Genomic DNA, 144179 nt, shown 5'->3' on the forward strand with positions numbered 1-144179 from the left:
CAGGGGAAGGGAGGTGCTTCACTCGCTGCCTGTTCTTCAGACTGGCAGCTCCCATTGGGCAGAAATTGGCCAATGGGATTGTGCTAGGTGCAGGAGCAGCATGTGAAGTGCCACTCCTCCCTCCCCCAGGCTCACAGCTGTGAAAGAAATGGCCCAGCACCCACTTTTCTGTGGGGAGGCAGGGCCAGCAGGGAGTCTGCCTGTGGCTCCCCTCTGCATTTGCGGGCCGGATCTGGTGGCTTGAGGGTCCCAATCCAGCCTCCAGGCCATATTTTGCCCCGACCTGCAGTGCTCTATTACTGAAAAATAGCTTACTTTCTTATTTTTACATACAATTATAAAAGCATTCAGTTGGAATATAGCCATTGTCCTTATATTTCAGTGTCTAGGGTATAAGCAGTACAATCAAATCATTGTGTGAAATTTTAATTTTGCACTGACTTCACTAGTGCTTTATATGTAGCTTGTTGTAATACTAGGCAACTATCTAGATGAGTTGATGTACTCTTTAGAAGACTTTTTGACTATTCCCCAAAGGGTACTCATACCCCTGGCTGAGAACTGCTGGACTAGATTACACACCATTGCATATTGTTTCAGATAAATGCTATTTGAAGGGCCTAGATTGGGCCCAGCTGGCAGGGAAAACAGGCTCAGCGCTGTCTCAGCACATCTACATTTTTACTGGTTTCCCACCCTTACTTCTTTTCTGCTGGTGGTGGCACTCTCTTCAGAGCCAGGAGATTAGACAGCAGCAGCAGCTGCTAGCCAGGCACCCAGCTCTGAAGGCAGCACCGCCACCAGAGCAGCGCAGAAGTATGGGTGGTGAGGTGTTGACTGTGGATCCCTTTTCTGCCTGTACAGTACAACTTCAGGCACGCATCTTCCAAAGACTTTCATGGCTGCTTGATGCACAATCAACCACTGCTGAGAAATTATGCCCTACAGAGACAAGTGTATGGACACAACAGGAAAAAGCACAGTAGGAAAAGACTGCCTGCCTGTAAAAAGGTACATTTAGATTTGTTTTACATTTGTTTTTGAAGCCAATTATTTTTGTTGTTTATAAATGTTAGATAATCAAAGTAGAAATAAACTGTACTCATCTCCCCCTCCTACTCTCCCTTTTTCCTCTGTTTGGGAACTTGAATACGGTAACTGGGCTTCTAGTCAGAAAGATGTTTGTTAATGAGTTAATGCACCACACTTAAACCTGAGCCCTGGCTGTGCAGCACATACTCTTGCATAATGTTTACTTGGTTCCCAGCATCTAACAATAGGAGTGTCTGGAATTAATGAGATATCAGAAGGTGCGTGGCGCGAGCACAGTGCTTTGTTAGCAACTTAATTATCAATGGAGAGAGGCTAACTGCTCATATTGTACCTGGTCACTTGTTGGTCAGTAATAGATGTAGTTTTGTTTGGGGCAGATCAACGGGCGTCTGAAGAATTCTATTTAATATGCGGTGCCGTGCCTAGCAAAGACCTTTTATATGGTGCATGGGAGCATTGGTGTTCCTTCTGCTGCTATAGGATCTGCCCAGCTTCTGAGCCTTTAGATATGCCAAGTTCTCTGTGAGGTGAGGTGTTGACCCAAACACTCTCTATGTACTTGCATAGCAATCCCTATTGGCCTCATCAAAACCCAGGAAATTAGCCCATCCCCTAGTTAAAACTCCCTGAGAGTTGGTCTGAGGTCAGGGGAGAAAGTAAAGGGGTGCATGCCAGTGTGCTGCTCTGGCAAGATCCGGTTGTGTCCGACTAAAGCCAGCTGGAAAGAGCTGGCCAGGCGCGCTACTCAGAGCCTACTGGGGTGCAGCTTGTGATGCGCTCTCCCAACCAGGCTCCTGCTGCGGTGGGCTGGTGCTGGTGCCAGGGTGTGCACAGGCAGGCTAGGTGCTGTCCCTGACGTGCGCTGTTGCCAGCAGCCCCTGGGAAGAAGCCAGGGGGTCTCTCTACTGCTGGTTTCCGTGCAGCAATGCCCCTACATAGACAGCTCACAGCTGCTTTGTGGCAAGGTAAGGTTATCCAGCCCCGGGGACCCCCCAATCCTCAGCTATGACTCCTGCACCTCCCCCACATCCTCCACCCCCTCCCCTGACTCCTGCACCTTCCTCACATAAACCCAGCCCCTTGTGCCCCCCGCACAAACTCCAATGGGAATGAAACTGCATTAAAAATAGAAAATCAGAGTTATTGCTTTAATTGCAGATATTCTACATTACAGATACTCTTCAGTTTTTACTTCTTATCAAGTGGAGTAAGTTCACTTCTGGTCTGATGTGACATAGCAGTATTGTCTGGGCCTCACTCAAGTAGATGGTAAAGGTGGATCCCCTGGCTAAATTAAGCAGTTTTATAGTCAGTGTATACAGAGAGGTTGGGACGACCTCCCCCACCCTTATTAGTCTGCCGTGTCAAGTGGAGAATGTACAGTAGAAAGTAAGAGAGAAAAATTCTCTTAAGATGATACACCCCACCCCCAATGTTCCTGCTAAGATTTTCCAACCATAAGCGGAGTGAGTTTTGGCTTGTGCACCAATATTGAGGTCATGTGCACTGGTTTGGATGAGTGCCATCGTGACACCCAATTTATTAACACACATGGGTTCTCGGCTGCCAGAGCAGAAACCCCCCTCCCTCCCCCACCATGCAGCATGTCCTATTCCCAGACACTGGAGCAGATACCCTCCATCTCTGCCTTACGGCAGGTCCCATTTCCAGCCCCAGCTGCCAGAACAGTCCCTACTGCCACATGGCAGCCCTGACCCCCAGAGCAGGCCTCCCTCCCCCACCGCCATGCGTCTGTGGCAGGTCCTGGCCCGCTGCACCAGCAGCTCCCTCACCACGCTGTCTCAGCTGGCCCCACCCACTGGAGCAGCCGCCTGCCTCACGAGTGTTGCTGCACAGCTCTCCAGAGCAGGTGGGCGGGGGAAGAATGTTTAGTGCATGGCCATGCAGGCGTGCACCTTAGTGGGAACTATGACTCTCCACCCCCTCCCCTCCCCCAAGGTCTATGTAAAACATCATCACTGCATCCTGAGGCTTGTTTGTGACACTAGCATGACTTTAAAGTCAGAAGAAACTAACATGATCATCTAGTCTGACCTGCTGCACATTGCAGGCCACTAAATTTCACCCATCCACTCCTGTGATCGACCACCAACCTCTAAGTTACTGAAGTCCTTAAATCTTGATTTGAAAACTTGAAGGTTGTGTCTACATTGGCCCCTATTCCGTAATAGGGATGCAAATGTAGCACTTTGGAATAGGCAAATCCGCGGGGGATTTAAATATCCCCCGCGGCATTTGCATTTTCATGGCTGCCGCTTTTTTCCGGCTTGTAGATAAGCCGGAGAAAAGTGCCAGTCTGGACGCGATCCTCCGGAAAATAAGTTCTTTTCCAGAGGATCTCTTATTCCTACTTGAAAGTAGGAATCTACAAGCCGGAAAAAAGCGGCAGCCATGAAAATGCAAATGCCGCGGGGGATATTTAAATCCCCCGCGGATTTGCCTATTCCAAAGTGCTACATTTGCATCCCTATTATGGAATAGGGGCCAATGTAGACGTAGCCCAAGTTACAGAGACTCTACAGTTTGCACTACTTTAAACCTGTGCAAGGCATCCATGTCTGATGCTGCAGAGAGAGGTGAACCCTCCACAGGGTTTCTGTCAATCTGAACCCAGGGAAAATCTTTCCTGAGTCCAAATACGGTAATGAGTTAGACCCTGAGCATGTGGGCAAGACACGCAGGAAAGAATTCTCTGGAATAGCTCAGAGTCCCTCCCTATCTAGTGTCCCATCACCAGCCAATGGAGATGTTTGCTACTAGCAGTCGCAGATTAGCTACATGCCATAGTAGGCAGGCTAACCCCTTTATAAACTTATCAAGCTCAATCTTGAAGTCAGTTACGGTTTTTTCCCCTTACCGCTCCCCGTGGAAGGCTGTTCCAGAACTTCCCTCCTCTGATAGTCAGAAACCTTTGTCTAATTTCAAGCCTAAACTTGTTTTGTTCTTATGTCCACACAGCGCTTAGCTTAGATAACTCCTCCTTGGTATTTATCCCTCTGGTGTATTTATAGAGATCAGTCATATCTGCCCTCAGCTGCCTTTGGGTTAGGCTAACCAAGCCACGCTCTGAGTCTCCTGTCATAAGATTGGGTTTCCATTCCTCAGATCATCCTAGTAGCCCTCCTCTGCAGCTGTTCCAGTTGGACTCAGTCTTCCTTAAACAGACGAGAATTGCACACTATTCCAGATGAGGGGTCTCCGGTGCCTTGTATAATGGTGCTAACACTTCTCTCTCTTTACTGGAAATACCTCGCCTGGTGCGTTCTAGGGCTGCATTATTCTTTTTCAGTCACATCACACTGGTTCATAGTCATCCTAAAATCACTCAAAAATCTATCTTTTATAGTCCATACATTGGTTTTACAGTTTCTTTATCAGTGAGTTTGTGTGAAGCCTCTGGCAAATCTGCGCAGGTTTCACAAGGGCTGTGTCTACCCAGTTCCCATTGATGAAGTGGTGAACAAATTAATAAATTACCGTAAATTAGTGTATATAACCTACACCTGTGCATAACCCGTGGTTTTTCCTAAATGTGTGTGTGTTTAAAAAAAAAAAAAGTCTTAGCTAACCCGTGCACGTGTATAGCCCATGGGTTATATGTGCTACTTTAAGGTACCTGGTAATTGCACATACCAGCCGCAGCCTCCGGGAGGGGGGAACGGAGAGCGCAGCGCAGGTGAGCTGGCCAGCCTGTGGGAGGGGAGCCGCACTCACGCCCAGGCAAGTAAAAAGAAATTTGCATACCCCACGGACATGTATACCCCACGGGGGGTTGCGGGGTTTGTAAAACTTTGTATAACCCGCGGGTTATATGCGCTAACACACAGTAGACGGTATATTCCTGAAGTACAGTCCTGGGAACGGGAGGCATTTGGCCGGTGCCTTTCTCTGTGTGATTCGTGAGTGGCTCTGGGAACATTCATGCAATCTCCACATGCAGTTGTGTTGAGTGATAACAGCACCTGAAGGGGTTTGCTGCTGGTCACTAGTAAGGCATTGTGAGAGGCAGCCCAGGCTGGAAAATGTTAAGAGGGCACCACCGTCCCAGTATGCATCCCGTCACTGGACAGTCAGTAGATTCTTTCCTGCTCCTGTTAATATCCCTTTCAACCTCAGGTCCACATCCTATATCTTAGCTCCTGGCAGACAGCTCACCCCTCTGTTTCCTGGACCAGCTCTAGTGACAGCCTGTCTGATGTTCTGAATCACACAGACCTGCCTTTCCCAGGTGATTGTGTGATTCCCCGGCCTTCCTCCTGTTTGCTCTGGCTGCAAGTTCTCTTGTCTTTAGTCTCCTTTGAAGTCTCATGTGAGCCAGCCTGTATCCTACTGAGGCTCTCAACTCGGTATTTCCATTGGCTCTTGGTATAGGACGAACAGCTCTTCTCTTCTTCCTGGCCCACTCACATCAGTTACTGCCTGCTGTGGCCATTCTTCAGTTTCCAGCTCAGCAAACCTGTCCCTGAGTTCTGTTTCTCCTTCACTAGCTGGTCTTTTCCAGTGCCTGGTTCTCAGTCACATACTGGCCACTTTCTTCACCCAGCCGTCTTCCCCTCAGAGTTCTTCTGTCCAGCTTGTGTCAGCAAGTCTGACTTAGCCCTTTGTTTTCCTTTTGCCTTCTCTCCATCCGCTCAGATCTCCTTTGGAACTCAGATATTGTTTCCACCTCCATCACCATGCCTTGGCTCTTCCATCAGCTCTCAGGCGGCACTTTCATACGAACAATGCACTTCTCAGGGACCCACACCAGCATCATATAAATCCTGCAGTCTCCACATCTTCATTGTCCCTTCCACCCCTGGGATCACCACCACTGCTGCCTCTGTCTGGCAGAGCCTTGAGGCCTACAGTCCTGTCAAGGAGAAATGAAATCGAAATACATGAACAAACCCAGAGGCAAACCAAATCCTGAACAACACACACTCCCTCCCCCAAATCCTCCCTCAAGCTCCTGTTTACAGCTCTGTTTGCTGGGGCCCGTGCTGCTCGCTGACTCTTTGGCTGCCTTTATCAGACAGGACTCTGCTGGGAAACCATTGTCACTGGAGCCAGAAGACACCAACCCTTGCTACACGACAGGGGTATAATCTTGAGCAAACCTGAACCATGTCAGACGACGGGAGACTGGTCTTCATTTCCTACCAGCATTCTCCTGTGTGTCGCACCTTTTTTATTCCTCCCATTCCCAGCATCACTGGAGGTTGCTTCTCTTCCCACTGCTGCCTGTGCAGGGTATCCTCCTCCCAAGCCCATGTTCTGCCTGGAAGTAGCCTGCTGGACAAACTGAAAGGGGAAGAGGCTGCTTTGGGCTGCTTGGAAACCAGCCCAGCCCTTTAATCTCCCTTCTCTGCTTTCCTGGATGGGGGGGAAGAGGGAGAATCTTATATTTCTCCTTTCTTGTCCCCTGTTAATTTCTGTCCTCCTCACACCTGCTCTTAGTCATAGTTCAAATTAGCAGGTGGGTGTAAGCACTGAGTGGTCTGAAAAAAGACCTCTTCAGGCTTCTAACTGTTAAAGGTGTACTTTTATAAATGGATATTTTGCGTGCCGTTCATAACCTCAAGATCAACCCAATCCTTCAGTAGTGGAAGTCTTAGAAACATGAGAGAGAGAGAGACAGAGACCATGTTTCTTTATCACCAATGTTAGCCGCCTGATACTTCTGCTGAAATGATCAAGACTTAATTTATCATGGGCATGATCATTGATAGGTTTCAGAGTTAACACCCCATGTCGCTATAAAGGAGCAGTTCATACATCCTTCAGAGCCATTATTTTAGTTCCTCCTCAGCAGATTAAAAAAGAAAGGCCTACATCCGTTCGTATTCACAATATTATCTTTGCAGTCACGGGTATTTAGAACTGCAATGTTTAAAAACGAAATAGTAAATTCTGCATAATACCAAAAAGGTACAGGGGATGGATGTAGACCTCAGGCAGTTGGGTACTGGCCCACTAACATGGTTCTTGTGATTATGTATCGCAAGATGATTTGGTGTCTTTTTTTTTTAACTCCTCCCCCCAGCTTCTCTAAGTCAGGTGATTTGCAGGAATCTCAGTTGTCCCCCAGATCCCCCTTTAAAAATTTCTAGCCTTCTTGGTGTTCGTGGGTTTTTTGAGCTTTTTATTCAAAGTGCACCCTAAAAGCACAAACTAGAGAAATAAGAAGAACCAACAGTTAGTGGCAGGGAAAATTCAGTGTTTTTATCATGCAACTCTCCAGGCAGATGGTGAACAAGAGAAGGGGAATACAGAGATTGCACTTCCCCTGTCTGGCCGCATGGTGTACCTCGTGCGCCACACGCTGTGTGCCAGGCTAGGAGATTAAACAGAATGTGGATGTCTGTGAGGTTTTCTTTTGTCATTGCTACTGTGACCGGGTGAGGTCACAGAGTGCTGACACGGCCACTGCCACTCACCTTCCTGCTCTCTGGAGCTTCTCACCGCTCTTCCCCAACCAAGGCACCAAGCTGAGATCACTGCCCCCAACCCCCAGAGAAGCAGTACTTACACTGAATCTCTTCAGGTCCAAGAAGAGTGCAGTTTGGGGCCTTGCTTCCTGGGATACCACTCCCCAAATGGGATCAAAAGCCTCACTGAATTATTTGGGTCCACGTCCTTTAACAATGAAAGGGGGAATGTACACACTGGTTGCTCCCCCAGGTAATAACTATTTAAACTGGGCTTGATAGTAAGTAAAGGTGATTTTATTAAGTGCAAGCAGAAGATTTAAGAGGTTATAAGTGAGAACAGGCAGAGCAAAGTCCATTACAAATCAAAAGTAACAAAAACACTTCGCTAACTCTACCACTAAAATCCTTCGCACAAACTATTACAAACTCGCCCTAAAATGGTTTCTGTTCCAGCTGCACTTTCAAACCAGGGTCATCTCACTTCCCCTGGCGTCTCTGGTTCACCCTCCTCAGGTGTGTCCAGCCAGCCAAAAACAAGACTCCTACCTACCTATTTTGTTTAAAGAATTCCCTTGTTGCAAGGGGAGTCAGCTGGCTGCTCCCCACCAACCACAGCTAAGACTTAAGGACAAAAGGCTATTTGCATACGATTGCCCAGATATGGAGGCCTCCCAGCAGCAGAATTACCCTTGATGGCTTTCCATTGACACATTTAAAAATCATAAAGTATTCCCTACCCCATGTGTCTAATTTTACACACAAGATTGCTATATGCACCTCAATAAGATAAACAGACCCAGTGGATTATGACATGCAGATTGATGGGCTACATGACATTTGCTCCAAGCACCTTTGCGTTATGTATAGTTATGTCCATAAGTCTATTTCATAAAGCAAGGGGGGTTCTCACAGCGACCTGCTCCCCTTTTCAGCGATGTTTTTAAATTCCCACATAAATGGATTCAGGAAGGGCCAACACAGACGGGTGGATCTCTAGAAGTTACAAACCAGGAACGGGTGATTCAGCAATTCCAGACCCTGAGGGCAGAATAGGGCCAGCAGCAGGCCCCGTTCAGAAAGGCTGGCCTGGGGTTGGGCTGTGGCTCCCGTTGCGGTGGCGGAGCTGTGCTGCCCAGCCAGGTGGTGGTCCTGGGTGGGAGGGGCATGCAGTTCCATGAGTTTGTGGGAGGGGGCAGGGTGTGTGATGAGAGGGAGGAAAGGGGATGGGGCGTAGGTGGGGATGGGCCGTATGGTAAGGGGATGGTGGAGGTGAGGGGGATATAGGAATGGAGGCAGAGGAATGGGCAGGAGGGGTGGGGAGGAAAGGATGGGGGTGCAGGAATGGAGGAAGGAGGTGGGGATACGGAGAGGCAGTAGGGTGGGGGAGGAGTTAGGGAGGATGGTGAGTGCAGGAATGGAGGCAGGGGATCAAACTGAAGTACAGGTTGCCCTGGGGAGGGGGAAGAGCTGGGGCTAGCCTGGCTTCAGCCCTGCCCAATGGCCGGAGAGAGGGAGGTCAGAGCCGGGGCAGTTGTTAAGTGAGGAGTACAGATTTCGAAATAACCAGCCCATTATTTTGGAACAAGGGGCTTGGCAGTGTGGACACTGCTTATTATTTTGAAATGAGGGGGGTTATTTCAAAGTAACTCGCTAGTGTAGACCAGGGCTCTGTGTGTGCACACTGGCTGCTGGGGAAATTTCAGAGAGATCTGAGTTGTATCTGTCACATACTGACTGAAAGCTCTCCTCTATCCCAGAGCTCTGTCTCTCTTCCCCTGCTTTCCAGAGATGGGGTACGTGGCCTGGGGGAGGGAGTGGAAGGGGTTAGGGTGTACGTGAAAGAGACTGAGCTGGTTGCTGGGGAAATCTCAAACAGGGCACTTTCTCTTTAGGAGAAGCACACTCACAAGAATAGAAGGAGAAAAGTTCCAACCTGAGTCCTCTTGAACAAGAGCCTCCTGTTCCCCTGCTCTGCAGAGATGGGGTACAGGGACACCCCTCACTCTCTGCTCTGCACAGCTAGTGGGAGCATCTCAGGAGCACTGAGCTGCAGCAGGAAGTCTGAGACGCTACACCGACTTATACCTGTGTTGAATCTGGTCTTAAGAATGGGATATGTGATTCCCAGCTGGCTGCCAAAGGAGTGGTAAGCAGTGGCATAGGTCCTTCTTTTGTCATATCCATCTTCCTTCTTCAATTCTCTCCCTTTCTCTGCCACACTCTCCTTCTTGGATATTAAGATAAAGTGCATCCATTTGTTTTCTGTAGTGGAGAACTAGTGTAAAAAAAGAGGGAGAAAAAAGGAAGCTTTCAACTAAAAGGGCATCTGTCCTTTCAGGAGGATAAACTGCCACATGAGCCAGACAGCATTATAAATCCACTACTGCAGCGCTTGCCTAATAAAGACTTGAAAAAATAAACAAACATGCTATTGAAAGAAAAACACAAAACAGGAGAGAAACTTTATTTTTAGTAGAAAAGCAACAGCCTCTGTTGTCTAACTTTCAGGATTCCATAACTACAGTAGGGCTGTGTCTACACTGGGCCACTTATTCCGGAAAATCAGCCCCTTTTCCGGAATAAGCTGCGAGCTTTCTACACTGGCCCTTGAATTTCCGGAAAAGCAACGACGCTCTACTGTACAAAATCAGCCACTATTCCGGAAAAGCTACGCTGCTCCCGCTCGGGCATAAGTCCTTATTCTGGAACACTGTTCCGGAAAAGCGCCAGTGTAGACAGCCCAGTAGTCTTTTCCGGAAAAAAGCCCCGATCGCGAAAATGACGATCGGGGCTCTTTTCCGGAAAAGTACGTCTACATTGGCCACAGATGCTTTTCCGGAAAAAGGGCTTTTCCGGAAAAGCAGCCTGCCAATGTAGACGCTCTTTTTCCGGAAATACTTATAACGAAAACTATTCTGTTTTAAGCATTTCCGGAAGTTCATGCCAGTGTAGACACAGCCTAGAAGTGTATCATAGCCCATATTAGAACCCAGCCATTCACTTGGTAACAAAACAGAGAAGAAAAGAATCTGGCATCTCTCTCTTGCAATCATTTAGAAATCTGAGCTGAAAAAGGAAAATACTGGTCTATCATCCTATCAGCCCCGGATATGGTCTCCTGACAAAGGATGTCTCAGACATTAAGCTCTAACCATGTGTGACAGGGCGCCTGCCCTGCACTGGCCCTTTAAGACCAGGACTCAGGCCCTGAGCTGGGGCGAGAAACAAAGAGGCCAGCTGGAGCTGTTTGGGCTAGGGAGAGCCCAGCTGGCAACTATCTAGGGCAGCACAATTGGCTTGTAGAAGCCAGCTGAAACCATTAGGGCGAGTGAGAGCCCAGCTGACAGCTATAAATGGAGAAGCACAGTTTGCTTGGGGAGAGCCAGTGGAGGGTTGAATGCAGAGGAAGCAGGAGCTCCTTGGAGGGAGACAAGCTGGGGAGAGCCAGCAAAGGCTGGAAGTAGGCCAGCAAAGGCTCCCCTTGACTAGGGGCTGGAGACAAAGACTCTGGTTTGCGGGCCGATCAGGAGGCTGACTAGGTAAGCAGAGCCGTTGCGACAAATGCCAATGATGAGCAACCCATACAGACTGTAACTTGCCCTGAGAATGGGCTAGATGAGGATAGTCAGGGGGCACTGAGGCACGATAGGGGGCTTGCACCCTGACACCATGGCAGCTGCTTTTGTTGTAAACATAAAAATGTTGCCTTTCACACGAGTCAGTTAAGTGCTCAGCATTTTTAAAGCAACAACTTAAACTGGTTAAGAAGAATGGAAAAAAAGTTAGGCTGTGTCTCCACTGGGAAGGTTTGGTGACCAAAAATGTTGTCGACATGCAAATGTAACCAAAGGGGAAAACAATTAAACCAGTTTTTCTGCCTCCTATTGTCAACATTTCATGGCCATGTTGCTAGCACCCTCTTGACAGAGCAAAGCAATGTGGGTGAGCACCCCACAGTGCAGTGTTCTGGGAAGTCAGAGTTGATCCCTGCACTTCTTGGGATTCCCCTCATAGCTCTATGAGCTCTCCATGCAGAGGAATGTCAAAGCAGCACCGTAGTCTCTCCAGCCCTCCCTCTGCAGTCTGCCTGCCACTGTGTTCCTAGTGCAGGGCAGACCTGAAGCACTCCAGTGATTTGTTCTTTGTTCCCCAAATGGAGCAGCTCACTCAGCTGTCAGATATATTCCAGAGCTTTGAAAGGGGAGGGGCAAATGCCTGCAGGGAAGCAGAGATCACAAAACACTGAGCACAGCCATGAGGGCAGGCATTGTGGGATACTGTCAGAAGCCAGTTCTCTCCACGAAACAGAGCAGAGTCCATACTGGCTTTGTCGACAATAAAGGGAGGGGAAAAGATAAAAGTCTCTAGCAGGGTTGGAAGTATTTTGTCATCAAAACTGGTGTTTTCCCAGCAGTGTAAATGCTCTCCCTGTTTTGTTGCCAGAAGGCAGGTTTTGGTGACAAAACGTGCCACAATAAATAAGCCCTTACAAAAAGATTTAAAACTTTTCTCCTTTGTACTCACATTTAGAAAAGAAATCCCAAAAATTGTATTATCTTTTCAATATATTCTGTTTTTTAAAAAAAATTTCTTTAAAAAAAGTCTCTTTGATTTCATACTGGTCAGTGTCTCTGAAAGCCTGCCCTCGTCAAATTGGCAAACAGTGACTGTCTGTTCTTGCTACAGTGGGCTTTGCAGCTTTGGCCTGCCCGGACCTACCTGTGGCTGAATCATGTGCAGCTATCACTGGTGTATGTCTGAGCCATGTAGGAGCAAGGTTATAGGACCTTAGAGCAGATGAATCTCAAGTCCCTCCTCAGTTTTCACTCTGCCTTTGGTAGAAACACCCCCAATGAAATCAACAGGAATTTTCTAGAGCAGAGATTTTAGAACTGGGATTTGGGAGATCAAACTTATGGTCCCCTACTGCAGCCTTCTGGAAGTTTTGTCTGAACAAGATCTCCGATTAGGAACATAGGCAAGGTGATGTCTGATGTGTTCCTCATACCAAGAGCACGCTGTGTTTTCTGCGTGGAGGACTTCTATTTCAGATTAAAGAAACCAAGAAAGAATATGTAACACTCAGCGAGGGACAGCATGAGAACAGTGTCACTGACTGTCACAGTCATTGTGATTTGATCTGCAACACTACTTCCCCCAGACAAGCAGGGAGTCTTTTTTACATTTAAAGGTGCAGGACACACAAAACAGAATCATAGCGACACCCACCCCCATTCACGTAAGTACATGTACAATATGGTCCTATCTGCATGTGCATGTATGCACGCAAACACTCACAAATTTGATCTAGATAGATAATAACCAGCAGCCTTAACAGAGTCACAAGGTGTCAAACCAGAGAAGATCTTTAAAATAATATGTTACAGACATACACAAAGTGCACACAACAGCACTGTCTGCCATATATTTGAGAGTTTGTTTTAGCAAGTGAGTCTATCTGTCCATATGTCTGTTTTTCCAGAACTCCTCCTAAACTGTAAAGAGCTAGGACCACCAAACTGGATGTGCAGCTTCCTTTTATAACCTAAGGCAAGGTCAGGTGTAGTTGTACCAGGAAAATGGGATATGCCTCGAATGAGACTGTTTGTTTGTTTTTCATAATACAGAATGGGAGGGGACTGCTTGCAAGGACAGTTATATTGTGAAATGACCACAGGGGGCAGCAAAGGACCAGAGATGGGGACCAGGACAGCTATTACCTCACTGGGGCAGAAGGGGCAGGGGTGGAGGTAGAGTTCCCACCCACTGCCTGGGCAGTGTGGCCCCTGCCTTGACCAGCCCTAGGAAGATGCTGTCCAGGCAGCATGGCCCCTGCTGCAGCCAGCCCTGGGGAGCCATCGCCCTGGGCAGCAAAGTCTTTGTCGGCTTCTACACTGCCCACACTCCCAGTCTCCTGCTCTGAGTCCTTCCTCACTTCAACCCTGACCCCAGCACAACAACTCCCTTCTCTGAGTCCCTCCTCATCTCCCATATCCTGACACCTTTGCCACCCACACTCTCAGCCTGCAATACTGAGTAAATCTTCTAGTATGTGTGTATATATACAGCAAGAGCAATTTAATGGAGCACTTATTATAAATGCAAACAACATTCGTTTTGATCTCAACTTGTATCTGAGGGATATTAGTTCAGTCACCATTGAAAAGCTCTAGTACAGACGATGGAGTTTTTTGTTTTACTTTATTAAAGGAATTAACTTAAATATAAGAACTGTCACTCTTAAATAGGGGCAGTTTGTGTCTATGTAAGAAAACAAAACCCACACCAGCAAAGGCAGAAACATTAACAGTGAGGAGCTGACAGGATAAAGGGAAGAAACTCCTTTTTCCCCTCTCCCTGAATCAGGTTTCACGTTGAAATGAGCTTGTCACATACTCCTCTTTATCTCCAGTGTCAACTGAGTCACTTAACCTTCGGGTACATACTTACAGTCAACTGCTAGACAGTGAACAGAGAATTAGGCCAAGGGATCTAAAACACAATAAGGCAGGTTTCACAGTTCTTCTTTAGAATTATTCTTCACGCTGCATAAATGTGTCTGGTGTCCCTGAATACAGCCTGTTGGTCAAATCCCCATCCCCCCCAAATTGAGAGGGTCACAATCAGTTTTCCATAAACACAAGGGGCTCCAGAGAAATAGAAACACCTTCCCTTAACAGACCACGGACGAGAATTGGGTTATTCTTGCTGCCAGTCAGGATCTCCCTAAGACATGATCCATGTTTGTATGGACAAGCCTTCCAAAGGTATAACAGAAATCATCAAAACAGATGTTCCACAGAAATACAGTGCAGGATGGAAAATAGTGTGAAATATGTAATGATATAGGGTTAGCTTGTGAACCCATTTCTTCCTCTTGTGAGCAGTTGTGCTGGTCTGTAAGGCGCTGTTAGTAAAATACGGCCTATTGTGCTTCACAGCCTGACAGAACTGAGTTAGCTTGATTGGGACCATTGACCATGGAGCCCTGCTTAGTTTCCAAGGGCGAAGTGCTCTTCAGGTCTGCTCATGTAGTCTCTATGCAGTTGTTCAGTCCAGCCACTTCCCCAGAGTTGGAATGCATGACTCCATCGCCCCACAGCAAAACAAGCCACACCAGCACTGGGGAACCCAATTGCAGGGACAGTGGGAACATTCCTAACACGGCATTAAAGGGCCCTGGTCCTAGCTGTGATCTCTTCCCCCTGGCAGCAACTACTAAGGCAGGAGTTAGTCTCTGCAGGCAGAATACAGAGTGGGGAAAAGAGTTAGGGCCACCTTCTTGGGTATCAGGGCTGATTCATCTTCAGGACTAGTTTTCGTTGTGTGGCTCCAGTTTACAGGCTACGTGGATAATGATGTGTGCCCCCTGATGAAGATGCCTCTGGGTGTGGCCCACAGACTTTGAAAATACACATTCCTTTTCTCTTTCTTGCACAATGGGCATTTTCATGAACAGTAGCTTCTTAAAATGACAAGAAAATATTGGTACAGATCCTCAACAGGGGTAAATGGAAGTAGCCCCGTTGAAGTCAAGTCCGTCAAGATCAATGGAGCGGCACTGACTTATGCCAGATGAGGATCTGGCCTAGCAATTAGGCTACGTCTACACTATGAGTTTTCTCAGCAGAAAAAATATGCTAATGAGGGACTATGCCTACCTTCGTGCCTCCAGCTTCCATCCCAGACACACCACACGATCCATTGTCTACAGCCAAGCACTGAGGTACAACCGCATTTGCTCCAACCCCTCAGACAGAGACCAACACTTACAAGATCTTTACCAAGCATTCATGAAACTACGAAATCCACACGAGGAAGTAAGGAAACAGATTAACAGAGCCAGACATGTACCCAGAAGCCTCCTGCTGCAGGACAAGCCCAAGAAACCAACAGAACACCACTGGCCATCACCTACAGTCCTCAGCTAAAACCTCTCCAACGCATCATCAGTGATCTTCAACGCATCCTGGACAATGATTCCTCACTTTCACAGGCCTTGGGAGGCAGGCCAGTCCTCATACACAGACAACCCACCAACCTGAAGCATATTCTCACCAGCAACTATACACTGCACCATGGTAACTCTAACTCAGGAACCAATCCATGCAACAAACCTCGGTGTCAACTCTGCCCACATATCTACACCAGCAACACCATCACAGGACCTAACCAGATCAGCCACACCATCACTGGTTCATTCACCTGCACATCTACCAATGTAATATATGCCATTATGTGCCAAAAATGCCCCTCTGCTATATACATCGGCTAAACTGGACAGTCCCTACGTAAAAGAATAAATAGACACTAATCAGATATTAGGAATGGGAATATACAAAAACCTGTAGGAGAACACTTCAGTCTCCCTAGACTCACAATAGCAGATCTAAAGGTAGCCATCCTGCAGCAAAAAAACTTCAAGACCAGACTTCGAAGAGAAACTACTGAGCTACAATTCATCTGTGAGTTTGACACCATCAACTCAGGATTAAACAAAGACTGTGAATGGCTAGCTAACTACAAAAGCAGCTTCTCCTCTCTTGGTATTCACACCTCCAGGTCACCTGCTAGTCGTGGGCCCTATCCTCCCTGATGGAATTAACCTTGTTATCTCTAGCCTGATTCTGGCCTGCATATTTATACCTGACTCTGGATATTTCCACCACATGCATCTGACGAAGTGGGTCTTTGCCCACGAAAATGTGTGCTAATTGAGATTTGGGGCTATTTTCATGGTTAAACAGTATAAAATACTGTTCTTTCTGTGTGAACGTGTTTACTACCCAAGCTGTTTTGGCAATGTGTATTCAATTACCTTGCAGCAAAGCATTCTGGAATGAGCTCATCTTTAGTTCTGCAATTTTTACTGCAGTTAGCATAGGTTTTACATACGTGTAGTTTATCTTTGTTCATAAAGTAAATATTAGTTAAATCCGATGTTGCTCTGATCAGCCTTATGCGACCATGTGATGAAAGATCTGGTCATAAGGCAGGGTTGCACAAAGGCAGCGCAAATGTTATTGCAAGACTCTTCATGCTGCATTTCCTGGTTTCTGTGAGTTTGATACCGTAACACTCGCATTGCATTAATACGGGGTTGTCTTTGCAGTTGTTTCCGATGTCAGGTTTTTGTAGCTGGTTGTCCTTCTGTAAGAGTAGACCAGCCTGCCTTGCTTTTTTGGCCCCTTGGGTCTTTTCTGTAGCCTTTTTGGCTCTTTGCATCTTTTCTTTCCTGGAAAAGTGGTCTCATCCTGTGAGGTACTGAGGATCCTCTACTCTTAGTGAAGTCTGTGGTAAAATATGACTAGCACTTGCTGCTGTTTACGGATGCTCAGAACCTCAGAATCAGGCCTGTTCGGAGGTAACTGAGGGAATATGTGTCAAATGAACGAGAGCTTCAGTTTATGTTTCTGAGCCTGGGAGAACTCCATCTCAAGGGAAAGGTGAATCTTTCCATATTAACTCTTTATTTTTTAATTTTCCACCCGGTATAAACCAGGCTGTGACATCTTTTCTCAACCCCAAACAGCAATATTCCCTGAACAATTTATCAACCCCAGAATGATTTTTATGCATCCACTACATATTATTTGGATGGGAGGGCCAGTCTTTTAGCTAATGCACTGGACTGGGAATCAAGAGTCGAGCTTGATTCCTACCTCTGCCTCAGACTTTCTGGGGGTGCCATTTGAGCCAAGCTACTGTTTGTTTGCCTGCCCTGCCCTGAACCAGAGCCTGGGCTGCCACTGACTCAGAACTGTTTGCCTGCCCCGCCCTCAGGCCTCCTCCAGCCTGAAAGGGGCCACTGGGCTAGTATGTGTAGGCCCGAGCAATAGTCAAGGGCCCAGGACTAAGCAAGACCGCTTACACTCCTATCAGAGGTAGCCTCCTACCCAAAGCAAAGGCAGGTTCCCTGGAGTCTCCCAAGAGCCTCTCTCCACCTGGTGAACGACGACACTCTCCTCTCTGTTGTCACACTCGGAAGTGCCACCAGCACAATCGGTATTTGCACGAGTGTTGCAGGCTGGTTGGCTGGCGTAGTGAGGTCATCCTGGAGAAATACTGCTTAGTGGAATAATGCAATGTCAAGAAAACAATGTTTTTGTGCCTGAAAAAACCCACTGCTCTGCCAGAGTCTGAGACATCTGTGGATAATCTAGTAGATCTTCTAATCCCACCTGTGGTCCCTCTCTGCCTCTCATTGGTATAAATGAACAGTAATCTTAATGGAATCCGTGCAGCCGCACCACTGATAAATAGATGTGAGAGGAGAATCCAGGTTGGCACATAATCTATATTGTTACGCTCCTGGCTCCTTCCCCTTAGAGCTGCCTGGGCAGGGCACACACAGGAGAGGGAGAGCACAACCACACAAGCTGGTCTGTTGAGGTAGGGCTACCTGGAGTACAGTGACTCCAGGGAGGAGGAACCAGAATTTCCCTGATTCAAAGGCCAAAAATTACTTATTTCCTACAAGGGAATTAGTATGTTAATGGCATTCAAATCAAGTGACTCCTCATATTTTTCCAGTCTGGAGACAAATCCAGGAAGGGAACTGTGAAAGTGTACAATTAAATTAGATACCTTAATGCCAAGGCATGGGAATTGCTTACAAATTGTATCACCAGGACAAAGCAATCCGGGTGCTGCATGCTGGCAGCAATACAGATGTGATTGGCTTTCCTGGCAGGGGCTGCAGAGTATATAACAGCTGCTTTGTCTGCTGATGTGCAGTCTCTTTGCCACAAATCCAGTAAAATGCTCTGAACTATGGCTTTCTTTGTGTAACACAGGGTGGTGCATTGGAAGTCCTATATCTTAATACCAGGACATTACTTTACCATAAGCACAGACTCTTTTAGATAATTTTTTTTGTAATTACTTTATTTTAAGGATCCAGTCTAATGCCAAGTGAAGCAAACAAAAAGCTTTCTGTCAACTTCATTGGGCTTTGGATCGGGCCCAATGTCACAATAATGACAGATGGTAAACTGAACAGTGTCGTTTGCGGTAAAGATGCTACAATCCTGGAGCCATCACAGTTTTTGCATAGTACATGCAACTCAAGAGTACAAACAAAAGGAACCCCCAAGCACAAATGAGACCGTCGTCATACGTATGCACAATGTTTAAGGCAAGTAACATCATGTATAAAAGCCAGACGAGACACATTAGGATTATCAAAAGAAATATGTAGCTTGACTAGCACTGAGGAAATAATGTTCCCGTTTCCAAGGAATCTTGTGGCTGTCTCTTGCCACATTACAACGTTAGAACGACTGGCTCATTTTGCAAGCTTAAAATACAGTTTTGCTACCTGCAAGATTCCAGTTTTCTTGAACATTAAGAATGATCCTGGCACAATCTTGTGGTCCATAAAAAACCCCATGGCACTTCTTTGCATGAGCGGGAGTGTTAGCCTTGATTAAATATCCTAGCACCTTAAATTCAGCAAATGCAATGCTTTATATGAGGCTCCATCTAAAATCTATCCAGAAACTGAATCTGGTGCAGAATTCCCATTCTGGTGCTCATGTGGTTACATGGTACTTCCTTTGGGGCAACACACAAACACCTTTGCTTTTGGAACGGCACTGGCAACCTATCAAGTACCATGTAGAATATGAGCTAAGAGCTTTGCCCTGTATAAGGCCCTCAGTATCCGGGGACCACATGAACCAAAGAATACCCCTTACTCCATGCCATGCTGCTGCAGTGGGGATTGAGACAAAGGCAGCTGGGTTGGAACCCCAGTAATAGGAGGGCAGAGTGTTCGGCCAGGGGCTCTTCACTGTGACTTGCCCCATCCTAGTTCAAACTCTCCCTAGTGTATTGGCTTGCAGGACAGGCTAGAAGGCCCCTTTTGGATTCCTGAGCTGCGAGGCACTGGGAGGCATCTTACAGGTGACTGACTGTAAGATGGTGCGGCTCCTGGCAGGTGCTGGATGACAAGCAAATGTTAATGACTGGGCAAAGGGGAATCCTGCAAGGAGGCTGTTGGTTTATACCGCTGTTCTTGCGCAAAAACTTAGTTACAGTATAGTGTCGGAAAACAGGGCTTCTTCTGGAAGAGTTATTCCTCTCCCCACGAGGAATAAGCCCTCTTGTGCAGGAGCTCTTCCACAAGAAGGCAGTGTAGACAGGCAATATGAATTTCTTGCACAAGAAAGCCCTATGGCTAAAATGGCCATCAGAGCTTTGTTGCACAAGAGAGCGTCCACACTGCCATGGCCATCCGAGCTCTCATGCGCAAAAGCACATGGCAGTGTGGACGCGCTCTTGTGGAAGACCTTTTGCACAAGAACTCTTGTGCAAAACAGTTCCTGTGCAAAAAGCCTGCAGTATAGATGTAGCCTTTGTGTATCAGCGTGTAAAGGAAGACTAAGGGAGAGGGAAGAGCATCACTGCCTTTAAACTAGGGTAAATGTTCACTGTTAAGATCAGCCACCAGCAGCACAACAGCTCCCTTCTGTTCCACGCGCAACAATCACACTAACCATGCCTGGGAGGCTCACCCAGTGGGGAGCCGGGGCTGGAAGGAAAGGGAAGCCCCCCGCCACCTTTGAATAGAGTTCATTCCAAGGCTCTGTCTCTGTGGCAGTCTGGTCACTGAATTCAGGGAGCTGTGGCTTAGACCCTGTGTGTGTGTGGGGGGGGGGGGGGGGGCAGCATAAAGTCTGGAGCTGCTAGCTCAGTTTCAAGCAGAATAAGGAACTACAACGTGCGCCGAGGCCTGGCCTATGATCAGAACGGACATGGTGAGAATGCACTGCTGCAGCCACAGGGTCCAACAGCAGCACATGCACCAAGCTGGCCATGCTGCTAGAAGAGAGGAATACCAGCAGCATATAGAGAAGTGCAGGCACAGCTGTCCCAAGAGCCAGAAAGCTGGGATTACCCGGCCTCACTGGACTCCATGGCTATGTCTACACTCGCGGCTTCTTGCGCAAGTAATATGCAAATGAGGCTAAGCGTGGAATATCGCTGAGCCTCATTTGCATACCTAATGAGCCACCATTGTTTTCAGAAGAGGCTCTTGTGCAAGAAGGAGCGTCTACACTGCCCCTTCTTGTGCAAGAAAAACCCTCTTGCGCAATGCCGTTCTTCCTGAAAATAGGTGTAACGGCATCGCACAAGAGGGTTTTTCTTGCGCAAGAAGGGGCAGTGTAGATGCACCTTCTTGCACAAGAGCCTCTGCTGAAAACAATGGTGGCTCATTAGGTATGCAAATGAGGCTCGGCGATATTCCATGCTTAGCCTCATTTGCATATTACTTGCGCAAGAAGCCGCGAGTGTAGACATAGCCCATATGACTAGGAAACCCCCCTTCTTCCCTCTCATACCAGCAGGATGCTCTGGACAGCTGGGGTAGAATGCTTTGGATTTTTCATCAGTTTACACATTTTGAGTTTTCAGACTTTGTTGGAGAAATTTTGCTGGGAAAGAAAACATCCCACTAAGTCTGATTCGCACCATTAAGAAACATGAAAAAAATGTAGTGGCGGCAGATGCCTGAGTGTGTTTAGGTGCATAGAGCTGAATTCTTTGTCTGACAATGTTATAGATAAGTCTCTTGTAGACACATTTCTACTGTAACATGCTATAGAAGTTCTCAGCCCATGGGTAGATACTTTCCCAAAATGTGGTGAAAATTGGTTTGTCTGATTTAAAGCAGATCGTTTTGTCTTGTCTGGATCCAGGCTTTGTTATTATAGAGTTTATAGTGGCAGGGTTGATTTTATATCACCGAAATTAGGATAATAGAGCGAACACTTCCTATTTCCTGGGGATGTTTTGATAAAGTTGTATGACAATAGAATGAGGTCAGCTATTAATTTGTGTTTTAAAATTTCTGATTGCCAGCACTTAGTTGCTGTTATAGATACATAAAGGATGCGGGGAGGGGATGCTGGAAATGCGCTTTCTATTTTTGCACTGGATACTATTAAAGAGGTGTTTCTGAGAAAATACTGGCACTGCCTTGCTCTCAAAGCTGTTTGTGGTGCAGATTCCAGCCACAACCAGTACGTCCACTCTGTTTAGCTACTTTCCCCCTCCACGTGGATTTGTACTAATAAATGACTTTTTAACCCAAAACAAGAAGCCTTATTGGTACTGTGGTCATATACATGTACACACATCACACACAAACATGTTTAAGCAGGAAACATAACATCATTGTGATAAAGTGATAGCTCTCATCAGGGAGATAGACACACAAGCCTAACAAGTCTGTAGCTTCAAATCATGGCCACTGAAATTCAAGAGGAGGACCCAGAGCCGGTCCCTAACAGCAGTGCAGTGGTCTAGCGTGTTAAGTCAGCGGTCCATCTATTTGCAAGCTTTCCCCCAGTTCACATGACTGATTCTTTTGACTCTGGTTCCACAGTGCTGGCTGGGGCGGGGGCTTGGTTCCGGTGTGTTACCAGAGGTGACGTTTCCTCTTCAGATTTGCAGTTGGGAATCGCTTCTACGCTGACTTCGTTTAGCTCCGGTTCTTTCGCCTTCGTTTCTTTTTGATTCAGATAATGAAGGATACCTGCTCCCAGGGCATCTCCTTCAACATTCACCACAGTGGTGGTTCGGTCCCTGGTCAATGGCAAAAGCACATACACAACCATTTAAGAGATACGATTTAATACAGGGGGCCATTCCGGCCTGAGGTCAACGGTGACAGAAGGGATACTCAGTTCCTTGCTGCACAGACAGGGCATTAGACATTCTCTACAGGTATCAGGACAGTTTAAGTATTATGGAAATATAGTGTTTTATGGGGAGCGCCACCTATTGGAGTCAGCCAGACTCAATTTCCAAGCCAGGGCTACTCAACTTTGGAAGCCCTGGGGGCTACAATAATACTCACAGCACTTGTCAAGGGTTGCAACTTAAGTGTGGTTGCAGACACATGCAAATATATATGCAAACAGCTTCTTTCACACTGACGGGCACAAATACAAAGATTAAGCCTTAAGCTGCGGCGCCGGACCCACACATGGCCACTGTAAGCCAGTCAGCACCGCTCAGGCTCTGCCCACAAGGCTAAGCCGCCAGCACTTTCCACAATGCCCCAGTGCTCCCAGCACCCCCTCCCTGGGGGCTAGAAACAGCCAGCCCATCCACCTGCGTCGTTCAGTGCTCACCCCGCCTGGGAGATGCCTCGCCATTGTGAAACGCATTCCCTGTGGTGGCCATATTGGTAAACCCAAACCGCCCTGTGGGCCGCAAACAAATGAGCCGCATGTTTTGTAGACTTGGTCTACACTTCCTCTTCAGCTGCCAGTCCAGCATGTGGCCTCTAGCCAGGGGAGGGTGCACAAGTGATGTGCTTTCTCCACTACCCACAGGCTTCCACTTCTTTCCCTCCACAGCTGTCTCCACCAGCATAGGAACAGAGAGCCATGACTCCATTTCTGAACTTGAGTCCCCTGAATGGCCACTCATGACCCACTGCTCATCCTCCATCAGAGAGGTCGGACAGGCTGCCAGGTGTGCAGTGGGGCTGACAGACTTGCCAGGCCCATGGGAAAAGCAGGAGGGGGGAGCTCTGCACCAGTGGAAGGGTCATGGCTGAGGCTAGCTGCCCCCAGTGCTTCCTGGAGCATGCTGCATGGAGCTCCTGCTGCGATTTAAAGGACGTTTGGGAGTCCCAGACCCTTTTCAATTGCTGGGCTCTTAGAGCCCCTGAAACCCCCGATCGGTGTGTCCGCAAATGCGGCTATGGATGAACTGGGCTCTATGAAAGGGAAGCCTATACTATGGAAGAGCCCCGTCACCCAAAAACTCAGCTAGGCAGCGTGGGGCCCTGTTGCATCTGCTCATGCCTTTCCTCTTCCCGCATTGAGTGCCTTTCTATTTGTGCCTCTGCCCCACCGTGCCCCGGTTCTCATCCACCTTGAACTGGATTGTTTCTCTGCCTTTGCTCCACTCCTCTTCCAGCCTCCCCTCAGCGCAGTGAAACCCTAGCTCGAGTCAGACCCTCCAACCCAGAATGTTCAGGTGCCTATGGAACCAGGCACAAAGACTCACCCGTCACCAGTGTCTCTGTCTCCATTTTGGCACCACACCCCATCCTGATGCCCTTTGGCCACCCAATGCAATTTACAGTGACAAGGGTTCAGCACAAGGGAAGGAGGTTTAATGATCATAGCGTCGCTCTGCTGCGGGAGAGAGGCTGTCTGGTAAGAATGGGCCCATTTCTTTCCTCTGTGCTTTGGGAACCTCACTCAGCCTGCTCTGGGCCTAATTTCACCATCTGCTTAACTTGTGCCTTGGTACTAAGTACTTATTTTATTGTGAAGCACCGAATAAGTCCCCGGCTTACTCCCATCCCCACACCCAGCCTCATCATTATAACCATATACGATGCAACCACAAAGCTGATTTCTGTGCAGTACTGACTCCAGCGACCTGCTGGGTACTTTGGAAGGAAGGTGACTGTGTGGAGGAGGCTTACAATACACAGATCACAGTTCAGCCCTCAGTGAGGAGTGGGCTTAGAGCCATTAAGAGTAGGTAGGTGGGTGAAACTCTGCTGCCCAGGCCAATAGGAATGACTGGGAGTTGGACCCTATGGGTATGTCTACACTAGCTCGCTAGTTTGAGCTAGGTAGGCAAATGAGGGCAATCGGAGTTGCAAATGAAGCCACGAGGAGTAACGGTAGTTCGAATTAGAGATCCTAATTCGAACTACCTACTCCGTGCCGCGTGTAGCCATGGGCACAGAGTTCGGACTAAGGGAGATTTAAAAATGGCGGCGCCCGGGAAGATGCAAATGAAGCCCTGGATATTTAAATCCCTGGCTTCATTTGCAACTCCGGTTGCCCTCATTTGCCTACCTAGCTCAAACTACCGAGTGTAGACATACCCCATGAGTCTAAGGGTGTGTCTAGACTACTGAGTTTTGTCGACAAAAGTGGACTTTTGTCGACAAAACTATACCTGCGTCTACACTACCGCTGAGTTTTGTCAACATAACGTCGACAGAACTCAGCAGTTTTGTCGACGCTGGTAAACCTCATTTTACGAGGCATAACACCTTCTGTCGACAAGAGTTCTGTCGACAAGAAGGTGTTATTGCCTGTAGGGTTGCGTCTAGACTACAGGGTTTTGTCGACAAAGCAGCTTGCTTTGTCGACAGAACTGAATGTGTCTAGACGCTCTGTCGACAGAAGTTTTGTCAACAAAACTTCCGTCGACAAAACCCTGTAGTCTAGACGTACCCTAAGACTGGAGGCCATAAGATATTGCTTGAGCAGAAAGGAAAGGCGAAGAGACCCATTTTGGATAGCTCAATACAGTGACGTGAGAGCTAATTATGCCTTTCAGATATTTGCAGCTGGTCCCCATGTCACTCAACTGAGCTATACAGAGTCTCTCCTGGGAGTGGAGTTATTCAGGGTGGTACGAGGGGCTAAATCTAGGAGTAACAAGAAGCTAGTATGAACAGCTAGATAAAATGCTTCCCGCTTCGATCTGCCCAGCTGTGGGATGATCTCCCCTGATTTCAGAAGGGAGGTTTGTGTTGGTAAGAACTGAGCAGAACTGAAGAAGAACATCAGAATTTAGGCCCTACCTGGCTTTCCAACAAGCAAGCCAGGAGAGGTGCAAAAATAGCTAACTAAACTCATGATCAATGCACACACTGCTCTTGCACCAATAACCTGTTAATGCAAGCGTATTGGCTCTATCATCTGATGATCATTGCTTGTCCCCTGACTCCGCTCCTCTGCTAACGTGGGACTGTAGCTTACATTCCCTGGTCCTTTCTCTAATCGAGTTTTAAATGTCTGAAGCAACAGACCACGTATTGCTTTCCCCATCGTACAAGTCTAATGGATGCTTAGGAAGCTTTTCCCCATTATTCAGCCTCTGTTCTTTTTCTTCTAATTTCTAGCAATACCCTCTTGTATAGTTCTAAATAATTCCTCTTCAGGAAACTGTAGCCAATGGGAGTTTTCGCCTCAGCAAACATTAAGTAAAATTTGAATAAGTACTTTAGGATCTGTCCCACAGTTCCTAATAACTGAAACTGAGTGGTGTTATTCTTTGCCTTCTGGTGAAACGTGTGTGTGTGTGGGAGGGAGAAGGTAAACTCAACACACAACTTGGTGATTTGAGTTTTTATTTTCCAGACTTCTTTGGTTCCCTCCCCCCCCCCCCAGCAATGATCACGAGAGAATATTTACTTTTTCAACCACATATGCAGCAGCTGATAATGCATATTACACAGTACTTACACAATCCAGTCCACTGCTAATATCAAGGAGAGATCGTGCGTAGGAAGTCCAATGGCCTCTAAGATAATAGCAATGGTCAAAACTCCTCCAGCTGGGACTCCAGCTGCTCCGACGCTGGCTGCAGTGGCAGTCACACTGAGAATGTTTTCAAACAGGAGTTAGTGCCATTTCAGTAACACACCCATTCTATAGGGACAGGGCATATTTTCCTGTAGTGGCAGTTTTAACCAAAGCAAAAGGAGGGGGGCAAATGTAACTTTTGTCTGCAAATTCTTCCGTATCGGGCTGTGTATTCTGGTGTCCAATCATGAATATCAATAGGACATTAGGAAAAACTTTCTAACTGTCAAGATGGTTAAACACTGGAGTAAATTGGCTAGGGAGGTTGTGGAATCTCCATCAGAGATATTTAAGAGCAGCTTAGATAGGTATCTATCAGGGATGACTAGATGGTGCTTGGTCCTGCCGTGAGGGCAGGGGATTGGACTTGATTACCTCTCAAGGCCCTTTCAGTTCTAGTGTTCTATGAATACTGTGGGGGTACGGAGTGCTGTTTTTTTGCAAGCCTCAAAACTAGCTGTCCAAGTAAGACTCTGCTGCTAGTGCTGCCTGTGTATTTTCTGATGAACAACATGCATCAGAGTGTATTTCTGCCACATGTGCACAAAATAACATCAACCCAAGTGTTCTGGATGCTTTGCAGCCAGAATTAGACCTGGTCCTGCCCAGAGGCGTGCTAATGATCCGAATGAATAGCTTGTCAGAAAAAGAGCCAGGGCAGGAAGCCAATAGCAGGAATAGGGATGGCTGTGAGAAGGGGGAGCGCTTGGAATATGGAGGACACAGAGAAGGGGGCATGAAATTACTTAGCTTGATGTTCAGGTGTCAGGGAAAGGGGAGTGTTAAGATGGGGTAAGTTCTATACAAATGGCATTTTTGAGATGCACTAGATGCATTTAAGATTCAGATCAAGCCCTTAATCTCCACATTTATAAAACCTCCCTAAATTCCCATACACATCAAACTCTGTTGTACTGTTGGATAACATATTTCATGGCCATTTACAGACTGCAGTTTGGCGGCCTGGTTTATGTTGCTAACCCTCCAGGATTGTCCTGGAGTCTCCAGGAATTAAAGATTAGGTCATGGGATGAAATCTCCGGGGGTTGGTCCAACCAAAACTGGCAACCATGGGTCTGGCCTTTGGACTGCCAGGTATTTAAAAAAATTGTGTTTAAAACCAGAAGAACCCAAGGCTTCACATTGGCATTTGGGGCCAGGGAGATGGGGTTTGAATCACAAGCAACTTACAGAATAGTAAAGATTTGTCCAGCATTGAGGTCAACATTGTTCAGCTGAGCAATAAACACAGCTGCCACACACTGGAATATTGCGGCTCCATCCATGTTCACTGTGGCCCCAATAGGAAGGATGAATCTACTGATCCTTTTGTCTACGCCATTGTTTTCTTCAATGCACTTGATCATTGATGGGAGAGTAGCTGAGCTACACAGAGACAAGAAAAAAAAAGACAATCATGGAGCAGTACTGCCCTGTCCGACCCAGGGTATGTGCTGTAGGTTTACTGCTGTCAGAATTCTAGGCCACGATTTTCAACACTGACTAGTGACTTTGGATGCCTGATCTGAGAGTTCCTAAAAGGGCCTGATTTTCAAAGGGCAGGTGGGCGCTCAGAACTTTCTGAAAATCAGGATATTTTATAGGGCCTCAAATTGGGTAGCGTAAAACTGAGTCTCCCCAGATCACTAATTCCTTTTGCAAATCTTGGTCAACCACTTTGCAAATTCTCAGCAAAAGCAAAAGTAGTGTTGCCTGGTTAGGGGAGTTTTTCTTTAAATGGGAAAGTAAACATCCCCCAGTCTTTCATGCCTTGTTGCTGAAGAGTGGCATTTGATGAAATAAGGGCTGCACCTCACTGCTAGTAATGGCATCAGTATTGCAAAAGGTTACACCTGGACGCATAGCTACCCTTTCAGGTGTCCCACTGACATCAGTGGGTATCTGTCAGGAAGGTACCAGATGCCTAAACACAGTCCTTTGCAGGGCCAATACTTGCATCTGAAACTTATTCAAATTAAAACATGGAATTAGCATAATATTATGTATCAGAAACAAGCACACTAGCACACCTTGAACAAGTGGCAAAGGCCGTTGCAAACGGTGTTATAAGTCCCAGGAGAAAGCTGAAAGGATTTTTGCGTGTGAATGCAAAATACACAAGTGGCAAAATGATTCCTCCATGGATGACGTGACCCAGAATTGAGGCAAAGATGTATTTTCCCAGGCTGGTTACCAGAAGGACAATATCTTCCATTTCCACAATCTTGCTTCCAACAAGGAACGTAATGCCAATAGGCACGTACCTGTATAAAGAAAAACAAAGGTTGTTTTTGATTAATATTAAACCAAAGCCTTAGAAAGATACATGGTGCTTTCATTTTTAGGGGCCAAATTCTTCCTGCCAGGAAACCTGTATACAGCACTCTGTCCCTCCTCAAAGGTGGGATCTGCAGTCAATTTCATGCCTGCAGAAACAGAACATGAGGGCCTTGCACTAATGCTAAGTAAATGACCAGGGCCTGAGTTCTCTCGTAGTTGCTAAAGGGGATGTTGTCAGAATGAATAAGCTGTCACTGGCCCCTGGCCTGAAAGAGACATCGAGGAAGGCTGTAAGTGGCCCTCCAGAGTGGAGATGGTGTAGGAATGCTCCAGGAGATTGCATGCCCATAGGAGAGAGTGCAGAAGATGTCTATTGTGGAGATTTTTCCATTAGTGAGATGCCCGGTGAGTTCCTGAAGCCCAGAAGGCACAGGGCTAGTCCAGGGAAGGCATTTAACGTGTGTATTTTTCTACAACAATGGAACGTCTGGAGTCTTACTGGGGCCCATAGCTCTCCACACACCCCTATCTATGGACACACCAAATCTTCAAACATCAAGAACGTGTTTGTCGTTTCCTTTGTCAGCAACAGTTTGCAGTCCTCAAAGAGGGAACTTCTTGGGAGCTGCATTTAGGCCCCAAACGTATTTCCAGCCTCGCTGTGTGCTAGGGAATTCCCTGGAGGCTTGGAGAAAGAAATTCTCACTGCAGCTCAGCAGCTACTACTCCAGTTTCAAAGGTTACTGCAGTCCTGGGGGTCCCCATGCTATAGCTGGTCAATCAGTATAGGAGCAGTTTTTCTGGCATGTCCGCTCCTCTTCCATTCTACAGTCTGCCCCTGCCCTCAGAGAACTAATGTCACCTCTTGTGCAACTCCCCAGTCCCCCAGCTGGTCTGGGTGAGCAGCTGCTCCCACTTCTTGGCTGGTATGATAAGGGCTTCCCATCTGATTTCAATTTATTTTAAACGCTGGCTGACAACAGCCCTTAAAGATTTGGTGGCTGGGCTTGATTCAGAGTGAGAAGCAATTCAAGCCACTTGTCTTATAACAACAGTTTTGCCCTTCCCTCGCTTACTTGAGAAGTGTGAGATGTTGGATAAATACCAGGAGAATGCAGCCTTAGAGAAGGAAGGAGCAGAAGTGAGAATTAATGTACATTGCCACGTCGGGCTCAGAGGCATTCCAATAATCCACAAAGAAAAGGATTACACTTGGTGATTAATGTCAGGAAAGTTAGCTTCATAATGAGCCCAGTACAAGAACCATCACCTCTCAGGTTTTGATAGCTTAGGAATTACACTTCAGAGTGAAAGCCTTAAGCGGCTTTGAGACTTTTAAAGTTAAATCCCTAATGATAGAAATGAACATAAAGGTCTGAATTTATAAGGTCACATGTTTTGTTGACTCTATTTCATCTCTTGGGGGGAAAAAACAGCAGTTCAAGTGGAAAAACTTTCAGGATGTATGTACACGGAGTTAGGAAAGGACAGAGCATAATGTGAGAGACTTCCTGAATGGTGGCTGGTTTTCTCTACAGCAGTTTCACCAACTAAAGTAAGATGCTATTTCCTACGCGTTGTTTGATTGACAGAATGATATTCCCCACAGGTAGTTTGAGTCTCTTATACAAGATGTAACCTCCAGCCATTCAATATGCAGTACGTAATGAAAGGAAGGCATGGCATTTGGGGCTCTGATTTGGATTTTACTTTTACATGTTAAATTATTAAACCTGGAAGAGTTTTTAAAATCTCACTTTCCTCTTTCTGCTGTTTCTTCACTTCATGATGTGTTCTTGGCTTAAGACAATGGAAAAACAAATCAATGGATTCACTTTCCTTTATAGCCTTAATATTGCACTGGTCAAGTTGCAACGACCACAAGGGAATACTTACTTTTTAAAAACTGACATTTCCACTGGATTAAAAATGTATTTACTGGAAACATTTATGGTTGACTGAAACTTTTGTAAAATGTTGGGACAAATTAGTTCACCTGGTTCCAGTTATCTTTTACTGTAATTGTACTTATGGCTTAATTTCTATACTTGCGCTATTAGGATAGTTAGTTCTCTTCCCATTTTAGCAAGGTCCTAAAACTCTCTTGTGGCAAATGTCACACAAATATGTGTGCCTTACTGCTCTGAGTGTTCACTGATTGGAAATGGCTGGACGTCGGAGAAGTGGGTGAAGGTGAGGTTCTGCTAATTACAATTCTACAGGAGACGACAAAATAAGCTATCATCAGAGGTTTAGCCTCCTTAGAAAATACACAGCTATCTAGCAGATGAGGGAGGAAGGTTGTCTAGGAGACTAGCAACGTAAATGAGATGTTGAGTTGCCAACCCCCCACAATTGTCTTGGAGCTACATCATGTGATAATATCTCAGGAATATAGCCATCTAAAATTGGCAACCCTCTCTGTATGTTGGAAGTACTGACTCTTTCCTATGCAGAACATGAAAGCGGTTTTTCCCTATATGAGATGAGGCCTAAGATCTAAGGTAAAATCCTGGCTCCACTGAAGTCAATAACAAAACACTTGTTGACTTCAATAGGGTCAAGATTTTCACCCATTCTGTCACTCTAATGGGAACTCCTAACTACTCTTGTTATATGAAGGGACTGGAATTTTGAGTGGTGTTTTGACACAGCTCTGCGTTCTGTAACCAAGCACTTCTTCAGCAGCAGACTAGTCTCAAATCATAAGACAAAGGAATAAACTAAAATATGTGATCACAACTATGCACCTAGTTTGTATGAGCAATTACTACAACTTTGCATGCAAGCTGGGTTTCTCCATGTATAAAATTCTCAACTTGCCTCTGCATTCAGTCGCGTCGCAAAAGAATTAGGCACGTAATTGTGTGCTGACCCAGGCTTCTGGTGCTTTGAAAAAACTAGGAATGTGATAGTGTATATGTTTAAATGGATGCACACAAGCTCCTCCTCCACTCCACTGCTGCCTTTATATCAGAGGCAGCAGTGTGTGTGGGGAGGGTGGGGGAAGGTGGTAGCCGGTGCGCACAGAGAGCCAACTTTTAAACAGACTCCCTGCAAGCACTAGCTTCCATGGAGATGCCTCCCGTCCGCCAGGGTTAAACGAGTAACCGCTGCACATTTCAGCAGTTACACATTTACAAAAGAGAGACACTTTTTAAAACAAGGCTTGATTTTTAAAGTAATCAAACTGGAGTCCTGTAGCTGATTCCTGGTGGACTGACTGTCCTTTTCAAGAGACAGATCCCCTACAGCGCAAATGACCTTTTGGGTCCCTCTCATGTGCAAATAACAAGGTTGCAGTCTTTATTTTCAAAAGGCATCGAGAAACACAGGAGGATATGCAGTTGGCAAAACAGCCATGAAGTACCTGACTGATTGCACTGATGCTATGCCATTCATTCTTGATTCTGAAGGAGATGGCATCAAAAACCCAGCTAGATGAGTAAAGACAGACATGCCTAAACCAGGAAGCACTGCTGCCATGGTTACCTATTAACAGTCACACTTACCACATAATCCAAGACACCAAGACCATAGTTGCCTCATTGAATGAGTTAAAGAAACGAATCAGGTCTTCTCCTTCTGGACCAAGCTTTTTCAAAGCGACTCCTAAAACCAGAGCAAACAAAACCAGGCCCAGAATATTCATCCCTTCGATCTCGGTGCCAACAGGGATCTGTGGTATCAAAATAAAGAGTGTGTTAGTTAGGCATCATTCCAATGTGAAATTGAACATAGGGATGTAGAAGGTTAACCAGTTACCCAGGAAGCATCACTCCTGCGTGGTGATGCTTACTGGGTAAGCCGGGGTGGGCAAACATTTTTGATGGGGGGAGCACTCCAAGAATTTGGAAAGTGGTCGAGGGTCGCACTTTTCCATATTAATGGAGGCGGTGCGGGGTCTGGGATAGAGGTCGGGGACAGAAAGGAGCTTGAAGTAATGGACTGGGGTGCAGGAAAGCGTGTGGGGGCTGGGAGAGAGTTTGGGTAAAGGAGGCAGTTGTGATCTGGGTTAGGGAACTGGGGTGCAGAAGTTTAGGTTGTGACCTGGGGAAGTGGACTAGGGAGCAAGAGGGGGTGGAGGGGTTTGAGCTGTCACCTAGAGCAGGAGGGGGTTGTGACTGGGGGCAGGAAACTGGAGTGCAAGAGGCGGTGCAGGGGTTTGGGTTGTGACCTGGGCCAGGGATTGGGGTGCAGGATCTGGGAGGGGATCTGGAGGCAGGAGGGGGCAGAGGGTTTGGGTTATGTGGGGCAGCAGTGCAGGAGAAGGGGCAGAGGGTTTGGGTTGTGACTTCGGAGAGGAGGGGGCTGTGACCTAGGGTAGGGGATTGGGGTGCAGGATCTGGGACAGGATATGGAGGCAGGAAGGGGGCAGAGAGTTTGGGTTATGTGGGGTGGGGGGGGGCAAAGGGTTGGGGTACCAGAGGCAGGCTCTAACTGGGAGACTTACCTGCTTGACTCCCAGCCACCAACCTTCTCAAGCAGACCCCCTGCCTGCCCTGCCCCCACACTGGCTGCAAGGGCCATGTGGTTTTTGAACAGCTACGAGCTTGAGGGCTGGGGGGCACAGTGCTTCCTGAGCTGCCTGTTAACAGGCAGCTCCCAATGGCCAAAACCGACCAATGGGGTTGTGCTGGGGGTGGGAGCAGTGTGTGAAGCAGCGTCTCAAATAGAACCCAGCTTCAGGTTCTCTTATCAGTGTGCCCGGGGGGAGTGGCAGGCAGGGAATCTGCCTGAGTCTCCCCACTGCATCCACAGGCCAGAGCTGGTGGCTTGGCAGGCCAAATCCAGCCCACAGAGGCCTGGGGTAAGCAGTTAACTGGCAGCCTACCTGGGCCCGAGCAGCCGGCGGTGCAGTAGGCCAGCCTGGGCTGGAGAGCCCCCTGTCTGCATTACGGGTTGGGGGGAGGGGGGCGCTCCAGCCTGCCCACAGGATCCCAGTTAACTTTTTAAACAGGATTTTACATCCCTAATTGAGTATAAATGACCCTCTTGTTGTTTTGCCCTGTGATAAGTCTGAAATCAGCATGGCAGAACCTCCTACAGAATGGAAAGAGACATTATGCAAAGCAACTCAACAATACTGTAGTGGAATTAGAAAGGAATGGGCTTCTGTGTCCGTTTTCATGGGAGTTAGTTAAGGTCTGATCCTGCAGTCCGTGGACATACAAGCTTCCCCACTGCCATCAGTAGTAGTTATGTAGGCACAGGGCAAGACTGGCACAGGGCAAAATAGTGACAAATCACTCATGGCTAGAACAGAACTAGGGCACTAATTAAAATCTCTTCTCCACGTCCCTGGGAGGGAGCACGTTCAGGTACCAAAGCCTCAGTGCTTCTCCTATATTTTTGCAAAGCAGGTAATTACCCATATCTACTGATAATACTTCACATTATTTTGTGGGAGGAACCAAAACCAATTCATACTTATTTCCAGCCTCCCCCATTACAACTTTAGGCAAACAGCTTCCCGCAGTCTAGACCCAATGAATTGCTATTGGTTAGCTAGTGATATATTTGTCTTCAATGTTTAGCCAGTTGGCTGTCGTGATCCTTCACTAAGTCTTGACAGCCTGAGAGTCCAACGCTGGAACAGACTTAATGAACCCCTGTAAAGGGGGTTGCCTCTAGGCTGCCTCCAACCCGTGGCTGGTGGAATTTTATCCCAGGTATTACAAGCCACCTGGAGAACGGCGTTTATTGGAATGTCTCGTGACATCCTTGCAACACGTCCAAAAAGCATAAGGTGCTGCCTGCAGACAGTGGCCCAAATGACCATAAACATCTGCATTACAGATGAAATCTTTCCACTTTATGCCATTTTGTGCAGAAAGTCTCTGGGTTTGTCCAGTCTGTGCTACCTACTGTCCATGTCTCACAGCCATACAACAGTATGGAAGGATAAAGCTTGAATAAATCCTGAACTTGATGCTGATGCCATATTCACTGCAAACAACCCCTGGCAGATGCCACGAGGCCAATCTGATGTAGAACCTTCGTGTGAAGACTAGAGGAGCTGTAAGTATAGAACCCAAATAGCAAAAGCTGGAATCCGATTTGATGGTTTCATTGTTCAAAGAGTTTGGTGTCACAGGCAGACCCGGTCCTAGATTTTGCAGTTTTGTCTTTGACCATGAAACATGGAGACCAATCTTAGCTGACTCCTCCTCACGCTGGAGCGCCCCCACAAAACCTGTACTAAAATCAACATCATCTGTGCAGTCAAGGTCTGTGAGCGAGGGATCACCCATCTCCATGCCCAGGGACCGGATGGAAAGCTGCTTTATGAAATCCATTGTCTGACAAAAGAATGCAGAGGCCACAATGTAACACCGGATACTGATTTAAAAGGCGCTTACAGCCGGTTCCACAGACAAACATGGGCAGTGGTTCTATTATGCAGCTCTCTAGTCAACTCCAGCAGACTGATAGGGACACCTACGCCTTTTATGGCCTTCCATAATATAACATCGTCTACTGAATCAAATGCAGTCTGAAGAAAAACATACGCTACGTGCAAGAGCTTCCTGAACTCACAATATATTCCTGACAAGTGAAAGGCCAAAATGGTGTTTAATATGTCCCGACAGATTCAACAGATGGTATTTAGAAAAGGTGATGGAAAATAGTGAAAAGTTCCTATTCCCTCTCAGTCAGCCCCATCAGACTTAGACAGCACCGATGAAAACATTCTTCTTGTTTTCAGAAATAGTTTGGCTAATTGGGTGCAAGTAAGAGGATAACAAAACTGATCTAGCTTTTCACATAAATGAGCTCATGATGTGCTGACAATCCCTCTTTGCTGTGCCTTTTGAACTCCTTTCCCCAGAAGAACTGTGGGCTTGTTTGGCATAACAACGAAATAGGATTTGACTGAGTGCACTCATGGTTTAATAAAAATACAATCGTTTTGACAAACTGTTTTTTTCCCACTGGCAGCACATGCTGCTTAATATCCCAGGTTGTTTTATTAGCTCGTCTTAGCACAATAAAAGATTAGACTAGTGACTTCCAGAAGGTTTAGATTTCTGGCTACTAGAGGCAGACATCTGCTCAGCACCAGAAAGATAAATGTATTCCTGGACAGAAGTTTAAAATGTAAAATAAATGTTGACAATTTCATAACACTGATGCACTTCAAATAAAACCAGCAATTTTAAAAGAGAGAATCCTTGTTTGAACAGTGTATCAGTGAATTGATAGTCTCTGATTGCCCTTGAATAACCACAGACAGAAACAAAGGACTGTCTAGAATAGGAGAAAGCGAACATTTTATCAGTGATTCTCAAACTGTGGGTTGAAACCCCACAGTGGGTCACGAGTCATGACCCTATTTTAATGGGGTTGACAGGGCTGGCATTAGACTTGCTGGGGTCCAGATCCTAAGCCAAAGTCTGAGCCACACTCCCAGGGTGGAAACTCAAGGATGTCAGACCAGGAGGGTGGGGGTCAGGTTACAGGCCCTCTTCCTGGGGTCATGCAGTAATCTGTACTGTCTGGGGAGGAGAGGAAAGGACAGGAGGCACAGTGCAATGAAGTTTGAGACCTGGTGAATTATACAGAAAAAAATACCAGTATAACGTCTAAACTGGTATGAAACCATGTTCATTAGAGCACAAAGCAAACACTTTTTGAACAGCTATCTGCAAAATGAGTTGATGTGTCTCTTGGCTTTCATAGCAGCACTGTTTAAATTCTTCCCAAGTATTAGGTTTTTTATTTCAAACCTAAAGAATGGGGAATTCCGCTAGGATACAAACTAGGGGACTTGATTCTTGCAACCTTGGAAGATACCACAAGAAAGATGGTATTGTCTGCTCATGCAATAGCCTACTGTACTGTTCTATATGTTAAAGTATGAGTATTGTCAATGTTTTGTCCTGTCCTCATGGCTAGGAAAGTGACTGCAAGGGGGAAAAAAGGCATTTCCTACTCAGACATGCGTGCAAGACTCTAGAGACATTCATGCGTAATTTTAATTTCTGTTGGTTAATTAGACACAACAGCTATGGGAGAATAAACTGGAGCCTATTCTGACTTCGACATCAACAGCAGAATTATTAACATAGCTCAAGTTGCAGAATCTCTCATTACTTATGGTGATTGCTCCTGGGGAAATTCTGCACCACTGCGGAGCAGCAGAAAAAAAAAATCCCTCTTCTGCAGATTGTCTGCTTCCTTGCAGAAAATGGCCTACGTGGGGAACAAAGAGAAGCTGCACTAGAACTCACTGACCCCTCCCCACAAACTCAGCAGTGCAGACACCTGTTTTGTGCAGCCTAGGGGAGAGGTAAATCAGTGGTGGTTTGGGGATTCTCTGGTTGCCCAGGCATATTCATCTCAGTTGGGCAGGGCAGGGGAAAGAGAACAGACTTCCCACTACCACGCACAGAGCAGCCAGGCCTGGGTCAGATGAAACCCCAGAGACTCCCCTTGGCTGCAGAAGGGGAGGTGTTTGAGGGCGGGGGCAAAGCTCAGGGTGGAGTTTCAAGGTGTGGGGGTGAGGCTCAGCAGGGAAGGGGGATTGGTTGCAGGGGTGTCTGATGCATAGGGGTTAGGTTAAGAGGGGGAGCTACCTGTAGTGTCCTCTTCCCTCCCCCTCTACCCAGAACCCTGCACCAATCCCCTGTGCATCCAGACTTCCTCTGAGCTGCCCACACCCTGGCTGTGCCACATGGAACCTGGTGCTCTTGAGAAATTCTGCACACACACAAAATTTGTCCAAACAACACAAACAATATAGTCATACCATTTTCAGTTATTTTGGTAATTTATGTCAAAATACTTTTCAACAAGTAATTGAAAATGGGGTGATTTTTATTGTGTTATTTGACAAATAAAATATGCAGAATTTTTCAGAATTCCCACAGGAGTAAGTGATGCACAAGTCAGAAAGAATCCAACTTGAATCTCAGATTCTGGACTGAGTTTGCTTGCAGGCAATAAGGAAAAGCAGAGTCAGTAGAGCTACTAATTTTTTTTCTAACTGAACTCCCCCCTTCCCATCAGATATTGCCCATCTGTTGATTCAATTTTTTTCCAAAATGAAAATTAAAAGTTTTTGATAGTCGAAATAACCTTATCAGAACATTTTGATTATTCACTTTGAAATGGCTCATGATTGAAATGTTTTTAACACTTCAAAAGTTTTCACAAGATGAAAATTTAAAAAAGGAAGCATTTTGTTCTGATTTTTTTTTTTTAATTTTGAAGTTCTCAGCCCTACGGGAAAGGATTGATCTAAATATATATTTATGCAGTATGCTCATTTACATAAACAGTGGAAATGCATCTAATTTACAGGGGCTCAAATGAGAGGAGAATTTTCATTATCTGTGCACCAGGACAAATTTTGTCAAGAGTTGACACCCCAGTGAGCTGCTTGGACTCAGACCTATCCTTAGCTGACTGGGGTTCAGCTGTCCAGCCCACTGTAGAATGTATTTTGAAAAATATGCTCCTTTTTGTTTTTCCCTCAGAAGATTTAAATGGGTCTTTTGGCAGCTTTAAAGATGGAATTCTTTTGTGTTCTTTTCATTTTTACACAGTGCTGGCCTCTTGTTCAATGGAACTCTATGCTTCCTTCCTAGAACACCATAAAGCATTTTAGTCTGACATTAATAGCTGTCTGTTGTAGCCAGTCGTGTCTTGTAAAGACTTTTCTCCAATACACAGTTTTGTTTTTAAACACTGGAATGATGCTAGGATGGAGCCTCCTTAATTCCACTGGGAGTGGTCTCCTTGCCCCTAGTGACGAGTGATCAGACAAACAGAAAATAAAAACACCTTTTAGCAGCTGAATTTCAACAAGACACAGCATCAGCACCAAGATGAACTCTGGACTAGGGATGTAATAGTGTGGTCGATTAGCAAAAGCTTATAGGTCAATGCTATAGACTACACACATGTTCCTCCTCTCCTCCCACCAGTACATTTTTTAGCAGGCTGGCCAGCAGCCGAGCTCTGTGCTGGGTATGGGACCTACCCCCATTGTGGCTCTGCGATTAAAGTGTATTAGGAGCCAGGCGGGCAGGCAGCCCAGCTCAGTTCCGGCTGGTGCTGAGTCCAGGAGCTCAACCTCCCTCCGTTCCTCCCATTATGGGGCTGTTTTTTTAAACAGGCTCCCCTTGTGGACCAGCTTCTGCCTCCTGATATAGAGGCAGCAACACAGAGTGGCAGGGGGCTCCTCGGAAGGGAGGCCGGAGTGCATTGGCTGCTTGGGCTCACCCCCAGGGACTACAGAATAGTCGATAACAGATAAGAATTCATGAGGTTAATCGACTATTGAATTAACTGATATTTAACATTCTTACTCTGGACTAGATCTGAAGATGGTAGATGCCTTACACCAGTATTTTTGTTCACCAAGATAAAGTATTCAATTGAACATGGGGCAACACTTTTCCTTCTTCTCCTTTTTATGAGTCTAATGTTAATTACAAATTGGGCCTGATCCAAAGCCTCTCATTGATCTGAATGGCCACTGGATCAGGCTCTGTAGTATCTGTGGATTATGCTCAAGGAGAGCTATATTTCTGCTCAGCTGTGTTAATTTTATCATCTCATACTCCCACTCAACTCCACCCCATCTGTTTCGTCCTGTTGTTGCATCCTGTCTGTCCTTTCTGGGGCAGGGACTGTCACGTACTTGTCTACACAGGACCTACCACAATGGGGCCCTAGATTGAGATGCTGCTGTGATATTGATAATACTAATCCCTGTTTTAATTGTTGTATTTCTTGTCTACACCATATTGCACATGTGCATCTCTTTTGTTTAAAACTACATACTGAAATTAGTCTCTAGATCCCAGCAGACCCTTTCTGGGCTATAGATTTCATTCCGTCTGCTAAAACACAAACAGACAGTAGGATATTCAGAGAGGACTGAGGAACAGAGCAGTGATCAATGTTCGTGCTAAATGCGTAAATTAAGGCAATAAGATAAGTGTCCTGAATATCATCAGGGAACAAAGCTCTCGTGAACGCTATTTTTGTTTTGTGTCCATAATGCTGCTTTGTTTGAAAGTTTCTTAGGGGGGGATGCACTTGAATGTTAGAACAGAAAAGGCTTTTCTGTGTCAGGCAGTTTTAGAGACTGTAATGAAGAGGCACTTCCTCAAAGAGTTTATCAGCATGGCTCAACAAACCGCTGAATCTACTCGCCCGTGGCAAGTAGATTTCAGCTGGTTGGTCCGTGCGCCCCATTCACCGGCGCTTCGCACATGCCGGTCTGGTGCATGTGTGGGAGAAAAATCAAATAACTCCAATTGTGTTAAAGGGGAGACTGTGGAGGAAATCAAAACTCTCTAAAAGAAAACTGCTGTAAGGGTTAAAAGTTTTCCAGGTCTCTCTCTCTGTAACAGAGAAATCATCTTAACTCTAATCAAGACCCTTACAATGCCTATCTCAACTTCATGGAGACTCCTAGTCTGTCACAATTTGTCTTGTAGACTCCTCACTCAGGTTCTCATGTGCCTTTGTACTGTAAAACTTACTTCTAGCACTTCTGGTGTGAACAGAAACGTCTCAGAGTACTTTTGCTGAGACTTTGATATGTTAAAGAAAATAATCAACAACTAAACTGTCTGAACATACTGTATAAAGGATCACTGAAACTGTCTCTCAGGGCTGCTGCTGCTCTCACTCTGGTAGCTGTCAGCCTGCATGCATGCATAATAAAGTTTTCCTTCTAGATTTCTCTCCTGCCTCACTGCTTTGACCTCCAGCCTCGGATCCTTCTGGGGACTCTGTACCCCAGGGGAGCGAGATTTCCCCAACAATTGCGCGGTGCAGGGCTGGCGAGTAGCTCTTGCCAGGGTTTGTCAAGCCCTGTTTATCAGGACATGTTTCTCTCCCCCCCCGCCCCCCAATTTCCCTGTCTTTTCAAGGTATAGTGAAATACTCTAAAAACTGCAGCTTACTGATGGGGAATCAGCGGGGTAAACTCGTGGAGTGAGGTACTAGGACTCCTTAATGACAAAATGGCAGGGGGATGGTAAGGATCTCCTGATCCTGGCATGTACATTCTGGTTTACCAAAGAACGTCATGTGAGGTCTCAAATAAAAGCCAGGATCACATGGGACATTAGTGTCGTGAAACGTACGTACAGATACCGTGTAAGAAGTTATGTACAGAGACTGACACTAGAAGATTTACCTGGTGTTGCTCAGGACCTTAACTCTAAGTTTTGTGTATGTTGTCCATTTGGGGGCAGTAGAGCTGGTATTTCTGTGAGTGATCAGTCGATAAAGGGCTAAACATTACAAGGGGACACTTCAAAGGGACACAGGGACTGGTGTACACCTACTGATAACCTGCCAGGCAACGAGAGGGCTAAGGACTGGCATAGTTCAGAGGAGATAGTTACGAAGCTGGTGGAAACTTTTAGGGTATGTCTACACTAGCTCGGTAGTTCGAGCTAGGTAGGCAAATGAGGGCAACCGGAGTTGCAAATGAAGCACAGGATTTAAATATCCCGGGCTTCATTTGCATCTTCCTGGGTGCCGCCATTTTTAAATCCCCCTTAGTCCGAACTACATGCGGCACGGAGTCGGTAGTTCGAATTAGGATCTCTAATTCGAACTACCGTTACTCCTTGTGTAGCCGCGGGCACGGAGTTCGGACTAAGGGGGATTTTAAAATGGCGGCATCCGGGAAGATGCAAATGAAGCTCCGAGCTAGTGTAGACATACCCTTAGAGCCACAAGGAGTACAAGGGCAAGATTCCCATGAGTGGAAGCAGAGACAGGCCAATGCTAACCACTTCTGGAAATGACACTCAAGTCTCTGCAGGCTATTCCTTTGAAAAAAAGGTCAGCTGACATCTCCACACCTGCAAATCAGATGTAGTTTTCTGGCTACTTGCAGATTTGCCTCTGTTCTGCTTCACCTGTCGTGATCATTGCTGCGAACCAACTGTTACAGCCTTTAAATCTGTAATTACAACTTCATCTGGTTAATCACTATCTCAACCAACATACTGGTTTAAAGAATGCAGAGAGGAAACGTGTCATGTCTGAGGGCTTCTCTTTTATTTATAAAAAAAAAAAAGGACTAAACCGAAGGGCTAAGGGTCAGTCCTCCAGTGGTAGGGCTCTAACCTTGGATTCTGAGGATGTGACTGCAGGTCCCTTCTCCTCCTCAGACTTGCTGTGTGACTCTGGGCAAGTCACTTAGCTTCTCCCTTCCAGTTCCCCATCTACAAAATGGAGGTAATAACACTTCCCTACCTCCCAGGGATGTTGTGAGGTAAAGACAGAGACCGTGAAACATTCAAATACTACAGTAATAGAAGTCATATAAATGCCATAGATAGATACAAAGAAACTGCCTTACCTTCTCAAATGTCACATTTCCAATAGAGATGTTTCGTATTATTATCTTGTAATCTGTAGCATACTGTGGATACAAATAACATGTTTTCTGTCCATCAGATTATTGCTGTGACCCTACCAGTATTAGTACAACATGTCATCACTGTAAGGTGACCCAGCCACTACATGATTTCATCAGACTGTTTTGATCTAGATCCCAGAGATCGATCGGGATGTAAAAGGATCTCTACAAACTAAGTTAAACTTGCATAGAGAAAGGGAACACAAGTGAGAATCGGAAATAATTCTACTGATCATATATAGAGTTATTCCCAGCTCCTACCCATGCAATGGAGATCAGAACAGGGTCCATTAACCCAAACTGACTTGGGCCCTTCTTGCACAGGAAAAAAGAGCGATTAGGTATTCAGTTCCCACCCTGTGTGGCAATACCAGAGTACAATCTTCCACTGCATAGCTTCCAAGTGACAATATTCCTTTAAGTTGCTCAATAACTGAAACTCACCACTACAGTACATTAGTATTTAAGAAATATTTATAGACAAACCATTTTAAATTTAAAGTAATCACTGCCATTTTCAAAACTGATGCGTATTTTAGGATTGGCATGCCTTTTTGGTATGCAGTGTTGGTCCCAGGATATTGAGAGAGACTAGGTGGGTGAGGTAATAGCTTTTATTGGACCCAGTTCTGCGTGTGAGACACACAACTTTTGAGCTTTGACTTCTAAATATATTAAACACATGCCAAGAGCAAAGCTCTTGATTTTTTTTTTTATAAATAAAAAATTTGAATAATGGTGAATTGTGTCAAGGACAGTGTAAAAAAAAAAAAAGCAGACTCTCCTCACTGAAACCTTGTACACGTAGCACATTGGACTTCATCAGGTTGTTACAGAATACCTCTACACCAAGGAATACTGTGGCTATATTTCCCACTTATTTCATATGGGATTTTGGCCTATGGATTTTATATGAAACCTAACTTTGGAGTTTGATCTTGCTTTAAAGAAAAAAACACAATGGGGTTAACAATGGTTATTTTTCAGCTCGGCAATCTGAACGAATTGTAGCAATACAGTGTCTTCAGCAATAGGTATCTTTTACATACATCTAAAATGGGCCCTGTTATGGATTCCCCTCCTACTGCTTTATGAAACTGACTTATAGATACAAATATGCATAGCTTGAAGATGTTTTGGACAAAATACCTCATGTAACCTATCAATTTTTATGTCACAATCTGCTGGATCTATACATCTTATTCTGGTGTATGTATCATTCTTATATGTAAAATAATAGAAATATGGAGTACGGAATGGTTTATGGTTTTAAATATGCAAACAAACGCCATCAAAGGTTTCCCTCAATGTCTGGATGGTCACCTGTAAACGGCCTTTTTTGTCCTTTAAGTCTTAGCAGTGGTTGGTCTTACGAAGTCATGTGACCACCCTAACTGGTAGGGTCTACCGTGGAAGAGTGGAAGGTAGAGACAAAGAGTTCCTATCCAAAAGGAAGGCTATTTAGGATGCAAAGTTTTCAGGCTATTGGTCTTTAGCTAGCATGTCACTCACGAGAGAATGAACTAGACAGAGAACCCAGGGTAAGATGATCTTCCCTGGTTTGGAAGTTCAGCTGAAATAAGCACAGATTTAGGGTAAACTGGTAATAAGCTTCAGGGTATTAGAACTAGCTATGTGTTTTCTGCAACTTTAAATTTGTAATTCAGTTTGCTCTCCCTGTTTTCACTTGCAACCACTTAAATCCTACTGTTTGTACTAGGGATGTTAAATTTTGATTAACTAGCAGGGGCTCTTGTGCATTTCAAAGATTGAAACGCGAGGTGGAGCCTGGGGTCAGCGGGGAACTCTGAGTGGTAGAGGCAGCAAGGGGGAGGGAGCGACTAGTCGACTAGTGTGTGGACTATCCAATAAGCTTTTGCTTATCGGATAGTCGATTAGTTGCTTACTTCCCTAGTTTGTACCTAATAAAATTACTTTTATTTACTATCATGCCCTGTGTAAATAATTGTTCCCTTTGTGTACATTCTCTCTTTCATTGTTAAAGGGCGATTACCTGGATGATTTATTTGGGAGATTTGGGGGTAGCCGAGTTAGTCTGTACAGGATAAATTTAAAAAACAACAAATGGTCTGGTGGCACTTTATAGACTAACAAAACATGTAGCTAGTATCATGAGCTCTCATGGGCACAGCCCATTTCTTCAGATGACCAGAGTTTTGAGTTTAGGATGTGCAGACCCAAAATAAATAGGGGAGAAGGGAGAGGAGGGGAAAGGAAGGGGGCAGGAAACAAGAAGCAGAGGGTATGAAAATATCAAAGGAAGGGTAATAGAGATGTAGCCATGTTAGTCTGGTCTAGCTGTAACAAAAAACAGGACTATGTAGCACTTTAAAGACTAACAAGATGGTTTATTAGGTGATGAACTTTCGTGGGCCAGACCCACTTCCTCAGATCCTATTTTCTTCCACAATTTGATCTGAGGAAGTGGGTCTGGCCCACGAAAGCTCATCACCTAATAAACCATCTTGTTAGTCTTTAAAGTGCTACATAGTTCTGTCTTTCGTTTCAAAGGAAGGGGAGAGTGTTTCCTGGAACCTGGGCCCGAAACTGCATTCTCCTCAGACCAGAAAAGGTTCAGTGTTTATATTGCTCTCCGGGAGGGGAGGGGGAACCTCAGATCTGTGCCTTGGCTGGGGGAGACCACGTGAGCTGGCCCAGCAGGACAGAATGGTGAGAAGCCCCAGAGAGCAAGGAAGTGAGTGTGAGTGGCTTTGTCCAGGAAGCATCCCCAAGGGGTCTTCTGAAACTTTACCCCATCACGGGCCCAAACCGAAAATCTTCTTCCAACTCAGCAGCTCATGCTCATCTAATTTAAATGATTTTCGGTACCAGCTAGCATACTGCCATGCTTAGCTATTGCGCTGCATGTCAGGTTTGAAATGAGACAACTAGGGACAAGTCATGACTGGTAAGGCTCTTTGCTATATTCCAGTAGATCTTTGGTGGTTTAGCCCTATTCATTCGAGACTTAGTTCCCCATCATTATCTATAGGCCATATGAACATCTGTGACCGGGATGCATGATAGCCATGCAGCAGGCTAATCAGTACACCACCGCTGTGTGGGATTTTCGAGAGAGCCTAATGTAGCAAGGCACCCCGTTCATACGCTCTTTCAAAAGGAGCTGAGTGCCATGCTACTACAGGAGTTTCTGGAAATACGCCCCCTCCCCCCCAATCATGAATCATTGTGGTGGATTTATGAGAAGCCGGCATTCCTCTGGCTTGCCTGCTCAGTGCGGGCCATTTCTGAAAGCTACACGGATCTTACCGTTCGAAAAGCTGCAACAACCAGATTGGAAGGAAACAGATTTCTGTAAAAAAAACAAAACAAAGTAAAGTACACAACCAGCGTATCATTGCTTTTTACTTGATATAGGAACACAACACCTATACCAGAGGGCAAATATTTTGGCATTAAAACGCTGTATATTGTGTTAACTTTCAGCAGTTTTATGCCTAAGCAGAGCTATTGCTTTCCACATTACTAAACAGCATGCAATTCAGTTACAGTTAAAATAATACCCATTCTTCTAATTCTCATGTGAATTTTTTTTTCATAAAAAGAACCATTTAACCTTTCAATACTGCAAGGGCCACGGAGTAGATCCAGGAAATGCAATTCCCTAAATACCAAGGATAAAACCTGACAATACCACAGATCGGTGATGCAAACAGCAACTAAGGGATTAAAATCCTATGTTTAAGCAGGTGCAATTCCATAGAAGTCTATAGTCTAAATCCAACAGTGACTTAAAACAATGTTGTAAAGTGCATATCAGGCGTAAGTGCTTGACAAGAAGTATGAAGTAATAAGAAATAACTCATTTAAATTTAGCATTCTGCATGAATGTGTGTGTAAGTAAAAAAACAGGGGTCTCTAACTTGGGAGTATGTAAAAACTAGGGATTTCAAAATCACCACCCAAGCCTAACAAAGAAAACAAATAGTTGGTGATTATAAGATAAAGCTGCACTCCCTGTTTTATTTTGCTCCCCAGCAGTTTTTACCGTTATACTTCATTACTGTTCTTTCAATAGGTAAATTACACTTGTTTAGCACACTTATAGAATGTCAGATCTATGCAAGTTTCATAACATGAACCCATTTTACAATCATTTGTTGATAGTTCTTTTTTCCTGCTGGTTATTAGGAACATAGGGGCAATTATATGGTTTCAGATTCATAGTCCATCTAGTCTAGTATCCCATTACTAACAGTAGCCAGTATCAGATGCTTCTGAAAAAAAGTGTAAGATACCTCCTAATCTTTCATAGTTAATAGCTGTCGTAAGGCCTGAAGCAGAAGTTTACTAGCTCTTCCAAAATGTTTAACAGTAACTGTAACTCTTGATATTTTTAATATATAGGCAAGTTCCAATTCCCCTTTAATTTTTGCTAAATTCTTGGCCTCGTTGACTTCCTGCATCAATGAGTGCCACATATTAATTACACATTGTGTGCAAAAGTATTTCCTCTATCAGTTTGAAAATTGCTACCTTTAATTTAACTGAATGAACTTTGTTCTCGTGTTATGGAAGCTCATTATCTAGCTTGAGACTATTCGTTATTTTATGTACTTTTCTCTTATCCCCTCTGATTTGTCTCCTTTTTTCAGGTAAACAATGCCAACTTTTTCTCTCTTCATATGAGATTTTTTTATAAGAATATAAAAAGGGCCATATTGGGTCAGACCAATGGCTCCTCAACTCCAATAGCTTGTGTCTAACAGGAGCCAATGCCAGAGGCTTCAGAGGGAATGAACAGAACAGGGTGATTTGAGTGATCCATCCCCTGCACTCCAGTCCCAGATTCTGGCAACTAGTAATTTAGAGATACCTAGAGTATCTCCACTTAGTCATCTCTTTTCCAAAATGAACAGTCCTACTCTTTTTAACTATACGTCATAGGAAAGCTGTTCCATACCCCACAACATTTTTGTTGCCCTTCTCTGTACCTTTTCCAATTCCAACATCTTTTTTGAGAAGAGGTGGCCAGAACCGCTCCCAGCGTTCAAAGTATGAGCATACCATGGATTTCCATAGTGGCATTATATCTTCCCCTTCCTAATGGTTCCTAAGATTGCTACCTTTTTTTGACTACTGCTGTACATTGAGCAAATGGTTTCAGAGAACCAGCCACAATCCCACAAAGATCTTTCTTAAGTGGCAACAGCTCATTTAGACCCTATCGTTTTGTATGTACGCTTGGGATTATGTTTTCCAATGTGCTTAATTTGCATTTCTCAGCATTGAATTTCATCTGCCATTCTGTTACCCAGTCACCCAGTTTTGTGATAACCCTTTGTAAACTCTTTGCAGTCAGATTTAGACTTAACCATCCTGAAAAATACTGTATCATCTGCAAATATTGCCACTTCACTGCTTAGCACTTTTTCCAGATCATTTATGAGTACACTGAACAACACTAGATGCAGTACAGATCCTTTGGGGACACTGCTATTTACCCCTCTTTATTGTGCAGTGACCAAAGTTTCCTATCTTAACCAGTTACCATCCCAGCTAATACTTACAATTCTGTACTTTAAAACTGTAATATAGAGTGTGGAGGTTTCCATTATATTTCCTACTTAAGTGCTGATTCTTAACAACCCTGTACCCACTGCCTACAAGTAATAGTCATCGGTATGCTACGTATGTAAATGCTGAGGTAGCGAGTTACCTGTATTTCTAACTGTAGGCTTGATCTGTCACCTATCTGAAAACAAGCTGCGCACTTGTGCGGCCACTCTGGAGAAATTCAAATGCCACCAAGCTTATTAGGTGTTTTGTTTCCACTGGTGATGCACATTCATTGATGCACATGAAGTTTATTCCATACATGGATGGAGAAGATTATGGGGAACATTGGTGGGCACGGTGGTGAAAATACTACGAAAAGGTCTGGCTTAGGCCAAGTCTACACTTAAAGCTTTTGCTGGCATAATAAATGTCAATTGGGGGTGGGATTTATTTGACACAGTAATGTCACCAATTATACAGGGAAAAGAGTGTTTTTGCCAGCAAATTTATTTTACTGCCCAAGTCACTGTAAACTATAGAAACAAAAGCACATTTGTCAGTCTAATTGTGTTTACACTAGGAGGGAATAGCTATCGTGTCAGTGGACCTGTCTCTAACCCTAGCATACCAGCAAAATATTTAAGTGTAATTGAGACCTTAGAGCAGTGGTTTCTAACCTTTTTTATACCACGGATCGGTGAACTCATTCAAAAACATTTGGTGGACTGGCACTGAAACATTTGCACATTCGTGAGGGTAGTTAATTTATTTGCATATGTATTATGGTAATTAATTTTAAGGATCACGTTATTTTACTTTGCATCTCTGTCCGCACAATACATGTCATTGTAACAGATTTTTTTTATTATTAGTCCCCACCCGATCCCAAAAGTAGTATTCAAAAATTGCAAAACATAACCAAACACATGGACAGTGCTTTCGTGTAAAAAAACATTAATGACAGCAGAGGATGGGGCTTTGGCTCTTAATCCTCATGTCAGCAGCATCCTGCCAAGGGAAAAAAAATGAAACTGGGGCATGCATGCATAAATGAGTGACAGCTTTGTGGATGCTGGGGTGACTGGGGTAGTCATGTGGACTTTATCAGAAGAATGAAGTTGGTGAATTTTTGAATTGTAATGCCAATAAAATAAGCTCTTCAAATATACAAAATGCAGATCCTGGGATAATAAAAATAAATGTATAGTGAATGTCAAAATCAAGGAAGGGAAATGCTTTTTTGATTCTTTGAACCCTGATTTCCCTTCCTTCCTATGCACAAGATGCCCCCAAGAAGGATAAAGCGCCCAGGGCTCAGCATGGCCGGGTGGTGGCAGTTCCTGCGTGTGCATGCTGGCTGGGAGCAGCTGGAGGCTAGGGGGAGGCTCCCACCAAGCAAGGAGAAAGGAGGGAGTCAACCCGCAGTGCCAGCATAGATGGGAGGAGAATGCAGCCCATCACGCAGCCTCACCAGCTGGGCCACGGAGCGGCCGCTGGAGCTGGAACCAGGGTCACAGTGAGGCCCTCCCTACTGCTGCTCACCCTGCTGCTGCGTGGGGAGGGGTGGGAAGAGAACTTTTTGTGCGTGTACAGGCAAGCACCATATGGGGAACCCCAGCAGGTGGGGCTCATTAGCAGCTGGGGGCATAGCCTGGCAGTGTGCTGCAGCCCAGCAGGCAGGGATGTGTGGCTGGTGGGCGGTTGGGAACCGCTGCCTTAGCATAGAGAAGAAAGGAAGCAAATCCAGGGAATAGCAAAGCAGGAGTGAGCAGAGAAAGGAAAAGAAGCCAGCTGAAGGTAAGGGTATGTCTGCCTACTAGGGAGGTGAACAGGTAACCTGTCAACAGGTTAGTTGGTGAGTATCACCCTTAATAGGTGATACTTAGCAAGTAATGGTTAACAGTTACTTGGGAGCAGGCCCCGCCCACGGCCCGCCACGGGCGGAGGGCTGCTGGCTCGGCATTGGCAGCCGTGTGTCTCTGCGTGGAGCTACTGGCTCCCAGCCCAGGTGGGCTCGCAGACTGGGAGTCCGAAGGCTTGAAGCAGCAGTGGGGTCTGGAGGCAAGGGCCCCCCAAACGCTCCCTCCGAGCCTTCCAGCAGTTCCATGGGGCTGGAGCAGCCCCTGCTTGTGGCGAGGGCGCCACTCCAGCTCAGTGGGCTGGAACAGCTCTCCTGCCTACCCCTGTTTAATAAGTTAACCTAATGTTTGACCCTTTGACCGGTTAGCTAATTAAATGGGATTTTACATCCCTAATGTCTATGTCTGCACAAAATTCTGTTAGCCCAGATGTGGAAAAAAAAATGTAAAAACCCACATGCCTGACTGACGTACGTTTCACCAACAGCACAGGTGTGGACAGTGCTGTTTCGGCAGGATTCACTGCCACTTGTTGGCGTGGTTTAATTATGCTGATCTGTGCACTGTCACCCAGACCATCAAGCTCTTTCCCAGACCATCAGCCTAGATCAGCTACAGGAGAGAGCTCAGAGCAGCACAGCTGCAGCTGTAGACATAGCCTAACTAACCTACACTATCAACACAACTGATGCCCTGTTTGGTGTTCTTCTATTCATAGTTTCTTTATCTAGCCACACTGTATGGACTTTCCCACAGCCTTGCTGATACTACAAAGTACACAGACTTTCACAAGACAACTGGTTAACACTCACAGCCTTTTTGTTGCTTTTGTCAACAGCACTGAAAGCGTGATAGGAATCATTTGGATTATTGAGTCAGATCGCATTAGAGCTGAGAAATATCATTTTGTTTCATAGAAATTCATGGTATAAATATCTTGCTGAGCTATTAAAAAAAAAAAAAAACAGAAAACAAGGGAGAGAAATTCAAGCAGGCTCCAGTACTACAAACAATTGCGCACATTGTTAACTTGATGCATGTGAGCTGTGCCATTGACCTCCATGAGACAACTCACAACATACAAGTTAAGTGTACATGTAACTGTTTGTAGGGTTTGGGTGTTAGGCTCATTACTTATGTACTTAACTTAAAGCATATGCTTCATTTCCACTGGGTTTTAGTATGTGGTTGAACGCTGCAGAAAGTCCCAATTCAGTAAAGCAAGTGGCAATTTTTGGCTGCAACTGACAGATAATGCTTCAAGATGGTGCACAGAAATAGAACTATACTTCCCCAATCACCTGACCCAATTTTGACCTTAAAGACAGCAATTTTAGGTAATTTTAGGTTACAATATAATCATGGGCCAAATTAAGGATACTGATATCAAAAGGAACCCCCTCAGACTAGATATTTTGTAATTAAGTAATTTATTCGTGGATGCATCTAATTTAATGTTCTTGTTTGTTGTGAAATTTACTATTTAGAAAAAATGTCCTAAAAACCTATTACTGAATAAACATCAGCCAGACACTAAGATGTAGTTTTAGACACAATAGCATAATAATTCAAGTCATCATGTGAATTAAATCAGCCTGTTATGACAGACAGACTAGTGTGAAAGCACCACAGGCTTACAACTTCATCCAAGGAGAAATCTGTGCAAACACTCCCATAGAAAGTTCAGAAATCGAATGTGTTCCATAGGAAAATGCCATCCCCAGAACTGACAGGCATGTAGGCTGATCATGTGCTCACATCACAGGCAGGGCTGCTTATGAGCAATGAAGCAAAACTAAAAGCCCTTGGAAAGCCAGCCCCAGTTCTGTCAGTATGAGTCTGTGTTCGTTATGTCCCCAGTTCAAAATGGGAAATTCACATGCAGAAGCACAAATATGCTTCCTGTCCATGTGCGCCAGCATAAAGGAAGGATGGCACTTAGGCAAATGTGCCATTGCACATGAAAACCACATACAGTCACTAGACAATATTTTTTCCTCGGTTTGCCCTTTTATACCTGGAATTTACATGGGTTCCTATGAAACAAATAACTGTAATACTCATATAGGGCATCCACGGATCTTTTACACTTTACAAAGGAGATCAGTATAATTTATTATCCCCACTTTACAGAAGGGTAACACGAGACCAGTGAAAGGAAATGACTTGCATAAGGTAATCTGCCAGGCAAAGCCAATGGTGGGTATCAAACTCAGCTCTCCCAAGTTTCAGTTCAGTGCTCTATCCACTAAGTGTCACTGCTAGCTAGAATTGTTAATTTTGCGAGGGCTGAGATGGGAAATGGAAGTTATTCAGGTGACAAGGCCAAAAAGAAAAACAAAACTCCCAGGATCACAACAAAACCTCTCTCGCTCTCTCCCTAGCCCATGTCCTGCCATGAAGGATAGGCAGCTTCCCACAGTATCCTGCTCTAATTGGAGCTTGTCTAGACAGGGAAGTTATTCTTCAGATGTAGATTATGTTAAATAGGAACAAGGCAATCTTATTCTGACTTCCTGAGAAAACTACAAAACATCGATAACCTCCCTGATAACACCATCCTTGCCACCATGGATGTAGAAGCTCTCTAAACCAATATTCCACATGAAGATGGATTACTAGCGATTAGAAACGCTATCCCAGAGTATACCACAGCCAATCTGGTAGCAGACCTATGTAACTTTGTTGTCACCCACAATTATTTCCAATTTGGGGACAATTTATACCTCCAGATCAGCAGCACAGCCATGGGTACCTGCATGGCCCCACATAAAGTACGCTAACATCTTTATGGCTGACTTAGAACAACATTTCCTCAGATCCTGTCTCCTTTTTTCCCCCTCCTTTACTTACGCTACATCGATGACATCTTTATGATCTGGACCCATGACCAAGAAACACTGGATGCATTCCACAGACACTTTAACAACCCACACCCCACCATCAATCTCAGCCTGGACCATTCAACAGAAGAGATCCATTTCCTGGACACCACAGTACAAATCACTAATGGAAAATTAAATACCACTCTCTACAGAAAACCCACTGATTGCTACACTTACCTACATGCCTCTAGCTTCCATCCAGGACACACCATTCGATCCATCATCTATAGTCAAGCCCTTAGGTACAACCGCATCTGTTCTAATCCCACTGACAGAGACCAGAAACTTCAAGACCTCTTCCAAGCATTTTTAAATCTCAATTACCCACCAGGGGAAATAAAAAAACAAATTGAAAGAGCCAGACGAATACCCAGAAACCACCTACTTCAAGACAGGCCCAAGAAAAACAACAATAGAACACCACTTGTCATCACCTATAGCCCCCAACTTAAACCCCTCCAACGCATTATCAATAACCTCCAACCTATACTGGAACAGGATACTACACTCCAAGAGGCTCTGGGGGACAGACCCATAGTCTCCTATAGACAACCACCTAACCTCAGGAAGATTCTTACCAACTACACTAATACCAACCCTGGAACTTTCCCTTGCAACAAACCCCGTTGCCAACTTTGTCCACATATTTACTCTTGTGACACCATCACTGGACCTAACCATGTCAGTTATATGATCAAGAACACATATTCCTGTTCACCCAGAAATATAATTTATGCCATCATGTGCCAACAGTGTCCTTCTGCTATGTATGTTGGACAGACTTCTCAGACACTTCACCAAAGAATTAATGCCCACAAATCAGACATCTTCACAAGGAAAAACCAGTTGCTTTTCATTTCAACCTACCTGGACATAATCTTAACGACCTTACTACATGCATCTTACTTCAAAGATATTTTAACACCAGATTATAGAGAGAAACTTCAGAATGTTCCTTCATGCTTAAATTTGACACTTTACAAATGGGCCTTAACAAAGATGCTAATTACCTTAACCATTACAAAGATAGCTTCCCCACTTATCACCCCTGATTAGCCATTCATTGACTCATAAATAGCAATTCCCTTCCTCCTTCTCCCTCACCCCACCTGCTGTACTAAATCTGATTTGTCAGTTTAATAATGTTTTCACTTTTTTCACTGTATTCCTTTGGTATATATGGGCATGCCAATTCTCTTCCAGAATATGATCTGAGGAAGTGGATCTGGCCCACAAAAGCTCATCACCTATTAAACCATCGTGGTAGTCTTTAAAGTGCTACATAGTTTTTCTTTTTGTTTTTGCAAGATCAGACTAACACGGCTACCTCTCTATTATTATTCTGGCGTATGAGTGTCCACACAGGGAGATACTCCTGAACAGCTATTGCACTTTAAAAGTCTCACCCATCCTTAATCAGCATTAATTTTCAAATCTTAACAACCCTTCCACATGGGACATTATACTGGAATAGCACTTTCCCAGGCAGACAAACCCTTGGGTATCCCAAAATACCCAGCGATATCCCAAAATAGCTATCCCGTGTCTTAACAGCAAGCCTGTTATTTCAATATATAATGGGCTCACTATTCCAACATCCCTATTAACCTCATTCCATGAGGAGTAAGGGTAGACATTATTTGGGTAGACAGCACCAAATTAAGAAATAAGCTATTTCGAAATTGACACTCAAACTGCATAGCTTATTTTGAGCGATGGGGGCAATGTAGATGCACCCTTAGAAATGTGTGAAATGGGGCCACTCGAAACTCAGGAAAGAGACTACTGGGCAGTGATCCAGAAGGTCCACAGTAGGTATGGTTAAGGGACGTAAGGAGTTGGGGAGTAGGGATGGATCAGTGTTTCTCAATCAGTGGTATGAATACCCTTAGAGGTACTTGAGAGAAGTCTAGGGGGTACGTCAACACAAATGAAGTTCTAAGAACTGAATTTTTGTTTTAAGTTTTACAGTGTTACTATTTTTGTACTTTTTACACCCCAAAATGTCATCACCCGCCTGGCTATGATTAAGTTGTTTAAACAAGTAGGTTGCAACAATACAAAAAAAATCGTGTATGTCTGAAAACTGCAGGTAGTGGTGGTACACTTATTTTTTTTAAAAAGGGGTACTTTATAAAAAAAAGGTTGAGAAACACTGCTAGATTAATGGGTTACTTGAATGTGTAACATTATACAGCAAACCAAATTTTTAAAGACCTCAAACCCTGAAGTGTGTTACATCCTACTAAAGCACACGAGTGTTATCACTCTGCTGGCCGCCCTTGAACAGACTTTGGGGTTGCCTGATACCGAGTGCACTGCCAGGCTGAGGCTCAGCGATAGCACAGACTTGGCTCCATTACAGAGGTGGTAAAACGGAAAGCTGTCAGTGCTACGGAGGAAGAGAGTGACATCATTATGGTGCATGTCAACATGGCTGAGCGAGAGATGTATTCCATTTCTAATTCAATCCTCCCTTTCTCAGAAGAAGGGGCTGCCTAGAACAGAGGAGCTACTTTAGCCTCAGAGGTGTGGTAGCAAGTGCAGCCCCACTCTGAGGTGACATGCTTACCACTGTGCCTAGGCCAGTTGTTACAACTGGGAGGTGGGCAGAGAACTCCTCACTTGTCCCATCACAGTGTATAATTTGCAAAAGAGAAATACAGCCACCACAGGTGTGGGCATCACTCAGCATGAAAGGACAGCACGGCCTCAGGTCTGGGCACTGGCAGAGCTTAGAAAATACCCACGCAATACCTTTTGCAAGGCAGCACTGACCCCCTACTTAATCATTTCAAAAAGGAACCTAGATAAGGAAACAACGTCTGCAAGAGGAGATTAGACTGGGGTCTTCTATCAACTCCTATTTGGAAACTTTTATCTTGTTCACTAATGCACCACCTTGTACGAACAGCTACTGTTCCATTCCCCAATAATTATAAAGAATCTGTTACACCAACAATGTAGGGAAGGATAATTTCTATTATAAAATGCAGCAAAAAATGTAGCTGGTACCATTTACTGTTTAACCTACAACACTGCCTTTTTCATAGTGTATGCAACAATCATGAGGACATAGCCTGTTACCAGTAAACAACATTAGTCTGTGTTTAGTATTTCTTGAAAATCCAATTCCAGCAACCAATTAATAGTAACTCACTCACCATTCTCTCTCTCACATCATAGTTATTACAATCCAAGACTTTATCCCTTTTGGTCTCAGAGTAGCATGTTGCTGTTTACTAATATTCACATTTTTATAACTTTCAAAAATAGATTGAAAATGTGTTGCTGTTTTTTCCCTAAGTCCCACGTCTCCACCACAATTGCCTTGAGCTAGCACTGGAATCTGTGAAGCCCATTCCTATCCATCCCTCGATTTACAGGATTAATCCATGGCTGAGAGTTAGAATGCCATTAGGTTGTTGATTTAAGGCCACTGCAGGCAGCAAGAGTATTCTCTGCAAGCTCAACTGACAATGAGACTCAGGCCAGGTCTACATTACGGATGTTAAGAGGCAGGTAACTGGCAAATCATGTAGTCAATACAATTTGTATTAATTACACGATTAGTTGACATAGGCAACCCAGCTCCTACTACATTTAAACTGCAGAGCCACAGCAGCGGTAGGTCTAGGATCCAGCATGAGCCAGGACTAAGCAGTCCCAGTTTGCACCGGGTCCGGGACCACTGCGCTTTTGCATTTTAAATGTAGTAAGAGCTGCCCAGCTATTACTATAAGGTTGGAACCTCTCTGGTCTAGAACCCTCGGGGCCTGACCGGTTCCAAATGAGATAATTTTCTGGACCACACAAGGTCAATGTCGTCTAGCAGCATTACCAACACTTCCACTGCTTATGGGGCTGTTTAAAGGACATGTAGGGGTAAATTAGAGTTAAATAATAGCACAGAACACAGAGCTAGGACTGGTGGATGTAAACAAACTTTATAGGACTGTGGGAAAGTTGGCCACACCTATGAAAAGTGGTCATACGGCTAATTAAAACGATGCTGGACGACAGATTTTTCTGGACAAGAGAGGTCCAACCTTTACATTTAAAATGCAGAGCCACAGTGGGGGTGGCTCCTAGATGTGGCACAAGCCAGGACTGAGACAGCCTTGCTCAGTCCTGGCTCACGCCAGGTCTAGCAGCCCCTGTCTGCTGGGACCCCTGGTAGACAGGGGCTGCTGCCTCTGCTTGTGGGACCCAGAGCAGCCTCTGCTCGTGGCAAGGTTGGGCCCACCATGGGCAGAAGCTGCTTTGTGGCAGCTTCCCCGGGCCCCCATTGCTGCTACCTCTAGGCAGCAGTGTGTGTGTGTGTGGGGAGGAGGCGGCACTGTGGAGATGGTGATGAGGGGGGGGGGGGAGGGAGACTGGCTTTTAAGCCGATACAGCAAGGGGGGAGGGAAGATGCAAGTAGTTGGTAAGTTTGGTGCCGTCTTCACAGAGGAGGATGACGGGAGCAAATTCTACCATCAGCCTCCCTTAACTCATCATGAGAAGTACCCATGCTGACCAGAGCCACCCCCAGCGTTCAATTTAGTGAGCCTAAATTAGACCCACTAAATCAAACACTGGAAGATCAATCTTTATGAAGATGTGGCCTAAGAACAGAAGTACTACATTCAGAGTCTGGCTTGGATACACACACCTGGGGGCTCATGGTGTCTGTTTCAGTTTCTTCATCTATAACAGGGCTTCCCAACCTATGGGTTGCGCCCCAAATATGGGTTGCCATTACATTTCAAAAGGGTCACCACTTGTCTCCCCAGGTGGCTCTGTCCCCTCTCCTCCCCCTGTTTTTGAATTGCCTTGGGTCACCAAGTCTTCCTGAATTGTCAAAATGGGTCCCCATCTTGAAAAGGTTGGGAACCGCTGATCTATAACATAGGGATTTTTTTTTAAAATTCCTCCCGGGGGAGCTGGTCCTAGAGCTAGCCAAAAGTCAGAATTTCTATCCTGCAGAAAACACTGAGATTTTGAAATTTGATTTCGAACAACTGGGAGGAAAATATTCTGAAATATTTTGTTTTGACTTTCAATAAATGTTTAATTTTCATAAGGTCAAAATATTAGCCTTTTATATTAAGATATAAACCACATAAAAGTAAATAAGATCAACCTTTTCCTTTTTACTTATCGAAAAGAATCATAGAATACTAGGACTGGAAGGGACCTTGACAGGTCGAGTCCAGTCCCCTGCCCTCATGGCAGGACCCAGTACTGTCTAGACCATCCCTGATAGACATTTATCTAACCTACTCTTAAATATCTCCAGAGATGGGGATTCCACAACCTCCCTGGGCAATTTATTCCAGTGTTTGACCACCCTGACAGTTAGGAACTTTTTCCTAACGTCCAACCTAAACCTCCCTTGTTGCAGTTTAAGCCCAGTGCTTCTTGTTTTATCCTCAGAGGCCAATATGAACAAGTTTTCTCCCTCCTCCTGACACCCTTTTAGATACCTGAAAACTGCTATCATGTCCCCCCCTAATCTTCTCTTTTCTAAACTAAACAAACCCAATTCCTTCAGCCTTCCTTTATAGGTTATGTTCTCTAGACCTTTAATCATTCTCGTTGCTCTTCTCTGGACCCTCTCCAATTTTTTCACATCTTTCTTGAAAAGAATCATAGTTTGACCCGCTCTAGTTTATGGCATGTTAATGTGTATCTGTAGAGTGCTGCATACAGTCTAAAATGCACAGAACACTGCAAACCCTGTACCTGGATTCAATAATTGTCCTTCCAGAACTTTTCTAAATGTTGGCAGCTACGTCTGGATCTCGCACCAGCAGCTAGCTTCTGCTTCCACAGCAAGAGGCTGGCAAAGGCCTGGAAAGCCATGCCTTAATCCCCGTATTTTTAAAATAAAACATAAGTCAGTTGAATTTGTGATGCCCCAAAGAATCGCTCACTAGCCCACCTCAAAACTTCATTGTCAAACTAGATTAGCCCAGATATTTTATATGCCAGCCCAAGTTAATTTCATGACATCAAAGGATAGTCAAGGATCCCAGAAAGGGCACTTCTAAACCTGTATTTCTCAGAAGGCGCCTCTGTATTTGCTCAGTTGTAGCCTCATTCCTTTTTCTCCCTTTGTACCTATCCCCTCATCAGTCAGCTTGCTGTTAAACCACAGAAGAAACTACTTCTGCAAGAGCTGTGTGTGTGTGTTTTCTCTTCAGAGGTCTGGCCTTGCTAATGAGTGATCAGTGACCAAGCCTGGGAATGTAGCCAAGCAGAAGCCTCCCACATAATGCAAAGCACTACCTGTGGCCCCCAAGCCAACAGACATTAAAAAACAGAACTGCATGTCCTGATAAATGGCAGCTTTCCTAATCTCCAGAGAATCCATATTAAATATTGACATGCCAGTCTGGGCTTTCAATTCCATGTGGTGCCTTTAAAAAAATGCACTTAGAGGGTCATAATCACCTCACAATCCAATTCATAGATACATAGATTGTAAGGCCAGACACCAGGGATAAACAAGCAAACATCAAAGCCCTGTATCCTTGCGTTTAACAGAAGCATCTTATACGAAAAACAAACAAAAAATCATAGCGTATCAGTGTGGTGTGCTTTCCCCATGAAACAAAATACAGGACTATGTAGCACTTTAAAGACTAACAAGATGGTTTATTAGATGATGAGCTTTCGTGGGCCAGACCCACTTACTCAGATCAAATAGTGGAAGAAAATAGTCACAACCATATATACCAAAGGATACAGTTAAAAAAAATGAACACATATGAAAAGGGCAATCACATTTCAGAACAGAAGGGGGATGCAGGGGAGGGGGAAGGTAAATGTCTGTGAGCTAATGATATTAGAGGTGTTAATTGGAGAGGCTATCTTTGTAATGGGTAAGATAGCCAGAGTCTTTGTTGAGCCCCCCGCGTAGAGTGTCGAATTTTAGCATGAATGACAGTTCAGAGGATTCCCTTTCAAGTGCAGATTTAAAAGGCTTCTGAAGCAGGATGCAGGTAATTAAGTAGTTGAGACAGTGTCCTTTCTGGTTGAAATAGCAAGAAACTGTTTGAGAATCAGCGGCACAGCCATAGATACACACATGGCCCCACAGTATGCTTGTACCGAAAGTGTCCGTCTGCTTTGTACATTGGACAAATGTCTCAGACACTTCGCCAAAGGATCAATGCCCAAAAAACAGATATTAGACAGGATCACAAAGAAAAAACAGAGAGGGGAAAGGGAGGAGGAAAAAAAAGGGAGGAGAATGGGAGACAGAGCATAAGTATCTGGAGAATGGGTACTTAAAACAAAGCAGATAAAAATCAAAGTCAAAAGGATACTACACAGAGGTTGTGTCTAGACTGGCAAGTTTTTCCGCAAAAGCAGTTGCTTGCCAGCTGTCTACACTAGCCGCTTGAAGTTCCGCAAGAACACTGACTTCCTACTGTCTGAAATCAGTGCTTCTTGCGGAAATACTGTGCTGCTTCCGTTCGGGCAAAAGTCCTTTTGCGCAAAGCTTTTGCGCAAAAGGGCCAGTGTAGACAGCTCAGATTTGTTTTGCGCAAAAAAGCCCCAATGGCGAAAATGGCAATTGGGGCTTTCTTGCGCAAAACCGCGTCTAGATTGGCACGGACGCTTTTCCGCAAAGAGTGCTTTTGTGGAAAAGCGTTCGTGCCAATCTAGACACTCTTTTCCACAAATGCTTTTAACGGAAAACTTTTCCCTTAAAAGCATTTGTGGAAAATCATGCCAGTCTACACGTAGCCAGAGAGCTGTTAGCACCTTCAATGCCACCAGAACTCCAGGCAGTGCTGAAGACTGGCTGCCCTGCCCTTTCGCTTGAAGCCCACCCGTGCTTAAGAGTACAGAGCCCCACCCCCTCCCCCACGTGCGCGCGCACACATGCACACCCCTTGCGCAGGGGCCTGGTGAAGCTGTTGGCTCCCTTCACACACTGATGTAATGCAAGACTCAGCTGTCTACCTTTGGCCCATCTAAGATTAGTCAATGGAAAATCATCTACAACAGCAAACAAACATGGCAACATCACTGTGTGAAGAAAGATGTTCTGCAACCATTAGCCAAGGAGACAACTCATGGAGTGGGGGTGGTTCATGAGAGATTAGAACCTGGTTCCTGTAAAGGGGGAGGAGAGCAGGGGGTAGAACCTTTTTGGGGTTGGAGACCTCTAATCCACAGAAAAAAAAAAATCACTCAGGGGCCCACACACAAGAGAGAAAAAAACCCACCAAACTCTCTCTGATATGGCCCCCAATTCCCCTCTTCCTTTCGCACACCAGAGTCCAGGTGCCTTACTGCAGTACTCCTTCCTAGATAGCTACACACATACAGAATGGGAAGAGACTGATTGTTCCTTCCTAAGTGGTGTACTTTGCATTTGTCCTTATTAAACCTCATCTTATTTACCTCAGACCATTTCTCCAGTTTGTCCAGATCATTTTGAATTATGACCCTGTCCTCCAAAGCACTTGCAACCCCTCCCAGCTTATCATCTGCAGACTTAATAAGTGTACTCTCTATGCCAGTGTTTCCCAAATAGTGTTCCACAAAGTGAAAGTAAGGGTTCAGCGAGAATCCAATCACCCCATCCTGCCAGAACTAGCCTAAGACACGTCTTACTGATTTTTGAGTACTGAAGGGGCCGCAGCAGCAGGGTTTTTTTTTTTTTTGCTTGACAGTTTTTCCAACTTTTGTTGTTGTTGACCAGTTTCTCCCAGCGTTTTGTTTTTTTAAAGGGTTCCATGGCCAAATAAAATTGGGAAACACTGCTCTATGCCATCGTCTAAATCGTTGATGAAGATATTGAACAGACTTAGTCCCAGAACAGACCTATACCAACCCCCACTTGTTATGCCCTTTCAGCATAATTGTGAACCATTAATAACTACTCTGAAAATGGTTATCCAGCCAGTTATGTACCCACCTTATAGTAGCCCCATCTAAGTTGATTTGCCTAGTTTATTGATTAGAAGGTCATGCGAGACCGTATCAAATGCTTTACTAAACTGTAGGTATACCACATTCACTGCTTCTCCCTTATCCACAAGACTTGTTATCTTATCAAAGAAAGCTTGGTTTGACATGAATTGCTCTTTACAAATCCATATCGGCTGTTCCTTATCACCTTATTTTCTTTCAGATGTTTGCAGATGAATTCCTTAATTACTTGCTTCGTTATCTTTCCTGGCACAGAAGGTAAACTGACTGGTTTGTAGTTTCCTGTGTTGTTTTTAATTTCCCTTTTTATAGAAGGGTACTATATTTGCCCTTTTCCAGGCTTCTGGAATCTCTGTCTTCCATGATTTTTCAAAGATAATAGCTAAAAGCTCACATACCTTCTCTCTCAACTCCTTGAGCATTCTCGGATGCACATCCATCGGGCCCTGATGACTTGAAGACATCTAACTTTCCTACATAATTTTTAAATTGTGTTTTTTTTATTTTATCTTCTAAACCTACCCCATTTCCACCAGCATTCACTACGTTAGGCATCCCTTCATCAAATGTATTGGTGAAGACCAAAACAAAGAAGTCATTAAGCACCTCTGCCATTTCCAAGTTGCGTTATTGTTTCTCCCTCTTCACGGTGCAATGAACCTACCCTGTCCTTGGTCTTCCTCTTGTTTCTAATATATTTATAGAATGTCTTCCTGTTACCCTTTATGTCTCTAGCTAGACCAACCTAGTTTTGTGTCTTTACCTTTCTAATCTTGCCCCTGCATACCTGTGTTGTTTGCTTATATTCATCCTTTGTAATTTGACCTAGTTTCCACTTTTTATAGAACTCCTTTTTTATTTTTAGATCATGCAAGATCTCCTGGTTAAACCAAGGCGGTCTTCTGCATAGGAAGGATAGAAAGTACTGCAAAACAGTTTGCTTTTACGCCCAAATGTCCCTTTAAAATAAACTGCCAACTCTCTTCAGTTGTTGTTCCACTTAGTCTTGCTGCCCATGGGACCTTACCTACCAGGTCTGAGTTTACTAAAATCTGCCTTCCTGAAATCCATTGTCTCCGTTTTGCTGTTCTCCCTTCTACCATTCCTTAGAATCATGAACTCTATGATTTCATGATCACTTTCATGTAAGCTGCCTTCCACTTTCAAATTTTCAACCAGTTCCTCCCTATTTGTTAAAATCAAATCTCAACAGCTTTCCCCCTAGGGCTATGTCTGCACTGCAATAGGGATGTTGAATATAGTTTAATCTACTAGTCAATTAGTCGATAAGCAAGGGAGCTCCCAGTCTCAGCAGCTAACCCCACTGTGGCTCTGCCTTTTAAACATATTAAGAGCAGACAGGGATGAAGAAAGACTGAAATGTAGTTAATACAGTTTGAACCTCTCTAGTCCAGCACACTCTGGTCCAGCAACATCCATTGTCTGACAAGATTTTATTTAGCCAGATGTCCTCTTGTCATGGGTGTGGCCATGTTCCCCCCCCCCCCCCCAATCCCATAAAGTTTGTTTATAGCCACCAGTCCTGGCTCTCAGTGTTCTACATTGTTATTTACTCTAATTTATCCCTAAGTGTCTTCTAAGAGCCTAGTAAGCAGTAGAACTATTGGTAATACTACCAGATAACATTGACCTCCCGTGGTTCAGCAAATTCTCTGGTTTGGCACAGGTCAGATCCCACGAGTGCCGGATTAGAGAAGTTCAGCCTGTATTAAGATGCATTCTGTTGAGAGGCTATATAAATCAGCACCACTGATAGTTTCCTTAGTGGTAATAACTACAAACAAAACAGTATGAATTAGGGGTGGTAGCGTGTAGACAATTACATGATTAACCAATAAGCAGCAGTGCTGTGGGAGAGGGCAGGTGGGAACCAGTGCTGGGGGGAGTTGGCTTAAAAGCCGGTTGCCATGGAACCGCCTGTCCCCGTTCCCCATGCTGCTGCCTCTGATAAAGAGGCTGCGGGCTGAGGGGGAAAGGCGGGAGCCAGTACACATGGGAAGCAGCTTTCAAGCCAGCTCCCCACATGTATTGGCACTGCTGCCTCTTTATCGGGGGGGAGGTGGCAGAAGCTGGTGCTCATGGGGAGCTGGCTTAAAGTCAGATCCCCCCAGCACTGGCCCCCCACCCCCCCAGTGTGTAAATGTGTAATCATTAGAATTTCCAGCAGTTACATGTTTACACAAATAAACAGTAATTAACATCCCTAGTGTAAAAAACAGGATGGAGAGCCCAGAAGTATTCAACCAGATTTAGCACTAGTTTCATAAGTGATAATTTTTCCCTCAACAATAAATATGTATTTAAAAAAACCCTTCAAACTAACATGCTTGTTAAACATAAGTTCTCAGACATACAATATAAAAGCAAGAGGTCTCTTCTCCCCAATCTAAAAACAGACAAAATGTAGACAAGAGATTATCAACTCTTGTCAAAGGGAATGTATCTCCATGCAGTCACACCCATGATATATATCCATTTCCCCCAGTACGTTTGACAACACTGCACTCCAATTTACAGATTCTCATTCATTCTGCCAATTATTTCAGATTGTGTAGTAATTTTCTCATTGGTTATGTTCTGTAATGGGACTACTCTGTAAATCATTACTCAGTGCAAGTAAGATGGCACAATCAGACCCTGAATTCAACTAGTTTCTTGTGTGTTATGTTACTCTTTCAAAGTGCTGAACAAACAGTAATCCAAGAAGAAGAGACAGAAGTGGAAATAGCTTTGAGAGCAGTAGAAGTCTCTCAATTTGATGAAAAAAAAAAACTGGCAATGGGGTGTGTTTCAATAAAATAGGTTTTAACAAGAAATCTCTCTTGTTCAGACTGCCCCTGCATGTGCACAGTAAAAATGGTGAATTGTGAAACTATTACTGTCAAACCCTGACTACCCCTCCCCTCACCTATTTAAAATGAAATAACAGCTACTAGACAATAAGACAAAACAACAAGGGCTGTGTAATTAGAAGTGGGGGCTTTGCCTTTGAAGTAAGTTTTCATGGCATGTAAACTATGCAGCTGTATAATGGGTAGAAGGAACCCAGGATGAGAAAGGAGCGGGATGGAGGATAATACAAAACAAATTCAATGTATCATGCCACTCTGTAAGTCAGTGGGATGCAAGAGTGTAACCATTTAAATAGTTAACTGATAGGCATGAGCTTATTGGTTACCATTCCAGTTACACAATGGCTCACAGCCCCACTCCTGGGGGAGCCAGTGTCACCTTGCTCCCCCAGGAGTGTATCAGCCAGGAGTGGGGCCAGGAGCTGGTGCACGCAAGCTGGCATGTGCATTGGTTCCATCCTTCAGCCGTGTTCCCGGGGAGTCAACTGTTGCCTCGTGCTGCGGGCTCTACAGTATAAAGTGTATACTGCAGAACTCACAGTATAGCCGGCTCCCTAGGAATGGGATCGGCAGCCAGCATGTGCCAGGAACTGGCTTACAAGTCGGCTCCTGGCGCACACCGGCTCCCAGCCCCACCTCCCAGGGAGCCAGCTGCCACCCCACACTGCTGGCTCTGTATCAGAGCCTGCAGGATGGGGCAGCAGCTAGCTCTCTGGAAGTAGAGGTGGCATAAGCCAGCTCCTGGTGTGCTCCGGCTCCCAGCTGCCTACCCTACTCCAGGTAAGCCGGCTGCACTGTGGGCTCTGCAGCATAAGCTTTATACTGCAATGCCCGCAGCATGTAATCACCAAGACTTTTAATGATTGCATTGTTAATCATTTTTTACATCCCTAGTATAGCCTTAACTGGAATACTGCAATCAGTTTTTGAGATTCCATCTCAAAAGAGATACTGCAAAATCAGAGGGGGGGTTGGAGATGTGCAACAAGACAAAGCATTTTGAGCAGGAAATACTTTTATATGAGGAGAGATTAAAAAGAGACCAGGATTGTTTGCCTTCAACTAGGGATGGCAACTGTTACAGTTAACTGCTAAGCATCACTCTTAACAGGCGATGCTTACCGGTTCATTTAACCAGTGGGGGCTGAAGCATCTCCCCACCCACCATGGTCACAGGGCTGCTCCAGTACTGACAGGTCTGTGGCAGACAGGGTGTTCCAGCCTGGCTGGAGCAGTCTCCCTCCCCAAACCACGCCTTTAATCAGTTAACAGGTTAAACACTACATTTAACCAATTAAAAGGGATTTTATATCTCTGTCTTCATCAGGGGAATCTTTACAGGGAGAAGAGATATTATTTTAATTCTGTGTTTGGTGCTGTTGCTCCCACCACTGGAATATTATGTAAAGGTCTGGCACCTAAAGTTCAAGAAGGATGTGGATTTATTGACAGGGTTCACAGAAGAACCATGAAAATTATTAAAGAATTAGAAAACATGCTGTACAGTGACAGACTCTAGCAGCTTAATTTATTTAGCTTAACATAGAGAGCGTTAAGGGGTAACAGTGACAGTCTACAAGTACCTAAATGGGATCAAATATTTAATAATTGGCAGTTCAATGTAGCAGAGTAAGTTATAGCACGATACAATGGAAGCTGAAGTGGGACAAACTCAGACTGGAAAATTTTAAATTGTGAGAGTAATTAATCACTGAAAAAAATGTATCTGGTCTAGCACTGAATTTTTAATTCTAATTCTTCTAGGGGCTCTGGATGTTTTTCTGAAAGATATGAACTAGGAATTTTGAGGAAGTCCCCATTGCCTGTACTATACAGGATATCAGACAGATGGTCACACAAATCTCTTCTGACCTTAGAGCTATGAAGGGGGAGGGGGGGATAAAAGCATGCAAAACAACCCTCAAGCTATACCTTGTATTCACCCAAGAACAAGGGGGCTTTTAATAAAGCCAAGAGGAGCCAGGTTCATCAAAACTGAACAAAGGAAGTGACTTTCCGCACACAACACATAGCTAAGCGAGGGAACTCACTATTACCAGAGATCACTAAGGCAGGATTCAAAGAAGAATTTACAGGTCACAAGCAAAGTTATAATGGGGGGGGGGGAAGAGTCTGGAAACCCTCCTGCACGAGGGCATAAACCATCCTCTAAGGGACTTAGCCGAAAATTTTCCCGGGGACAGGATGCTCCATCACCTCTCTCCGAGGCACCATGGGTAGCCACTGTCAGCGCCCAGGACTAGCTGGGGCAGATATAAGAGAGTGGAGGTTCCCAGGCTGACTGCCTCCCAGATGTGGGGTCCGCCTCGGCACGGGTAAAGGCGGACAGGTACCTGGCCAGGTCCAGGAAGGAGTCCACCGTCTCCTTGTTGGTGGGCAGGGCATCGGCCAGCCCCAGCGCGTTGGTGTTCAGCGCCTGGGCGCCCGCCCCGGGTCGGATGATGAAGGCCAAGGCGACGGCCAGCGCGGAGGCCACCAGGGTGGTGCCCATGAAGTAGGCGATGGCGATGCCCCCCAGCCTGCCCAGGGCCCGCGTGTCCAGGCTGGCGGCGCCGGAGACCAGGCTGCAGACCACCAGCGGCAGGATGACCATGCGCAGCATGCGGAGCAGCAGCTCCCCGGGGAAGGCCAGGGCGGCCACCTGCGCCCGGCTCAGCTGGGCGCCGCGCACAGCCGCGCCCAGGGCCACCCCCAGCAGCACGCCGGCCACGGTGAGCAGCACCAGGCAGTGCTTCCGCAGGCAGCGGCCGCAGCCCCGCCGCCCGCCCGGCTCCGCGGGCAGCCCCCGGCCCGCCGCCTCCGGCCCGCCGCCCGGCACGTGGCCGTTCCGGCTCTCGCCCGGCGTCTCCATGTCGCGGCCGGGCAGCCCGCTGCAGCCCCGCTAGGCGAGGCGGCCGCGCCGCTGCAGCGCGCCGGGGATGATGCAAGGCTGGCTCGGCCCCCCAGCGGCTGCGGGAGCTGTCCGAGCCGCTGCCGCCACGCGGCGCTCGGGGGCGGGCTGGCGCTCGGTGGGAGGAGGGGGGTTATTTAGGGCAACGCGCCTCCTCCGCCCCCTGGCCTCCCCGTGCCCATAAAGGGCCAGGCAGGCGCTGCCGCCCGGAGAGATGCTTCCAGCTGCACATTGTGTTCCACCGCCCCGCCCCCTTCCTTCCCCATGCCCGCGGGCGCGCTTCTTCTGTCTGCCCGGACAGGGAAGGGCAGGGCTGGCTTAGAAGCGCCGCTCCAGACCAAACTCCGCCTTCCCACGCTTAGTACATGCTACATAATGTAGCCCTGGCCAGCGTGGGGCCCGGCTCAAGGCAGCAGCGACCGGGGCTGCCATTTCCTCCTGCTGGCATCGTGCCTGCAATAAAACAGGACAAAGCAGCTTGACAGTCTCCATCCTCGCTGCTAACACGGAGCTCACCGCGCGTACTGAAACCGGCTCCCTAGGACTATTAAAACAGGTGGAAAGAAGCTCCCTTACATGCGAGTTAAAAACCACAGAAACGAAGTTGGCCGCGCACCGCTTTCCCCTTGAGTCCAGGACAACTTGTTTCTCCTCCCCACCTTTTTTCTTTGCTCTCCCACACCGGATTTTACAAAGAGGTTGGTGAATTATTCTACAACACTGGAAGTGCTGCCGTATTTTTATTTATATTGCAATATCACTCAGGATCAGGGCCCCAATTTCCTGTGTGACCCCAGGCAAATCACTGATGTCTACACTTGCACCCTCTTTCGAGAGAGGGATGCAAATGAAGACATTCAAAATGGCAAATGAAGCTGAGATTGAAATATCCCGTGCTTCATTTGCATATTCGTGTTCGGGTGCTATTTCAAAATAAGACGCTGTTAAGATGCGGTTATTTCGAGAGAAAACTCTTCTCTCAAAATAACTGGCAACCTCATTGTATTAGGAATAAGGGTTATTTCGAGAGAAGGGTTTTCTCTCAAAATAACCGTGTCTTAACAACATCTGTTATTTCGAAATAGTGCCATAATGCGACTATGCAAATGAAGCATGGGATATTTAAATCTTGGCTTCATTTGCAATTTCGAATGTCTTCATTTGCATTCTGAGAGAGAGAGAGAGAGAGAGTGTGTAAGTATAGACATACCCTATAACTTGCACTATAACTTCAATGGGCACACTTGTGTGTAAAGTTAAGAATATACACAAGGGTTTACTGAATCAGGGCCTAAAAGGGACAAGTGACATATGAACCGTAGTAGTTGAATGGTACCAAATGTATAGGTATGCTATATACACGTGTACATGTACAATAACAATACTTTTAGAATAATCTCTCTATATATGTTAGAGGTTTCTGTCTGTGTGTCTGTGAGCCCGTTTGTTCAAGAACTCCTTCTAACCAGTAAGAGCTAGCACCACCAAATTTGGTAGTCAGCTTCCTCTTGTCTTAGCTTAAAGCAAGGCCAGACGTTGGTTTTGTCAGAAAACGGGACGTGCCTGGAATTTGATAGTTTTCCATAACGTGGAAAGGGAGGGGGGGAGAGAGGAGGGATGTGATCTTCATGCTCACTACTGGGGGCAGTGAGCACAGGGGAGAACTATCCTGCAGAGATCTCTGGGGAAACGGCCAACTGGGGATAGGGCTCCACCATTTTGCCTGCCACTAGTCAGTGGCTTCCCTGCCTAAAATCCTGCATGTCCAGCCCTGGCTGCCCCCCTATAGGAACCTCCAGTGCCCTGCCCCTCCCCATGCCTGCACTACTGGGATGTCTAGTGTGGCCACTGTGGGCCAGCCTCTGCAGACCCCTCTTTCCCTGCCCCTGGATCTGGGGCATGCCAGCGGGGGAGGCCTGTGTGACTCCCCTTTTCCTCCCTGCCCTCTCCCAGGCTGGGGAGATGTGGCCAGGGGTCCTAGCCAGGCTGGGGAGAAGTGGCTTGGGAGGCCTGCGCAGCCCCACCCTCCTATCCCCCCAACCCTGGCTAAGACCCCTGGGTCTGGCCCCCTCCTCCAACCCCAGTCTCTGCCCTGGGCCATCCCCCCTTTCCCAAGTCCTGGGCTGGCCCCCATCCCCAACCTCCAAGCTGGCCACTCTCCCCAAATGCCACCCCCTCCCATGCGCCTGTGCCGGGCACCCTGCCAAACACTTGTGCCCCCCCCCCCCAACCCAGGAATCCAGACCAGTCTGGGGTGTGCTAATAGGAGACCTTCATGCTTCCCTTCCCCGCCTCCCCTCCCCCTCCGCCCCAGCTGGGTCCAGGCAATGCTAAGTATGTCTCCTAGTTCTTATATAAAATAAGTGTCAACTAATCCCATGTACCTGTCATGTTTTTATTGCCTGGCTTTTTACAGACATCATTGTGGGGTGAGTTTTGAGGGCAGAGGCCTACCAGATCAGGTTAGGTAGTATTCTGGTAGCATAGAAGAAGGCACAGAGTTGTGTGGGTGAGAAGCTGGCAAATGGGTTCTTGAGGCCAGCATTGCTGGTGAAGGTTATGATGCAGTATGATTCAGAGCAAGAGAAGAGGTAAGAGACAAGACAGCAAGGGAGGGATAGAGCTCTGGAGGGCCTAAAAATCAGGGTAAAAAGACTGAACTCAATGTGGTAAAATAAAGGGATATTGGTAATATTTGCTCATGGCTTGGATGTTCTGGGCAAGAGAAAGGGAGGAAGGAGTCAAATCATCCTCCAGGTAATAGGACTGAGTGGTAGGCGTAATCTTCAAGTGACAGAAAACTGGTGGGGGGAAGGGAGGGAGGAAGAGAGATGGAGAGGGTTTGGGAAGAAAAGTCAGGAGCAATGTTCCTTCTAATCTTTTCCATCTTTTATCCATGTTCAGAATAAATTTTATGTGCACCAAAGCATGTGTAAATGTGCATCACCGCACAAAGAAACAAACAAAACTAGCTGTGGGTGTTCTTCAGCAGTTGAATCTCCCCTGGGCATCTGGATGCACAAGTACACAATTTACAGAGAACACTGGTCAGGAGTACAGCATGACTCATTGGCTGTGTCTACACTGGCCACTTATTCTGGAAAATCAGCCGCTTTTCCGGAATAACTTGCCAGCTGTCTACACTGGCCCCTTGAATTTCCAGAAAAGCACTGACAATCTAATGTGAAATCATCAGTGCTTTTCCGGAAAAACTATGCTGCTCCCGTTCGGGCAAAAGTCCTTTTCCGGAAAACTGTTCCGGAAAAGTGCCAGTGTAGACAGCACAGATTTCTTTTCCGCAAAAAAGCCCCGATCGCGAAAATGACGAAAATGAAAGTGCTTTTCCGGAAAAGCATCCTGCCAATGTAGACGCGCTTTTTCCGGAAATACTTATAACGGAAAACTGTTATACTTATAACGGAAAACTGTTCCGTTTTAAGCATTTCCGGAAAATCATGCCAGTGTAGATGTAGCCATTCTGCATTAAAAGAGACAACCAGGCAGAGATATCAGAAAAACAGGCTGAAAGGTGAGACTAGGGAGAGGAAGATAGGTCATGGTGGAGAAGTAGTTCTTGAGCCATCAGCACAGAGATGGCAGCTGAATCAGTGTGATACTATAGAGGGTATGTAAAAGGAGAAGAGGAGAGGGTAAAGGAGAGAGCCCTTTGAGAGCCTTATTTGATGGAGTGGAAGTTTCATTCCTCCCCTCCTCACTGGAAAGAGGTTGGATAGAGATCCAAGAGGCGTTTTGAAAGCCAAGAGAGAGCACAGTTTCAAGAAGTGTTGCAATACAACAACAGGTTATCTTGTAATATGTGTTTCTAGACAGGGATGTAGAGCCTAATCCAGCAAACACAGGAGTAGAACTATGGAAGTTGTAGTGAGATCGTAAGATTTAATAATGCTGTTACTATTGGATACATTTGTGTATATTTTATTTAATGTTTTCTTTGGAAGAATGGGAACAAAAATGTTGATGTTGTCAACTCTTGCAATGAAATTATGAGTTTTATAATATTTGATGGTGTTGTCCATACTTTCTCTCCTAGCTTCATGTTTTTAGGCAAGCAAAGAAAGAGTTTCTGGCCATCCTGCTGTGGAGAAAAGCCTTCTAATAAATAAATTAATTAAGTAAGTAATTCAATAAATAAACAAACTCTACCTTGTTAAGAAATGCAGAAAAATCAGCCCACTATTGAATAAAATATATATTTCCATATAGTGTTTTGAAATAACTATAAATTTAAGCAAAAAATGGACACCTCATTTTAGAAAGAAAGCTAATATTTGTCAGTTAAACACACTTGTAGGTCTGTGGACAAGATATTTGACAAGGCAAAAGTTGTATACATTGGCCAAAATTTGCAAAAATGACTAGACTTGAGATGTGATTTTTATAAAATGCTGAACATTCACTGTCTGAAGATCAGACTCCCTTAAGATGTTTCAAGTTGGGCACCGAAGGACTGAAGCACCTAAAATAGCTAGTCACTTTGGAAAATGCTGGTCATTATCCATTCTATGACTAACATGCTTTATATAGCCTGTCTATGCCAGACAATCATCTCATCTGAAATGGAGACCCAATGGAATGGATCCCACAGATGTGTTCTAAACAAATTACATCAATCTTTAGAGTGATCGCAACAGGATACTATCTACACAATGATGAAAATCCTAGGTCAGCTGAGTTGGGCCAAAGGCTGAAAAACTGCTGTGTAGCTGTTCAGTTCGCCTGGAGCCCAAGCTCCAGGACTCTGTGAAGAGGGAGGGGCCCAGAGAATGGCTACACACCAATTTTTAGTTCTACAGCCCAAGCACCATTAGCTGAATCAGCTGTTCCAGGCCAGCCAGAGCCATGGCATAGGTCTTTTACTCCTGTGTAGACATATCCAGGGTTGGAGAACCTGGGATTAAGCCAGCTGTGTTTAAAAGATGAGCTACACATGCTTAGGTTTACCAGATGGGTTTCAAAAAAATACCGGACACGCGTGATCTCAGAACAGGAGGGGATGGGGATGGGGGGGACAGAGACCGGCCAGGAGGGGAGCAGGGCTGGCTGAGAGGGGGTCAGAGGGAGCAGGGCTGACTGGGGGAGATCGGGGGTGGGGAGGAAACAGCTGGCGGGAAGCAGGGCAGGCTGGGAGGGAGGCGGGAGGAGCAGGGCTGGCAGGGGGAAATCGGGGGTGGGGAGAAAACGGCTGGCGAGAAGCAGGGCAGGCTGGGAGGGAGGCGGGAGGAGCAGGGCTGGCAGGGGGAGATCGGGGGTGGGGAGGAAACGGCTGGCGGGAAGCAGGGCTGGCCGGAAGGGAGGCGGGAGGAACAGGGCTGGCAGGGGGAGATTGGGGGAAGGAACCAGCCGGCGAGAAGCAGAGCTGGCCGGGAGGAGGTTGTGGGGAGCAGGGCTGGCTGGGGGGAGGGACTGGCCGGCAGGGAGCAGGGCTGGCTGGGAGGCTGTTGGGGGGAGCAGGACTGGCTGGGGGGGAAGTGGGTGCGGGGGAACTGACCAGTGGAGAGTGGGGCTGGCCCGGGTGCACACAGATCCACAGGTGCTGCCCATCCCACACATGGTCCCGGCGGGGCTCACAGGCGAGTCCGGCCCCGGGGATTCCATCCCACCTCGGTCCTGCCCCCACCCCTCCTCTCTACTGCCAAGAAGCTGGGGCCACTCAGGAAACGGTAGGGAGACTGCAGAGAGCGTGAAAGACTTTAGTGGGGAAGAGAGACCCCTGTGACTGAGAGGAGCTGCAGTAAGCAGGAAACTATTGTTAGACACCCTGACTCCGAGCTAAGGTCAGAGGGCTGGGAAAGCTGAGCTTCAGCTGGATAAAGCCTGGAAGACTCTTTGCATTGGGACTTAGTGCTGGGGGTCTGGGGGGTCCCTTAAGGGAGGGAGTGACTGAACTGGCCTGGGGCTCTGGCGGGGACTGTGGTAACTATCTGTGGCCTGCAAGGTGGAGGGGCCCTGAAGAGAGGAGCCACTGGGGGCAGGACACTGCGGAGTGACCTCTAGCTGTGAGGGAATGTTCCGGATGCAATAACTGGCCCTTGTGCTTCAGTTAGACGAGCTTCTGTTGCCATGCCGGCCTGCCGTGTTTTAGAGAAGGAGGGTTCTGCAGTTAAGGCAGAGGAATGGGAGTCTATAGAGACCTGGGTTTAATTCCAACTCATCTATGGATATCTGGTGTAACCTTAGGAGAAGCTCTTAGGGTGCGTCTACACTAGCCCCCTAGATCGATCTAGGGAGGCTAATGAGGGCGACCGGAATTGCAAATCAAGCCCAGGATTTAAATATCCCACGCTTGATTTGCATGTTCCCGGCCGGTCGCCATTTTAGAAATTGACTAGCCCGAAGTAACTGCCCGCGTCTACATGCAGTAGTGAAACGGGATTCCGATTTAAAGCCCTAACTCGAATTAGCTGGTATTCCTCCTGCAATGAGGTTTACCAGCTAATTCGAATTAGGGGCTTTAAATCGGAATCCCGTTTCACTGCCGTGTGTAGACGTACCCTTAGTCTCTCGCTGCCTTTTATCTTTAAAATGGAAGTACTAACAAAGTGCTTCCCTGCTTCGCCTGGTGGTTGTAAGGCTAAACAGATGCCTGGCGTGTGCTGAGAGAGCCTCAGAGGAGTGGTATTGTGGAAATACAGAGTGCTATCACCATGGCTGTGTCTACACTGGGCCACTTATTCCGGAAAATCAGCCGCTTTTCCGGAATAAGCTGCGAGCTGTCTACACTGGCCCCTTGAATTTCCGGAAAAGCACTGACGATCTACTGTAAGAAATCAGCTGCTTTTCCGGAAAAACTATGCTGCTCCCACTCGGGCAAAAGTCCTTTTTCCGGAAAAACTCTTCCGGAAAAGGGCCAGTGTAGACGCGCTTTTCCGGAAAAGCGCATCGTTATAACGATAACTTCGGGACCAATGTAGATGTGCTTTTTCCGGAAATACTTATAACGGAAAACTGTTCCGTTTTAAGCATTTCCGGAAAATCATGCCAGTGTAGACGTAGCCCATTAGTATTGACCCACTGAAGTGATGGGGGTCACCTTCTTAAGTGTAAAAACAACACATGGATGTAGCCCAAAGAGGTAATCTGTTTATTTTAAGGTTTCCTATAGAGCCTGTCCTTGTAGTATCTAAGCAGGGTTGCACAAGCTATAGCTCTTGGGCTATATCCAGCCCACCAGAACTTTTAATCTGGTTCTTGAGCTCCACTGCCTCAGCTGGGGAGCAGGGTCAGGGGCTTACCCTGATCTGGTGCCAGAATTCTGCTCCCCTGGCAGGAGCACTGGGCAGGCAGGAGCAGCAGGGCAAGCCACTCATCCTGCTCCCTGGCCAGTGAGGGGGTGGCCTGCCATACAATTTCCATACCCAAAGGTGGCTCTTAGGCCAAAACATTTGCCCACTCTGATCTAAGATATGACCAGGCAAATAAGATCCACATTGCCAGGCCAGCGAGGACTTCATGGAGTTTTCAGTTGCTCTAATTCCCTAGATTCTAGAAACTTCTTTTTGGGGACATCTTCGAACACTGGTTACCATGGGAATGCTTTATCATGCTCCTCCCCCAGGAGACCTGGTCTTGTCTAGGATGATGTGACTTACAAAACTTAGCACAAAATATTGCATAAGATGAAATATGCTTAGGTGCAGGAGCTTGACCGTGAACAAATTGCCAAAGGAAACCAGACTAATCCGACGTCGGATAACCTTTTAAAGCAGGCTATACATATGCATCTTTTTGATGAAGCGCTCCCACCAGAACTAGAATACAAAGGTTCTTTTCTCTTGTGTGTGTTCAGTTATGTGAGTATATTGATATACAGTATGGCTATGTCTACACTGACACCCTTTTCCGGAAATGCGTAAAACGGAACAGTTTTCCGTTATAAGTATTTCAGGAAAAAGCATGTCTACATTGGCAGGATAATTTTCCGGAAAAGCACTTTTTCTGGAAAAGCGTCCGTGGCCAATGTAGACACGCTTTTCCGCAAAAAAGCCCCGATCGTCATTTTCGTGATTGGGGCTTTTTTGCGGAAAAGACTACTGTGCTGTCTACTCTGGCCCATTTCTGGAACAGTTTTTCCGGAAAAGGACTTTTGCCCGAACGGGTGCAGCATAGTTTTTCTGGAAAAACACTGACAATTTTACAGTAGATCGTCAGTGCTTTTCCGGAAATTCAAGGGGCCAGTGTAGACAGCTGGCAACTTATTCCAGAAAAGCGGCTGATTTAGTGGAAAAATTTTCCGGAATAAGTGGCCCAGTGTAGGCACAGCGTATCACTGTATATGTGGAGTCCAAACATACAGGCAGTCCCCGACTTACGCGGATCCGACTTACGTCGGATCCGCACTTACGAACGGAGCTTTCTCGCCCCGGAGGTCGAGGTAGCGGATTGCTACCTGCGAGCTCCGGGGCGAGAAAGCCCCGTTCGTAAGCTGCTCCGGTGCCCCTGGTCTGCTGGAGACCGTCTCCAGCAGACCAGGGGCACCGGGCAGGTTCCCGCGCTTCTGAGGCTTTGCCAGAGCAAAGCCTCAGAAGCGCGGGAACCCGCCCGCTGCTGCCGCTTGAAACCCGGTGCCTGTGGTCTGCTGGGGACGGTCCCCAGCAGACCACAGGCACCAGGACTGAAGCCGCAGCCGCGGGGGGGAGGGGTCCCGCGCCTCTGAGACTTTGCCAGAGCAAAGCCTCAGAGGCGCGGCACCCCGCTGCCGCTGCTGCTCTGCTCCCCGTGTCCCTGGTCTGCTGGGGGGGGGGACGCGGATAGTCAGGCTTTTGTTTTGGACCCTGGAGCAGAGCAGCTGGGGCGCTGCGGATTGGTCCTGCAGCACCCACTCTGGGCACTACTGGACCAACCCGGCAGCATCCCAGCTGCTCTGCCCCAGGTCCTGATTCAGCCGCTGCTGGTCAGTTTCAGCAGTGGCTGAATCAGGACGCCTGGGGCAGAGCAGCTGGGGTGCTGCTGGGTTGGTCCAGTAGCGCCGAGGGGTGCTACTGGAGCAACCCAGCAGCACCCCAGTTGCTCTGCCCCAGGCATCCCCAAGTCAGCCGCTGTTGAAACTGACCAGCGCTGACTACAGGAAGCCCGAGGCAGAGTTGCTCTGCCCCAGGCTTCCTGGAATCAGCGCTCATCAGTTTCAGCAGCAGCTGACTTGGGGAAGCTTGGGGTTCTTAAGTTGAATGTGTATGTAAGTCAGAACTGGCGGTCAGTTTCAGCAGCGGCTGAATCTGGACGCCAGTTCTGACTTACATACAGATTCAACTTAAGAACAAACCTACAGTCCCTATCTTGTACGTAACCCGGGGACTGCCTGTACTGAAAATCAACTGCAGAAGTCAGTGCAAATTTTGTATGTAGACAAGACTATATACATAATAGAGAAGTGGGGAGTGGGAATTCAACTTATAACAATCCTCAAGTGTAGCCCGAGTCATGCATTGGGGGCAGAGCAAGATCTTATTTATAGTGTCACACCCGCAAGGTATTAAGTGGCTGCTGTAAGGTGCGGAACACCCTCGACTCTCAGGAGTTGATCATATAGCAGTAAAGTGAACAGACATGTGAGTGATTTTTCCAACTTTTTAACGTGTGGATACAAAAACTGGCCATGGCTAAGCTCTATTAGCGCATGGGTGGACAGAGGAGTCCGTAAAAAGCAGAGTGGGGAGGATCTGCATGAAAACTCTTTCCATTCTCATCTTCTTTCTGACGTGATCAGATATTGAAAGAAAAATGCCAGACAGTCTCGGTTGTGCTGAACTTCACAGATGGGGTGCCATCGGACAGCCGTTTCAGGCTCCCCACTTCTTGGGGTAGACCAGTCCCACCTTGAGTAGGTTAAACAGCCTTGGTCTGCTCTGATCTGTCCTGGTTGTCTAACCCCCTAAGGCGCTGTATGCCAGCTGTACACAGTTGGGGTATGTCTACATTAGCTCATTAATTTGAACTAGGTAGGCAAATCAGACAACCGGAGTTGCAAATGAAGCCTGAGATTTAAATATCCCAGGCTTTATTTGCATGTTCCCATTCGGCTGCCATTTTTAAATCCCCCTTAGTTCGGACGAACTGCCCGCGGCTACATGCGGCAGTTTAAAATTAATCCAAACTAAATCCTTAGTTCGGATTAACTGTTACACCTCATTCCAGGAGTCCTTGGAGAGCAGAGAGCTCCAGTCATGTCCCTTGTGCCAGGCTAGCTAGCCCAACCTTGTGCCATTTGGGAGCTTTCCAACACTGGAAGCTGTGTGAGTCTGACTTCTTTCGGCCTCCTTTGCGCTGCTGACATACGGCTAAAGGGTCTGATCCTAAATTATGAACAAACCCATCTGTCTCCGGGGCTCACGGCCAGTATTCCTTTTGGAACCTGAAGCTGTTTGAAGGCCGACCCTTTCCCAATTGAACTCTGTAGCCAATCCACAGCATAGTGACCTAGCAAGATCTTGGAAAGAGACAGAGCACTGGGTAGACTGTAGCTGGGTAGAAAGACAATATTATAAGGTGCTAGAATACTTGGATGGTTTCCTACCATAAATTTTTCCTACCAAGGGCATCCCTCTTATAGAATGGGGACTGTTGCAAAAGGAATCCATCTTCAATCATTTTTCCAGTGCCCCTGTAGTGCTGGTCCCACTGTAAACACTATGCAGATGACATCCTCCCACACACCGTGATCGGGACTATTTGAATAAGAGTGGTTCCAAATTCAATGAAAACTGAGACATGTGACTCCTGCTAATATGACAGAGACATGTGACCCCAAAAATATTGTTAATGTATTTTCTACAAAAACCATTGCTACTAACAATTAAAAAGACCCTCCAGTGTAATGTCAAAGTAACAGTAATGTCACAGACCAAAGCACCTTCTTTTTAGCCTGTTTAGATTCTCACACATAGTGGAAAAATTTCTGTGCAAACACATGCTTGCACCTGCACATTTTCTGATGGCAGGGCATATTGCAGCTTGGCAAATATCACTTGATTGCCCAAACTCCAACTAAATATAAGCTTGACAGACACGGCTGGTTGATTTAGGGTGAATATTTAACTTTATTCCCAAAAGCCATGCAGTTTTACCAGTGAAAAAATGACACAATGAAAACCATAAGGGGGTGTGATGGGATCAGGACAGAGGAGTACACAAGAGTGGTCAAGGGAAAGTATATCAGCCCTAGATTGTGTAAGTCTCTGTTTCAGGGTGAATTAACAAGGGCTAATCTAGAACCAGAAGGAACTTTCTGGAATCAATCAGGCCCGTTGAAGAATCTGGAGACAATTGAGAACTCAACTGGGTAGGGCTAATCAGAACACCGGGGTCAATGAAGAACCAGTGGAGACGGGTTAAAAAGAACTCTCTGCAGCTGGGAATGTGTGAGGTGTTTGGAGGAGGGAAAGAACTCAAGAAGGAAGAGGGGTCTGGGTCTGCAAGTAAGGCAGAGTGCCTGGGATGAGCAAGATAAGCTGCTCAGGTACCAGAGGGAAGTTACTGGGAGGGATCATTTGGGGAAGTGGTCTAGGGAAGTAGTTGTCAGACTGGGAGTAGGACAAACTCTGTCTGTTGCCAGAACCCAGAGTAATGGGTGGGCCCTGGACCCCCAACCCGATATTACTACAGAGGCTGCCCCAGAGAGGGGAGACCAGGACTGGCAGGGGCTATACCCCATACTTCAGACAAGCCTGTGATGAGAAGGGCTCAGTAGGCTGTTACCCTTGCCTCTAGTTAAAGGCAAGGGGCTGTGTGGAGGGTCACAGTGCGCCTCATAGGCTAACGCTATCTGCCAGAAGCACGAGACCTGTGGGTCACGGTTGCAGCCTTGCCACAGGAGTGATTCTTGTTTACACTAAGGCCCTTCCAGTGCTTGGCATGCTAAAGCAGTGAGGTGGGTGTAGATTACACTCATAATGTAGCTTAATGTTCCTTTTATACTGTTTGAATGGTGCAAAGTGGCCTTCAGATAAATGGGAATCAGGCTGAAAAGCGAAGTACACTGGCCCCCATGTAGATAAGCTCAAGCAGGGAGCAGAGACCTCCTCTGTGGGATCTCTAACAGGGTGTTCTTTTGGGGGCAAGGAAAAGGGATAGCGGGAAGAAGAAAGTAAGAGGAACAAGTGGGAAGGAGGTGTACCCCTGCCTGAACAGGGCAACATAGTGTGGGAAGAGCTGGGAATGTGAGTCTCCCCATAATGTTGGGTATGCAGTATCCAGCATGTGGTGGATATGGAGTGCTGGGCTTACCTGTATTAAAACCAACTGGTCTTGAAAGCAATGTATTCCCCTCTTAAGTTCCATGGCAGGATGCCCTCGAGCTCTGCACTAGAGGAAATGACAGAAAGGAACAGAGGGACAATGGCTATTGGAACTGGAACCATTTGAGCTTTAATAGTTTGAAGAAAGAGCTTCTGTGTGTCAAAAGTGAGTAGAGTGTCAATTTATTTTTTCTTCAGTTGTATGGGTAACACACACTCCCAGTGGTGGGATGTTACCTTTGCATTTAGTTTCCTTAAACAGTCTGATTTGTCTTGTGTACCCCCAAGTTCCACCTCCCTTAAACTGCAAAATCAGACATAAAAATGTCACAATCACCTATGATGGAAAAATTGTTTACTTTTTTCATTTTTACCATATAATTATAAAATAAATCAATTGGAATATAAACACTGTACTTAGATTTCAATGTATAGCCTATAGAGCAGTATAAACAAGTCCCTGTCTGTATAAAATTTTAGTTTGTGTACTGATTTTGCTAGGGCTTTTTAATGTAGCCCATTGTAAAACTAGGCAACTGTCTAAATGAGTTGGGGTCTCCCCTGAAAGAGCTCTGCCTACCCCCAGGGATACACGTACCCATGGTTGAGAATACAGGTTGTGTTTTATCTGATATTCTGAATATTTTACTTGGACACACTTTGGCAAATACTGTAGAGCAGTCTTATCCCAGAAAGAAAAACTAGCATGTTGTGAGATGGCATGTGGCAGATATACTCCATAACAGTTAATGGCATTATGGTGCATTCCATTAGCTGAAGAGTTTACCCTGGGTATCCAGCTTCATACCCAAGCTAAATACAATTTGGAAGAGTGTATTATCGGCCTGATTTGCATAAGATGAACAGACTATTCAGAAAAAGGCACCTTATGGACAACAACATCATGACCTATTTTAAAACTCTTTAGTGTATGTGACTTAGTACAGTAGCTTTCAACCTGGGGTCAAACCACAAGTCCACAGGCTACGTCTAAAGGATCCGCTGTAGTTTGTTGTTACCACAGAAGAGTGTTTTTTCAACCTGTGATCCATGAACGCTCTTGGAGTCTGCAGACTATGTCTAAGATTCCAAAGGGTCTGCACCTCCATCCGCATTTTTTTTAGGGATCCACAAATGAAAAAAGGCTGCAAACCACTGACTGGTAAACGTAAGTAACAATAATTTATTCTTACGCATTTTATACTTGAGTCTTGTGTCAAGTAGATTCAGGGCCTAAGATGGTGCCTGGTAAAGCTGGCACGTGTACTGTGGATCTCTAGGAGCAACCCACATGTAGTATATGCGGGCTTATGCCATAGAACAAAGCCCAGTTTATGTCAAATGATGCCCTGTGTGCACCTTTACATACTCCTTCTTGCATTCGTAGTCAGCTCTAGGAGTAGAGGAGGCAGTGGGCATGGAAGGGTCTGATCAAATGGCCAAATGGAGTAGTTATTTTGAAATAGCAGCAGTGAAGCGCCCACACTACTGCTATTTCAAAATAACTATTTCAGAATAAGGGTTATTCCTTGTGGAAAGCAGGAGTTATTTTGAAATAACCAGCCCTTTATTTTGAAATAACAGGCTTGGTCGTGTGGATGCTCTGCTTGTTATTTCGAAATAACTCCCTAGTGTAGACCAGGACTTAGGTCCGGGACAGCAATATGACCACTGGACAGAAGACCACAGAGACAGCTGGACACTGGGATTATGCAGGCATTCAATCACATCTTTGTGTGTTTTGTTCCACTTCCAGCTGTGATTACGTGCAATGATGCATTGCTCTATGGATGACATGGATTTTTGGCAGCTTGTGCATAGTAGGTGGGGAAACGGGGGGCAAGGGTTGCCTCGGGGCCATGGGTTGTCTTCTGCTTATCTTAGCTGAGCTATGTATATTGTGGTGATTGACCTTGCTTTGGCAGACTCACTACCAGTGTCATCAGTTTGTGAAGAAGGGATTGGTAAGCAGCTTGTTTTCCACTTGGGATGGAAAACTGGTTAGTGAGCAAGATCCCACATAACCTCCATTTCAGTTAGATCCTTGATCTCTGCTTTAGACAGAGGCAGGCACATACAAACCAGCATTGGGCAGAACTAGGGACAGTGACTCTTCCTCTATTTCCTTGCTCAGGGATCACTCTGTACCATGGCGGTAGAAATGTAGTCGTATTAGTCTGGTGCAGCTGGAACAAAAAACAGGACTGTGTAGCACTTTAAAGACGAACAGTTTTCTTCCACTATTTGATCTGAGGAAGTGGGTCTGGCCCACGAAAGCTCATCACCTAATAAACCATCTTGTTAGTCTTTAAAGTGCTACACAGTCCTGTTCTTTGTTTCATCTGTACCATGGCGTATCTCTCTTTGTGCCAAAGTCTCAGAGGGGTAGCCATGTTAGTCCATAACCAACAAAAAAAACTTTAAAAACTTTGATCCTGTAGCACCTAGAGACCAACCAAAAAATATAGATGGTATCATGATCTTTCGTGGGCACAATCCATTTCTTCAGATGAATGGAACAAAGCGTCCAGGGGTACAAATATACAGCAGAGAGGGAGGGAGAAAACCCCTGTTAATTAAAGCATCTGTGCTAAATCAGGCTAGTAGAGTGGTCTGTAAGTGCCTGATAGTTAGCTTTTGATGTCATTTGGGTGTTTGAGGATTGAACAAAGACATGTCTTCGATGGGCCATTATATTCAACACCCAAATGACATGAAAAGCTAAGTATTGGGCACTTACAGCCCACTCTATTAGCCTCATTTAGTATGGATAATTTAAAAGACAGGGTTTTCCCCCTCCCCTCTTTCTTCTTTTTTCTGCTATATATTTGGACCTCTTGCTCCATTCATCTCAAGAAATGGGTTGTGCCCATGAAAGCTCATGATACCATCTATATTTTCTGGTTAGTGTAGCACCTTAAGGTTTTTTTCATTGTGCCCACAGAGGTACCTTGATTCCATTCAAGTAGATGCTTAGCACTACAAAGACTCAAATGCAGTCTTTAGTCTTTGTCTGAACTCTACAAACGTTGCCCCAATACCAAAGTATGGTTTATTGTCTTTTAAGGGATGAAAGTTAAATGCAGGACAAATAATTGTAATGTGAGGCACAAAAATCTGTTTGCCTGGATGAAGAAGAGCAAACAATTATTTACTGCCTTCCATTGGCACTGGAACAGAGCTAAACTTAGGGGAAAGTCAAAACACTGGTAGGCAAGCCAGGTGGAACACGAATTCCGCACAACATCAAAGTAACCCGTGAGCCACTGGAAGACAACAGATAAACACCACAAATGTCACATTGACTCCTATGTCACTCTGCCTTGGGTTTCCACTGCAATGTTTAGGTCGCTAAACAAATTGCCACTTTAATTTTTGTAACCTTGTAAACATGCTTATGAGCTCCAGGGAGTGCAGCTTGCAGGGCTGGACACAGATAAACAAAGGGTACCTGGTGAGGCAGGAGACAGCATAGTAAAGAGACACTAGGGAATACTGAAGAAAAGAGGGATGGATGGCAAAGAAGTTTACAAGCAGATGGACCTCAGTGAAGAAGGTGAATTCTTTTGCACAAAGTCCCGACTCCAGTTAATGTAGTCAAAGAACTACTGAACACTTGTGGTTCTTTAAACACAGCTATACTCCTCAGGATTATGGGCCCAGTCCAGCTGCTGTTGTCAATGGGAAAGAAACGTGGTTCTCTCCAGAACTCTTTTCTCGCTTCCTCTTGAAAACATGAGTGACTTGCTATGCTGACCTTTCGCCATTTTGGAAAGTTGCAATGACAGTAGTTGTAACAGCATTGACTTACTTATTAAAACATGTACTCAGAAATGAGTTGTTCCTAAGCAGCTGGTAAAGTTTGGGTATCACTGCTTCATTGACAGACACTGCTCTCACTGCTCAAGAGCAGTGTGAAATAACACACAAGCTGACCTCCAGCTACACATACTCCATATAGGGTCCAATTCTCTTCTCAGTGTAAGCAGGGTCTGAATCAATGCTTCCATTACAGCCAGCTGGAATGGGAAAGACATCCTGGGTGTGTCTCTATAAATACAGTTTGCTCCTGCTTTGCTTAGGCCTGCCAGATATTCAACTGTTGCCATGGTGTCTTGCTCTTTGTAACCAATTTGGCTATTGTGGGGTCACAAATTGTGTTAGCACAAAATGCAGGAATTGTGAGATGATCAACAATGCTTGCAGTGACTGTAGGAATACAGACAGTCAGACTGTATTTAATTCAGCTCAAAAGGAGAGACCTTGTCAGTGTAAAGACCCTTGGATGAACAAGGGCTTGACTGCCAAAGATCTGGGGAAGGAGGACTCTGAATCAACCGGCTGCCTGCCCTCCAGGCGTGAGCTGCAAGACTGGTCCAACTTGTTTCTCCCTCTGTTCTAATGACACAACTAGAACAGACTCCATAAGGAGCCTCTTTTATGATTTTAAACTTATTCCTGTGGATGCTGGCATTTCTTGCGGCTGGACTGGGCTTTGGGCAGAATCACTGAGAGCAGAAATCAGTAGGTTTGGCCCAGAGCCAGATCCACCACAAGCCAGCAGAAGATGGGATAAGCAGCTAGCGGAGGCGATGGAGAGGTGTAATGAGCCACCAGCAGGGCAGCAACTGAGAGAGGCAAGCAGAGCGGCAGCAGTGAGGTGAGATGAATGGCCAGCAGAGCGGTGAGCAGGTAGAAGGCGAGTGACCAGCGGAGTGAGTAAGATGCCTCCTTACCTTCCCTGCCTTCCCACAACAAAATGGGAGGTGAACTCTGCATATGGTGGGGCATGTGAAGGGAACATTTAAATTGCTGGACTTAAGAACCTAAGAGGAAAAGGACATTGCCCAACCTACTTGGGGTCGGACTGTTACTCATGCTTTTGGTTATGAACTCTGTTTGTGGTGGTTTCCCAAATTAATACCGTGCTACTTCCCTCCCCTTGTATTAAAGATTTCTTTTCTACACTCAGACTCTGTGCTTGCAAGTGGGGAAGCATTGCCTTTGAGGCACCCAGGGCTGTTGTGTTACTGGGTAAGGGCTTGAGCCAGTTCTGAGTTGGAGAGGAACCTCTGGATAGAGAGGAACCCCTAAATATTGAACCCGGTCCTGGCTGCACTACCTGGCAGAAGGGTTACATCAGATAGACCAGTGTCAATTAGGAGAAGCTCTGCTGAAGCTAGAGGATTTGTCAGTGTTAATGAGAGCAGAATTTGCCCCCTGTGTACACCCGGAAGGGGAGTTTTTCCTTTATTGCTGCAAGTTTCTCTTGGCTTCAGTGCAGCACAACGTGCATGTTGAGTTTCACACAAGGTTTCACCTCCATTTCTACAGTCCATCTTTCATAATTGGCAGAGTTCTTCCTACATTTATGCCTCTTCGTGGGGAGTTGGGGTGGTTGTGGAGGGGAAAGGAGGCTGGAAATCAGGCCCCACATTTCCAAACAGAGACTTGTGTGTGTGCCCATGCAATTCTGTGCCCATAATCAACCTCACAGGTAATGAGAGAGCTCAATCCCTCCTGAGTGCCGCGGGTAGCATGTAAATGCTGAAACAACATTGGCATGGATGTGCTACGAATGCTTATTGAACGGAGTCCAGGAACATTCCTCATGTGTATAGAAAGTGATAGGGAGGGAAGGAAAGAGAGTAAGGTTTGTGGGATTCATAGACTCTGACTTAGGCAAGCTTCTTTATTCAGTAGAGCAGTGAAGCATGTGCTTAAATCAACGGGACTTCAGTACATGTTTAGATGCTTCCCTGAATCAGCATCTTGATGAATGTGCTTCCCTTTGCGCATGGTGGTTATACAGTAGCCAATGGAGCCAGCTGACAGGCAAGACAGAGGAGTCCAACTTGAACAGCCTGTCACTGGTGAAGGAGCTTTGGAAAGCAGGCACTTGCAAAGACAGCTTACCCCCTTTTTAGGGTGAAATAGGGGCTTTATTAGAGGCACAAGAAATGCCGAGCGTGGCTGTTGCACTTTGTTTCTGATGGATAAAGAGAGGCAGCAGCTGGAGCAGGCTGAAAGCTTTCTGAGGGCTGTAGGAAAAGACCCCTTTCTTGGAGAGCACTAAAAGCCCTTTCATTGCTAAGGAAAGCCGAACTAAAGAATATCAGATGAATGCCTAGAGCTGCCAAGCAGAGGGGGGGTTAATAAGCCCTTTGAAAAGCCTCCCCCTTCCCCCCCCCCCCCGACCTCTTGGCCATGCTGATTTTGGATGGGTACTTGTTCCAGACTCATCTATTGAAATACTTTAAAAAGGAGTCTATGGAGAGAGGGAACATGGACATCTTAGGGGTGGGGACCATTGCCAAAGCCATGCCTGGGAGCTATAGGTAGGTGCTAACATTACAACTGGTTCTCTATCAAATGGGGGAAGAGAGGGCATGCCAAGGAAAGGTGGACATGCGTGTGGGGCAGGGGTGTGTGTGTGGGGGGGGGGGGGAAGGAATGGAAGACAGTAGGAAATGAGCTGCAGTGGGGAAGCACTTTGATGCCAAAGGGCATGTGACTCTCTCCCTACTGCCTTTTGTATTCAGTTTTCCTACTTCATGTTGGGTGTCACTGCCCTGGCCCATCTGGCCTGTGTTATGTGGGTCCGCCAGCAGGTCAGAACAGTCTTTGCTGTCCTTAACATCCAGGCAAGCCAGACGGTCTTGGTCCGAAGCAAGCTACAGGCGCTGTGTCTCGCAGGAGGGACTTCTCTGCCTTGACTCCTTTTCTCTTATTGCCTTCCAGTCTTGCCCCCAACTCCTGTCTGAATCTTAGCGGTTTGGAGGAAGTCCTGGTGGAACACATCGTGGCCACTGGATCCAAGGAGCAAACCCCCTGAAACTTGTCTATTTAGACCCAGATGATCTTCTCTAATCTACCAGGTGAAGCTGCTCCAATGAATCGGTCAGGAAAAGGAGTGAGTCATGGCTCTGAAATGCCTTTTACTATTCCAGGGGCACCTAGAGAGCTCCACAGAGGTAGGTGCTGTATGTGCAGCGTGAGGAAAACACACTGCTCCAAATTGCTCACAGACTCAGATCGGACAAAGGATTGAGGGGAGGGGAAAGAGAGGCAAAGAGAAGTTGAAGTGACTTGCCCAAGGTCACAGAGCAGGTCAGTGGCAGATCCAAGGATCATTTCCTGTTCTACTGACACTTAGGATAGGGTCCTATCCCCTGGTCCATGTTTCCCATAAACTAATAGCCTCCTTGCTTGAACAATCCCGCCTCTGACAGGAAAGAGCAGCCCCACACTTTCTAATTCCCCCCCCCCCCTTTCTCCCTGCACTTTTGGAACACTGCATATCACCTGATTTGTGCTCCATCCCCACTCCTCTCCCTCCCTCCCAGAGCTGGAATGGTGCTCTGAAAGTGCTGGGAGGGAGGAGGAGGAGTTGGAAGTACTCCCGAGTGCATGAGAGGTGCATGGGAGAGGGAGCAGGCAGGGGGTCTGCAGGCTGCAGGTGGAACCCCAGTAGGCCGTGGACTGCTGTGGCCCACTGAGATGGAGGAGGGCCACTCATGCAGCCCACTCACTAGTCTTCATTGCCCATCTCTGCCCTAGACCAAATACGATACTTCCTCCTGCAGGTGGAGTTGTGGAGCAGCTCTTGAGCTGGCACACGCAGGAATCAGGACTGAGGAGCAGCACCCCCATTCCGGTTGGCTACAGGGGTCATCCTGGCCACGAGGCCGTGGCTATAAAATGATCAAGACCCATTTTTTTTCCCCTTCCCCAAGAGTTTTAAAATCATCAATCCGGCCTCCCTAAAGCAATGAGATTAGCTTTAAAATCCTGAGATTTACAAAAAACCGGGGGCAAGAAGGTGTCTCATCTGCGTTCTGAGTTTGGACCCTTTGAGGTGCGGCCAGTTCTCACACTCAGGTTCTTTCTTGATAGCCATGAGGGCTCGACACATATTGCTGTTTTTAATGGAAGCCCAATTTCTCACCCACTCACAGGCTTCCTGGAGCTGGGGCTGTAAGACCTACGGTAAATATCATGAGATTCCCAGTAAAATTGCAAAAGCTGGCAGCACTGGCGCTGAGCCCAATAAACACAGAGTTATCGTTGCAAGAGGCAGGTCACAGCAGTGCAAATCCAGAGTCTGAAATAGACACAGATGTAAAAAGTCATTAGAACCACTAGTATAGCAGTGATCAATAACCAGCCTGCAAGCCGAAACTAATTCACCAGGGCTAGCCACTGGCAGGCCGCCATCCTGTATTTACCTGCACCTCCATAGGTACAGGCGCTTATAGTGCCCGTTGTCTGTGGATTGCTGTACCCGGCCAATGGGAGCTGCAGGAAGCAGCATGGACTGTGCTGCTGCTTCCCGCAGTTCCCATTGGCCAGGAAGGGTGATCTGCGGCCAATGGGAGCTGTCAGCGCCCGTACCTGCAGAGGGCGAACCACTGCCATCTTATTGTCCACCCCAGCACGAGAAGAGTCCAGAGAGAGGAAAAAAGACTCAAACTGAATCTTTGCAAAGCTGAGGAGAGTTGTGAACAAAGAGTCATTTCAGCGCTGATGGAAAAACAATGTCTTGGAAAAAGAGCCCGGGGGCCTGGAGTCTTTCAGCTTTTGGAGCCACTCAAGAAAGAACATTAAATAACCTGCTGAGCTGCTGAAAACCGTAGAAAACAAAGTGCTTGCTCCTGGGATCTGGGGAAGGGCCAATGCTGTAGAGGAGCGAGAGCGTGCAGAAAAATGTTTAGTTTTGGTGAAAACAGCGAAGAACATTTGCTGAGCATAACAGAGAAGCGTGTTTCTGTTGGCCCAATGAAGAAGTGGGGGGAAAACAAAATGGCAAAGAACATCTTAAGAGCTGGAAGAGAAGTTAGAGTTTCAGGACACCACCTCTGCATATTTATCAAGCAGTGGGTGTTTTCATCACATTTTATGAAGGTCATGCAAAGAGCAATAGTAAAATGTCAAAATCAACACAGCAGCCAATTTAACACTATTGCTTGGGGGGGAAAAGGGTTGGCAACTAAGTTACTGACTTACAATCTCTGGATGTCTTAATTTTTCACACAGCTGTATGTTTGAGTATGCTCTAGGCCATGGGTTCCCAAACTGGGGGGTATGCCCCCCGGCGGGGGCTTGAAGAGATTCCAGGGGGGTGTGAGGTGATCCAGTCCCCCCAAGTTTTGCTGCTATTTTTGTTTTTCAGGCCCGATCATCCGTTCCTTTTTTTTTTTTCCTCAACAAGTTTTGCTGCTATTCCGGGGGGAGGGGGGGGAGTTCTCGAAAATCAAAAAGGGGGAGTGATGCCAAAAAGTTTGGGAACCACTGGTCTAGGCAGACACAGACCTGCCAATGAGTCCTAGTGAGGCAAGAGGGAAAGAGACAGTCTGTGATTTCTAGCTAGAAACTTGGAATTCCAAAGCTACATGTGTCCCTGGAAAATGGCTGAGGAGTAACATCAGGAATGTACTTCCCTGGCAAATAAATGGTCACAGTCTATCCTTTGCCTCACTAAGAGCTTTTCTACATCTAAAATGCTATAGTGCTTCTAGGGAAACGCTACCTATGTTGACAGAAGGGCTTCTGCCATTGATATGGGTCTCTACCTTCCTGAGAGGTGGCCGTTCAGTCTACAGGAGAATACTGCATGGGGCGTAGGTTGGTGTAACTGCATCATTTCGAGGTGTAGATTTGTCCAGGCCCGCCATCAGGAATTCCAGACTTCAGGCCAACACTTTAATGGGCTCCCTGTTGTTCTCCCTGAGACAGAGCCACTAGCCACCTCCCTCCCCATCCAGAAAAACCCCGAGCACCACTCCACAATCAGAGGAGACTCTGGTCAATTGCTGCCCCATTGCCCCACCTACCTGGAGGTGCCCCTCCCACTCTCCTTCCCCTCTGTGCCTCCCCCCGTCCCAGCCACCTACTACACGGCTCTGCTCCCCGTAGGTCCTGTGCCTCCCCTTGGCTCCCTTCTCCCAGCCTCCCTTGCCTGCGCCCCTCTGCTCTTTTTCCTTCCCGGTCTGATTCCTCTGCCCCCCCTCGGCCCTCGCTCTTCACAGTCCGGTGTCTAGCTCTCTACCCTTGAGCTCGGCTCCCTCCCTCTCTTATAGGGATGTAAAGGGTTAACTGGGTGGCCTGCCCTTATAGCGTGATACTTACCAGACAACGGGTTAACAGGTGTCCAGCCCAAGCAGCCCTCATCCACACTGCGGTGGGCTGGGCCCGGCCTGTCTGGAGCAGCCTGCAGCACAGCAGGCTTGACCAGGCTGGAGCAGCCTGATTCCCCTGTTGTGGGGGGCTGCTCCAGCCCGGCCAAGCCCGCCACCCACAAGAACCTAGTTAACCAGTTAAACTTAACGTTTAACCAGTTAGCTAAGAACAGCCATACTGGGTCAGACCAAAGGTCCATCTAGCCCAGTGTCCTGTCTGCCAGCAGTGGCCAATGCCAGGTGCCCCAGAGAGAAGGATCACAACAGGTAATCCTCATGTGATCCTTTCCCTGTCACCCACCTCCAGAGAAACAGAGGCTAGGGACACCATTCTACCCATCCTGGCTAATAGCCATTGATGGACCTAACCTTCATGAATCTATCTAACTTTTTTTTTAACCCTGTTAAAGTTCTAGCCTTCACTGCATCCTCTGGCAAGGAGTTCCACAGGTTGACTGTACCTTTTTAAAATGGATTTTATATCCCTACTCTCTTCCCAACCTCGCTCCTCATCTCCATTCTCAGCTTGCCTCGCCCTGCCCTGCTCACTTGTGTGGTTACAAAATTGCAGCCATTGCTGCTGCCGCTTGGCCAGGCTCCTCCCGGAGCTCTGCCTTCCCAGCACAGCTGGAGGCTGCTGTCCCAACTCGCCTTCTGGTTGCCCAGGCCCCTCCTGCTCCTGCACTGTCTGGCAGGGTGCACCACAGGCTCAGCAAAGCCGCTCTGCAGCCGGGGCAGGCACTGGACTCCGGAGTGCATCTAGGAGACCGGAGCAATGTAAAAGGGCTCAGGTCTCCCAACCACTGCTACTGCAGTGGCACACAGAGGACCCCTGGCGCTTTTAAATCACCCGAGTCCCTGGGTAATTGCTCCCTCCTACCCCCTCTCCCCCACTCCCATCAGCAGGCCTGGATTTGTCTCACTCCTGAGCAATGTAGTTACATGTAATTGCCTAGGGCAGACCAGGCCTTATTTCCTCACATTCTGGATTTCCTTCTTTAGCCAGGTGATTTGGCCTGTTTCATTCTCATCACTTTTCCCTTGGCAAGTCAGCTTTTGCAGAAGCTGCAATTCTTGTCTGGGACTGACTGGAAGACAGGATGGATTATCTCCAGGCAGCCTCCAGCTTTTTGGTTCTTGGTTTGCTTTTAAAATGAAAATAGAAAGTCGTGTTAGGGGTGGCATATGTGTGTGGTGGGCACTGGGGAGACTTATTCACTGGTGCTGGATTGTGCCCAATCTTCTGCAGGCAGTGACTCTGATGTGTGGAAGAGACACGTCCATCTCTTTTCATGACCTGCACAGGGGCTGATGATAACAACCCGTCCAGTGAGCAGGGCCTGCTTAACCATTGCTTCCACTCCCTCCATGGAGCAAATCATGCAAAATGAGATCTGGGTGGTTAAGGCAAAGGTCTTGGAGATAGCAAGTCTGTGTCCCACTGTGTGATTCTGGACAAATACCTTTCATCTGTGTGGGAGTCAGTTTTCTAGCTGGTATACCAGCAGCAACATCAGTCACTTAGCGTCTTCGCAGGAGCGCCTTCACGTTTGTAAAGTGCTTTTAGATCCTTGCACAAAAGGCGCTTGAGAAGCAAAAACTATGACTCATGCCAATGTAGGTAGGAGCTTTTCACAAGTAGCCAACGGCCATGCACAAACCATTGCCCAGAGAAATAAAGTGAATTTAGAATGTGAGGACCTACCAAAAGTAAGTTTGGATGTAAAATGAGTCAATAGCACATACCTTGCAAGGTTGCGAATCTTACCACAGTAAGTGCACAGGGGCCAAAGTCTGCACCAGCATTCAGAGTTGGCAGGTGGCAAAGGTGAAGGTAGGAGAGAGAACCCAAATCTGAGGCTATGTCTATACAGCAGAGTTATTTCAGAGTAACTGACGTTATTCCAAAATAAAAGAGGCCGCATCTACACAACAAACTGTTATTTTGACATTATGTCAAGCTGGAGGACTTCTTACTCTGACTCCCGTAACCCTCATTTTACGAGGAGTAAGGGAAGTTGGAGGAAGAGTGCTCTTGCTTGGTCTTCCTGCTGTGTAGATAGCGCCAAAAGCTGAAATTGGCTATTGTGACTTGAGCTACATCAATTGCATAGTTTAAGGTGCGTAGCTTATTTCGGCTTTAGCCCTGCTGTGTAGACGTGCCTTGAGAGTGCAGCTCCAGGCAGTCTGGAATGAAAGACTTTCTTTTGAATATGTAAAGGGAGAGGAAGCTGATGAAGATGTACAACAGAGACAGTGGGAGAGGTGACAGCAGCAAGAGATCTAACTGGCTTTATGATTTAAATAAGCTGCAGGCTGGATACAGGCCATAGAAAAGCAAATTTAGAAAAGTTGGCCAGTATCTTACCCCATCCTATGCCCCAGCCACACCCACTGTAGTGGAATTTAGTCCTTTCTCACTACGTACACGACGGAGCAAGGTTCAGCCCCTAGCCTCCATGAGTGTGCACATACCTACAAGTTCCTTCACTCTGTAGGAGCAAACAGCTGTGCAGATTTGTGAAATGGGTGGTGCACAACTGTTTTCACCGCAAGGTGAGAGCAGATATGTGACTGTCCATAGTGTAATGGAGCCAGACTGGAGCACTGGCCCTTGGTTTGAATGCTGTTAGCTCCCACTGGTTGCCCCATGGCTCAGGCTATGTAGGATCCCCTGGTGTGCACGGTGTCACGTGTTGTCCAGAATGTATATAAGATGGGTTAACTTCAAACAATGAAAAATGAATAGTGGGGCCATATTCTCCACTGCCTGACATGAGTGCAGTCAGCCACACTGGTGCAAAGCGAATGAAAAATAGGGGCAATTTCTCTGCCCACCTGCAGCAATGTACATGACTATAAAAGTACAAGGCAGTATGGGATCAGACCCTTTGTGGTTTATACATTTAAGCTCTGTACCTCAGTGATGGCACTAACCTCTTAGGTAGCAAGTTATACAGGCCCATGGTGCCCATGCTCCACCAATATTCAGGAACATGGGCCCAGCTCCATATATTTTCAGAGATGTCCTGTCCATAGGAAGGAGTAGAGCATCCGTCCCAGGCACCATGCTTCAAAGGGGAAGATGGCTCAGGGAAGACTGGGGGAATAAGGGGGAGCTGGCGCTCTCAGCAGCAAGTAACCTGGACCCAAACCACCCTGCTCTATCCCCGCCCCTCACATGCAGCTTTCACTGATTCTCTTCCTTTGGAATTCAGTTTGCATGTCTCTGGGCAGAATTTGGCTGTTTAGAGGTCTTCTGTAGCTTTTCAGTTATTACACTCAATGTACTGTAAAATCTGAAACATTGACCATTACATGCTCGAATACCCACAATAAAATCTACTAGGACTTTGTCCAGATGGGGCTAAACAAACAAGTAGAAATGCAATGACCTCTGTGCCACACAGCTTTGTTTTTTACTGTACAGATACAGTTGTTTTAACCACTGTCATTTACAAAAGGGTCATCTTGCTTGTTTATTCAGATTATATAAAATTCCAGTTGGCACATATCTCATGTGGAGCGTTTTCTGTGCATTTGATCTTTGTAAAGTACCCTGTGAGTGTCTACAGGAATGTTTATATAGTACCTACAGTGGATAATATTCAAAGCCAAAGAGAAATTGAACTGTTCAGAAATACCGGCTCTAGCAGTCTTCAAATGGAAGTCAGAGGTGGACTATAGGTGATGTGCATGAAAGGGTTAATTGGGAAAGGTGAGTTTGGAAAGGTGCTAGTGTCATGCCTTCAGAAGTGGTGTCACCATGAAAAAATTCTGCTGGGTGTGTGTGTATGTGTGTGTGTCAAATGTGGCTCCTTTCCTCTCTAACCAGTGTTAAAGTGATTGTCCCAGAGAAGTGGTTTTGATTGTCTGAGGCCTTGTCTATACTTACCTGGAGTTTGATGTTCCAGAGGTTGATTTTTTTTCGGGGTTTGATTCAGCAGATGTAATAAAGGCCCCACTAAACTGAATGCTGATGGTACCCCTGTTGACCCGGGTACTCCACAGCGTCATGAGGAGTAAGGGAAGTTGCTGGGAGAGTTTCTCTCGCAATGGGGCCATGACAGAAATTCAGTTTAAGGTATGTAAATTCCAGCTACCTCTTCTCATAGCTGGAATTGTGTATCTTAAGTCAAATTTCTTCCTCTGTGTAGACCTGCCTTGAGTTCAATGCCCTTTGTAGCAAACCAGGGCTGAACAGTTCTATTAGAAAAACAACAACAACAAAAAAGTCTAATTAAAACATGTAGGCTGTATCTAGACTGCATCCCTTTTCCGTAAAAGGGATGCAACTTAGACACATTGCAATTGCAAATGAAGCGGGGATTTAAATCCCCCCCACTTCATTTGCATAAACATGGCTGCTGCTTTTTTCCAGCTCTGAGCTTTGCTGGGAAAAAGCGCCAGTTTAGACGGGGATCTTTCGGAAAATAAAGCCTTTTCCGAAAGATCCCTTATTCCTTTTTAAAAGAGGAATAAGGGATCTTTCAGAAAAGGCTTTATTTTCCGAAAGATCCCCGTCTAAACTGGTGCTTTTTTCCAGCAAAGCTCCAAGCCGGAAAAAAGCAGCAGTCATGTTTATGCAAATGAAGCGGGGGGGATTTAAATCCCCGCTTCACTTGCAATTGCGATGTGTCTAATTTGCATCCCTTTTCCGGAAAAGGGATGCAGTCTAGACACAGCCCCCGATGGTATCATGAACTTTCATTGGCGTAACCCACTAAGAAGTGGGTTGCGCCTACGAAAGCTCATGATACCATCTACATGTTTTGTTAGTCTTTAACAGACTATTTTTCCTAACTCTGCTACCTCTCAGAAGCAGTTCTTTCAGGTTTAGATCACATTTTCTTGCGACTGATGTGGATCTCTGCTGACCCCATTCACACAGAGCAAAAATACATGACTACTTTTGTACTACCACTTGATTACGAAAAGAACAAGCAGGGAACCTCACAAAGAGTACAGAAACTTAGATGAAAAATGTTGTCAAAATGATAAGTCTTGATGATAAATGTGAAAATTCTGTTGCAGTTTGAGATCAAATGCTTTTTATTTCAAAGAAATTTTGTATTTCACTCTTTTAACAACAACAAAATCCCAAGGATAATCATTCTAAAATATGTATTGCCATTTTCTTCTCCCATCCCCTTTTGACCAATTCTGCTATTGGAGAATTATACCGAGAGTAACTTCACCTGAAAAGGCGCAGTCACAAGGTACTTCAGAGTTATTTCACAAGAGAGTGAATTGGGTAAGTGAGAAGGGAGCATGCACAAATGAGGGTGCACACATCCACAACAAAAATGTGGGGGTACGCAGCTTTTATGAGCTATGTTGAAACATTCCCTGAGAGCGTCACTCTGTGGAAAGTACTTTATGCTGGCATTCCTGGAGTTCTTTTACAAAACGCTTAGCTTTTAGTTAACCCAAGAAAAACAACTCCAAAGGGCGAAAGCTGCAACTGTCTTAGAGCATTCAGTCTCACCACTGCATTTCTCAGGCCCCAGAAAGTGCCCAGGCAAACACATCTCTGTATCCCAATTAATTCAATAATTCTAGGTGCTGGGGAAATTGTCAATTAAAACAAAGTATGTGACATTTACTGTTCGAAGGAGTATTTAGCCAATAGGGATACAGCAAATCACATGGACTCCCATTTAACATTGTGCATGTGTAACCCATACACCTAGGCTATGTCTACACTGGCGGGATCTTGTGCCAGAAGTATGCAAATGAGGCTAAGTGGAACATCGTTTGCATATCTAATGAGCCGCCATTTTTGCGGAAGAGGCTCTTGCGCCAGAAGGAGCTTTCTACATTGCCCCTTCTTACGCAAGAAAAACCCTCTTGTGCAATGCCATTACACTGATTATTTTCCGGCATTGCGCAAGAGGGTTTTTCTTGTACAAGAAGGGGTAGTGTAGACGCTCCTTCTGGTGCAAGAGCCTCTTCTGCAAACATGGCGGCTCATTAGATATGCAAACGAGGCTTGGCAATATTCCATGCTTAGCCTCATTTGCATACTTCTGGCACAAGATCCCGCCAGTGTAGACATACCCTAGTGTGGTTACTGAGCAACGCAAGTGGTACCTAGACCACAGAAACATCTAAGATTAAGAGACCTCTACAGCATGGGCTAGAAACCAGCTGGCTCTTAGTTCAGAGGGTAGAGGCTCCTATATTCTGCTTCACAGGTCCCAGGTTCAAATCCACTTGGTGGTGGTTATACATGTTCAGGAATAGTTGCTCTTTAGTAGACAGGCCACAGTCCAAACAAAGTGCATGTTTTACAAGAAGGGGAGGTTTGACATGGTTGGGAATCTTTACTTATTGTTTTGCCATGTCTCATTCTCCTCCCTTCAGCACCAGCCCGCACAGAACCATCCAACCTCCATGGGGATTTGATTCTGTGTACAGAGGGGCTGTCTTATAGACTCAGGCAAAATGAAGATTCACTGGAGGGACCAGTCACAATAAATGACACAAGATTGTGTTAAGATACCATTTATGCCAGCTGAGGAACTGCCCCATTGGAGAGCTAAGTATGCTGGACTGAAGCCAGTGGAGTGGTTTCATATTTACGCTGCGGTGAATAAGAGAAGAATTTAATTCCACCACAACTAGGAAAGAACAGAGAAAAGGATGCTGCTGACAGCAGACTAGAAAACAGGGTAAACTGAGCCTTACTTCTTAGTAGTAATAAACCATCTTGTTAGTCTTTAAAGTGCTACATCGTCCTGTTTTTTGTTTCAGCTACACCAGACTAACACGGCTACATTTCTATCACTATTCTTAGAAAAATGTGATCCTTTCATTCAGTAGGCTACTGACTGGGGATGGAATCCAAGCTATGTTGATTGCATAGTGCCCCTTAGCGTCAGAGAAAAATACAACACTCCACATGGTGGAAACGGTATGTCGGTCTTTCTAAATTATTTTCCACCATTATCTAGGACAAAGGATAAAGCAGATCCATATGATGGAGATCGGTAATAAGAGTCCTGCAGTGTTTGAGCATGTGTGTAATTTGGCTCGTGTGAAGGGCTAGAAAGAGACAGCAAGATAAGGATCCAGAAGAAGGGTGCTGGAGATAGGGCAAAGAGATGGATTAAGGCAGGGCTGCACAGAGGGATGAGACACAATCTGAAATTGAGGCCCCCTACTCTTCCAAAAACCTGAGGGTCAGTGAGGAGGGTGCCAGGTGTGAGTGCACCCACAATGCAGTCATACTGCAACTGTAGCTTCAGTCCCACAGCACGGGCCAGGCTCCCTGTTCTGGACTTTGTGACCTGTCTCATGGGGTTGCAATGCCCCTTAGATTTGGCAGCCCCTCCATCACGGTGGAGGGCCGCCGGGCCAAACCTGAGTGGTTCTGTGACCCTGTAGACTAGGTTGCAATGCCTCTTGCCTTGGGGGTCAGGGCAAACTGACACCTTTTGCCATCTCCTAACCTCAGACAAGTGGAAAACATTAGGGAAAACTTTAGAATGCCTTGGGTGGCCACGCTTGTTTCTGCTGCAAATCAAACAAACCAAAAAACAGCCTCTGAGAAACCAGCCCATCATAGCGGTATGTTCTCGCCTTGGAATGCTGATGGGAAGTGGGGATGTTAAATATGGGTTAATTGAATAGTTGAGTAACCTCATGAATTCTTATTGGTTACTCCACTATTCTATAGTCCTTGGAGGTGGGGTCAGTAGCCAGTGAAATCTGTCCTCATTCCCGAGAAGCACCTTGCCACACCGCACTGCTGCCTCTGAACCAGAGGCAACATCACGGGGTGCCAGGAGGGAGCTGATCTGCGAGGGGAGCCAGTTTAAAAACCAGCTCTCCTCACAGACCGGCTGCCTGTAGCCCCATGTTGCTGCCTCTGATACAAGGTTGGCAGCCAGCTGCTCCTGTCTGGGGTGGGGTATCTGAGCTCCTGGACATGGCATGAACTGGAATTGAGGTGGGCTGCCTGGCCACCTGCCTCCTAATAACACTTTAAATACAGAGCTGCAGGGGGCTAGGTCCCAGACCCACCACAAGCCAGGACTGAGAGAGGCTGCTAAAAATTTTACTGGCTGGGGAAGGAGGGAAAATGCATGTAGTCTATAGCATTAACCTATAAGCTTTTTCTTATCAGTTAATCAGTTAATTGACTACACTATTACATCCCTAATGGGAAGATGGGTGTGAGAAAGAGGGATGGTGGTGAGTTAAGTGTGTGTGTGTACATGTGCTGACAAGGCACAGAGCTTATTTGAAAAAATACTTTTATTATTAGTTTCTTTCTGAGAATGATGTTCAATTTCCTTAGCCAGGTCAACAATGAAAAAAATTGAAGAGAAGCAACATAACACACAGTCAACTATAACATTAGATATTGGTGAGGTACTTTGGCCTGTGTTGTGAGAGGACTGAGGAAGAGGGATGTAACACTAAATAATCATAATAGTCCCTTCTGGTCTTAGAATCTATGAATCTATGAAACCACGTGTCCTGAGAAAAGATGCATTCATATTTATTTATAGCACACAGGTGAGTACAAAAGTCTTTTATAAAAATGGTGACAGGGCTATAATGAACAATAAGTTCTGGGATTTTGGCATATGCTTTTCCTGAGATGCTCAGGCAGAAGAAGGATGTATTTCATTAAGACTGTTGTTTGCCCCAATTTCTATCCCCAGAAGAGTCTATCCTCTTGGAATGTGCTGTCTGCTGAGAGTTATGGTTGTAAAATATGCATAGATCAATAGAAGTGAGTTTTAAAGTACGGACTATCCCAAAGTTGCCGAATATACACTAGACATCTGAATACAGGGCCGCCATCTGAGAGAAAACAAGCTAAAGGTATCAAGAATGTCAGATGAAAGGATGTCTGTTTGCCAGGCAATCAGATGAACCTTTTACTACAGAAAGCCTCAGAATGATTTTGATTATTCATCCACACCTATGAGTCAAGAAAACCTGAACAGTCTGTATTATAATTTTAATCTGGTGCCTGTTGTAGTGCTGGGTTCGGAATGGGGAATACAGTTGCTTCTGGGAATGTGAATTTGAATCTGTCCTCACTCAGAGGTGGCTGAGTAGTATGTGTGTACTTGCATCTGGGTACATCTACACCGCAACACTATTTCGCAATAACTAGCGCTATTCCAAAATAACTTAATCTGTGTTAACCAGGAGGTAGGTATTTCGAATAGTGTCATAGTGTCAAAATACTGTCAAACTGGAGGACTTCTTACTCCGACTCCTGTAACCCTCATTGTACGAGGAGTAAGGGAAGTTGGAGGAAGAGTGTTCTATTTTGAAATAAGTGCTGTGTAGATGCTCCCTATTTCGAAATAAGATACGCAATTGACGTAGCTCAATTTGCCTAGCTTATTTTAAATTAATCCCTGCAGTGTAGATGATTCTCTGTGAGGACAGGATATAATCTCACTGGAATGCCATATGTGCCCTTTTAAAATTAACTGCAAAAGAAAAACCAACAGAGAGAAAAAGAAGGCATGAATATGCCAAAGGGACAGGAGGCATTGTGTTTGGAACTGCAGAAGGATGGAAAAAAAAGACAAAGGTGAAAAGGGCGGAGGGTGGGGGTCACAAGTGGACTGTGCCATCACTTCTGCTCCGAGGTGGCACAGTGCACAACAAAAAATTGGAATGGATAGTTCTTTAGAATTTCTGAATGGAAATATGGCTACATGTCAAGGGTCTAGCTGTGGTGTAAGACACAGAACTGTGGCACAGGCTGTGCTCAATATTTGTCTACCCGGCATTAAAATGAGCACAGAGGCTACTGCAGTGGTGACCACCCATAGATAAGCCTGTTCAACCCCTTAGGTCTGTGTTCAGGTAGCTAGCCTGTGTGGCTGCCTGTACTGCAGTGGTCACCCTGCTATTTTTAGCCTGTGAGCTTGAACAGGCCTAGTTCATGTCTGTCTGCATGGGCTGGAAAGCATGCTCCCAGCTGCAGTATAGCCAGACCCTAAACACCTGGCTCTCCAAATTTGAACTCAGCTCTCAAACTTTGGGTGGGGTTTTACACACCCTCTTTACACAGCTGTGAGTGATTTAACCAGGTGCAAGATGCACAAATCAAGGCTATGAGCTAAACTGCTCCAGCACCAATGCTAAAGGACTGCCTATCCCTGTGCCTAATGCTGGTATGTAAATCCATCCTTCCAGCTCACAATGGAATTAACTTTGTTTTCAAGCCAACTCATCAGCATCAATATGATTTAATACTGATGAATAGCTCTGAATAGGTGGGAAGGCTTTCAGATTGCCAAATATTGGGCCAGAATTTCTTTTCAAGGAAATGAGAATACTATCCCTGTCAGTAAACTAGTCCTACTCGTTTGCTTATCACCTGTTTCTACACAAGGACGTGCGCGCACACACACACACACACACACACACACATACAGGATCAAGTTGGACTATTTTCAGGCCTGACATTCTCTGTTGGCATGGTAACTTTCAACTCCCCATCTCTGATGGATGCTGCTTAAAACTGAAGATTAAGCAAATCCACACCCCTTGCCAAATGCTCAGCAAATCTTACTACAGCATCCCAGCCAAAAAGCCCAGTAATGTTTTCACTTTTGCGAATGCATCTCCTGTAAGAGTAACTCACACACCTGCTGGGTGCGGTTCACTGTCCCATGTACTGGCACTTAGACCACTTGTAGAGAGAAAGAATGAGTTTGCTCTACAGCCTTAGCTCAGAGCCAGCTGGCTTTTAGCTCAAGCTGTAGAGACTGATGCACTAAGTTCCAGAGGTAAGCTCTGCCTGTCAGTGTTACGTAAGCACTTGAGTAAGAAAGGGCAGATTTGGGTAGATGTGTTGAGTTAACATCAAGATTATAGAAGATGATTCATGGGACATGACCACCCATAAACCATAAAGCATCTTTTGGCTTGCTCTTGCTTGGGCAGTCCTTACTTGGTGTCCGGCCTTATAAAACATAAACTCCTCAACCCCACATATTTTTTACCTCCAGGAAAAAAACAAAGTCTTTTCAAACTAAATGTACTCTCCATGGTCAATATACTATCCCTATTCTCTCAGTAAAATTCAAGCTAATTATTTACACTTACAGTATCTACACTTACAACAGCATGTAGGGTACATACGCAACACGCTTACCCTAGCATGGGTAGAAATAGCAGTGTCGAGAGGGAGGCACTGCTTAGATGAGTAGAGACAGGCTGGAATGTTAGCATATGTGCCCTACGCAGCTCTGTATGCACCCAGGCAATGTAACGTCCCGCTGCCAGAGCCTTTTCCCACAATGGGAAAGACTCTGGGGCTATGTCTACACTGGCATGATTTTGCACAAATACTTTTAACGGAAGAGTTTTTCCATTAAAAGTATTTGAGCAAGAGAGCGTCTACACTGGCATGTGCTTTTGCGCAATAGATGTGCTTTTGCGCAAAAGCATCCGTGCCAGTGTAGACGCTCTCTTGCGCAAGAAAGCGCCGATGGCCATTTTAGCCATCGGGCTTTCTTGCACAAGAAATTAACGTTGCCCGTCTACACTGGCCTCTTGCGCAAGAATACTTGTGCAGGAGGGCTTATCCCTGAGTGGGAGCGTCAGAGTATTTGCGCAAGAAGCCCTGATTTCGTACATTAGAACGTCAGTGTTCTTGCGCAAATACTCACGGCCAGTCTAGACAGGTGGCAAGATTTTGCGCAAAAGCAGCCACTTTTTCGCAAAATCTTGCCAATGTAGACACAGCCTGGCAGTGTAAGGCTGTAGCAGGCAGAGGCAGTGAGGAAAGGTGGTGGCAGCTCCCAGGGTTGGGGAAAGGCCACAGTGAAAGATTCTGGCAGAGGATACAGGCGTTAGCATCTGGTGACAGCTGGAAAAATCTGCAACAGCTCCCTGCTGCCTGAGTTTTCCCCACTGCCAGAGCCTCTCCCCTGACAAAGCCTTTCACTGCCACATGTAGCTATACCCCACAGCCTGTCTTTCACTGGGGGATGCTGCCACCAGTGTAGACAGGGCCTCCTTTTCCCATGTGCATCAAACCCGTCCACTTTTCCGGGGATACTAGCATCACTCTCCTAACTCAGCTCATGCATTTTTTCCTCAGTCCTTCTGGCTCTTTAACTCTCCCATGTACTCAATTGGCCGCTTTGAGAAAGCTGCTGCTGATGTATCCCATGGCCTCCTGGATTGTTTCGCTTTTACTTGGTGTTCGCCTTCGAAAAACCTCTTAATTGTCAATGAACACTTTTAGAAACCTGTTTTCTTTAAATTCACATACAAATAATTCTGCTCCTATGAGACAGGCCCAGCATTTGCTGTGCCTCCCCTAATCCCTACTTAGCCTCATTCATTGTCTGTTTTAAGAACAAAACTCCACCAGATTCATTCAAGAAGCCTGGATTATGCCCTTGTAATATTCATGTAGGATTAATGATTTAGAAACCCTAGACATCATTAAACCTACAAAAACCCAGACACCTTGGAAATCCTTCTCTCTTCTGGGCTTTATTTGAGGAGTCATGGTTCTCGCTGTGGCTTACCCAGGGGTTGAGGTCACGAGTGAGGGGTAGGTGGGTGTTTTTCTTGTTTGTGTTTTGTTTTGTTTTTGGCTCCTCACATTAAATCGATTGTGCAACAGGGGAGCCCACAGCCTCTTCAGGCTCCAAGGCAAGGTGTATGGGGGAGTGGGCTCTGTGGCTAGGCTAGATCAGGCCAGCCAGCCCCCAGTGCTGCAGGCCCACGGTGCACCCTCCCCCCTCCCAGCATTCATGGCCTCACTGAGTGCACAGTGTGGCACCCCTACCCTCCCCACACAGCCCTGAAAGCTGTCTGGAGTGGCCAGGTCCTGGGGCATTTGCCCCCTTGCTTCCGTCCTCTCCATCCCCTGTCGGCGGATCTGCTGTGCAACTTTGTCTACTGCAGGAACACGTTGCCAGAGCAAGTTGTGCTGGTACCCATAACTTGGGGTATATCTAACCTACATGGCTCCGTCGACGGAGCCATGTAGATTTGTTTGTTCGGCAAAGGGAAATGAAGCCGCTATTTAAATAATCGCGGCTTCGTTTAAATTTAAATGGCTGCTGCACTGAGCCGACAAACAGCTGATCAGCTGTTTGTCAGCTCAGCGCGCTAGTCTGGACACTCCTGCGCCGACATGAAAGCCCTTTATCGACCTCCCCAGTGAACCTCATCCTGCGAGGCATAATGGGGAGGTCGATAAAGGGCTTTCAGGTCGGCGCGGGAGTGTCCAGACTAGCACGCTGAGCCAACAAACAGCTGATCAGCTGTTTGTCGGCTCAGCGCGGCAGCCATTTAAATTTAAATGAAGCCACGATTATTTAAATCGCGGCTTCATTTCCCTTTGCCGAACACACAAATCTACATGGCTCCATTGACGGAGCCATGTAGTTTAGACACACCCTTGGTGGCTAGGCTTTATTCTTGGCCTTTTTCTCCCCTCCGTCACTCCAGATTTTGCTGGAACAGCCTGGACTAGAGATATTTGTTGATAGAGAATCTCCCCTTTACTTTCTGTCAGCCCTAAAAGCCTAAAGATGATGGAGTTGAGCACCTGAGAGCCCTTGTGTGTAGCAGGGGCAGGGCCAGATTAAGACCTTTCGAGGCCCTAAGCACTGAAAAGATTATGGTCCCCCCTCCATTGTAATTCAAAATAAAAACAACACTATACCGTAAAATCTCTTTTTTTTTTTTTTGGTGCCCCTGCTTTGCTGGTGCTCTAAGCACGTGCTTAGTCTGCCTATTGGGTAATCCAGCCCTGAAGGGGGCTTTTCAGACGTGGACTGGGTCAGTGGTGAGAGGAGAAGCAGCACCAGCAAGAGCAGGCAGCACAGAGCCTGGAAACGTGGCCTAAGATCCCATCTTCCGCCCCTGTGGTGTTTCCTAGCGAAAGAAAGATCCTTGTGGTTCCTGCCCCCTGCGGTTCCTCTGCAGACTGCAGTGTTATTAATGGCTTGGCATGGCCACAATTTTGTGTATGACCGAGACAGCACATTTGTTTAGGAAGCCCCGAGCACCCAGACAGCGTGCATATAAATCTACATGAGTGCAGCATGGACACTCCACTACCCGCTTCAAGCCAGAATATCACTGTGCCTTGTAGGACTCTGCTTGTCCCCATCACCTGGTCATTGTGGAGGTAATATTTAATATTGGTACTGGGCCATCTTCTGTGGGTCACAGAGGCAAGCTTGTAAGCTTACAGAGATGAAGAAAAGCTCTGTGTAAGGTCAAAAGCTTGTGTCTCACAACAAAGCTGGTCCATCCACCTTGTCTCTCTACGACAGGTGTGGAGAACCTAAGGCCCAGGGACCGAATGTAGCCCCTGGCTTGCCTGGATCTGGCCCTTGAGGCTTGGGGTTCCCAGCACTGGGGATCCTGTTCTGGCACTCTAGTCCCCCTGCCCCCACCATTCCCCCATGGTACTGGCACACACAAAATTTACTAGGTTGGGCCCCCCATGCTCTGGCATGCAAAGGGAATGTGAGGAGTGTCTTTCTCCTCAGTCGGGGGCCACACCGGTGAGGGTTTGTGTGTGGTTTTTTTGGCTTCTCACTTGTGTGCAGCCCCCGACTGATTTTTCAGTGGGGTCAGTGTCCCCTGACCCATAAAGGTTCCCCACCCCTATTCTATGACCTGCAATATAACACAGCCTGATGTTGCTTTTACAAACTTTGCCACCTGAGGGCAATGTGGTTGTGTATATGCTTAGCAAGATAATAAAGAAGTGAAAACCTGTGACAGTCATTGTCTGGGTGTGTTCACTGTGGGCATTTTGAACATTATTTAAATGGTGGGTGGAGTTTCATTGCTGGGTTTTGTTTTCAATTCCCCTTTCCTTTTTTTATCCACAATACACAAAGGAACTCCAGTGCCCCAATGCAGCAGACAGAACCATGCAGGACAGATGCTGATTGTTCTTCAGGGGCAGCAGGGGATACATGGGGGAAAACTGATTTCCTTCTCATTTCAGAATTCCTCGTGGCTATAGGAAACACTGTTCAAAAGCCTCAACACCTACCACTGGCCCATGACTGCAGGGACTGCCATGCTTCTGAGAGAAGGGAAAACCACTGAAAAGATCAGACATGCACAAATCACTTTTGGTAAAAACTAAGGGTACGTCTAGACTCTGCCATGTCCAAGGAACACGTTTGCTCTTCCATTTTTTTTTCCAGAAGAGCAAACGTGCTCTTTCAGGGAGCCCTGTATACCTTGTTCTACAAGGAATAAAGGCTCCTCCAAAGGGGAGGCTTTTCCACCATTTGGCCCTGTCTAGACGGGGCCAAATGGCAGAAAAGCCTCTTTCAGAAAAGCAGTTGGAAAAAGCCTATAGAGGAAACCCCTAAGATGCGACCACCCGAGTTGTGACACCTCCCCTCTCTTGCACTTACAACCATTTTTGTAAGTGTGGAAGAGGCCGAACCCCCCTGACTTACATCCTTGTCCTGCATTTACAACGGTGCATGATGCCTATCGTAAATGAGGATTCGAGTTACGATGCCCCCCCCCCCGACTTGCAACGCTTCCCCAGGAACCGACGCGTTGCAAGTCGGGGGCCACCTGTAGTGTAGACCTAACCTAAGAAATAAACCCTATTGACAGCCACCTCCCTTCAGTGTGTAGATATCCCATTCTCGTGGGTGCAGTAGCCTAGCAGTGTGTGCTGCTGCCCCCTACTGGATAGAATGTCAAACTTTTGTAGCTAGCTTGACTTCTCAAGGCTCACGCTGGTGTGTTAATGCTGCTACTGCTCCCAGATGTTCTTCTTTTGCCGAGATGGTACAAACTCCTGTTTTGGGGGTGGATGAGCTATTTCTGTGAACATCTTTGCCACAGGGGAATTGTTATAGTCCCAAAGAAAGATTGATAGAGGGGCAGGATACCGAGCAGCAGCAAGCAAATCAGACAAGATGAATCGCTATACCAGTCCAACAGCTTTGCTCATATGCAGTTTACTTATATTGCTTAGGAAAAAAAGGAAATGCTGACAGTATATGTCCTGGGCTGCCATGGTATGCTTTTCGCAGACTGTCCAGGAGTGATTTATCAGAATATGTTGAACTCCAGATATGAGCAATCTTAGAATTAGGTTTTGCCCATGAAAGCTCATGACACTATACATATATATTTACTTTCGTTAGTCTCTTTGGTGCCACAGGACTACTCGTTTTTAAAATGATCAAGTAATGAAGTAGCATGGTGGAGGAGGGGAAGGTGTGAGAGTTAATATCTATAGATTTAATTTAGACATCAATAATAATTAAAATAAACACTTTAGCTGTGTGGCCTGCCCTTTTAAGGGCTAGAGGCCTGGGGCTGGCTGCCTTGTTCATTAATTAGATACAGCTGAGGAGAGGAGTGGGGACAGGTATTCCCTATAAAAACCAGGGCTGTGCTATGGTAGGGGAGGGAGAGAAAAAGCATCAAGAAGTGCCTTGGGAGTGGGAGTGAATGCAAATACCTGCTGGGGAATTGGGGCTGCCAACGAAGAAGCCCTGGGAAGTAGGGGGAAAAGCTGTTCAGAGCAGGAGCTAACAGTGCAGGGGTGCCGAGGAAAGGGGCCATATTGACTTTTTAATGTTTAGCAAGGACATGGGGAGACCATTGTTGGAGTCAGTATGGAAGAAGAGACTTGGGGGGAGCAGACGACCCTCTGTGTGGTTTCTAGTCAGGTTTGGACGCTGATGATGTGATTTCAAAGGCTTCTCTTTGTCTTAATAAATGACCTGGAACAAGGGTATTAATGAAACATGGAGTGTGTGAAGTCTGCTGCTCAAGAGCCAGAGGGGAGAAACCGAGGCAGAATGCCCCAGTGTTGGGGTCTTGCTGCAAGGGAATGAGAGAGCATTTCCTGGCATGGCCTTTCCAAGGCTGTAAGAACTCCACCACATAACTTTTAATAATACCCTAAAATTGTCGGAGAATTGAGATACTGGAGCATCTTGTAACTGACCCCATTGCAAGGTGTCATGGTCAGTACTGTGGTGCACCAGGACCTAGGTGCCAGGAAGAGATCTGGGTGCACTGTGTCTTCAGAGGCAAATGATGTAGGTGCTCCATGTGCTAGAGTCTAGACCAAGGTTGGAGAACCTTCTTTTAGGGTTGCCAGGTGTCCGGTATTCAACCGGACAGGCCAGTTTTTGCGCCCTCTGTCCGGTAAAGAAAATTCTGGTTTTCTGGCTGGATGCCTGATGGAAGCCTGGCGGGGGTGGGACGAATGGCTGGGAGGCAGGGTGCGATCGGCGCTGGGAGCCTCTGGTTGCGTCTGACGTAGGAGTGACTCCTTGGGGAGGAGGAGAAGCCCTGTCCATGCTCCTGAGCGCTGTTCATGCGCGTTGTGGAGCCGTAGCCGGACTCGCTCGTGCTTCGTCAGGACCATGCGTGGGATGGGCAGAGCCCTGGGATCTGTATGTGCCCAGGTCAGTCCTGCTCCCTGCCAGCCGATTCTCTCCCCCCCGCCCCGACTCCTTCCCCAGCCAGCCCCACTCCCCCCGACCGCCCCGATCTTTCCCGGCCAGCCCCACTGCTCCTGACCCCCTCCTCCGCCAGCCCTGCTTCCCATCCCCCCCTCACTCCTCCCGGCCAGCCGGCCAGTCCCTTCGCTCCCCCCCCCCCCCCCCCAGTCAAGTGTGTCCGGTATTTTTTCTGAAACTACCTGGTAACCCTACCTTCTTTGGGTCAGGAACAGCTGCACACAAGCGAGAAACAAAAAACAAACAAACAAACCCCCTCACTGATGAGGCCCCCGACTGTCTTTCTCCTTCTCACTCCCCACATTCTCCTCGCACACCAGAGCGCTCCAGCCCTCCAATGGGATGGGGAGGAGGGGCTGGAGCACCCGCACAGGCTCCCCAATGTTGTGGGCGGAGGGGAAGCCTTGAGCCTTGGGAGCTAGATCCAGTCAAGCGGGGGACCACATCTGGGCTCCGGGCCATAGGTTCTCCATCCCTGCACTAGACTCCTCAGGAATTGGACCTTGCGGGTTCCTGTAAACATGCCCTGCCCAGGGAATGACAAAGGATTGCTGTACTAGGGCTGCTACAAGTCCACAGTAACAATCACTCAGGCACAACGTCCCTGACAGTTGCAGTAAAGCGAGAACACACAGTTCCTGACAGCCCCACAAGCCAGCCAGAAGTGTTAAATCCCTCCACGAGCTACTGGCCTGGATTCTTTTCTGCAACCCCTGCCAAAGGTAGTGTGTCTGTCTCGTTTGCAGGCCATCCAACACCTACTCTCAAGGCTACTAGTTCCTAGTCCGGACGCAGCTCGTAAGGTGCCTGGCTTCTCCACAGCTGGCTTCTGACCTGCTGCTTCTGTTCACATGCAACCTCTGGTCCATCTCAGATTATGTTTAACCCTTCTAACCAGGGCATTATGGAGCCCTCTTCTGGCTGGATGTTGTTTGGGGGGGGTGGGGTGGAGGGTTAATGCATGGCCCTGGAATGACTTGTCACACCTACCGAGCAGTATAGCAGAATGGTGGTGGAGGGGAAGGTCTGAGAGCTAACATCAGAGAATACATAGTACGTGGTGAGGAAGACAAGTAAGAGTTAATATTGGAGTGTGATTTGTTGCAAAAAGCAAACAAATTAATGCTTGGCCTCCCTCTTCTGTGCTGCTAACTGAGGGAATGGGGGGAAGAGGAGGATAATAGCATTTAAATATCTGGACCAACATGTATAAAGGTAGGGTAACATGACAGGTTGTGTTTGTAATTCATTTATTTAATTGTTCACCATAACAGAAAAGCAAGAGGACAAGGAGAAAGAGGCAGCTATATGCCACCCACACCCCAAATAAGGGAGCAGTATCTTATGAAGGGCTGGTATCCAACAGAGGTGTATTGTTTTTCGATACGTGGGTTTTGCTGAAGATATTTTACTTTATAGAGCCATGTTGTTTCAGACTACTTTCCTCATACACACAACCTGGGAGCTAACTAACCATTTATGCTATTCAAGTTAAATTAATAAATTTTAATTAATACAGTGGATTAATACACTGACCTTTAACCTCTGACGATTGGGCTTCAAATATGATTTAGCTCACAAGTGATAGCAGGTCTGGTAGATCCAACCTCAGTATTTTAGGATGGGTTTGGGAAAGATATTTCACTCTCCTTACGTGTCTCACTTATCTGACTTACGGCCTCACCTCTAACCTCACCACACCTTTTTGCACAGGCCTTGCCTTTGGACCTGGGGGACAGTCAGTAAACAACAATTCTCCTGAACAATGACACTGTCCGTCAGGCTGCGGCTTGTGAGCACCGAATACAGAATGAACATGGAAGCTGGACCTAAACTGTGGAGCTTGCCCCTACCTCAGGTAAGAATGACTGTATGCTCTTTGCTTTCAGAACTAACTGCAAAAGTCATTTCTTTGACTGAGCTCTCCCTCAATGGTTTATACCTACACATGCAGACCTATAGACTAATCAAGCTATTACTCCTCCAGGCTGGGAAGGGACACAGAGAGAGGGGGTTGTTATTTCTCTGTTCACGTATTTGGATGGGATTCAGCTACTACCATGGAGGTGAAGGCTTTATAAATAAGTAGATGATTGCTTGGGGTATTCCCAACTTATTTGAATCCATGCTTTAAAATGCTGGATCAGTTGGTTATCACCAGTCTGGTCTTCTGACTCGAGCCCAGACCTTCATGATCACAGTTTACATGGTTCAAAGAATTATTTTTCAAAGGACAAATCCCTTGATAGAACCATGGCCCGATAGGCTACTAAGTCTCGGGGAGATAAGGGCTAGATTATTTCGTATGTACTCTAGTTATTTAATATTCAGAATAGCCACCAGTCCTAACATAACATACACACTCCTACTCCTTTCTGTCCAATCTATAGGGTTACAAATCAAGCTGACTGAAGATTTTTCAGTCAAAACTGTGTTTCAATGGAAAATTGAATTTTTCTGGCTAAATGAACTGTCTTTCAAAAGATGTCTTTCTGTTTTAAAAAATCAATTTTTCATTAACAGAACTGGCTGCTGGAAAACTGTAATATTTTGATTCACATATTCTGCTGGGGTGCCTCATGAGAACTGCAGATCCGTTTTCTCATGTCCCCATTGTCCAGGGGCAAGAGTCCCCAGCCGGACTATCTGCCATGAAGTACCATGGCCTAGAACTCCGTGCCACACCAGCTCCAGCAGGGGAGATGAGATCAAGACACATCATGAGACAAGTATTCTGACCAGGGAGTATTCTGTTCCATGGAGAAGACAGGAACACGAGGCAGCATTTCTGACTCAAATAGTTAGGGTTTCAGCTGCAATATTTTGGCTTTTGATTTTTTTATCAAAATGTCCAGAATCTTCTCCTGCTCCCAAATGGCAACCAGCAGGGGCTGGGAGCAGGAGCCCCATAGGCTGAGAGACTGGAGCAGTGAGATCCTGCTTAGTCAGATAACTGGTTAAAGATTACGTTGGTGTAAAGTTTAACTGGTTAACTGATTAACCAGGATTTTACATCCCTAACCTAAATCACATTCACTAACTGCAAAGCTGTGAGCATCTGTCCTTACTTATTCCCTTGTCCATTTTCTCCGAGTCCATATTCTCCCCATTCTGTCCATCACCACATCATTATTGGTCTTTTCTGTTTCTTGTTCCTGTCTCCTCTTCTCACTCTTGTTTTAGAGCTCTCCTTTCTTATTGTCTTCCCTTCCATCACCAACCCTGCTGTCTCTCCCCGGCTACGTCTACACTGGCCCCTTCTTCGGAAGGGGCATGCTCATTTTGAAAGTGGGAATAGGGAAATCCGCCGGGGATTTAAATATCCCCCGGAGGATTTAAATAAACATGGCCGCCGCTTTTTTTCCGGCTTTGGAAAAAGTAGGAATAAGAGATCCTCCGGAATAGGGCTTTATTCCGGAGGATCAGGCCAGTCTAGACGCTTTTTTCCGGCTTTTCCCAAAGCCGGAAAAAAAGCGGTGGCCATGTTTATTTAAATCCCGCGGGGGATATTTAAATCCCCCGCGGATTTCCCTATTCCCACTTTCAAAATTAGCATGCCCCTTCCGAAGAAGGGGCCAGTGTAGACGTAGCCCCCTTGTCATATTGTCACTTGAACAGTGCTCCTTATCTTGTGTTTGCTGTGTCCTGTGCTCCAGGTATTCTTTTCGCTCTGCCCCCTTCCTCATACCCGTTATACTGCCTCTCTGCTGTCCTCTCCTTATTTCTGACTGTGCATCTTTAAATAGACACACGCAAAGTTCTTAGTATAGTAGACTTCCTATAATCCGGAACCTATGGGACCTAGGTGGTGCCGGATTATCAAATATGCCGAACTATCAGGAGGTACTATAAGGTGGTTATATATATACTGTATACGTTATATACTGTATATAAAGTGTTCTTAACCCTTTTATTGTACATACTGTATACAGTATACTGTAATGTTTTAGTTTTTTTAACCCTTTTTTACCCTTTTCGCTCAGTTCAGCTGCTGCCGCTGTTACCTTGTGACTCATTTTTTGCCGAAGCTCACTCACTAGGTTCTTGCCATTTTGACGCCGGACTATCAGGAGTGCCGGACTATTGGATGCCGGACTATTGGAGTTTTACTGTAATTGTAGTCCACTGCAAATATAAGCTATTGTTTTATCATTCTCATGTTGCAGCTGCAAATCCGAAGGCCCCAGCTGTGCAAAGCCAGATGCCCGTGTTTGCACACAGTGAAGAGTCCCGTTGACTTCAGGGGGACTACTGAAAACGTGTCTGGTTAAATTTGGATAGGTCTTTGCAGGATCAGAGTCTGAGGCGGTAAATTTAAATCACTTCTTTAGGGACACAGAATGAGTCCAGAAAAAAACACCGATGTCCTTTGCTCGCAGTCAGGGGTGGGGAACCTTTTTTGGGTCAGAGACCACTGACCCATAGAAAAATCATTTGGGGGCTGCACAAAAATCAGAAGCAAAAACAAACAAACCCAAACCCCTCATTGACGTGGCCCCTGACTGAGAGGCAGAAAGACACTCTTCACATTCCCCTCGCACAACAGAGCCTAGGGGTGCCTGGGCTAGTAGATTTTGTGGGGGAAAAGCCGCCAGGCAGCGCTTTACTGCACCAGCCAAGGGGAAGGGAAGTGGCAGGATGTGGAGTCACTTCCGCCCCCACCAGGCAGAGCCCGTGGATCGGATCTGGCTCTGGCTTTCCAGACTCTGGCCCACAAAGCTCCGGGTTCCTCCCACAACAGTGGGGATCCGGCACTGGCACTCCTGCCCTATGGGGGAAGCTGTGAGAGGGGGAGGCTGGAGCACCAGTGTGGGCTCCCCAATTGTGGGGGAGGGCAGGGAGAATCCTAAGCCTCGGGGGCGGGATACAAGCAAACTGGGGGCTGGGTTCCCTACCCCTGCACTAAGTCCATGGCTTAGTCTGCTGCCCCAGCCTTCCTCTTGCTATTGAGATGCTTCTCCTTGGAGATAGACGCTTCTTTGGCTGCTGCATAGGAAACCAGCTCAACAGACCTAGGCTACGTCTAGACTGGCATGATTTTCCGGAAATGCTTTTAACTGAAAAGTTTTCTGTTAAAAGCATTTGCGGAAAAGAGCATCTAGATTGGCACAGACACTTTTCCGCAAAAGCACTTTTTGCGGAAAAGCGTCCGTGCCAATCTAGGCGCGCTTTTCCGCAAAAAAGCCCCGATCGCCATTTTCGCGATCAGGGCTTTTTTGCGGAAAACAAATCTGAGCTGTCTACACTGGCCCTTTTGCACAAAAGTTTTGCACAAAAGGGACTTTTTCCCGAACGGGAGCAGCATAGTATTTCCGCAAAAAGCACTGGTTTCTTACAGTAGGAAGTCAGTGCTTTTGCGGAAATTCAAGCGGCCAGTGTAGACAGCTGGCAAGTTTTTCCGGAAAAGCGGCTGATTTTCCGGAAAATATGGCCAGTCTAGACACAGCCCTAGTGTATAGGTGTCCACTCCCCATCCTCACAGATGTTAACCCGTCTGGACTCCCCAGAAATCAGGGAACCCAAGGTTGTGAATTTCACAGGTCCTGAAGTCAAGAAAGCTGGTTGGAGGTGCAATGAATGACTCACTTTTAGGAGATATTAGTATTGACTAAATTGAGGATTGCTAGTGGTAGGTTGAAAGTACAGAAAAAGTGTTCCCTTAGGGAGGGACAAATTCCTAGGCATTACAGAAACGTATTTCCTTGTATGATTTGAGTGACCGGGGAAATGATGCAGGATGGGTACAGTGAATTATTTCTTTGCTCTGAACTATGGATTCACAGCAGATCTGGTCAAAATGAAAAAATGGAGTCAACATTTCAGTAAAAAGGTAGGTTTTTTCCTTTCAACATTTTTACAGTTGTTTTTGCTGGGTTTTGGTCAGCTACATAGTCAGTAGAAATGATTTTGTACAGGTTGTACCTCCCTTAACCGGGACTTCCTGATTCAGCAACATCCATGGTCCAGCACGACCAAGGATCTTCCTGGATCACAAAACTCAGGAACAGGGAGTGTGGCGGCAGGGCAGGAGTGCCATAGGGGGCACCAGCACCTCAGCCGGGAGCCCAATGTGTGTGTGGGAGCACTCAGACACAGCAGGGAATTCTGGCCCAGTGGCAGCCAGGGAGCTCTGGCCCCGGTCTTCTGCCACAGCCCTGGTTGCGCAGCTCTGGCCCCGGTTGCAGAGCCAGATGGCTGCGGAGCACTGCCCTGGCTGCAAAGCTCCAGGTTTGGTGCTCAGGCCCCGGCAGCAGCAGGGCCGGCGGCATCTAGAGAGCCCCAGGGAGCTGGGGCAGCAGGAGTGGGGGGGGCCTCCTCTGGTTTGGCAAATCCCCTCATTTGGGACCAATTAGGTCCCAAGGGGGGCTGGACCAGCAAGGTCAAACCTGTATTTCAAAATTGTGATGAAATTTCGGGGGGGGGAGTTGTTTTTCCCCCAAAACTCTGTTTTTCAGCCATCTGTACTTAACCACCCTCCCGCAACCCCTCCATGTAAGAGAGCTTCCAGAGGTGACCACTGTATTGTTTACCATATGTGCTTTTCCCAGGATTAACCCTCCCCCCCCAAAAAAGTGTGCCACCATAAAGAATACTTAAGACAACTTAGTCCATTTTCTCTTCTATGCCCCTTCAAAGATAGAAACCTGTGAAGGGATTTTCATTACAGAGATGACTAAAAGACTTCTGATTACTTTGTCCCTTTATAGCAGAAAGATATGCAACTGTTTTGTTTTGTTTTGATTTGGCAGGGCTACAATGCGGCTTGTGAAGGTCAAGTATCATTCTGTACAGACTACACTGGTGAACTTCCAGACTGTCGGGTCTCAGTGTTAGCAAACCTTATTAACAGACCGCTCAAGTGTTCGTGTCAAACATCAGATTAATAGGCTACATGTCTTATTGATTTAATGACAGCTATCGCTGCTAAGAATTGATGCTTTCATTAGACAAATCAGGTTAACAACAGACTCCTGGAGGTTTGGCGAACTCTAGAGCTGGGGGGTCTTGGGATTGTTTTCCCTACTGAAATACAACTGACAGGAGATGTCTAGAAAAGGATTCCCTCCTCCCCCAGTATCCTGATGCAATATGACACAAACACACTCAGATGGCTAGAAAACTACACTCATAAATGATGGATGAAACAGGAAAAGGTTACTGTACCTTCTGTCTGTGGAACAGCTGTGGAATAGCAGTTTGAAGGGTATGCTCTGCCCAATACTTGTTCCCATGTTCCTCTGAATAAGAAGTCATTCTGGGTTATTCCACTAGGCAAATCACTGTGATTATAGTGGAATCCTTGAAGAGGACAGTGATCCTACAGAGACAGTGGCCCTCAAAGGCAGCCTAAGGGTGAGCTAAGGAGGGAGGCAAATGGGTAGCTCTAATCATAGGCTTGCTGGGCCCTGGGCTAGTTCAGGGCTGGTTTAAGAGGGGGAGGGTCCTGGGCATATCTTCACATGCCCACCCTGTGCCACAGCCCTGTCTACGCGTGTGTCACCACCGTGCATACATGTTATCTGTCCCATCCCTCCCATCTGCACAGCAGGTCCGTCCATGCAAGAGCATGCTGGTAGGGATGCTGCCACCACTCCATTTTGCACAGGCTAGGGCCTTTCTCCCTCCTTGAGTGCTGAGTGTCATCAGTGGAGAGAGCCCCATCCAGGAGCGGGGAGGACTTGCTCCTCACCCCCCTGAATAGAGCACCAAGCTCCTCAGTGGAGGGACCTGTGCATGGAGGATGCTCCTACTAAGGATGTTAAATATCAGTTAATTGACTAGTCGAGTACTCAATAGAATTTCCATAGACTACTCATCTAGTCGATAGGCACTTCCGCATTCCTCCTTTGAAATGTACAAGAGCCCCCACTGAGGCTCGTGTACATATCAAAGGAGGAATGTGGAACACCACATGCAGCCAGGGGCTAGTGGGAAGTCCTGCTGACTCCGGGCTGCATGTGGGTGCCAGCTTTGAAATGTACAAGAGTGCCTAGCGGGGGCTCTTGTGTATTTCAAAGCCACAGCGCAGTATGGAGTCCGGGGTCAGTGGGAGACTCAGAGTCCCCCACTGACCCTGGGCTCCATGCTGCGCTGCAGATTTGAAATGCCACGCAGAGCCGGGGTCAGCTGGAGACTCCCCAGCCGATCCCAGGCTCCCTGCAGCATTTCAGCAGAACCCAGGATCAACTGGGGACTCCCCAGCTGACCCCAGTTCCGCACGGCAATTCCCCAGAACCTGGGGTCAGCTGGAGAGTCCCCAGCTGATCCCGGGCCCAAAGGAATAGTGCCACACAGCTGAGCCCTGGCTCAGCTGTGCGGGGCTGCCCCTTTAAACCGCTGAGGCAACATTCAAAGGGGCAGCGCCATACAGCTGAACCGGGGATCAGCTGTGCAGGGCTGCCCTTTGAACACTGCCTTACATTTCAAAGGGGCAGCCCCGCACAGCTGAGCCCGGACTCAGCTGTGCAGCGCTGCTCCTTTGAAGTACCCCCTCCCTTCCCTTTGCTGCCTTTATCCGATAGAGGCGGGGGGGGGGGGGGAGAATCGACTAGTCGACTAGTTGACTGACTATCCGATAAGCTTTTGCTCATATCACTCCAGCAGAAGAGTCTGGGGTGGTGGGGGAACCCCACTGTTGCCACGTGAGCATAGCCATAATGGAAAGTCCCGCTCTGCACAGAGGCCTCTGCTGGGGTGGAGTCTGCAGACCTCTCGCTCCTGCCCTCATATTTATTTGAGTGTTTAGCACTGCTCACTAAAAGAGCTATCCCCCCCCCCCCTTACAGGCTAGGCTACCCCAGTACTGTGATAAATGCAGGGTCCCCTGACCGGAGGCAGGGAAGTGCCGATGAGTGCTTCCTTTATGGGGATGAGCTCAACATGAGAGAATTGTGCCAGGCCCGGGAACAATGTTCTCTCTAATTTCTTTCCATCCACGTGCAGAATAAATTGTATCATGTGCACTGAGGCATGTGTGGATGTGCACCACAGTAGAAATACAAGCTGCTGTCTGTGGGCGCTCTGTTAATCAGCTGGGCAGCACCTGAATCTCTCCAGGGTGGCCACTCAAGTGCACAGCTTTTAGGGAACACTGGCCAAGAATCTCCTTTCGTGGAGGGTTTCAAGACTTTGCCATTTATCTTGTGCCAATGAGAAACAAAACATATTAACTTCAAAAATTCTCTGCAAAAAGCAATTCAGAACATTCTGTGTGGGGTTGATTGGTCTAACCATTTAGTTTAGAGGCCTTCAAAATGTTTTGCTTTGGTTTCTCCCCCCTCCCCTTTTTCCTTTACGTGTTTTTATTTTGTATTCTAATTTAGAAACAAAGTGGTCTTAAAATGAAAAACTGAAATGCCTTGCTCCAGAAGCTTCAAAATAGGATGTTTCAACATTTGAAACTTTTTTCCAGTTTTTGGCTGACACAAAATGTCAGCGAAGTCAACGTGATTTCACAGGGTTTCGACTTTGACAGAACTTTATTCTCTGAAGGAAAATGGTCCCCGGGTAGCTTTTTCAACCAGTTCTACCTATGAGTGCAATCCACTCTCCTCTTTCTCCCTTCCATGGTTCCCTCTCTCCTTCTTTCACACCCTCCCTGTCCTGTCTGCATTCGTCACACCTCCTTTTCACCACTCACTTGCTCCCATCCCCTCACTCTTAGCTGTGAAACATCAGCTCTGATACTCACTTGTTCTGCACAGAGAGAAAGGGAACATGAGGAGATACAGGGAGGGAAGGCAGCCCAGCCCAGCCCTACCCTAACCCATGTCCACACCTACCTACTCACAGCCAGTCTGGAAGCAGTAACAGTAGCCAGGTCCTCGCTAGCTTACAAAATTCCTGGAGGCTGATCCTCTCCTCTCCTGCCTCTGAGATGCTGCAGTGGTTATTGTAAGGAAGCCCTTCCTATCCTGGCACCTGGAGTACACCAGAGCCAACAGCAACCTCCCTCTAGCTTCCTGGCCTCCCTTCCCAGGATAAAACTAGTGTTTAATGTGTGGGTTGACTGAAGTAGATGCTCAACAAACAGGGCTCCAGTCCCCTCCCCCTTAGTTCAGTTGTGTGTGAATGTCCATTATGCGCACTGAGGCCTGGGCAGATACACACCACCAGTAGAAACACATGCTAGTGGCGGCGGGCGCTCTGCTAACGAGCCGGATGGCATTTGAATCTCTCCTGGGTGGTGGTCCACGCCCACGGCTTACCGGGAAGACTGGTGGCAGGCTCAGGCCTGGCAGTTGTGAGAATGTCGTATGTCTCCTCAGGACAACCGCACAGTGCTATTCCAATCCCAGCAGTCTGGATCGCTTGGTAAATTGGGCATAAGCAAACAATGTGTGTTACTACAGCTAAATGTGTACATCGAAGAACTAGGACTGCAGGCTGTGTGTACATGATGGGAGACTGTCTCGGGAACCAGTGACTCTGAAAAAGATATGGGGACGGGAGTGAATAATCAGCTGAATATAAGCTCCTGGTGCCATGCAGGGGCCACGAAAGCTCACTGAGACCGTGGATATACAAATAGGCTACGTCTAGTTTGGCATGATTTTCCGGAAATGCTTTTAACGGAAAAGTTTTCCGTTAAAAGCATTTTTGGAACAGAGCGTCTAGATTGGCACTTTTTGCGGAAAAGCGTCCGTTCCAATCTAGATGCGCTTTTCCGCAGAAAAGCCCCGATCGCCATTTTCGCGATTGGGGTTTTTTTGCGGAAAACAAATCTGAGCTGTCTACACTGGCCCTTTTGCGCAAACGGTTTTTTGCAGGCATAGGACTTTTGCCTGAACGGGAGCAGCATAGTATTTCCGCAAGAACACTGACAATCTTACATGAGATCGTCAGTGCTTTTGCAGAAATTCAAGCAGCCAGTGTAGACAGCTGGCAAGTTTTTCCAGAAAAGTGGCTGAATTTCCAGAAAAACTGGCCAGTCTAGACACAGCCGTAGAGGCATCTCATCTCAGGTAGGAGCAGAGTGGCATCCCACCACCCACTGGCTGGAAACTGAGTCAGGACAAACTCAGGTTGGAAATAAGGTAAGTTTTTGATGGCGAGAGTAACTGACTATTGGAACTAGAGGCAACATGTGGAGCAGCATAAGGGGCCATGTGCCCCCCAAGCACTGTGGACAAGAGGGGCACGGGGCCAGCAGCTGGCAGGGCCAGAGCCTTTGGATAACTCAGGGGACTAGCGGGGTTGGTGGCAGGAGGGTTGGCCCTCCCCTTACTGGCAGTGGTGGGGAGAAACAGAGTGACACGGCCCTAGCTCACTTTGCTCCCCTGGCTCCCAGCTGCATTGCTGGACCACCCCCACTCTCACCAGTAGGAAGCAGAGTGACATGGCTGGGACCCGGGAGAGCAGAGCGAGCTAGGGTCACATTGCTCTGCTTCTCCCTGCAGGGATTGTGGGAGGGGGCAACCCCTGTTGCCAATGCCAGGCCCCCGGGCCACATCAGATCAGGGGACGGGACTTGGGGGGAAGAGGCAGTGAGTGGGTGGAGCAAGGGTGAAAAAAAGTTGAGGGGGCAGAGCTGAACGGGGACAAGGGGGGATTGGGGGTGGGGCCTGGAGCAAGGAGGGGGGGATTGTCCCAGCCCTCCCCCGGGCTAGGGATGGCACAGGGAGGAGTCACGTGGGGGAGCAGTCACATGGCCGGTGCCCTCCTGTGTCCCTCATCAGCAGCCACCTGTGACTGGAACAATTTACCAAGGATGTGGTGGATTCTCTGTCCCTTGCTACATGACTCTCTGAAATGCCTTGGCGTTAGGCTTTTTATGGGTGTTTGTGTTACTCAGCCATGCTGAGAGATTTATAGCACTCAAGGGCAGAGGCGACTGATGACGGGCAGCAAGAGGGGGCACTGACCACGTGACACCCACCCCCAGCCTGGGAAAGGGCCCTCGCCCCTGCACTGGCCTCTCCCTGCCTCTTCCCTGCCCTTGCTCTGCTCCTGCCCTACTTCTTTCCCCTCCCCCAAACGATGCAGGCCAGGGGACCAGCAGGGCTGGGAGCTGGCACCAGTCGCTGGGGTCTGCTTGACTCCCCCTCCTCCACTGCATTCACCAGCTGTGGTGGTGCAAGTGGAGTAATGCTGCCCCAGCTCGCTTTGCTCTCCCGGCTGCATCGCTCCGCTTCCCATGGGCAAGTGCAGGGGCAGCTCTGCCCCCTCCCCTAAGCAAATTGGTCAGAGGAGCACAGAAAGCTGGGGCCATTACTCCGCTTTCCCTCCTGCTGCTGCCAGTGGGGGGGGCATGCCCATGCTGCGGACACCAGACTCCCTCCCTTATAAGTCCCCCCACTGGCTGCTGGCCAGCCCTTGCCCCTTCCATGCACGGCGTTTGGGGCACATGCCCCCCCCCCCGCCCCCCCCCCCCCCCCCCCCCCCCCCCCCCCCCATGTTGTCTATGCTTAAAGGCAGATCCAGGATTTTGAAAAGGGACGAAGAAACTTTGGATGCCTCTGTTTTTAATTGGCCCAGGTAATACCCCATAACAGAGCATGATCATCAGAAAGTGCTGGAATCCGGCTTCTTTCAGGTGTTTCCAATGGAGCACAGACGATCGTGAGTTGCTGTGGAGAAGCTTGCTGGTCATATAGATTGAAATGGGGGGAATAAGAGAATTGTGTCCATCATCAAGGAGTGCGGACAGTCCAGCTGGATCCATTTAAAACAAGCCAGAAACGAAGTGCAGAAATACTAGTACAGAATCCTAGGGCTGGCAGAGACCTCAGGAGCTCACTGAGCTCAACCCCCTGCCCAAAGCAGAACCAAGCCCAACCAAATTATCCCAGCCTGGGCTTTGTCAAGCTGGGACTGAAAATGGAGCACTAGTAATGTCTCAGGAAGCAAGCGGGCTAAGAGAAGCACTAGCTTGGTGTTCATGGTGCTTCTGACTGTGATGAATGGCAGTATCAGTTTGCTATTTGATTGGAAGCATATAGGCTGCGCTTCAGGGAACCAGCTTTAATGGTATAATAGGGCTTTTCCATCTCTCACAACCATGATCCAATAGCACAAATAGACACATGAAACTCAAGCAGAGAAAATTGCACAGATTTAAATAAATAATGAGGCTGAGTCTTCGAACTTCAGTATATGGAAACCCTGCTGAGAGTCCAAATCCTGCAGGTTTTACTCAGACAAAATTCCCAGAGGAATTCACCTAGGCTAGGGGCTTTAGTATTCAGCAGGAATAGCATATAGGAACAATACTGTTAGACCCTTTTCATCTCTACTGCCAAATTTAAAGTTGAAGTGTTCCCCCCCCCCCATACTATAGCACTCCAGACTTCTTGGGCATGGACCCAGCCTTCTTCCTATACTCCTGGGGAAATTCTGCACCAAAAAAAATTAAAATTTTGTGCATGATATTTTAAAATTTTTACAAAATTATTCGTATTTTTTTGTCAAAAGAATACAATATAATCATGTCAGTTTCAATTATTTTGGTAATTTACTTCAAAATGCCTGTCAGTTAGTTTGTCTGTAACAATGCAGACAACAAAAAAGATTGAGGAGATGGATTTTTTGACAAATAGATTCCATACCAGTCACATTATTACAGAACCATGAATAGTAATTCATTTAAACTGCAATACAGAAGCAGTGCAAAGGCTCAGGGGAGTTGGGGTAGTGGAGGAGCTGAGGACAGAGAAGTAATTGCTGGGAAAGACCCTGGGAGTGAAACTGGAGGGTTGTTGCATGTGAGTGGGAAAATTATGGAATAGTGTTTTTTTGGGGGGAGGGAGGTGGGGAAGGATTGTTATGTGTGTGGGGGGGGGCTTTCTCATGCAGACTCTGGCTGGTCACTATCCTTTCCTGTTCGGCCAAGCACCTCTCCCACCAGTCTATCCCCCAGCACCCCATGTGTCCCACTCTGTCCATCCCCCCATATTCTGAGAGGGAAAGCTGCCTCTGTCCCCTCCCTCTCTGCGGGTGGTTGTTTTGGTCTGTGAGCCAGCTGCCCTCTGTTCTAGCACCACATCAGCTCCTGCCAGATGAAAAGTGGAGTTGCAGTGTCTCCCGCACAGAATGTTTTCTGCAGAGAAAAAAAAAATCTACAGGGGACATCAATTCGCTGCATGTGCAATAGTGCAGCATAACCCCAGCAGCAGTTTTGAACTTCCTATCTTTTTTTAACAGTCTGATCTCCAGGATGGACCAGGACCAAGCAGTCCTTGAGTTCCCTAGTTGTACCACTCCACTCATACAGTCAAGCCAGGGCCTCTAACAACATGGTCCCTACATTATAGTAGGTTTGTGATTTCCAGTCTTATTCCCATTTGTGGTGGAAGGAAGGGAAATACAAGTGTGTCTTGGAGACCAACAGTTAACCCAGAGTAGCTTGTCTTGGATTGATGTCCTGCTCAGCTCTGCTTGGACAAGTGGAATAATGATGGAGCCTGTGTACTTTTTAGAGAGTAAGGAATATTGTCTTACGTTTCCATGTTCTTTATTACAACAATTGATTTGCAGCTAAGATGACTATACCTGACCGTCTAATTATACTGTAGTTGCCAACTGCTGGTTTGTAGACCCCTGCCTGCTGGCCACAGCACACTGCCAGGCCACGCCCACAGCACACTGCCAGGCCACGCCCACAGCTGCTAATGAGCCCCGCCCACTGAGGTTCCCCACGCAGCAGCAGGGTGAGTGGCCCAGCGGGCAGCTGGGTGTGCTGAGGATGGAGCCAGGGCCGCAGTGAGGTTGTCTCTATTGGGGCATCCTCACCGTGGCCCCGGTTCCAGCTCCAGCGGCTGCCTCGGCCAGTTGCTGCAGCTGCACTCAACTGGGGTCCGGCTGCTGCAGCGCTCACAGGGGCCCATCATGCTGTGGGTTCCGTGCAGCCCTCCCCTGCGCAGGGAAGCACTCTGCACTCAGCTGGTGGCCAGGAGATAGCAGCAAGGCCAGGTGAGGGGGGCGGGGCAGGCAGAGGGGCTCTAGGAGTGGGGCTAGTACTGGGGAGCTCTGGAGGCGGGGAGCTGACGCTGCACTGTGACATCCAGAATGGGGAGCTGGCACTGGGAGGCTTGGGGGGTGGGGCTAGTAATGAGAGGGCTAGGGCGGCAGGGATGGCTCTGGGGACAGGGCTAATATTGGGGGCTGGCATGGAAGGGGAACTTGGAGGGACTGGGTGCAGTGGGGCTCTGGAAACAGGAGGCTGGCACTGAGGTATTTGGGGCTGGGGGGCTGGCACTAGGGAAGTCTGAGGGCAAGAGGCTGGCAGTGTGGGGGGGTTGGACGCAGGGGATTCTGGGGTCAGTGGCTGGCACTGGGGAGTAATGGAAGGATGAGGGGCTGCAGGGGTTAGGGCTGGCATTGGGGGCTTTGAGGGCCATGGCTTTTTATACCGTGGACTGGCAAACCCATTCACCAACTTTTGGCAGACCAATAACATTTTATTTATAATGCATATGCAAATATGCAAATAAAATATTGCTGGCCCACCAAAAATTTGTGAATGGGCTTGCTGGTCCCCGGTATAAAAAAGGTTGGGAGCCATTGCTCTAATACAGGGGTGAGCAAAACACAGCCAATGGGCTGGCTCCAACCTGCCAAACCTGTTCTTCTGGGCCACCAGGTCAGGGCCAGAGGAAAACGTCCCACAGCCTAGCGGGGAGCTCAGGCACCCTCCTGCCTGCTGTAGCCCCAGCCATACAACTCCTGCAGTGCTGAGCTGGAGGCTGCTGACAGGCATTTGTCTGCACACCCCCTGGGGGGCAGTGGGTCTCCACATACTGCCTGCACCTGCAAGCACCAACTCTGTACCTCCCATTGGCTGGAAGCCAGCCAATGGAAGCTGTGAGAATGGGGCTGGGGGCGGGGGCAGTGTGCAGAGCCCACTGTAAGGGATGTGCAGAGAGAAGCTTGTCAGCATCAGTGGGCTGCTGTGAGCTGTATGGGGCCACTATGGCAGCCTGCCTTGCTGAGAGTCCCATTGCACCACAGGCCGGGAGCCACCTATGGTAAGCATCTCCTGGCTAGGTCCAGCTCCTGCACCTGGCGCCTCCTTCCGCATCCCAACCCCTGTCCCAGATCACAACCTCCTCCCACACCCAAACTCCTTCCCTAAACTTCCCCCCTACATTCCTATCCCAGGTCAGAACCCCCTCTGCATCCATACTCCCTCCCAGGTCTTGCACCCCCTCCTTACAAATGCTACCCTAGGTCAGAACCCCTTCCTGTTCCCAAGCTCCCTCCCAGATCCCACACCTTCTCCTGCATCCCGGTCCCTGCCCGGAGCTTCCTGCTGCACCCAATTTCCGTCCCAAACCACACATCCCTCCATTAATATAACAGAGAAGTGCAGTCTGGGACCACTTACCAAAATTCTTAAAGTGGCCCTGCTGCAAAAATTGTTGGTATCTTTTAACTTGAGGAGAATCGACACCTCCAATAGCTGTTGATCACTCATGCATCATATCACCTCCAAATGAAAGCCCACAAAGCTGGTTCTCTATGCAGAGACAGAATGATTGTGACTGTACGTTCTCTGCAACACATTGATTGTATGTGGCAGGTGCTCAGATGCTATGGAGATGAGTGGCAGTATAAAACTCTAAAACAGATAAGAGATTACACCACTCTGGATGCTTCTCCTACACCCTCCAACAACAAAAAGCAGTTTGTTCCTAGCATATTATGTTTCAAGTTTCCTCTTTTTTGACTGCTCTGCAGAGACCAAAGGCCATATTTTCAGCTGGTGTTAAGTCAGGTTGCTCCACTCAAGTTGGTACAGCAATACTGATTTATGCCAGCTGAGGAGCTGGCATCAGCTATCTGCTGAGAAATGCCAACTCCCATGGACTTAACAGAAGCTGTGGGCACTCATCATCACCCAAATTAGGGGCACTAAGAAAAATCAAATCTCTCAGAAAACAGAAAAATTAACAGTTGGAGAGCAAATGACTCACAGTGTTGGGGAACTTTCTGTATTCCTCTCTGAAGTACACAAAATCATTTCCCAGCGTTATGAATCACCAGAAAATGGCAGCTGAATGTGTTTTGACCTAAGCTAAACTGAAGATGTTTAGTAGAGGATGAATTGCTCCTCTTTGCAATAACACCTGTGGCAACTTCTTTGTAAAAACAAAGAATAACAGTAATGTCTGTAACAATAATGAAAATGGGATGGTGGGGAGGGTACATTAAAACCTGACAGGCCTAATGTTTTTGGAATGAATTCTCTTGCTGCTGAAAATTGCTGGCTGACTGCAAGGACTAAGAACCCTGACTCGATCTAATTGTAAGCAGTAGAGAGGTTCCACTGTGTTTGTAAAAGAGACGCTGTTTTGACTGACATGCTGAGTACTGAATGGGGATGTCCAGAGCTAAAAGCAGGAGTGTTGACAGTCTGAGTTGGAGTCAAGCTGTCAGGCTGCAGATATAACAGAGCTGGGTGCTGAGGAGTGTGTGTAACATATACTGGCTAATGGGGTTAGACAAGCTTCTCAGAGAACCCGAACCCTGACCTTGGGCACTTTCTCTAGAGCTAAGAGGAACATCCAGTCACCTTACCTATTCTCTCATTGGCTTCTCTATTGATAGGACTAACAAGGGGGGACAGTTGGTTCCAGTTTTGATGATGAATTTAAGGAGATGAATTTCTGGTCACCAGGAACTAGTTTTTACATGATTGCCCCCCCCCCACCTAAACATCAGACTGCAGCGAGGGGAGAAAAGGGGCAGGGAAAATCACCCTGTTTCATAGAAAGCCCTATAGGAGGTTTCTTTGCAAGGAAGACAATTGCAACTTGTTCCATCGGAGGGAGGAGGTCTCCAGTCCATCGTACTGGCCAATGGTTTGGTCCCAAATTCTGCAGATCTGAAGGGATACATTAGAAGCACAGTGCCACCTGCCTGCAGGCCCCTTCCCTCTGCACATGCTTTGGGCGTACCTCCCCCCCATCATCCCCTGGCTTACTGGTAGTTGTGCCATTGCTAGGCACCCTCCCAACAATGGGCACTCGTCAGGGTCTCAGATAGCAGGGACCCCTCAGGGTCCCAGCAGAGAGGAACACTGGACAAAAAGCTACTGAAGCCTGAGACTACATTAGCAGATTAGAGCCTGACCATACCCACCACCTCCGTCTAGCCACCCCTCTTGGAGCTTGTGCCTGCTTTCTCCACAAGCAGTCCTGGCCAAGGCATTGAGCCATCCTGAGTCTTCGTTCTTGCCTAGAAACCTGGAGATTGGAGAAAATAGCACTGGGACCTACCACAGACACACAAGCAAAATATAACCTCTTGGCTAGATCTGAAACTCGTGAGCTAGGGAGCTGAATGGATCAACTTAATGACGAGGAAGAGGGCCAGCTGGCAAAGTAATGTCCTTTGCTGCCAATTATTGTGATGCTCCTATTAGAAGATGTTAAAAGAGAAAGAAAGCTTTGTTATGCAGACACAGTTTGTGGCAGTACATTTAGGGCCTGATTAGCTTTTCCATTATAAACTCTTAATTTATAAGATAGCTAAATAAAGCTATGGTATTTCTATAGGCAGGAACTCTTATCTTCTAGCTGTGTTGCTAATGTTTATAGCTTTTCTAAACGGTATACATGCATGCGATGGAGTTGCTCTGAGATGCGTGGACTTGTGGGGAGCTCAGTTCCAATCTAGTAGAGCGGGATGGCCAACCCACGGATTGCGAGCCGCATGCAGCTCTTCACCCCTGAAAGTGCAGCTCGCGAAGCCTCCCCTGCGGCTCATGAAGCCGCACCATGTGCCCCTACAGACAGCCCCCTACAAAATGGCATCAGCAAGATGGTGGTGACCAGTGGGAGCCTGATGTAGCCCAAAAAGCCTAACCCGTGGTTTTTAAAGGGGCAGCATTTTTTTTTTTTTTTTTTTTTTTTGCTCAAAAATTCTGGTGTGGCTCTTCACATTTTTCCACCATTGTCTCAGCGCTCTTCATTTAATGGATTGGCCACCCCTGTAGTAGATCTTCTTTCCAAATTGGTTTCACCAAAGATGCATCCAAATTGGGCTGGAGAGTTTGCAAATTGTAGAAAGTACCCACATCTGGGGAACCTCCTTCCACATAACACAGTGTGGGAAGGAAGCTAGCCCTGCAGTGGAGGGAAATTCTGGACACTCTAGACAGAATGGGGAAACTGGGGTACCTCCAAACAGGGTGTGTTCAACTGGTCAACCCAGCTCAAGATACAATATTAATTTGTTGTGTGCCAGGGAATCATGGATTTATGGGCCAAATGCTGAAATAAATAAATATGCAATTAATTTGGATATGAATCCTAGTGCGTGAAAGCCATCACTGGCCTGCAGGAGAGAAAGTTTCCAGCTAAGCTGCATATCCTGTATGGGCTAGACTGTCATGTGCAATTTTTCCAGTTGACATTTTCAAATGACCCTGAACTGTTTGGGCAACCCCCTTCTGACAGGTTTCACGTCCGGTGTGAAACTGACAGACACGTCTGGCTGTTAAAACATTGAACTGACCCAATGTCAGTGTTCTCGCTACCTGTCATCTGCTCCTTTGCCTTTGTCTGATGCGAGTTGTGGATGGACTGTGTGTGGTTGTTCAGGCGTCTAATGGAGGAGAGGCAATCTATACTGTCACAAGGTAACTGGCTGGGCTGTCAACAACGTTACGAAGGATATTGATAATGAAAGTAGAGAAAGATAATGTCACAGGCATGTAATGTCATATTTAGTGGCTTTGTCAGCATATAGGGAATTCCAGGACAAAATAAGGTCCAGTTGCCAGGCTACGATTATCTCCTAAGTTAGAAGTTCCTTATACTACTTTCCCCGCTCCCCCAAATACTGAGCTAACTCTCCATGTAAACTATTTCTATTATAGTCCGCATCCTTGGGACCTGACCAGTGCCGAACCAGAGAATTTGCTGAACTCTGGGAGGTCATTATTATCTAGCAGCATTACCTTCCTGCTTCCTGGGCTCTTAGAAGATATTTGGGGTAAATTAGAACTGAATAACAGCACAGAACACTGAAAGCCAGGACTAGTGGCTGTAAACAAACTTTATGGGACTGCGGGAAACTTAGCCACACTCATGACAAGTGGACATCCAGCTAACTAAAATAATGCCAGACCATGGATGTTGCCGGACTAGAGAGGTTCAGACTGTAGTTGCTTCTATTATTTCCCTTAGCATTTTATCCAACAGGTTAACCACTGTCCACGGAAAGAAATTCCAGCCACATTTCTTTTGCTTATGACATTTCATGTTAAGTGTGTATTCTCTCTTTCCTCCACGTGACATTCGCTTACACCCCATTGGGTGGAGACTCTCGTTCGCCCACCCCTTTAAAATGTTGACTGTTTCAGTGAGATGCCTTTGTAGAGCTTGACCCTACCCAGCATAGGCCCAGAGGGTCGTGTGTATAAAGAAGAGCTGAAAAGTGAGGGGCAAAACAAGGGGACCTGTAGTGTATGGGAATTGGGTGGTATGCTTTTAAATAGACTGAGGGCCCTCTACTCTTTTATTGCAGAAGCTATCAGAACCCGACAGAGAAGCGGTGTATATAGGCCCGCTGATGGGGGAGGGGGAGACGCAAAGGAGGCCACAGACCTGGGGTCTGGTGATTCTAAAGGGTTTGTGGCTCCCGACCACTATTGCTCCTACTACAGTAGCAGCAGCAGCCCCGGCCTTGGGCCCTTTAAATTGCCGCGGGAGCGCCGTGCTGCTTGCTCCAGGTGGCTCAAAGGGCCAGCCGGGAGGGGCAGGCGCAGCATGGTCTGGGCAGCATTGGGGGCTGACTCCCTGGTCCTACCCCCTCTGCCCAAGGCCCTGCCCCTTCTGGGAGCACAGAGCCACCACCCTTCCACCCCCCCCACACACAAATTTCCCACCCCACATTGCCCATGGGCCCACAATCCCATTGGCCCCTCCTGGAGGTATATATGTACCTCACCTTGTATGTTCCTGTGTAGTTAGCAACCATGGTGTTTCCTCATGTTCTTAAGAATTCTTAGAGAGGACGGCTGGTCCAGGGGTTGGCAGCTGAAGTGGGAGGCTTAAATTCAATCCCTGGCTTTGCTATGGACTTCCTGGGTGACCTTGGGCATGTCCCTGCCTCCCCTGGGGTGCTGGGAGGATAAAAGCATTGAAGACTGTGAAGTGTGTTGGGATGGGATGATGAAAGGACTATAGCAGAGCTAGGTACTCTTATTAATGTTACATAAAGAGCTCTGCATTCTTGTGTGTAAGTGGGCAGGCAACCAAAGGGTTTCACTCACTGCAGCAAACCGCCTTGTGTTTAATCTTTTTCCTTTACGTAGCTTCGTCTCAGATCTGTGCTGGAGCACAGCCCTCGTGTGTTCCCCACTGCACCCGGTGGCCTTTGTCTTCTCTCAGCTAGTTCCTCACAGACCTCACAGTCCCTGCGCGATGTTGGTTCTCCTTTGTCCAGGCCTGAACAAAGCGGACCATGGATCCCCACAGTCTTCAGAAAGCCGTGGGAGAGCTCCCTGCCGTGGTAGAGTTTAGCGCCCTTTCTTCAGCATCGTCCCCAGCTGAGGAAGTGAAGACTTAACAGGCCCGGCAATCTGAAGGGGGAGGAGCAGCCAGAGGAACTGGTGATTGGCAGAGCTCCAAACCTTCCCACCAGTAGATGAAATGGCTTCATCATCTGCCAGGAGATTAGAAATTCCCTTCCAGCTTCCTCTATTTGACTGGCAAGCCTGCCTCCCTCCTGGCTTGCTTTCCCCTCCCAGGGGAATGGAGGGTAGAAATGGAAAACAGAAGAGCTCACTGTCTCCAGCTCTTCTTTCCTTCCAGAGGAAAAAGGAAATCTTGCCGCCACTTCCACCCCAGCCCTAGGAAGAATCCAGGGCAACAAAATGGCACCTGGAAGTGGGCTGTGTTGGGAGAGCAACGGGTATAGTCCCATCCAGCTCCTCACACGCTTCCCCCCACGGGCTCTCACGTTTGTCCTAGTAGCACCGCACATCACACCTCAAAGCTGAGCTCCTCAGGGCCTTCTGCCAGGCTAGCGACACTTCCTCAGTCTCATCCTCACTTCTCCACGCGCTGATCTCAGAGTCCGGTTTGCTTTTATTTTTCACTCTCACTACATGCCAGGGCTAAGCCGTCAGTAGCAGTTTTATTTACCACTTCCACCGAGTCTTGTGCCAGCTCACATCTTGGAGTCTCTCGCTTCCTCTCACTTTCATTTTTCATCCCTGGCCTCATTGACTTACACTTTGCACAAATGCCAGTTTTCTCCCTGTTTATCCCAGATCAGTTGTGAATGTTGTTGTCTTCCTCCCAAGAAAACTCTTTTAATCAATTAAGTGTACGGGCCGTCCTCGCTATAAATCCAAGATACGGTCCAAAAAACTTGGACTTACAGTGAAACAACTTAAAGCGGGGAATTTTTTTCCTGAGGCTGACTTCCGTTTGCACAAGTTGGTTTTGGGGTTTGTTTGGTTTTTTGTTCGACTTAAGAGTGGGGAATGGGAGGACTTATAGCACATCAGTTTCTACAAGCATCAACGACTTTAGTGTGGAATGGATGTATACTGGGGCGACTTATAGCGGGGACATCCTGTATTATTAATGTAACATCTTACATATTCTTTGATACATTAAAATAGCTTTTGTTGAGACTGAAGAAATATGCTATATGGATTTCCTTCTTCCATGTCACAGTTAAGGTGAGAATTTCAGCTCTGTTTATGATCCTTGTGGCATCAAAGGCTTCTTCCTAAGTCATTGCTAGACTTGAGAGCCTCTTGAGAGCACCTCTTGGGCCTACCATACAGACTGTATCTCTGGGCCCCAACCATGTTAAAGTGACAGGCCCACTGGGTTTGACACCTGTAAGCGCTTCACTCTGGGGCCCTGTGACAGGTGAGCTGACTAAAGCATTGATTTCTAATGGCAAAATCCTGCTGACTTCTCATAAAACAAGGATTTGGTATGTTATGGGTCAGAGCCTGCTTCTCGCTGTGGCTCTTTGACATCGGGCGGGGGCATAGCTGGAACATAGTTACACTCTGCTGATTGATTGCTTGTTGGCCCACTGACTGCCAGGTATGAGTCACAGGCACTGATTTCTCATCTTGCTGGAGAGTGCTCACCCTCCCCCTTCCCATCCTTGCTCCACTGCTGCCCCACTTCTTCCCTGCCGCCACCCCCAAGAGTGTCTTCACTCTTCCCCCTCCCTCCCAGGACTTGAATGCCACAAATCAGCTGTTTGCAGCACTCTGGAATTCTAGGGAGGGCAGGGGAGGAGTGGGTAAGCATAGGGCCACCAGTGCACAAGAGGTATGTGGGGAGGGAGGCAGAGCGGGGAGCTTGGCAATGGTGAATGCTCCGCATCCACTAATTTTGCCCTGTGGATGCTCCAGCCCCGGAGAACTCATGGAGTCGGTGCTGATGGTGTGAATTAGAGCAACCCCAGGGCTATTCTAATTTGGGATGGGGCTGAACCAGTTCTATTGGCCCCAGGTGTGGTGGATGTGAAGGTGGCAGATAGCCACCTCTGCTCCCTCCCCTTCAGGCCATGCACCAAGTGGAGCCCGATGAATAAAACTGGTGCTAGGTTCAGTAAAAGCATGTTGGTCCAGTTTATTAATCCGCAATATGAGTTAGCATTAGTCACAGCATTCCTATTGAATCAAGCTTGTGGATTGGGAGTCCATAACGGTGTTAGCTACTATACTGCATGCTGGATATGTCTATTATAAGGTTGGTCCTGTTTTGGGCATGGGGTTGGAGTCGATGACCTCCCGAGGTCTCTTCCAGCCCTAGGATTCTTCGTCTGACGGTACAGTTGCTTTCTGCTCTAAAATCAATGTCATGAGCCTAAGCCTAGATTCTAAACCTCGAATAAAAGATTCTGTAAGAAAGCTGAAGGGAGCTGAGTTTTTATTCTTTCAGCTGTTTTTATGTTTACTTGAAGAAAACCAACACCGCTCCTGGTAAGACCCTGTGTCCATACAATTTCCCCCCCCCTCCCCATTGGTTAATTACACTTAATTGCCTGTTGATGGCTCAAATGAATATACAGGCTGTGCCTCCCAGGATCACCATGGTCCTTAGAAGGTAGGCAGCTGGCGCAGAGGGAGACAGGTTTTGTTAACTGAGTTTACCAGTGGAGGAGCCTGTTAGGAAGCAAGCTGCAATAGCGAGACAGCCCAGCCAGGGCTGCAAAGCGTGCGTGTGGGCTGCGCGCTGGTAGGGCATTACTGAATACACACTTTAGTCACTTCTGTTAACCCGTGTGAAAGGTGTAATTTGTAGCTGTAAGCAGTTCTCCTCTTGAGGGCGAAGCGTGTACTGTGTGGGGGAGAGGGAGCGATAAAATATCCTCCAAGCGAGAGAGAAAAACTTAACAAGGGAAAGAGGCTTCTCTGCCAAACCGGGCCAGGCTGGCGCTCAGACGGATGGGATCTGAAGCAGGCTTTTAATGTCTCTGCTTGCTTTCTAATTTCCCTGCCAAGGATATTTTGGAGGAGCCTTTTTCATGATTTCTCTGCCATCCAGACGCATTTGTATCCTTGCCTTCCTGCAGCAGCAGCTGCTATTTCAGTATAGGCAGAGCCAGCTCCAGACAGCGGCTGGAGGGATGATGAAGCCAAGGATCGGTCCCTCTCTGTCTGAAGAGGAGCAGCGGGGATGCACACCCAAGAATTCCATTCAGAGCAGCCTTCCTTTGCATCCGTTCTAGGGCCTGCTTGGCACACACTGCCCACTGGGAGGGCTGGGGTCAGAGTTCACTCAGGTGCTGTCACGAGTTGCCTATCAGGAAGCCCACATGCAGCAGGGGAATGCCCCACCCTGTCCTGGCTCCCCCAATACCCAAGCTGCACCCCCAGACAGCAAATCGGGGCTAGGGCCCCAGGCTTGCATGTCTGTGGACCCCACCCCCCATTAATACACAGGCCATGGGGCTGCTGGCGAGGGGTGCAGGGAGGTGGTGATTCTTCCAGAAGGGGAGCCTGACATGTTTCAGAGAGACTGTGAAGGCTGAATGGATCCAACCTGGAGAGCTTTCCAATAGCCCAGAAACAGAGTTGTCAGCTGCTTAGGAAGAGACCAGAAGAGCTGAGGATAGGTGGAGCAGCTGGCAGGCAATAGACAGCCCAGCCCAGACCCCTTTGGCATCTCTGACTGCTGCATGCCCCTCTGTCACCTGCTATGTTTAATTCTCTAGGGCTGGGTGCCTTGCCTCCCACTAGCGTGGCTGCAGCCCTATATCATGAGTGATGCCCCTTATTTAAATAGCAAATTGCCTGTCTGTTATAGGATAGGGATGTTATCGAGTGGTAGTTTAAATGATTAACCAATACGCCGGGGCTTATTCATTAATCCTAACACAGCTACGCCTCTGAGACTTTTACCCCTAGCATAGGACACCTTTTATCCTCTAGTTCAGTGGTCCCCAACGTGGTGCCCGCAGGCGCCATGGCGCCCGCTGGGGCATTTATGTGTGCCCGCCACATGATCTGGGCCGGCCCCGCCCACGGTGCACGGCACATGCACGGTGCGCGCGGCACATGGGCAGCCCCCGCCCCAGGCGCACGGCACATGTGCGGCCCCGCCCCTAGGTGCACGGCACGTGAGTGGCCCCGCCCCCAGGCACGCGGCACGTGAGCAGCCCCGCCCCCAGGCACCCAGCAGCCCCAAAAGGTTGGGGATCACTGCTCTAGTTCAACAGCAGGGGGCCAGTCCTCATGGGTGCATCTTTCCACTCCCCCTTAGCTATTCAGTGCTGCACAGGGAAAGCAGACAGGGCCATGTTGAAGTGCCAGGATCTGGGGGGGGAGTAGAAAGATTCACCCCTAAGTACTGGCCCCTCGTAGACAGGGACTCCTGCTGACTCCAACCCTTGAGTGTGGCCCCGTGCAGGCTCCGTCTGGCAGGGCAAGGGACAAGCTGTGCTGAAGGGCCAGAATCAGAAAGGGGCTCTGTCCGGCCGTGGGGGGTTGTGGTCAGCACTCCCAGGGTGTAGCCTCCCCTTCAGAGTCTCTGCCAATATCCTCAGCAGGGTGCCCAGTGCCCCAGCCACTGCCGGTGGTAACCTACTGGAGGGGCTCTCCACAGGAATATTCCCCCTCCCCTACACACACACAGAGGGGGCCCTGAGCAAATGCATCGTCTGCTTGTGCCTAACACCAGCTCTGGCTGCAGCAGCCTCCAGCTCGGCCCCTGGCACCCAGGCAGAGCCTGAACAGGAATCACCATGGCTGCTGGACCAGCTCCTGATACCCTGGCCTCTCAGCAGAGATGATAGTGGGGAGGACACATGGGGGTCACATTCCCCTCCCCCAATTTCTTTCAGGTTTTGGATTTTTATTTCTTTTTTGTGATCCTTGGGTCTTGCACAGGAGCCTGGGGTGAGATTTAATGCGGGCCTCGGGACAGCTAATGCACAGCCAGGGATGCGGGGGGGCTCACAAGCTAATACGAATAATAATTAATAATATCAACTGCCTCAGAGGGCAACTGTGAGACTAACATTTGTTACGGCCTATAAAGCATTTTTCACTCCTTAGATGGAGAGTGCAGCGCATTCATATTTGATAAAATTCCTTTCTTTGCATTTACGTTGGTTTCCCTAGGGACCAATAATTCAGCACCTGCCTGCCTTGCAACTGCACGTAGAGAGATGCGTGTTGGTGGACACAGTAACAGGAGGAATTGTTGTAGCCCAATAATCTTTCATTCTCCAAAGCTTCTCCCCAAAGGTAGAGGAAAATAAGGTGATAAATGCTAATTTCAGTGAATCCTTGTAGCCTAGGGCCACATTCATGAAGCTTTGTGCAGCATTTACCCATAATGCATTAGTAGGGCTGGGGACAGATTTCACCTGGCCTCGGTCAAAGGGCGTGGGGGCTCGGCTCCAGTCCCTCCGGAAGGGGCGGGGCTTGGGCAGAAGGGGCGGGGCTTGGGCAGAAGGGGCGGGGCTTGGGCAGAAGGGGCGGGGCTAGCGGTAGCCATCCTTCAGTGCTGCCGGGGCAAGCCATACAGGGTCTGGCAGCAATTTAATTGCCAGGCCCTGAGGCAACAGCCCTCTTTGCCCTTCCTGTTGGCGGCCCTGCCTGTGATAGGTTTGGAGTGGCTTCCCGTTATATGGTTGTGCTGAACGTATGGTGGAAACAGGCCATGACCTTCCGGACACCTTTTGCCTTTGGCTTACATTTTAAATGCAGTTGCGTGTGGTTGTAGCTTTGTTGGTTCCCAGACCTCAGAGAGACAGGGTGGGTGAGGTCACAGCTTTTACTGGGCCATCTTCAGTTGGTGAGAGAGACACACTTCCAAGCTTACACAGAGCTCTTCAGGTTTGGGAAACTAACGCTAAGTCAGGGGTGGGGAACCTATCAGCCATAGTTTGCCTTGGTCTGGCCCGCAAGGCTTCCCCCTACTCCAGAGCCTGGCAAGCTGGTGCTGGTGCTCCCGCCATACATGAGAGCACTGAGCCTCAGCACACACACACCCAACCCGTATGGCTGGAAGGCCAGAGCCAACTGCCCGCTGCTTTGGAGGGGGAGCCCCGAGCCTCGGGGCTGGATCAAGGCAAGCCATGGTTGGCACCGGGACAGCCGGTGACTCTGCACTGGGAGAGCCGTGTAGGGAACTCTGGCTCCTGTGCCACTTGCAGGCTTCACCCCCTGTTGCTCTCATTGGCTGGGATCCCCAGCCAATGGGAGAGGCAGGGGGGCGGTGCCTGCCCATGCATGCCATCAGGGAGCTACCTGTGGCTGCTTCAGTTGGGCACCCCACCCCTTACCCCCTCTCGCACCAACTCTCACCCGGACCCTACAGCGACACCCCCAACCCCCTTCTACACCCACCCAGTTCCTGCACCCCTCCTCCCACCAAGCCCCGCAGCTGCACCCCAGCCCCCTCCTGCAGCCCTCTCTCCCAGATCGCCCCACCACCCTAGCCCACTCCTACATCCTCCCTCCCACACCCGGCATCCTCACCCCCACTCCTGCATTTTGCCTCCTACCCAGACCCCACGCTCCCACCCCCACTCCTCTGCTCCTCCTCTTGCCCAGACCCTGCCCTCCACCTGCTCCTGCATCCCACCCAGACCCCACATTCCCATCCCCAGCCTGCTCCTTAGCAGACCCCTCTCCCGCATTGAACCTCTCATTTTTGTCTCCATCCCAGAACCTAGGCTGGCCCCACAAAATCTACTAGCCTTGGGCCCCCAAAAGAGTTAATTTGGCCCTGGGAAAAGCCCTAAGCCTTGGCATCTCCCCTCCTGCCAACTACAGGCCTGGAGTGTGAGGAGAACCCCGACACCCTGAGTTGTATGAATGAGGTGAGTGTGTCTCTCTCTTTTTTTTCTTTTTTTTCTGCTTATCAGTCAGTGGCCACATCCATGAGGTATGTTGTGGAGGGTTTGGGGGGTTTTTTTGTTTGTTTTTTGTTTCTCACTTGCTTGTGGCCCGATTAATTTTTCTCTGAGTCAGTGGCCCCCCCAACTCAGAAAAGGTTCCCCATCCTTGCTATAAGTAGTTGACTGGCCCCTTAAAATATACTACTTGTGCTCAACAATCTCTTCCTCCTTGTATTTAACCAGTGATCCCTGAGTTTCCCAGACCCGAAGAAGAGCTCTGTGTGCTCGACAAGTGATCTCTCTTGCCAGTAGAAGTTGGGCCAAAATAAGATACGTGACTTCCCCCACCTTGTCTATCTAATGTCCTGGGACTGTCGTGGCTATAACAACACTGCATCGAGCTTCCCAGCAATTCCCCCCCCCCCCCCCCAGGCTGAAGTCCAGATTTGCAGTGCCCTCCTCCCCCAGTGCACACACCCACAGAAGCCTGGATCCATGCTCCCTGCCACCTCCCAAGCCGAAACAAAAGACAGGACTATGCAGCACTTTAAAGACTAACAAGATGGTTTATTAGGTGATGAGCTTTCGTGGCCCAGACCCACTTCGTCAGGTCAATTTGTGGAAGAAAATCGGCACAACCATATATACCAAAGTGATACAATCCAAAAAAAGGAGGTGTGGGGCTCCAGCTGGGAAAGGCAGGTCTGAATCCTGCTTGCCCAATGCTCCCTGTGCGGGAGAAACCCCCAGAGTCCCTGGGCAGAGTCAGGGCCAAATTAACTTTCTGTGGGCCTGGAGCCAAATATGTTTGTGGGCCCCCCAGGGGGCAATGGAGCACGATGCAGGGAGGTCAGTCCCCCAGAGCAAGGGGCCAGCTAGAGGCAGAGGGGCATGGCAAGGCCACCCAGGCCAGTGCGAAGGCACGATTTACAAACTGGCAGACACACATCAGGCTGCCAGCAAGCCCCTTTGCCTCGAGGGCAGGGCCATGCCATGCCTCGCAGCCCTCCGACTCCCTATGACCAGAGCCCCCTCCCCCGCAGTCCCGCCAGAAGAACAACACCCTGCACACCACCCCTTCCCACAACCGCCCAGAAAGCCCACTCCCTAGTCCCCCGACACACAGATCTTTCCCACCACCTCACAGCCCAGCACCTCTCCAGACCCTCCTAGAGACTCATTCCCCCACGCCCTGGTTCCTGGCAGCACTCACTGGCCCAGCTGGGAACGCTCTGCCAGGGTGAGGCAGCAGCACAGCTGGGGCTGGTCCTGGAGTGGCAATAGCTCCAACCCCTTAACCACTTAATTGTAAGTACAAGTTGAACCTGCCCAGTCTGGCACTCTCTGGTCCAGAGACATCCGTGGTCTGGCATGATTTAAAATGCGCGCCAGGAGCCGGCTCCTGACTGCTGGCCCCGCTCCTAGGGAGCCGGCTGCATTGCAGGCTCTGCAGTATAAGCTTTGTACAGGAGAGCCTGAAGCGTGGGGTGGCAGCTGGCTCCCTAAGAGTCAGTGGATGCTGGAAGCCAGCTTTTAAGCTGGCTCTTTACGCGCACTGGCTCCCACCTGCAGCCCCACTCCTGGGGAGCCAGCTGCCACCCTGTACTGCTGCTTCTGATGCACGGGGTGGCAGCCAGCTCCCTGGGAGCAGGGCCAGGAGCCTGCATGTAACCACTGTGTAATGCTGTGCTTCCTACAGCTCACGTGTCCATTAACCACTTAAAGGGTTTCACTATTACACCCCTAGTACATAGGGCAGGCTGGTTATGTAACCTTACCAGGGATTGAACCCCTCCAGTGATTGTCCACATGTATGAGAGTCGGGTGAGGGGGCATGTGACCTCCCGCAAACGCCCTGGTTGGGAGGGGCAAAGAGTCAGCAGCCAGCAAGGCCAGAGTCTCTAGGCACCTGAAGGACTAGCCAGGGGCCAGGGGCCCACAGCTGGGACTTGCCCCCCTGCCCACACTCACCACTCACCAGGAGTAGCAGGGGAAAGCAGAACAACCTGGCTCCTGGCTGCATTGCTTGGGGAAGGGGGCAGAACAGCGGTAGCTGAGCAAAGTGGCTGGGAGCTGAGTGAGCAGAGGTGGGGAGGTTTGGGGCCTGAGGCAGAGGGCATGCTGTCCTGGCTTTTTCCTCACCTAAGGGAGTCAAGTGGCGGAGGTCACCTGGCTGATGTCCCTCACCTCCGTGTCCTTCCTCATCAGTCGCCCCATCTCATCTTGTCACATAAGCCCAAAGCCCGTTAACAAAACCCACTGATTCCAGGAACCGTTCATTTTCCTCCCTTCACCACACCAAAAACTGGCCGAGAGTCGCAACGCATAAGCAACATCACCCCAGTACCTCTGTTAGGTACCATGTACCTTCCTTCTAAATCCGCCGTGGCTTGCAGATGCTGCGAGGAAGGCAAAAAGTCTCTGGTCCTCTGCCAGTTTGGCCCATTGGAGAAAAAAATTCCTTCCTGACTTCCTAAACAGTGGTTCTTATCCTGTGAGCCATTTGTGGTCCAGTCAGCACACAGCTGCGGCCTATGTGAGATCCTCAGGTCCATACAGAGAGCATATATATTGTGTGGATATGGCCCACATAACAATAAATGCTTTTTCCTGGAAGCAGATTTTCCTCATAGTTGCTTTACTACAGTTTCCTGTGAAGTAGCTGGCACTGACTGCTCACGGAGACAGTATACTGGACTAGATGGACCAGGGCTCTGATCCAGTATATCAAATCCAATATTCTCCATTTGGCTTTGTCCTAGGGCCAAATGCTGTGCTCCCTACACTTTGGACAACCCCAGTAGATTAGAACTTGGCCCAGGGCTTCTAATCAAGAATAGTAGACAATTCTAACATAAAAATGTGCTCTCCTGGAAAAGAAATGTTACAGGTTTTTAAAGCGTCATATGGCAAATGATTTTATTTCTTTAAATTTCAGATGATCTTGGTCACCTTTGCCCCAGAAATACTCAAAACTGCTGCATAACTATTTTCCAAATAATTAATCTTTCTAGTGGAACAACTTAAAGCCCCATATTTCCTGTTATGTTATACAGCTGCAATTTGTAACCAGAGATCCTGCACAGTGTTAGACGGGCAATGTGCCAAATACATGATGCTTTACCTACACAAGTGCCCTACATAAATAACCCTAAACCACAAGTTAAACAGTTAGGTACTGTTCTAGGCAAGAAGAAAGGATGGCGAAACAAAAGACTTGTTTATAACTCTGTTAAAACTTCAATTGATGCTCATAATATTTTATTTTGCAGCTTAGGCATCAGGAAATGCCCCTTTCTTATACATCGTGATTTGTGGCGGGAGGAAACTGGGAATCTATTCTGACATAAAAATGGTTTTATTGACTAATTTGTGTTCTAAACTAATATTTCCCTACCATAAAAATGACAATCACCTACTTGTCTACAATCTGATTATACTTCTGGTGCCTACCTAGAAATCCTCCCCTATGCTTCTCTTCCTGTCATCAGAATCAGTATTCAGAGGGACAGAATCTGCTTTTATTTATATGAAAGTTAGTGAGCTAATGCGTGTACAGTACCTTGAATAGCTAAAGTGTGATATCAATAATAATAATATGCCATGTAAACTGGAAATGGCTCCAGTACTTGAAGTGGAGTTACTTTGGATTTATATTGGTTTACTTGAAATCAATCTGAGCCACGGGTCCAGATCCTTGCTCCCACTAGGCCCTGGGCATCATTTGAGCACAAAGGGACTGTACTCCTAGTTTTAAAATCCCTGAGTGTGCTAGAGCTGGCATAACTGCCGGGCCAGACCGCTGCTTCGCGTGGCTCCCCTTAGCTGTAAACGGCAAAACAGAGCCATGGCCACGGCACCGATAAGTAAACAAACCGGTGTGGCCAGTTAACAGATTTCTCAATGTGGTTTCGCAGACCATGTTGAGAAATGCTCCTGAACTTCAGGCCCCTAAATGCATTTGAAAATCTGGACTCTGCTGAATTGGGGCCTTGGAGAGCAATGCACCTTGGCCTGTCCCTGTTGGAGAAGCGCACCCCCTATATTTGTCTGTATCCACACATTTGTATGGTCTTGATTGATAATAGACACACAAGTGTAGGGCGCGCTACCATAATCACAAGGATTTGCATGGACCGTTTGTACAGCTCAGCTACTGAGCAGGCCCCTTGCGAGTCTAATGCTCGTACTTGTCTAATTTTGCAGGGAATCAGAAATCTGTATGGAGTTGCATATTAAAAGCTACTTACGATCAAAGAGAAAAGTTAGGGAATTCAACGCCTCTTGGGCATATACAGCAGTTTTATTTCTCTATATGGTTGTTAATGTAAAGGTTTTCTGTTTGATTAAAAATCATATAGTTTTATAAACACACATAGCCTTACCTGGGGAACTGATAACACTTCAGAAACTTAGCAGAAAGAGACTAGCCTAAAGACTTTTCATCTGGTTACCTCGACCTCTTCTCAGAGCTGCCCATTTATTTGTTTTACCAACTGATCTGACTCCCAGACAAGATGCAGGGATTGTCTTGGTTACTTATCTGTACTGCATCTGTCCTGCACAATGGGACCCCGAGTTTTCACTGGGGTGTCTAGGCCCTTCCCTAATACAAAGCATGAAATAATAGCAGTCATAAAAACAAAGGGCTTTTAAAAGCCTAATTTGCTTTCCTTCATTTCTTCTGTTTATTTATTTTTTGCATTTTTGCATTTTTGAGCTTAAAAAACAAAACAAAAAAGACGAGTCAGTTTCACTTGTATTTGTGTCATTTCATGGTCCATTTCACTAGTAGCAGCTACTCATGCTTCCTGCAGGGCTGCAATGTTTGGGTTGCAAATACTTCTGGGGGATGTTGATAGTTTATTTTCAACTGAAATGTCAAAACATTTTGGGTGAGCTTAGATTTTGTAACCTAAACCTTTCTGTTACCTAGACTGTGGGGGCCAAATGGTTATCTTTTTCACACATTCTCAGTGCGACCCAATGGTAATTGCTGAGTGGCGGGGGTGGTGAAGGTATAACTTTAAATCACGTGAATGGTTGCTTTTTGGATTACACCTCTCCCCAGATGTGTTATTCTGCCAGGGCGGTGTGGGTCTCAGAAGCTAGTGTTAACCAGAACTAGACCAGGGCGCAAAGCTTTCTCTGCCCAAGACCCTGTATTGTGACATTCTCATAGTGGGTTCACTGGAATCCCTCCTTGGTTGTATCTGGGCCCAAATTCAAATCTTGAGCACCCACGCTGTGTGGATGGGAATCCGTGGGGCTCGGAAGACTCGGGCCCTGGTGTCACCGCAGAATGGCTGTGAACTCCAGATTAGCAACCCCATTTGTGATCCTCCCGTAATCTAAGCTCAAAATCCTTCCTGCATGCCCACGTAAGGAGCCCCCCTGAAGCATACTCCCAGGTAAATAGGGGGCATACATGTTCGTCACTCCAACCTCTTCCCCGCCCAATAGAAACGCCTCCATGAAGCTGCTTCCCCTGTGCTGCGCTCCCACAAGAGAGGCACCGTGTATGGCCCAGGTATTTCAGCTGCTTTACCTCTGCTCCCCCACCTGCTACCCCATGTTCTCACGTTTCCTCTGCTTTTGCTACCCCCATGGCCTTGCTCTTGTTGGGTATTTCCCCCCTCTTTTCTGCTGGGGAGGTTTACCTAAGGGTGACTGGTTTTGCATTAGTGCCACTTGTTCTACATGGGTCTAGGGGCTCTTCTTTTTTCTTTGCCCTGAGTAGTATTGGTTTATCGCCCAGCACTTCAGAGCTGATCGATAACGAGCATGAAAAATACCTAGCTCTTACCTAGCATTTTTCATCAGCAGATTACAAAGTGCTTTCTGAAGGAGGTCAATACCCTTAGCCCCGTTTTACAAATGGGGAGCATGCATTAAACAGATAACCTAGACTCTCTTTTGAGTGTGGCGGGCCTTGCACTTGCACGGTCGTGTAAATCAAACCAAACACGCCAGTCCTCTTGGGAACAGCAGATTTAAATGCTGCCAGTGCAGACCCCAGAGGGTTTGCCAGGCTCCTCCTGCACACTTTCCAGCAATGCAGGGGCCTGGGTGGGAGAAGGGAGGTAAGCCAGAGCATCTCTGTGTCTGGCTGATCTCCAGCTGCTGGAATGGCTCCTGGACAGATCATCTTTCACCTTTGCCCCCATCCCCTAGTGCTGTGCAAAGTGCAGTTCGGGCAGACCCATAATCTGATCTCTTCTGTGCATGTGTTTGGAAGCGCAAGGCCTGGCATGAATGGTGGCGTTTTTATGTCAGGGTGGAACAAAGCCCTAAGGCTGAAGTCAGCTTCTGCTCACTCTTTACTCGGGCAACCCTCCCTCTTCCCCTCCCCCCCACCCCAGATATCAGTGGGAGTTTGCTCAGTTTTCACACATGCGGAGGCCCTGATTCTGATCTCTTAGGCTTCGGTAAATTCGGAATAATTCCCTTGAAAGCAGTGATGCTACCCTGGGCTGGTGGCCGTGATAGTGAGAGCAGCACCTCAGGATCTGACTCCTAGGCCATGTGATGGGGCTCAGAGGGCCCCCCCCCTCCTTCACCAGCAACAAAGGGTTAAGGAGGTTGTCAGACTCTCCACTGGCAGGAAAAGGTTAGGGAAAGCCTCTGGCTCCAGCTGGTCTGGCGATGCTACATCTGCAGCCAATGTCAGGCCTGGAGAGGGTGTAGTTCAATTCGGGGATCACCAGGAAGGAGACCAGAGCCCTGCGAGGGAGCCGGCTGGATCAGCCCTCCTGAGAAAGATAACCAGCTCCTGGGAAGGAAGATGGCAGAAGCACAGAGCACTTGGGAGACAAGTCCTGAGGAGAAGGGCAGGGCCCCACCGACAGTTGGTGGGATGACCCTGGTTTGGCATTGTGTGTTTGCGTTGCTCATCGCCTTGCAAGCTCTACTGCCCTGAAAGGGGCGAGACTGAAGGGGAGTTGCCTGGAGAGGGCAAAGCACAGCTCTGCTGGACCTTGTTGGGACAGACATACCAATGGAGACCCACAGCTGGGAGAGCTGTGCCCAGAAGGGCGTGAGGGGCCTGACTCACTGAGCAGCACATCTGGGGCTACTCTTCTGATCGGAAGGGCTGCAGAATCGGGATTTAAATCAGTAAGGGCTTGATTCTGGCGCTGCACAAGTGTGCATGCAGCAAGGAGTCTCTTTCCTTTTACACTGTCCGCGTGGGGCGTGCCGGTAGTATAATCACAGCACACTAGAACTGGGAGGGACCGGACGGCAGGACCAAGCACCAGCATAATCTTTCTGGGGGAGGGAAGAGATAGGGAATAACAGAGTTATAGCTCCACCCCAGCCACACGCCCTCCAACAGAGCTGAGCAGCAGTCACATGGAAGGAAGAGCTTCAGCTCTTTTAGTGTGCCCAGGGGAGCCGGGAGTATTTTGGCCCTCGGTGCACTTTCTAACTGCCTGAGGGTATGTCTAGACTGCAGGCTTTTTTCGGAAGAAGCTTTTCCAGAAGAGATCTTCCAGGAAAAACTTCTTTTGAAAGAGCGTCCACACAGCAAAAGCACAACAAAAAAAGAGATGTGCTTTTTCGAAAGATAGCATCTATATTCATTGGATGCAAGATCGTATTTAAGCTGTGATTACTATGGATGGAGTGGCCACCAGGACCCCTGTGCTTTTTCCTGGAGGCCTCTTTCAAAAAAACCCTCTTCCCTGTCTACACATGCATTTTTCCGAAAGAGCTCTTTTTCCGGAAAAACTCTGCAGTGTAGACATACCCTCAGTCTCTATTTTGCACACGGGCAGCGTGGCAATGTGCCATCCGTTGCTTTATCACTTCATTTCTCAATCCAATGTTCCCACCTTCGCAAAGCCAAGTGTTCTACCTTGAGAACTAGACACATGCCAGGGTCCCCTGTCAATATAGGGGCTCATCTAGACTACATGGAAAATTTGAAAGAGGATATGCAAATTTTGTGGGAATTTGCATAGCTTCTTCCAATCTCACTTTTGAAAGCAGAGCTTTTGAAAGTGAAAGTAATCAAGACGTGTTTTTTTTGGCAGCCCCCCTTTTTCAAAAAAAAGCGTAAATCTCATTTTTTGAAGAAAAGCGGCTTTTTGAAAAAGAGCAGGATTTGCCAAAAAAAAAGGCTTGATTACTTTCACTTCTGAAGCTCCGCTTTCGAAAATGAGATCAGAAGAAGATATGTAAATTCCCGCAGAATTTGCATATCCTCTTTCGAATCTTCCACATAGTCTAGATGAGCCCTGGAAGTGGTTTGGAATTATCCTTATAGGAAAAGAGTGTCTGAGAGATTCCATAGAGTATGAAACTGGACTCGTTTCCTGCTTGGAACAGCACACTCATTGTGATATCCAAGTGCAATTCCACCAAACTTTCTAAGCACAAACATTCACTGTTAGGCTCACAAGCACTACAAGAAATTTCAGCCCAGTGGGTCATTTTAATTCCTGCAAGTAGGGCATTTGACTAAAAGTGCTTCCTCAATCAGAACTGTCCATTACAAATACCCAAGTGTTTTGATACCAAATTTACTCTGCTCATTGTGAAATACAGTGCATGCCAAGAATTCCTTTTGCAGAAACAGAAATTCCTGAAAAGCCAAACATAGCTTGTGTTGTTCCAATGCAAGTATTATAAAGCTATGGAAATTATAGCCTCCTATAGTTTGTGATCAATGCAGTACTGCTGAAGGGGATAAACGCAGAGCTCAGAAGGAAATTGATTGATTTCTGATATGAGCAGGATATTTTTTGTAAACAACGGGTGGCTGTAATTTTCCCTGTATTTTGAGTAATGAAGTTTACATCTTCATTTCCCCACCTCTTTTTTATATAATCTGAGGGGGAAAAAATGGCTCACCATCACCCCCTAAACTACAGGAGACACCAGTGTTCAAAATACCATTCTGCTGGCTAAAAGGAAATGGGCAGTTCTGGTCTTCGTTGGTTCTCTGAACTTCAACGCCCCCTTTTTTATAGAGATTCCAGACAAAAAAGTCAAATCAAGCAACCAAATTCATATTTGAAAACTCAAAATGGTAGTCTGATTTTGAGAGGCGCCGAGTACTCAGAAAATCCGTTGACTTTAAGAGGCGTTGAGAAAAATCACGCAACTTATTTAGGAGCCTACATGTGGAAAATTCTGGTCTCCCACATCATCTCAATTAAGCCTTTATAGAGCATGTAGAGATGAATCAGGCTCCACTTCACATAGGGTTGCCAGTTTTGGTTGGACGTATTCCTGGAGATTTCATCACATGATATAATCTGTAATTATCTTTAGTTCCTGGAGACTCCAGGTCATTCCTGGAGGGCTGGCAACCCTACCTCGACATACATCTCATGTTGTCTGTCCTCACTCTTGACCAACATCTGGTAACTTTTCTTTTTCAAATTATTATTACGAGGCCAAGTCTTCACTAGACGGAAGATCAACACCGCTGCACTCCATCTTCCGGAGTCTTC

At 47.2% G+C, this 144179-nt stretch overlaps 1 protein-coding gene and 1 long non-coding RNA gene across 3 annotated transcripts; one reads left to right on the forward strand and one right to left on the reverse strand.

The window, feature by feature from the left end:
- Positions 1-18353: 18353 nt before the first annotated feature.
- On the reverse strand, positions 18354-66638 carry SLC1A4 (solute carrier family 1 member 4). Its single transcript, XM_014569035.3, has 8 exons — positions 65975-66638; positions 44820-44862; positions 41469-41531; positions 31639-31805; positions 27877-28110; positions 27038-27232; positions 25727-25861; positions 18354-22079 (listed from the first exon to the last, which is right to left on the reverse strand). The coding sequence occupies exons 1-8, from the start codon at positions 66490-66492 to the stop codon at positions 21845-21847; spliced, it is 1590 nt and encodes a 529-aa protein (XP_014424521.2). The 5' UTR covers positions 66493-66638; the 3' UTR covers positions 18354-21844.
- A 197-nt stretch (positions 66639-66835) lies between these two features.
- On the forward strand, positions 66836-95690 carry LOC102444722 (uncharacterized). 2 transcript variants are annotated; one of them, XR_003087597.3, is made up of 5 exons: positions 66836-67229; positions 70583-70664; positions 78820-78948; positions 85524-85756; positions 95327-95690. It is a non-coding gene; the product is annotated as an uncharacterized LOC102444722 (long non-coding RNA). The 2 variants fall into 2 exon arrangements; XR_012903018.2 differs by having other exon boundaries at positions 85524-85695.
- Positions 95691-144179: the final 48489 nt, after the last annotated feature.

The sequence above is a fragment of the Pelodiscus sinensis genome, chromosome 3 (assembly GCF_052426305.1).
Source record: "Pelodiscus sinensis isolate ZL-2025 chromosome 3, ASM5242630v1, whole genome shotgun sequence".
NCBI lineage: Eukaryota > Metazoa > Chordata > Testudines > Trionychidae > Pelodiscus > Pelodiscus sinensis.

Excerpts from the sequence above, each read along its gene's own strand:
- SLC1A4 (XM_014569035.3), bottom strand. The coding sequence starts at position 66,492 with ATGGAGACGCCGGGCGAGAGCCGGAACGGCCACGTGCCGGGCGGCGGG. Across the intron at positions 44,863-65,974 it reads TCCTTCCTGGACCTGGCCAG|AAATCTGTTTCCTTCCAATC; the intron begins GTACCTGTCCGC and ends TTTTTTTTACAG. Across the intron at positions 27,233-27,876 it reads GCCTTTGCCACTTGTTCAAG|CTCAGCTACTCTCCCATCAA; the intron begins GTGTGCTAGTGT and ends GTCTCTGTGTAG.